General features: G+C 41.4%; 1 protein-coding gene, 1 long non-coding RNA gene, 1 other non-coding gene and 1 pseudogene across 3 annotated transcripts; 3 read left to right on the forward strand and 1 right to left on the reverse strand.

Annotated features, from left to right (window-relative positions):
* Window positions 1-46539: 46539 nt before the first annotated feature.
* LOC122123359 lies at window positions 46540-46646 on the reverse strand. Its single transcript, XR_006150376.1, has one exon. It is a non-coding gene; the product is annotated as a U6 spliceosomal RNA (small nuclear RNA).
* Window positions 46647-48423: 1777 nt separating this feature from the next.
* Window positions 48424-51005, forward strand: LOC122123265. The gene is made up of 3 exons (XR_006150370.1): window positions 48424-48544; window positions 49265-49354; window positions 50973-51005. It is a non-coding gene; the product is annotated as an uncharacterized LOC122123265 (long non-coding RNA).
* A 68-nt stretch (window positions 51006-51073) lies between these two features.
* Window positions 51074-83768, forward strand: LOC122123298 (zinc finger protein OZF-like). The gene is given in 5 exon segments (XM_042697657.1): window positions 51074-51801; window positions 51803-52233; window positions 81270-81613; window positions 81950-82038; window positions 83735-83768. Coding segments are annotated over 5 exon segments (1626 nt in total).
* Window positions 83769-107469: 23701 nt separating this feature from the next.
* On the forward strand, window positions 107470-108640 carry LOC122123299 (annotated as a pseudogene).
* The last annotated feature ends 33558 nt before the right edge of the window (window positions 108641-142198 follow it).

Raw genomic sequence — 142198 nt, forward strand, 5'->3', positions numbered from 1 at the left:
TTGTAGATAACCCAGTCACTGCCACAGTCCCTAAGTGACACAAACCACTCACTGAGGACCATACAAGCTATTTTCCCTCCATCACCCAGTGTGCACTGCAGTGTCCTGATGGCAACTACTCCTTGTCATCACTACACCACTAGCCACCTAACAGGGACTAAGTTATTAGTACTCTCTCAGTCACTGTACCCTGAAAACCCCCTCCAAATTTCTGGATTTCCACATCTAATGTTCTCTATTTGGACATCTACATGGGAAAAAAAGTGATGTATAATCTGTGTTTGATGAAATTTTCTTACCATATTGACCTTTTTCTTCTGTTTGGGCTGATACTTAGCTTTCAACTTGCGATTCTTTAGTGTTCTTTGGCTTTTATGATCAGTCTTGGCACTCGACTCCTTGTGCCACATGGCAAATTCTGACATTGTTCTATTTAGTATCACAAGTCCCCTCACCTCTGGAAGGCAGTGTACACGTGCTCCCTGTTACCTTTTTTCTTCCAAGATGCTTATGAAATCTACATCAGAAAAACTACATTATTTAGAATTTTAAAAATTAGTTTCATAGTAGAATCTATAATAAAGATTGAATGCTTTAATGAATTTTGTAACATTTACAAATGTAGTTATTACGAATGTAACTGAAATAACTACATCATCTTGACTATTGAATTTAAAAAATAAGTTATATAATGTAAAAAAATGAGGAATATGGATTAACATTGAGCAGTCTCATGGGTAAAAGCAGCATTCAGAAACTATGTACATACCTACACAGCAGCATCTCAGATTTTTCCATCTCTCAGGACTTTGACAGGAAACAGAATGTCCCAACTATTCACAAATGTGAGTCTTGGCTCTGACTGAGAGTTGGAATAGAAGGCAAGACATGCCTCATTTCATCACATCACAACAGGTCACTATGGAATGTTCACATCATGGAATGTTCATGGAATTCCTGCCTGTGGCCAGTTCACCATGGATATATATGGAAAAACAATAAATCCCAGGAACACGTTATATTAATACCTGCATACGAAAACATTTTGAAATGACCAAAAATGAGCAGCTTTTGAAATGTACTTTCACTGATTGTGAAATTTTCAGTGTGAATTAAGCATAACAGGGATATGTAAAAAACAAACCTACTTTCTTAATTTGAAATATTGGTTGGTAATTTACCAAGTTCTACTTTTCTTGAGTTTGATATAGTTCTAAAACAAAAAGATTGCAGTTCTTTCAAAGACAGACATATATACATATATGTATATATACATATACATATATAGATACATATACATACATATATATGGATACATCACACTGGAGAAATCAGATTACATTTCATTCATTTGAAATATTAAATTAGTGGTATGTATAAATGAGTACAATCTCATCCAGTTACTTGAGTCCACCCAGGCTCTACCATAACCCCTGTGAACTTATCAGTACTTTTGCACAATCATTGACTCTCCTGAGAAAGCTCATCTGAAGAAGAGCAATGATGGAACAGGACACATGACCCATATCAGGGCCTTGAAAACAGGCACATCTAAGGGGAAACTCATTTATTGTGTGATCAATTCTCAAAGAATGGACAAATTTGTTTATTTATATTATTTGGGACTGAAAACCAAAGAAGTGAAGATCTCTACAAAGAAGAGAACTAAGAAGAAAGGAATTTTGTTGATTCAAAGAATAAAAACACAGTTCACCTCACAGTGAATAGTTTCTCTGACACATTAGCACTCTGAGCAAGTATTCCGGGTTCTCCAACACAGCTTGTTCCTCCCTTACAACCTTAATGTTTCTGAAATCCACCCAGTAGAAAACTGTTGGTCATTATCAAGTATTCAAGGTCATCTTAGTACTTATTAATGGGCCAGGCACCTGTGGCTCACACCTGTATTTCTCTACTCAGAAGGCTGATTTCTGAGGCTCATGTTTCACAGTCAGCCAAGGTTGAGAAGACATTGAGCTTATTATCTCCAACTCAGCAGCAGCAAGCATGAAGTGGAGATGTGGCTCAAGTTCTAGAGTGTTAGTCTTGAGCAAAAAAGCTCAGGGACAGCACCTATGCCTTTAGTTCAAGCCTCAGTACTGTACAAAAAAACAAAACCTAAGTACCATAAATAACCAGATATTTGTAAATAAAAGTATCTAACTTGCTGGGTGCAGGTGGATCATGCCTGTAAACCTGAGATCTGAGGTTTGAGCTTTAAAGCCAGCCTGAGAACAAAAGTCCATGAGACTTCTCTCCAATTAATCACCAAAAAATTCAGAAGTAAAAGTAGAGATGTGACTCAAGTGGTAGAGCACTAGTCTTAACTTGAGATCAGAGACAGTACCCACAACCTGATTTCAAGCTCTATGACCAGGGGAAAGGAATGGCAGGGAGGAGGTGGGAGAGAGGAAAAAATATTTTAAAATGAAAAATGTAAGTGGGAAAACAGGGGAAAAAAAACTGAAAGAATTATTTCATAAGATACAAGGAAAAACTAAGAATTTCTTTTAAAGAAGAAAAGAACAAAGTAAAGATGGTTATAGAAAAACCAAGCTGACATGACCAAAACTTTACTCCAACAAAAACAACAAAAATAAAACCTTTAGTTTTCCTTCCTGTCAGGGAGGTCAGTTGTTTAGAATTAAAATTTTGCAACCTATCTTGAGATGTTCATTCTCTGATCCCTTGAGCTGTGTAGCTTTGGGGGAACTGATGGCCTGTGTACTATTTGACTTTCCTTATTTCCCTTGTCTTATGTGCCTAGGGAGGGGGTGACCACAGCGAGTAATAATCATTCTTGAGTTTTTTGCTCACAGAAGTGAATTCACACCATTCAACATCTTCACCAGCAGTGATTTATGCTGCTGTCTCTCGCTGTCATGCGCTTGTTCTCTCTCTCTCTCTCTTTCTTTCTATGTCTCTCTGTCTCTGTCTCTCTCTCACCAGTCCTGGATCTTGAACTCAGGGACTGGGCACTGTCCCTGAGCTTCTTTTTGCTCAAGGCTAGCACTCTACCACTTGAGACACAGCGCCACTTCCAGCTTTTTCTGTTTATGTGATACTAAGGACTGGAACCCAGTGCTTCATACATGCTAGACAAGCACTCTACCAATAAGCCACATTCCCAGCTCTCTCCCTCTCCTTGTTCTTCCCTCTCCCTTACAAATAAAGTTTTTTTTGCATTCTTTTAGATTTTAAGAACAGTTACATCATACTTATAAAATTACTTATAGAATTCATAGGTTCTTTTTGTTATTGTTGTTGGTCTTGGAGCTTGAACTATGGGCCTGGGTGCTGTCCCTGAGGTCTTCAGCTCAAAGTGACTGCTGTACCACTTGAGCCACAGCACCACTTCAGATTTTCTGGTGGTTAACTGGAGATAAGTGTCTTAAGGACTTTACTTGCCCGGGCTGGCTTTGAACCACTATCCTCAGATCTCAGCCTCCTCAGTAGCTAGGATTACAGGCGTGTACCACTGGCACCCAGCACATGTTTTTAAATTTTAATTTTATTGTCAAGGTGATGTACAGAGGGGTTACAGTTACATAAGTAAGGTAATGAATTCACAGGTTCTTATAGATTATATTATTCATAAATTCATAGATTTATACCATGTATATTATATTATATTATTTATTTATTTATTTTGGTCATGGGGCTTGAACTCTGGGCTTGGGCGCTATCCCTCAGCTCTTCAGCTCAAGGCAAGGACTCTACCATTTGAGCCACACCACTACTTCTGGTTTGCTAGTGGTTTATTGGAGATAAGAGTCTCTGGACTTTCCTGCCTGGGCTGGCTTTGAACCATGATCCTCATATCTCAATCTCCTGAGTAGCTAGGATTATAGGTGTGAGCCACACATGTATCTCTAAATGAAGAGAAATAGGATTTGTCTGCACACTAAGGAAAATTAGAATTAAAAATTAATTCAAGTTTAAAAGATGAGGTTTAGCTAGTTTTAAAGTGGGAACACAAACACCTCTAAACTATGCTCCTTCATCCTAAGTGCACTAAGGATGGCAAATACAGAGAGGACAGCATTTCCAAGCCATCATAGACAGTTTGACCTTAATGGTTTCCTTATGATGATGATTGTTCCTGTTTTGTCTTTGAAGGGCTTTCACTTTTTTTCCCTAAGAAAATAAGTTTTAAGTGTTTTCAGGCCATATAATTTGTGACTAGAGCAGTCTTCTAATGGGGTTAGTGGTGTCCAGAGACTGAAGTTCATTTTCTCTTGCGTGCTTCTGTTGTTTCAACCCCCTTGGCGGGGGTTGTTCCATTGTACCTCACATGTGTGGTTGAAATTCTTCCATGGGTCAGTGACAGGGCTTCTGGCTCTCAATGGCTTTGGTGTCTTTCAGGGCTCTTCACTGCCTTCTCTGGAACTGCTCTGTTCCCAGGTCTGCAGACAGCAGCACAATCTGTGAACAGCAGCAACTATCTGCCTAACACCCCACCCACTCTTACCCCTTTTTCTTCTGGAGCTACAGTCTCTGCAATCATTAGGCTACCCAGAGGGAAGGACATTTTCCTCTGCATGAGCAGCCAGGGGTCTTAGCTGAATGTGCTGGAAACATAGCAATATGAACTTTCTGTGCATCCTCCTCTGGAAGCTCTTTACTTTCATACCAGGCATATCTCCTAGGCCCCACTCCAGGCTCCTTGCAGCCATGACTCTTGCTAATTCTGCAGACTGGTCTTATCCTGGGGCTGAGCAGAGGGAAGAGCTTTTGCTTTATAGTTCTCTGTCTCTGTCTCTGTCTGTCTGTCTGTCTGTCTGTCTGTCTGTCTCTCTCCTTATGGCTCTTCTGGAGGCAGCAGCCACTGGATCATGCTGTGAGATGAGACTGGGACTGGAGGTCCTTTACAGGAAGCAGAGGGGAATGGCAGGCAGGGAGGCACTTCCGGTTCTTTTCTGCTTCTCATCACAGGTCAGCATATACTCAGATGGTAATGACAAAGAATGAAGCAGGGCTGGTAAACTTGCTGTCCTCTGTAGAGGGAAGATGGAAAGGTTTCTGGGAGTTGGGTATGCTCAAACACCCAGCTGCACTGATATCACTTTCAGAGGGCAGACACTCTCTGGCTTGAAGCCATCTTTTATCAGAAATGAGATGGTCATGACTTCATCAAAAGCCCTCTGCAGTACTGGTTTGCAGATCTGAAGTTCAGTGTATGCCATGGCACACATTGCAGTGACAACTGTTGGGTCCAACTGGTTGGGCAGTAGCTCTTCTTAATACAGGGAGCCTTCCTCAACTAGCTCAAACCATGTTTGTACCATGATTTGTTGTATATCCAGCCTCTGCTGCAGGTCTATAGTTAAGAGCTTCAGCAGACATTGATCTCTTTTGCAGTCAGGTGAAATGGGACATCCTACCTGCCCTGTACAATTTGTTTACTTAACTTTGTCATTTTAAATGGGTATTTTCCTATAACCATGAAAAAAAGGTGGTACCCAAGGGCCAGAGATCCATAGGAAGCCATCATATTCTTGTTGAAGGTACATTTCAAGGGTACGGACTATGAAGATACCACACTTTTCTGAGAGCAATTGCCCCATGGCGATCCTGATATTCATCCTCAAATCACTGACCTTGGCATTGCCATTTTCATGCAGTAAGATGTTGTCAGGCTTTAGGTCTTAGTGTGTGATTGTGTTCTGGTGTATGTAAACTACACCACTGACTATCTGCTTCAGAAACCTCCTAGCTTCCCTCAAAAAGCTGGCAGCATAAGTCTATGAGCCATGCCAGAATGTTTCCCTTGGTGATCATTTCCAGCACCAGCAGTACATATTTCTCTCCCTAGATCACTTGGTACATTCTAATTTCATGGACATGATGGAGATTTTTAATGATGTCCACCTCATTTTCCACCATTCTGAGATGCCCTTCTTTCTTGAGCATTTTCATTGCTATCTCACTGTGAGACAGTGATAGGCCTTCACTGCCACCCCATAGTTCCACCTTCAATGATCTCATCAGCATCATATTGGTTAAAAAATATCTTCTCCAACACAATACAGTATGAAAACCTGTGGGGTTTTGCCCCACGCTGATGTCACTGCCATGCAAGGAGGCTGCTGGGGTGTGGGGCATCAAAGGATGGCTTGGTGGGCAGGCCATTGGATATAGGAAGGAAGGAAGTTCAGGAGAGAGAGAGAAGAGAGAAGAGAGAAGAGATGAGACAGGGAGCATGCCTCCCAGAGTGGAGCAGTGCCCAGGCTCTCCTCTGGCTTGAGGGCTAGCCTGAGAGGAAGCCTGAGCTAGCAGAGAGGCCCAGGAAAGCCCAGGCAGGCCTGAATGGAGATGACCAAGGAGACCTGGGCTGGTGGAGAGGTCTGGGGGAATCCTGTACAGCCTAAGAGGAGACCCAGGCTGGTGGAGAGGCCCAGGGAAGCCCAGGGCAGCAGAGGTGCCCATGCAAGGCCATGAGGCCTGTGCAGAGCAGAGAGGCCCAATGAGTCCATGGCTAGTGGAGAGGCCTGCTCAAAGCTGAGAAGCCTGTACAGAACTAAGAGGCCTGTGGAAAGGCCTGTAAAGAGCCAAGAGGCCTGTGGAGTTCGAAGAGGCCTCTAGAGAGGTGCAGAGACCTGCAGATAGATGGAGGGGCCCACAGAAAGCAGAAAGGCCCATGAAGAGCACAGAGGCCCGCAGAGAGGTAAAGCCCATGGAAATATGGAGAGGTCCACAGAGAGGTGGAGAGGCCTGCAGAGATTGAAGAGGCCATTAAAGAGTGGAGAAGTCAATGGAGAGTAGAGAAACTTGTGTAGACAGAGGCAAGGCTTATAGGAAGGAGGAAAAAGGAAAAAATGCTTGCCTCCTCGGAGGTTGCAGTTGCTTCTGGTTCTGAAGAAATATACAAAAGGGTTGCAGACCAACTAATAAAACTCCTTTGTCACCTTTAACCATGGCTCTTTGGATTTTTTCACTGATGGGTTATTACATATGGAGGCTTTAGTGAGATAATCCATATGGATAGCTCCAGACCTTGGCCCCCAGGAAATACCCTTGTAGGTGTCTCAGCCCTCAGGGGAGAGATCCTCCCTTGAGTGGAACAGTGGAGATAATGGGGAATGGACACACTCAGTAACCTATCCACTATCAAGGGAGCAACAGCACCATGAGGTTCTGTTCTGTATGGCTGTGGTTGAGGGAAACCATTCATCATGGCATCTAGTCTGGCTTTGGTTGGATTCTACCTGGCATCTGGTCTAGCCATGGTTGAGGGGATCTCTACATACCCCACCTAGTATCTGGTAGTGCTCTCATACTATACAGTAGGCAGTGTGGCTTGCTGATTGGGAGTGACAGACCCACTCAGCAGACTTAGTAGGGATGAACTGGGGTCCACTGGGACCAACTCAGCCTTTGGTTTTTGTCTTGTCTTGTTTTTGGAATTAATACCAGTTTTTAAGTGTGGATCATGTTTTTGTTGCTCATTTGGACATCTCCAGGGAAATAAAAGTTCCAGCCTCTCACTGGGCCCAATTACAGGCCTGTAATGTCCACCTTCCTGTGTGGTGGCAGTCAAGAGGTGCGGCACAGGTGGCTGAAGGACTGGTTTGGTCCTATAGCAATCTGGCTAAAGAGATGGCTGTGGGTCTGGTTCAGACATTTGGCTGGTCCTGGCAATGTAAAAAGTCACAAAGTGCTTGTCTAAAATTAGACAAAAGACAAGAGTCAGGCCAGTTTAGTTTCAAGTGACTCCCACTCAGCCTTCCTCCAACTGAAGGTATTCAAACAGTCTGTGCAGTTAAATGTTGTATATAATTGCCAATTTGGAGTAACATATGTTTTTAATGACATCTAATTCTGGAAACCCCTAAAAATAGGCTAAGGTTATAGGTTCCTGGATAAGTAGGACTAGAACCCCTGAGTCAGCTTGAAGAAGTTACAGAAGATGGACGATCTTCACCCATCAACCCCTTTTAAGGTCAAGGGACCAGAGTCATTTTTTGAAGAATGAGGCAGGATAAAGTTAAAGAGGCAGTGAAAACAGTGGTAACAAGTGTGAAGGTGTAGAGACTGCATTTGTGGAAAATGGTGACTGGTTCAAGCCTTCTGTGTCTGTCTATATCTGGTTATTTGTCACCCTGGTAAATTGCCCTAGGCTTTGGCCTAAAACTGTTTTGAAAACCAGTGGGGTGTTAGCCTGCCAAGCCTATGTAATGTATCGTTAGCCAGTCTATGTAGAAATCTGCAGGAAATACAGCAGGAGATGTAAAATCCATCGAAGCTGCTGGGAGACACTAACACATCCCAGCCTAGATCCACCCCATCTCTTCCAACCTAGAGATTTCATTTGGAAAAAGTTCAAGGATGGCAAGTTATTATCTTCTGGCCTGTTATTAGCTGCCTCCTCCCCCAGGGCAAGTTTAAGATTTGACCCAAAAGAACCTAAAAATCAATGATTTGATTGGACATAAAAACCAGTGGAGAATGTGAGAACGTGTAGGATGGGAAATCCCATGGGAAGTCCCACCCCACACTGATATGACCTCCACACATGCCAGGCTACTGGGGGTAGGGTGTCAATGGGTAACTTGGGGGCAAGCTACTGGATAGAGAAGAGGTGGTTCTGGGGAAGGGAGTGAGAAGAGGTACCACAAGAGACAAAAGGCAAGAGATATGCCTCCCAGAGTAGAGGGGTAGCTGGGCCCTCCTCAGGCTTGAGGAGAACCTGGGCAGGCCTGAGCAGAAGCCCAGGCTGGCAGAGAGGCCTAGAGAGGCCCCTACCAGCATGAGGGGATACCTGAAGACCCAGAAGACCCAGGCCAGTCGAGAGGCCAGGGAAGCGCACAGCAGTAGAGAGGCCCACGCAGGGCCCGAGGAGGCCTGGGCTAGTGCAGAGGCCTGCTCAAGGCTGAGAGGCCCATGCAGAGCCAAGAGGCCTGTGGAATGGCCTGTGAAGAGCCAAGAGGCCTGCAGAGATCGAAGCGGCCTGTGGAGAGGTAGGGAGGCCTGCAGATAGTTAGACACCCACAGAAAGCAAAGAGGCCCGTGAAAATCACAGAGGCCCTCCAAGAGATAGAGAGGCCTATGGAGAGGCCATTGGAGAGTGGAGAGGTGAGGCTTGTAGAAAGGAGGAAAAATGAAAAAAAAGGCTTGCCCCCTTGGAGATTTCAGCTGTTCCTAGTTCTGAGGCAGACCAGGACAGAGCAATTGCAGACCTACACTCCTTTATTACCTTCAATTGTGCCTCCATGGATTTTCTTGCTTGTGGGTTATTCTAACAGTATAACAAATGTGCTTGGCTCCTTCTTAAAAAGATGGCAGGGAGTCAATTTTAACTTAGATAAATAAATATGGTGGGTAGTAAATCTTAACTAAACAGCTCAATAAATAAAGCAGGCAGCAAGTCTTAACTGAAATTAACTGAATCAATTTAGTGGGTAGCAAATCTTAACTAAAATTAGCTCAGTCTAAACCACTGAATAATAGCAATCCCCAAACCCACACAACACAAAACCTTCCTTTCCCACCCACCTCCCACCCGCAAAAGAAAGCATCAACTTAGCTCTGATTCCAGCAGGTCATCCAAAGGAGAGCTCTCAGCACTGTACCTGGCAAAGGTAGAGCAACTAACTGACTTTATAACCCCCTGCAGGGGTTATAGAAGTCACAATGGCATGTGAGGTCAGTGAGGAAATGGACCAATCACAGCTGAGCCTAGTGACATCGGGGAAGAATGGACCAATCACGGCCAGGCATGGATCCCTTGGAGGTCTAGCTCCCAGGCCTCTAGGACTGTTGTCAAGGACTCCAAGTGGGTTGGAGTTGGACTGCTATATTCACTATAATGGCAGTGTTTCAAGAACTGTGAGGCCAAGAGCCTCCCTCCTCCAGGGACATTGGATCCTAGGACCTGTTTCCTCAGAGACATTGTCCCTGTGCTCCAGGCATAAGGACCTCGGGCTTCTTGTGCATAGGTCTTGGGACTTGCTCCAACAATCTGTGAAACCATGGTGGATCACAATGAAGTCCTAGGCATGCCTGGGGTGGGCAAAGAGACTACCAAAGTGGCATCTAGCTTTAAAAACACCCCGATTTTTCATGTTTGGTACTAAATTATTTTATTTTAAAAACGAAACAAAAAAACCAACTCCATACCTTTGGTATGGAGGAAATGGATTTAAAATTAAAAGTATGAGAACGAAAGATCAAATCACAAAATAAATGAGCAAAAGAACAAACCCTGAGAATAAGAGAAACTTCAAAGCTGTAGCTGAGCCATGGAAGGCCTTCAAAGAAAGGATATATTGTGACAAATATGGCTAAGAAGTATTCAATTCCAGAGGTGGCGGGGAGTGGGAGTCAGGAGGTAAAGCCAAGTACGGGCTGCTTTTCTCTGCCTTCTATGGATTTCCATAATCCACATGTACTTTTCCTTTTATTCAGGATTCCCTACACTGGATTCACTCGGTTACAGGGCCTATCTCCATTCTTTCCCACTTCACTTGGTGGGAGAAAGTTCTGGTCAATATGTACTTCCACTAGCAGCTACCAGCAGTTCCTACCATTTATGAGGTAAAAGAAAACATCATCATTTCCCATCAGGTCCTTATCAATTGCTGTGTAATTCAGAGGCAGTAGGTTGATTATGTACAAATTGATGAAAGGCAAGGGTTAGAGTAGGCGCTCCAAGTGCTAGATCGCCTGCCTAGCAAGAGGTATCTAGTTTGAAACTAGAGACTCTGTTTGAAATCTAGAACTTCTCTTAAAAATCTTTAACTAGTTATCATTTAAATTTGTGGGTTTTAACCACAAAGGCTTATTTATTTATTTATTTATTTGGGGGCGGGGGTCTGGTCGTGGGGCCTGAACTCTGGGCCTGGGCGCTGTCCCTCAGCTCTTCAGCTCAAGGCTAGCGCTCTACCACTTGAGCCACAGCGCCACTGCCGGCTTTTTTCTTTTTGCTTAATGTGGTGCTGAGGAATCGAACCCAGGTCCTCATGCATGCAAGGCAAGCGCTCTACCACTGAGCCACCTTCCCAGCCCCCACACAGGCTTATTTAGATTTACCAGCATACCCTCTTCATTGCTTTTATTTCAATCTTTGTATGGGAGGATGATGAGGAGTGAATTTTTTTACTTTATGCTCTTTTCCTTTTTGGGAGGATTGAGGGTTAGTCAAGGCACTTGATCTCAGGGCCTATAGGTCATCCCTGAGTTTTTTTTTTTGCTCAAGGCCAGAGCTCTACCATTCAAGCCACAGCTCCATTCTGACTTTTTTTTGGTGGTTAAGTGGGATAAAAGTTGTAAGGTTTGCCTTGGGAAGGGGAGACAGTCTCTACCCTCCTCTTGGCTACGTTTCTGCCCAGTACCTGTGCTACCTAGGCAACTGGCACACCTGGAGGTCTATCCTGGTGCTCCTCCTATGCTTCCCATGGAACCAGGGGAGGGTCTCAGGCCCTGAAGTCACACCCAAATCCAGTGAGGCCACACCTTCCCTCATCTGGCTGCACCTGCTCCTGGCTCCCTACCAAGTTAAACCCAGGTCAGACTTCAGCCCGCCCCTTTTGGCCACGTGGTCTCTAGCTTGCAAGAGGAGGGAGGTAGTTCAGTAAAATAAACTTCTCTTCCTGAAGAGCACGTGATGTTCTTTTTATCAGCTACCTAATTAAACTTATCTATTCAATTACCTAACAAAAGTCTTGTGGACTTTCCTGTCCAGACTGGTTTTCTGAACCATGATCCTATTATCTCAGCCTTCTGAGTAGCTAGCACCAGTTTCCAGCTTTGTTCGGATTTTTTTCCCTATTGCTCTATCAGTTGAGCCACACCTCCCATTTGGCATTTTGCTGGTTATTGGAGATCTCTTGGATTTTCTGACTAATCTGGCAGAATTCAGCATCATGAGTAGCTGGGATGACAGGCCCCAGCCATTGGTACTCAGCTCATATCTCACTTTTGAAGAGAAGACTTTCTCCTTTTATTTATTTTATTTTTATTTATTTTTGTCAGTTGTGGGGCTTGAACTGTGGGCCTGGACACTGTCCTTGACCCTCTGAGTACTCAAGCCTAATGCTCTACCACTGAAGCCACTTCCCGTTTTTGAGTGGTTATTTGGAGATAAGAGTCTCATGGGGACTTTTCTGCCCAGGCTGGCTTCAAACTGTAATCCTCAGATCTTAGCCTCTTGAATTGTTAGGCTTATAGCCATGAGCCACTGGTACCCAGCTTTTCTGCTTTTAGAAATGTTGGTTGATAATCTTTTACTTTTAGCACTGTAAATCTTTTTTTTTTTTTGCCAGTCATGGGGCCTGAGCTCTGGGCCTGGGTGCTGTCCCTCAGCTCTTCAGCTCAAGGCTAGCACTCTACCACTTAAGCCACAGTGCCACTTCTGGCTTTTTCTGCTTATGTGGTGCTGAGGAATTGAACCCAGGGCCTCATGCATGCAAGGCAAGCACTCTACCACTGAGCCACCTTCCGAGCCCAAAATCAACTTTCTTTTTTTAACTGTATTTTCTTCTACTTTTCTTTTTTGGTACTGGGGATCGAACCCAGGACGTTGCACTTGCTAGATAAGTGCTTTGCCACTGAGCTACATCCCAGGCCTAGCACTGTAAATCTGTTGCCCTTGCTGTCTGTTGGCTTCCTTGTTTTCTGATGAAAAATTGGTCATAATCTCATTGAGGATCTCTTGTGTGTCTTTGGAGGTTCTCTTTTTTTAACAATTACAATGTGTGTTAGTGTGGGTTTCTGAGTTTATCATACTTGAAGTATTGAGCTGTGAAATTCTTGTATATGTAGGTGCATGCTTTAAATAAAAATGGAGAAGTTTTTGGGCATGATGCCTTCAGGGACTTTAATAATGAATATATTAGTGCCTGGCTCATTCTGTTATTTCTGTTGTGTTTATTAGACACTGTAGACATAGCAATGAGAAAAAGAAAAGCTTTTTTTGCCTGTCCTGGGGCTTGAACTCAGGGCCTGGGCACTGTCCCTGAACTTCTTTTGCTCAAGTCTAGCACTCTACCACATGAGCCACAGTACCACCTCTGGCTTTTTCTGTTTATATGGAACTGAGGAATTGAGCCCAGGGCTTCATGCATGTTAGGCAAGCACTCTACCACTAAGCCACGTTCCCAGCCAAAACTTTGTTTTTGAATGTTTATACTTCAGTGTGTGTATGTGGGGGGCATCTAGAGAAGATACACACATACATATTTATATAAATAAATAATGGAAAAAAAGTAGAAATGAGGGATTACCAGGGAAGAGGGTTGGAAATTTGCAAGAAAGTAGGAATTTACAAAAACCTCATTTGGTAAGGTGACTTAGAAGAAATCAAAGCAAGGCATCCAGGCCCAAGAATCAGCCAGGGTCATGACCTCAAAGTGTGAGGGTTTCTAGCGTGTCTTAGAGTCAGTAGACCAGTGTGGATGTAGCATAGCCAGTGGAAGGGACTAGAGGAGATGCTTACTGTAGGACAAGCCAGTGGCCAGCCTGTGCAGAGCAGTGAGCTACAAAATGTGGTCTTCACCCAGCAGCAGTGAGGTCATCCAGGAACTTGCTAGAAATGCACATTAGTAGAGCTGGGAAGGTGGCTCAGTGGTAGAGCGCTTGCCTTGCATACATCAGGCCCTGGGTTTGATTCCTCAGCACCACATAAGCAGAAAAGAAAAGTGAGAAGTTGTGCTGTGGCTCAAGTGTTAGAGCATTTGCCTTGAGCTGAAGAGCTCAGGGACAGCGCCCAGACCCAGAGTTCAGGCGCCACGACCAGCAAAAAATAAATAATCTTCAAACACTTGAGAAAGAAAAAAAATATACACAGTAGTAGGTCCAGCCCAGGCCTGCTGAGTCAGGGGCTAGGGCCCAGTGGTTCCTGCTTCAAACAAGCTCTCTAGCCAAGGTGAGGCCCGTAAGCTTTGGTCGGGACTTTGGCTTTTATTCTGAAACTCCTAGATTTTTACTGTTTCCTGTAATCTCCACCCTGTCCTAAGGGAAGGACAGAGCAAGAATTGAACGTAAGAGATTTTTTTGTTTTGTTTTGGTTGGTCCCGGAACTTGAACTCTGGGCTTGGGGGCTGTCCCTGCTCTCTTCACCCTAGGAGAGTGCACTACCACTTGAGCCACAGTGCCACTTCTGGTTTTCTAGTGGTTTATGGAGATAAGAGTCTCACAGACTTTCCAGCCCAGGCTGGCTTTGAACCGTGATCCTCAGATCTCAGCCTCCTGAGTAGCTAGGATTACAGGCCTGAGCCACCGGCACCCAGCTTTGAAACAGAGCTCTTGAAGACTGGGGTTCAGAAAGTGACATGATTTGACTTAAGAAACATAAAAACTGGGTACCAGTGTCTCATGCCTGTAATCCTAGCCACTCAGGAGGTTGAGGTTAAGGATTGTGGTTTGAAGCTAGTCCAAGCAGGAAAGCCCATGGAACTTTTTTTTTAGTCAGTTGTAGGACTTACCAAAGACTTGGAAGTGGAGCTCAATGGTGGAGCACCAACCTTTAATTAAAAAACCCCTAGGAGCTAAACACTGGTAGTTCGTGCCTGTAATCCTAGCACCTAAGAATTCTGAGATCTGAGGATCGTAGTTCAAAGCCAACCAGAGAAGGATAGTGAGAGTCTTATTTCCAGTTAACTACCAGAAACCCTGAAGTGGAGCTGGCTGAAAATGGTAGAGTACTAGCTCAGAGACAGTGACCAGATCCTGAGTTCAAGCCCTATGGTTGACAAAAATAAAAATAAAATAAAGAGTCAAGGACAGAATCAAGCCCTAAGATCAACATTACAAAAACAATCCCTTTTCAATATTCTTACTAGTGACAAGGGAATTAAATAATTTTTTCTAAGTCCTTCTTCCAGTAAAGAGAAAGACCAGGATTAGTTGAATTCCAGTGATGGTGGCTCATGTCTGTAATCCTAGCTTACTCAGGAGGCTGAGATCTAAGGATTAACATTTGATGCCAGCTTTTGTGGCAAAGTCCATGAGATTTTTATCTCAAATGATCCACTAAAAAGTGGGAAGTAGGGCTGGGAAGGTGGATCATCCATGCTTGCCTCATATGCATGAGGCCCTGGGTTCCATTCCTCAGCACCACATAAGCAGAAGAAGCCAGAAGTGGTGCTGTGGCTCAAGTGGTAGAGCACTAGTCTTGAGCTGAAGAGCTGATAGTGCCCAGGCCCAGAGTTCAAGCCCCATGACTGACAAAAAAAACAAAGAAGGAAGTAGAATTATGGCTCAAGTGGTGGAGCACTAGGAAGAAACATTCAAGGATAGCCCAGACTCTCAGTTCAAGCTTTCAAGCTCCAGGACTGGAAAAAAAGAAAGAAGGAAAGAGGAAGGAATGAAGGAAAGAAGAAAGGAAAGAAAGAAAGAGAGAGAGAAAGAAACAAAAAAAGAAAGAAAGAAAGAGGGAGGAAAAGAAATGGAAGGAGGGAAGGAAGGAAAGAAGGAAGGAAGGAAAGAAGGAAGGAAGGAAGAAAAGGAAGGAAGGAAGGAAGGAAGGAAGGAAGGAAGGAAGGAAGGAAGGAAGGAAGGAAGGAAGGAAGGAAAGAGAAAAGAAAAGGAAGAAGAAACATACCTACCACCACCAGACAAGAGTGCCTGTAGCTCTGTGGATGGCCAGCCTCAGAGGTCCAGGTAGTATCTTGGATTATGGAATGGCCAGTAGGCCCACAGCTGCTCTTCCTCCCCATGGGCTGACCTACAGTCATGAGAGGCAAACAGCAGGCTACAACTCAGTGACAAAGCAGGCCCAGCTGTCTCTCAAAGTCACCTGCTCAAAATCACGAGTGGCAGTTCCTGGACATCAGCGGCAACCCCAACCCAGTGAACTTTTGGAATAGAAATCACCCCAAGCTAAGGCATTTCAACAAGCGCCCACCAGCTTTAATGAACGTCAGCATCTTTGGAAGAGGAAAGAAAGAACTCATCCTGACTCAGGCAGACACTGTCCAGCATCTGGATTGCAGTAGAAGAGTCACTCTGAGTTGGAGGCTAGAAATGAACTTCCCAAGCATTCCAGAGGAGACAGGTGATGTGCCTGGCTTGATTGGGCCCTGACATATGCTTGGATGTTCTTTTGGGGTAGGGGTATGGTTGTGGGGCTTGAACTCTGGGCCTGGGCACTGTCCCTCAGCTCTTCAGCTCAAGGCTAGTGCTCTACCACTTGAGCCACAGCACCACTTCCGGCTTTTTTCTTTTTGCTTATGTGGTGCTGAGGATCAAGCGCTCTACCACTGAGCCACCTTCCCAGCCCATGCCTGGATGTTCTGTGCTTTACTTCTCTTCTTTCCTCTGTGTGTGTGTGTGTGTGTGTGTGTGTGTGTGTGTGTGCGTGCACATGCGTGCATGCGCATGCCAGTATTGGGGCTTGAACTCAGGGTTTGGATGCTGTTCCTTAGCTTTTGTGCTCAAGGCTAGTGCTCCACTACTTGAGCCACAGCTCCACTTTGTGTTTTCTCCTGGTTAATTGGAGATAAGAGTCTCACAGATTTTCTTGCCCTGGCTAGTTTTGAACCACAATCCTCAGATCTCAGCCTTCTGAGTAGTCAGGATTACAGGTATGAGCCAGCAACATCAGGCTTAGAATGGCATTTTGATGATGACAGGGAATGACTTGTTTGCTTTCTCCAGTGGTACTTGAAACAAACAGGAATTTTATGGAAAAGAAAGTGAAAAACTGCAATATTTGAATCAGGTTCCTTTTTTTCTATGGTTTTAAAGAGAAAAAAAATCCATGGACACAGAGGGAAAGTAAACTGGCCAGTATTTATTGAAGAACTAGATGAGGAGACCTCCCACTAGACCAAAGCAGTTGCAAGGGAAGACACCACCTGGAGTGCATTGTGCAGCATTGTGGTGACTCTTAAGATCATTGGAAAACCTGTGCGCCACATCAGTCTCCACCCAATCAGAGATTCCATGCAGCCTATACCAGCTCTCCATGAAACCTTTAACACTTCTGACTGGATGTCCATTCTGACAAACACCTCTGGGGTCCAATCAGTCCAGTGTTCATGTACAAGTCTTCCAGGGGTGATGGGCCACAGTGTGATGCCCAGGGCTCACATGCTTAACTGCTGAAAGCCATTATGAGATGAAGTGTAGGGGCTTGCATACAGGATTGCTCAAGGACAAGGTGATATGAGGTAGAATCTCTATAAGAGGGGCCCTATGTATAATCATAGCTGCTCAGGAGGCTGAGATATGAGGATCAGGCTTCAAAGTAAGCCTGAGCAAAGTATCTGTAAACTCTCTGTTTTTGGTAGTCTTGTGGGTTGAACTCAGGGTCTGGGTGCTAGTCATGATCTCTTTTGCTCAAAGCTAGCTCTCTGAGACACAGCACCACTTCTAGGTTTTTCGGGATTAATTGGAGATAGAAAACTCAAAAGACTTGGGGCTGGGAAGGTGGCTCAGTGGTAGAGTGCATGCCTCGCAAGCATGAGGCCCTGGGTTCGATTCCTCAGCACCACATAAACAAAAAGCTGGAAGTGGTGCTGTGGCTCCAGTGGTAGAGCGCTAGCCTTGAGCTGAAGAGCTGAGGGACAACACCCAGACCCAGAGTTCAGGCCCCGTGATTGGCAAAAAAAAAAAAAGAAAAAGAAAAGAAAACTCAAAGACTTTTCTGCCCAGACTGGCTTTGAACTGAGAATCTCAGATCTCAGATCTCAGCCTCCTGAGTATCTAGGATTAACTGACACCTGGATAGTGTGAAACTCATCTCCAAGTAATCACCAATAAGCTGAAAGTAGAGGTGTGGCTCAAGAGTTAGAGTGCCAGCCTTTATCAAAAAAGCTAAGGAATAGTTCCCCCTCCCCCCCCTTCTGAGTTCAGGCCTTAGTACCAGCAATAGATAGGTAGGTAGGTAGATTAGATAGATAGATAGATAGATAGATAGATAGATAGATAGATAGATAGATAGATAGATAGATAGATAGATAGATAGATAGATAGATAGATAGATAGATAGATAGATAGATAGATAGATAGATAGAAAGAAAGGTATTTATGCTGGGTGCAAGTATTACCTGTATATTTAACTACTCAGGAGACTGAGAGACGGGGCTGGGAAGGTAGCTCAGTGGTAGAGCGCTTGCCTTGCATGCCTGAGGCCATGGGTTCAATTCCTCAGCACCACATAAGCAAAAAGAAAAAAGCCGGAAGTGGCGCTGTGGCTCAAGTGGTAGAGCGCTAGCCTTGAGCTGAAGAGCTGAGGGACAGCGCCCAGGCCCAGAGTGCAGGCCCCACGACTGGACCAAAAAAAAAAAAAAAAAAAAGGAGACTGAGAGTGACCCAGTGGTCATAGTACGCAGCCAGCCAGGGAAAGAAAGTCCTAGAGACTCTTATCTCCAATTATCAAAAAGGTCAAAGCAGAGCTGTGACTCAAGTAATAGAGTGCTAACCTTGAGTACAAAAGCTCAGGGACAGTGTGTAGGTCCAGAATTCCAGTCCCAGCATGAGTACACACACTCAAATGGGGGGTGTAGAGGAGGTGGCTACCTGGGAACCCTTTCTGACAGAACTGACAGAAGGGTCTCCTAAAGGCCTGGGAATGGAGCTTCAGAAACTGTAAGAGCCAGCAACCAAATCCAAGGGAGAAAGGCAGAAGGGGAGGAGGCAGAAGGAACTCTGTACTCAGTTCTAGATGGTTCTGCAAGGTCCTAGGGTGCTAAACAGGAGAATGAATGTTCTCTTAATGGACTTCATTGCTCTAGTGATTAGTGGATCTATCTCTCTCTCTGTGTGTGTGTGTGTGTGTGTGTGTGTGTGTGTGTGTGTGTGTGTGTGTGTACTTTTGTCCTGGGGCTTGAACTCAGAACATGGGCACTGGCCTTGAGCATTTTATGCTTAAGGCTAGCACTCTACCATTTGAGTCATATCTGTACTTCCAGCTTTTTGGTAGTGAAAGACCCCCAACAGGGTGGGGTGCCTTTCAATCTAGAGAGACCCTCTCCCAAGGAACAACGAGACCACTTGTACGGATGCAATCAGCAAGAGGTTTATTCGGGCATGCCCCAGACTCCCAGGTGCACACGACCTCGAGATCCACAAGGTTCGGGTCGGTGGCTGGGAACCTGTTACACGGGTACCCAGGGCGACAAAGTCTATCGGGAGACTTGCGCGCCGAGGCAGCTGAGAGCACCCTCTTTTATGGGCCGCTGGAAGCAGGGTTACAGAAGCGAGATGCATGGTTACAGGGTGTTGATTGGCTAATTTTGAGTCAGGCTTAGGGTGGGGATTGGTAGATTTGAGTCAGGCGAGCGGGTTAGGCAAGGTCAGTGGAGCTTGCTGACATGTCTGTACTTGCCCCACAGGGGGTTGACTCAGTGGAGCTTGCTGACATGTCTGTACTTGCCCCACAGGGGGTTGACTCAGTGGAGCTTGCTGACATTTCTGTTAACGGCCTGGCCACAACATTCTGCCTCACCCTCTTTTGTTTTTTTTTTCTTTTTTACATAGTTTCGCAGGGCAGGGACAGCACAGCACTTTTTCTGGGGTATCTAGTGGGCTAGCATTAACTGGGGTCTTTCAGTAGTTGAAATAAGAGTCTCATAGTTCATGCCTATAAATCCTAGCTACTCAGGGGGCTGAGATATTAAGTTCATGGTTCAAAGCTTGTCTAGGCAGGAAATTCCATGAGACTCTTATCTACAATTAACCACCAGAAAACCAGAAGTGTTGCTGTGAAAGATTAAAAATTAGAGTTACATTTTACAATTGCTAACTGCTGGTTTTGCTTCTGTAAACTTGCTTGCGCTAGCACTGACCCTTCCCCTCCCTGGAGATAGGGGCAGGATACGTGCAGGCCGCTAACCAGGAAACGAAACCTCGGGTCTCTGAGTCACCGCCTGCAGACCCTAGCATGACCCTAGTACATGCCTTAAAACCAGGCATTCCGGTAAAATAGCCGACCAACACATTCCTTCCTGTAAAACTTAGCCCTAATACTAGGGAGAGGCAGGATGTGATAAATCACTTGTCAAAACTAGGGAACAAACAGTTTCGGTGCATAACGACCAGCACAGACATGTCAGGGCAAGTACTGACACGTCAGCCCCCCCCCCCCCCCCCCCCCCCCCCCGCCTTGCCTACCCCGTCCGGGCGATTTAACCTGACCAATCCCTACCTTAAGCGTAATTCCAAAATAACCAATCAATACCCTGTAACCATGCATCTCGCTTCTGTAACCTTGCTTCTGCTGCCCATAAAAGAAGATGCTTTCATGCATCAAGGCGCGCAAGTCTCCCGATAGACTTTGTCGCCCCGGGTACCTGTGTAACCGGTTCCCAGCCACCCGACCCGAACCTTGTGGATCTCGAGGTCGAGTGCACCTGGGAGCCTAGGCATGCCCGAATAAACCTCTTGCTGTTTGCATCCGCACAAGTGGTCTCGTTGTTCCTTGGGGAAGGGTCTCTTCAGATTGAAGGACACCCCACGCCGTCGGGGGTCTTTCATCTGGGGGCTCGTCCGGGATAGAGAACCCCCACCCAGGGACCACCGACCCATTTTCGGGAGGTAAGCTGGCCAGCATCTGTGTGTCGTCTGTGTGCTGTCTGTAAGTTGTCTGAAGTCTTGTGTGGCCAACTTCTGTGCGCTTGCGAATCTGGTGAGTTCAGCCGTTCTCGTCTGTATCAGGCGGACCCGTGGAGGAGCTGACGAGCTCGTACTCCCGACCGCAGTCCCCAGGAGACGTCTTGGGGGCATCAGGGAGCCTGAAAAAGTGGCTCATCAGGGTGGCCTGAAAAAGTGGCCCGTCAGGGAACCCGGTCCTCTCGGACGCGTGGTTCATCAGGGGAGACGAGAGATCCGGACTCTCAATAAAGTCTCCATCAGGTTTTGCTTTCAGTTTGTGAGCAAAAACGCGCAGTGAAGCTAAGTGTTGTCTGTCTTGTGTCTGTGTTCGTTAAAGTTTTATAATGGGACAAACTGTCGCGACCCCCCCTTAGCCTTACTTTACAGCACTGGAAGGACAGCCCGAGCCTAGATTGTCAGGTTTTAGGAACTTGCTTGTTTGTCAATTATGAAATTGCCACTGACCACCTGTGAGTGGCCCCAGTTAGATCTCAGCCTTGGGCCTTGGCTCAGGGGGTCTGAGCGTGGGGGAGAACCTGCCAGTCTGAGGGGACGGCCGCTAGGGATTTTTCTTTTCCCTTGCCCCAGATGACTGGGAATTCTCCTCCGCCTTGGAAGGCCCCTGGGTCAACGTCTGCAGGAAAAAAAAAAAAGAAAAAAAAAAAATCCTCCGGAGGTAAATAGGGGGTTTGAGTCCCCTGGTAAGTGAATGGTGGTGAGATGTTGCCCCATTCACTGAGACTTGATTTTGTCTTTGTGGCCACTTGGTTGTATTGTTAACTTTAGTGTGTGTTTGTTTATGTTTTCTGGGTAGGAAAGTTCTGGGTGAGTGTGACAGGCTCAATCAGCAGCCTCTGGATTCAGCTTGCTGAGTGAGAACAGCACAGAGTCCCAGTAGGGATAAACTGGGGCTCATTAGTCCCCAACTCAGCCTTCAGTTCTTGTCTAGTTCTGTTTTAGAATTGGTACCAGTTTTAAATGTGGATCCTTGGTTTTTGTGTTTATCTGTGTTTTTGTTATTTATTTAAACATCTCTGGGGGAATAAAAGTTCCAGCTGGGCTGGGTCACAGACCTGCTACGCCCACCCTCCCTGTGAGGCGTGGAAGGTTACTGGGCTAGTTAGGTTCCCTTCAAGCCTCAGGCTGCATTTTCTCCTTGTGCAGGCTGCTAGCAGGGAGGGTGTAAAAGGCTGTGTGCCTGGTTTGGACTTTTTCAACTAGTCCTGACAATCTGGACAGTTTAGTTTTAGGTGACCCCCTCCCCCAGCCCTCCTCCTACAGAAGGGATTCAAAAGACTAATTAGTGAATTGCCTTGCTAGATAAGCAAGCTCTGGGAAAATAAAGCCCAACAAAGGTACCTAGTTAAAAAGAAATACTGTCTTAAATTTTTGTTTAAAAACTTTAAAAGATGTACGTACAACTGATTTTGATTTTTGCGCGCTTTAAGATCGGTGTGTTTTGTGTGTGTCTGTGAACATGTTCAAAGATAAGAATTGTCAGCATGCTGTAACAATTGGGTGAGTTTAAATTTAAAATTCAAAAGGTTATGAGGTTTGGACTTTACCAAAGATTTTAAAAAAATCTTCACATTGTTTTAAATGGCTTTGTAAAGATTCTTTAACTTGCAAATTAGAAAATCTGGTATTTTAAAAGACTAATGTTTTAAAATGCATAAGACTGTTTATTCTGTAATCAAGTTATCTGGCTTAACAAAAATGCATTGGCTGTTTGGGATCTAATTCCCTTGGCTAAAATTTGGGGATAAATATTAGAAATTTAAACGTAAAGGTTAGTTTAACACTGCCAAAGATGTTACCTGTTTTGTCTGTCTAAAACTGTATTTCATTCGAGAACCAAGAGAAGAGACGGGGAAAAACTTAGAAGCCAACAGAAGACCTATCTTTAGGGGTAAGGGGTGAACAAGCAGAAGTGCAGTTCAGCTGGCCATGCATGGTGGGACAAGCCCTGGGAGGAGTCCACGCAGGGTGAAAGAGGGTAAGCTGGCACAAGCGCAGTTCATCTAACCCTAAAGAGTCAGATTGGGTGTGCCCATTCCATAGAAGGGGCCGAACGGCCCATCTTTGTTCTCTCTTTTCTCTGCAGTCAGACACTGAAAACATGATGGTTAAAATGAGTGATGTGATGACCTGATTAGTATTGCTAAAACTTCCCCTTGGATGTGTTAACATTAAAATTAGAAAGGCCTTAAAAAGAGGGCCAAAAAGTTATTTGTATAATGTGGCTTACTTTCAATTATGTTCTACAATTAGGATGTTTTTAAAAGTTATAAAGATGTTAAGTTTAGCTTCGTGGTATAGTAAAGGTGACTGTAATTCCTACATTAAAAAAAAAAATTGTCATTTAAGTGTAAAAGTTTTAATGTGTAAAAACAAGCAGCCAAGAGACAATGAGTGACACTTGGTCTCAAGATTTTAAGAGGTTTTTTTAAATGCAAATAAAAACTAAAGTATATTAAAAAAGATTAGTGGGAAACTTAAAAAATAAAAATAAAAAAATGGATTTTGGGATATAAAGTTTAAATGTAAAATTGTTCTTGACATTGGCCTCAATGTGCACAAAGGGAAAAATTAAAATTACCAAAATAATTGCTATTCTAGCTTGCTCTTATAGGTTTTTTAAGTTTCCAGCAAGCCCAGAGCAAAGCACAGAGGATTCTTACAAGTTTGTCAGATGTAACTTTGACTCTTAATAAGTTTCAGGTAAGAGCATGCTTAAAAGCTACTTCTATGTTGACCACCTTGTTGCTTTTAATTGGAGTAAAGTGGCCTTTTATAAGACGCATTGATCTGCAAACTGGTTCGAAGCCAGCCCGGGCAGAAAAAGGTCCCTGTGAGACTGTCATCTCTATTCAGCCAGCAGAGTACTAGCCCTGGACTAAAGAGTCAGGGGCCAGTACTCAAGCCCCAAGCTCGAGACTCACAGTGGCAGAGTACTAGCCCTGGACTAAAGAGTCAGGGGACAGTATTCAAGCCCCGAGTCTGGGACTCAAAGTGGCAGAGTACTAGCCTTGAGCTGTAGAGCTGAGGGACAGTGCTCAGGCCCTGAGTTCGAGTCCAGCGACCAGCTAAAGGGAAATGCCAATGAGGCATTTATCCCAATGTGGAGAAGACACTCCTGGGACAAAAGCAATGGAGGAGCATCCAGAGGCAGTAAGCCACTGCTTGGATGGCAGAAATGTCAGATCCTAGTGTCATTTGTGCGTGGCCCTTCAAAACTGGTCAGAGCCGGGAGGTCATAGGAAGATAGTTTGGAAGCATGCCTAATGTTCATGACTACCTTGTAAGGGACAGGAACTTGCCAGACCTCTGTGATAGTAAAAAGCTAATGTTATAAAATGTGGGGGATAGTTTAAATCTCAACCCCTTTATGTGCCAAAAGGCTCTAATTGGCAGCTCTAATTGAGCTGACACTAGTTACATGAAGTTCATCTGCTCAGGAAAAAGTTTGCAAACCTGAGTGTGTTTCTATTAATATCTGTCTAAAGGCCTGCAAAGGTAACTTAGGCATCTTAGGCATTGTTGAGATCACATTCCTAAGCCATCTAGGAAGATGCTTTTACAAACCAGAGTGCTAAACAAGCTACACTACTGCTGTAGCCGGAGAAAAGGTCTGTACAGTTGTCAAAGGTTAAATATTGTTCTTAATGACATCTAACCCTGATGGCCTCTTTATAAAATAGGCTAAGGTTATAGGTTCCTGGTTAGGTAGGATCAACGCCCCTGAAGTCAGCTTGAAGAAGTTACAGAAGATTGACCTTCGCCCTTCTACCCCCATTGTAAGATCAAGGGTCCAGAGTCAGTTTTGGAAAAATGAGGCAAAATAGATAACAGTTGTTGATATGCAAGGTGTGGAGACTGCATCTGTCAGAGATGGTTACAAGACTAAGCCTTCTGAGCCTTCTGTGTCTATTTACAAAAATATCTGGTTAGTAAACAAGTTGTGATGGGCTATTGTTTAAAAGATCTTAAAGACCAGCAGGATCAAAGCTTGCCAAGCCTATGCAATGTATCTTTAACCAGTCTGTGTAGGAATTTACAGCCCAGCATGAGGTGTGACAGTCCCTTGGAGCCACTGAGAGATCCTGCTGCTGCTGCTGCTGCATACCCTAATGGTTAAAGTTCAACGACTGCCTGACAGCCACCTGGAGAAACTCCTGCCTAAAGATTCCATCACCTCAGTCTGCTTCCTGGTTGACTGCTGCTAAATCTAAGATCTTGTGGGACATTCTTTTGGGTGATATCCAAAAACCCTCTCTTCCCACAGTGGATATTGGGGACAAGGATATCACTGGCTTGCTTGCCAGTGCATAGTGACTGAAAATCCACTCTATGGTCACAGCCTAGTTTGGCTCTGGTATGGTAATAACCTGAGTGTGTTATCAATGGAGGTAATACTCTTAGCCTTAAAATCTAGCAAGCTTCTGCATCACAGTGGTGTCTTAAGGCTGTTCTAAGATAACGGTTCCACAAGCCAAAGAAAAATTGTGCAGTTTTAAACTACAGCTACAAAGATGCTCAGGGATTGTAAAGAAAGACGGTGGTAAAGAAAGCCTTGGAAAAGGGATTGTAAAGAAAGAAGGTAGTAAAGAAAGCCTTGGGAAAGGAATTGGGGAAAAAATTGATATCCACTTTGGATAAGAAAGGATTTGAAAAGTAAGAATTGTCTTTAAAGAAGACAAACCTCAGAAAGTTTAAGTATGTAGCAAATGGTATGAGTATGTCTTAAAATTGGAGCTTACAAGTACAGCTGGTATAAAATTAAGTTAACTGTGATACAGAGTCAGGACTGGTGTCTTTTGTAAAAAAAAAAAAAAAAAAAGATCAGCGCAGTCCGTCTACTAGTTCTGAGAACCAAATACCAAGCATTGAGAACAACTGACACCCCACAAGATAATATAGAGTCACCCCTACGACTGAGATAAGAACCCCCTAAATTTTAAGATTAAAATTAGCCCAAAGAAAAATGGGGGAATGAAAGATTAAAAATTAGAGTTACATTTTATAATTGCTAACTGCTGGTTTTGCTTCTGTAAACTTGCTTGCGCTAGCACTGACCCTTCCCCTCCCTGGAGATAGGGGCAGGATACGTGCAGGCCGCTAACCAGGAAACGAAACCTCGGGCCTCTGAGTCACCGCCTGCAGACCCTAGCATGACCCTAGTACATGCCTTAAAACCAGGCATTCTGGTAAAATAGCCGACCAACACATTCCTTCCTGTAAAACTTAGCCCTAATACTAGGGAGAGGCAGGATGTGATAAATCACTTGTCAAAACTAGGGAACAAACAGTTTCGGTGCATAACGACCAGCACAGACATGTCAGGGCAAGTACTGACACGTCAGCCCCCCCCCCCCCCCCCCCCCCCGCCTTGCCTACCCCGTCCGGGCGATTTAACCTGACCAATCCCTACCTTAAGCGTAATTCAAAAATAACCAATCAATACCCTGTAACCATGCATCTCGCTTCTGTAACCTTGCTTCTGCTGCCCATAAAAGAAGATGCTTTCATGCATCAAGGCGCGCAAGTCTCCCGATAGACTTTGTCGCCCCGGGTACCCGTGTAACCGGTTCCCAGCCACCCGACCCGAACCTTGTGGATCTCGAGGTCGAGTGCACCTGGGAGCCTAGGCATGCCCGAATAAACCTCTTGCTGTTTGCATCCGCACAAGTGGTCTCGTTGTTCCTTGGGGAAGGGTCTCTTCAGATTGAAGGACACCCCACGCTGTCGGGGGTCTTTCAGCTGTGGCTCAAAGTGGTGGAATGCTAACCTTGAGCAAAAGAGCTCAAGAAAAGCTCCCAGGCACTGAGTTCAAGCCTCAAGACTGACTCTCCACCAACACCCACCTCTCCTCACCTAACACCACAAAAAATTAGTCCCACAAACTTTCCTCCTTGGGTTGGATTTGAACCATGATCTTCAGATTTCAGCCTCCAGAGAAGCTAGGATTACAGGAGTGAGCCACCAGCATCTACCTCACTTGAATTTTTCACTCAAGGCTAGCACTTTGCCACTTGAGCCACAGCTCCATTTCCATCTTTTTGATGGGTAACTGGATGTAAGAACGTCTTCGATTTTTCTTCCTAGGCTGACTTCAAACCATGATCCTCTGATCTCAGCCTCCTTAGTAGCTAGAATTACAGGCATGAGCCACCAGCACCTGACTCCATCTCTCTTCTTGTCCTTTTTACAGGTCCACCATCCTCCCTAGCTTCCTGCCCTGGCTCTCCACTCCCTTGCTATCATTGGTGTTGACTGTCACCCCCTCCAATTTTGACTGAATAATTCAGTCTCTGATCCCAGGAATCTATTGGAATGCTATTATGACAACTAGGCCAAACATAAGGCAATAAGCCTGGGATAGACAATATGGTATCTGAGCCTGCTACCTCTGACATCTGCCAGAGTGCAAGTAATCTTACAGCTTCTGATAAATGCCACTTCCCTGTTGGAGGCCTCCAAGGAGTTAGATGAATACCTAACAGGCATGCTATGTCCTGGGGTGCAGGGCATGTAGGCTCCTCTTGCCACCAGAGGGACTGTGAGAAGTCACATCCCTCTTCTGAGCCTTCATTTCCTCCAGAGTTCACAGACATTGTTCTCAAACCCTTGCATTCCAATTCCTCCTCCTTCCACCTGGATCTTTGCCAGAAGATCATACTTATGATTTTCAGGCTTTGGTTTTGGCTAAGCAGATCTCTCTGTTGCCATCCTGGAAATCACACCATTATAATCATCATTATATGGCAGATAAATAAATGATGGCTAAAGATTTCTGATGATGAGATGGGGAACTATGGCTAAAGATTTCTGATGATGAGATGGGAAACTAGAGACCCAGTCTGTGAATCAGGAGATTATTAAGAATATTAAAAAACAAAGCCGGGCGCTGGTGGCTCACGCCTGTAATCCTAGCTACTCAGGAGGCTGAGATCTGAGGATCGCGGTTCAAAGCCAGCCCGGGCAGGAGAGACTGTGAGACTCCTATCTCCAATAAATCACCAGAAAACAGGAAGTGGCGCTGTAGCTCAAGTGGTAGAGCGCTCCCTTGAGCTGAAGAGCTGAGGGATAGCGCCTAGGCCGAGTTCAAACCCCACGACCGACAAAAAAAAAAAAAAAACACTGGTAGTTCCTGCCTATTTTTCAAGCAACTCAAGAGACTGAGATTGAGGATTGTGGTTTGAAGTCAGTCTGAACAAAATAGCCTATGAGACTCATATCCAATCAACCACTTAGCAAAAAAGCCAGACATGGAACTGTGGCTAAAGTCGTTGAATACCATATTTGATCAGAAAAGCGATGCAAGAGAGCAAGCCCCAGTACCAACACACACACACACACACACAATTAATCAATCAATTATCAATCAATCAATAAACCAGCATCTCTAGACTGTGGATCTATTCTTCTTTTACAACCTCAAGACTTTGGCTTCCTCAGCTTGGGTTCCATGATGAATGGCATAGCATTGAAAGTCCCTAAAAAAGCCAAGGTAAGGACACCTTGTAGGAAAGGTTCTTATATCCCTACCAGGAAGTTTGAAGGGCTGTACCTGTTACAGGCCTCTAGTTGACTTTTCCAGTTACTGAAAATAAGATGGAAAACTAAAGACATAGTCTGTAAATAAGCAGTTTATTAAAATAAAAACATAAAATGGGACCTGGACATTGGTGGCTCATGTTTATTATCCTAGCTACTCAGGAGACTGAGATCTGAGGATCACAATAGGAAGCTAGTGTGGACAGGAATGCTGTGAACAGCTGCCACCTCCTCCTCTTCCTCCTCCTCCTCCTCATCCTCATCCTCCTCCTTTTTTTTGTCAGCCTTGGCCTTAAATTTCGGACATAGGCACTGTCCCAAGCTTTAGGATAGCATGCTACCACTGGAACTACAGAGCCACTTCTGGATCTTTTGTAAATAATCAGAGATAAGAGTCTCATGAATTTTCCTGCCTGGGCTGCTTTGGAACCACGATCCTCAGATCTTAGCCTCCTGAGTAACTAGGGTTGCAAGTGTGAGCCACCAGTGCTGGGTGTCTATGAGACTCTTATCTCCAGTTAACCACCAAGAAAGCTGGAAGTGGAGCTGTGGCTCAAGTTGTTGAGTGCTAGCCTTGAGGAAAAACCTCAGGGATGGTGAGTTCAAGGCCAACGACCTTGAAAAATAATAATAAATAAAGGAAGTAGCATGGGGACATTAGGAGGAATGATTCATCATTCATCAGATACAATGCAAGGCATGAATTGTCCACAATGTAGGCTAGGAGCAAACAAGGCACCTACCCAAGGCACAATTGATCATCTATTTGGGGAAGCCTCGTGACAAGTAAATAAACAAATATATGAAACAACCATATCAAGATAAACAGTACAGGTGAGAGGGCTTAAAATGGTCCTTGTGAGTCAATTGCTGGGGGCTGACACCTGGAATCCTAACTACTCAGAATGCTAAGATCTGAGGATCATAGTTCAAAGTCAGCCTGTGCAAAAGTATCTGTGAAATTCTTATTGCCCATTTATTAGCAAGAAGTCATAAGTAGGAATTGTGGCTCAAGTGATAGAATACCAGCATTGAGATTTTTAAAAAGCTAAGCAACAATTCACAAACCTTTTCAAACGCCACCTATACAAAGGGTCTCTGTGAAGAGGTGTCGAAGAGCCAAGACCTGTAGGATATGAGGGAACCAGCCTTGGGGGAAATATGGTAAAATTATCAGGCAGAGGCAATAGCTAGGGTGAAAGTCTCAGAGCTTGAACTCAGGACTAGGAGGAAGGGGGTGTATGGGTGGTTCTGAGTAAGAAAGAGAATGAGGGTAGGTGACATTAGAAAGATGAGGCCCAGTCTATCACTGGTGGCACATGCCTATAATCCTAGCTACTCAGAAGGCTGAGATCTGAGGATTGTGGTTCACAGCCAGCCAGGCAGAAAAGTCCATGAGACTCTTATCTCTAATAAACTACTAAACTACTAAACAGAAAAAGCTGGAAATGATGCTGTGGCCCAAGTGGTAGAGTACTAGCCTTGAGCTCAAGGACAGGGCCCAGGCACTGACTTAAAGCCCCAGTCCTCAGACTTCAGCTAGGATTATATGTGTGAGCCACCACAGCCAGGCAACTCTTTCTTATATATTATCCCTGATAGGAAGGCTCAGTCTGAAAGGATCAGTTCTGGTTCAGTTTCAGTTTCAGTCAGTGGTCAGCTCAATTTCACCCCGAAAGTAGTCTTGTTTCTGGGAAGAGGGTAAAGTCCTAGAAACCCCTACCCTTGCTTGGTGCATCCTAGATTGCAAAAGTGATGAAAGAGGGCTGAGATTAAAGCTGTGTCAGTAGGGCAGATTCCCTATTGTGGACAGACTCGGCTGGTATACCGTTTTGATCAACGATTGACTCTGGGAAGAGAAAAACAAAACAAAGCATACTTCAAATCCAATTTCCTTCAGAATCCTCCAGGGAGCTAGAAGAGGATACTCCCAATAGTTTCCTTCCTTGTCCTTGATTGCTTTCCTTTGCTTAAGCAGTAATTACTGAATAATTACAATGTGCCTAGCCTGGAAAGATCCTCAGTTTACCGTCCCATGGTTGGGAAGTATATGAGCTAAAATTTCCAGGTCTAAGCTCTACTTGGGCTGCAAACTCCTCTGCCCAGAAGGAGCTCTAGTTTTCTGATTCTCAATAAAGGTAAGGTAGTTCTGCTAGAAATAAGGATGCTATAGAATCGAGTGTGAGCTTGGAGCTCATACCACCCAGAGGGAAGTCCAAACAGACCTGCTCTGAGGAGAAATCCAGGAATTGGAGAGGAAGTGAATATTTTAGGTAGCTGGCCAGGGAAAGGCTTGCTGAGGCAGAACTTCTAGTTCTTGTAAGGATGGAGAGACCACACAAAGGTTTATTTTTACTTTTGCTTGTGTGTACCAGTAATGGGGCTTGAACTCGGGGTCTTCTAACTTTGCTTGATTTTTTTTCCTGAAAGGCAGATCCTCTACCACTTGAACCAAATCTCCTCTTCCAGTGTTTGCTAGTTTGTTGTGGATAGGAGTCTGTCAGCTTTGTCTGCCCAGGCTGGCTTTGAACAGGGATCCTCAGATCTCAGCTTCCTGAGTAACTAGGGTTTCAGGCAGAAGCCATGAAGCATCCAGGACCACACAAAGGTTTTGAGCAAGAAGTTTCCAGAGAAGAGTAGAGAAAATTGTCAAAGGCCCTGCCTGATTTGTCAAGTTGTTAGGTATTTATTTAGGAAAACCACAAGATCAGCATCACTAGGAGAAAAGCCAAAGGTGTAAATTGGTCATATCATATGGGCTTCACAGGCTGAAAGGATTCTGATGGATAGTTAATGTGAAGGAAAGCCACATGTGAGTCTCCACAGTTCTTATAAAAGGATGCCTCTGGCTGCTCTGTGCTCAATGTGAAAGACAGATAATGTTATAGCATTATTCACAGTAGTGGAAAGGTAGAAACAACCCAAGTGTCACTTGATGGATAAACAAAATATGGTATCTCCATCCAAAGGAATATTATTTAATCTGAAAAAGGAATGACATTCTAACCCATGCTACAACATGGATGAATCTTTCAAATACTGTAAATGAAATAAACCAGATATAAAAAACTATACTTTATGTTTCCACATACATAAGTTATCAAAAAATAAATTTGCCGGGTACCTGTGGCTCACAGTTATAATACTAGCTACTCAGAGGGCTGATAACTGAGGATGGAAGCTTGAAGCTAGACTAGGCAGAAGTCTCTGAGACACTTATCTCCAGGTATCTACCAAAAAGCCAGAAGTAGAGGTAGAACTCAACAGTTGAACATCACCCTTGAGCACAGAAGTTCAACTTTGAATGGAGAATGAATGAGGTAGTCAGTGCAGGAGAGTAAGAGCAAGTTTTCTGGGTGCAAAGATCTGCCTGGTCAACAGTACTATGGCAGAACAGAGCACACAAAGCCAACCCTAGGCTAGGAAGGAAGGGCTGCAAAGACAGGAAAGGTTTGATTACGTTTTTTTTTTTTTTGGGTCCGGTCGTGGGCCTGGGCGCTGTCCCTCAGCTCTTTAGCTCAAGGCTAGCATTCTACCACTTGAGCCATAGCACTACTTCCAGCTTTTTTTTTTCCTGCTTATGTGGTGCTGAGGAATTGAACCCAGGGACTCAAGCATGCAAGGCAAGTGCTCTACCACTGAGCCACCTTCCCAGTCTATGATTACTCTTTTCTTTTGGCAGTCCTGGGGCTTGAACTCAGGGCCTGGGTGCTGGTCCTGAGTCTCTTTGTGCTTAAGGTTAGTGCTCTACCACTTGAGCCACAGCACTGCTTCTGGCTTTTTCTGAGTCGTTTATTGGAGATAAAGTCTCATGGACTTGACAGCTAGGCTGGTTTCCAACAGAGACTGATCCTCAGATCTCAGCCATCTGAGTAGCTAGGATTACAGGCATAAGCCACTACTGCCCAGTTTGATGAACTCTTTTTTTTTGGGGGGGGGGGTCCAATTGTGGGGCCTGAACTCTGGGCCTGGGTGCTGTCCTTCAGCTCTTCAGCTCAAAGCTTGCGCTCTACCACTTGAGCCACAGCGCCACTGCCGGCTTTTTTTTTTCTCTGCTTATGTGGTGCTGAGGAATCGAACCCAGGGCCTCATGCATGCAAGGCACGCGTTCTACCACTGAGCCACCTTCCCAGCCCTTGATGAACTCTTGTGTGTCATCTCCAGACAGGAATGTGGACTGGAGGCAAGATGACCAAAGCCTTCAAAGTTTTGTTACAGATGTTAAGACTCAAGCTGTGGTTGGTCAGAAGAACAGACCCCTTACTGCTCAGCCTGGAGCTAGAAAAAATGGGAGGCTTGGGAGGCAAGAGTCATCAGAATACAGGTGTAGGCCTGGTGGAGATAAGTTACCAGGATCAGTGGTTGAGCTGGAGAAGCAGAGAATCAAGAGGGAATGTGTGGAGTGTGGCAGAGAGGAAGACATTGGGGAGGAAGCAGTTAAGGGATGATTGGCGCAAGGGGCCAGATTCTCTGTGGTGCATACAGTCTTTCTACAGATCCCTCATCACACTGATGCACACATTTCCTCATCTTGGGTGACTGCATATTTGTTTAATGTTTCAGCCCCCAATGGTTTCAACTCCCTCCACTCCTGGAGCCTGGCACAGGTTCTGGCACACATGGGTGCTGGCTGATCGGTTGCCAAATAGTGCTGAATGGAGACAAGCCCCAAATTGGAGGTTTGGGGCAGGGCTTAGCATGTGTTAAGTGTCCAGAGGATATACGTGGTACTGGACCTGCATGAGTAAGGGGCCTACAGACAGGCTTGGGTCACCTCGCCACCACTTTGGTAGGCATGGCAGTGGCACTGACTACACTCTTGCTTATGTATGGGCATGTACCAAACATCTGGTGTCTTATTCAGGAAGAAACCCCAGGGCCCATGGGCAGAAATACACAGAGATCACAGCGTGAATCCCATTTCAGGGCCAAGGACACCGAAAGAATCCATCGGGGCCATCCTAGGACATCATGGGGGAGACATAAAGGAGAAGGATTGTTGTAAAGAGATTTATTAGTGGGGTCATCTTGTTCTTGGGAGAGAGAGCAACTTGGTGTTTACCCCTATCCAGCTTCTAACTCTGGGGCTAGAGGTAGAGGGGTACCAGATCTGCATGCACAGGGAGATCTGGGCAGAGATTGGGAGTGGCCAGCTATCCTGGAGGGAACTCTAGGGCAGGAGAAAGCTCAGATCAGGTTGGAGCTACAGACTGCCCCAGGAAAGGTAGTGGGAGTGGCTGAGGGCCTGAATAGACACTGAGATCCCAGAGACAAAGCAGGTCTTGGTGTCCTCAGGCCGGGCCAAGACCAGTGGGGAGTCCCAGGCCCCGAGGGACTGGGCAATGGCTCTACTCCCCCGACCACAGCAGCAGCAGGGGAGGCCGGGATTGGATCCTGGAGCGCACTGAAACTGCGCCCAAATGCACCACGATCACTAGCCTCCCGCGTGCACCAATTAGCTCCCAACAAGCCAACTCGGCCTCTACCTCACCGTCCTGGGGGTAGGGGTGGGGGAGCCACCAAGGAGCGGGACACACCATGGCAGCTCCGGAGGGGGGGGGATATCAGATGTCGATGTTGGACCCTCCCCGCCCCAGGTCGCCCCCGGATAGACTGTAATACTGCACAAGAAGTCGCGGCCCGACAGCTACAGGCATTTACTAGCAAGTGTAGACTAGGGAATCGTGGATCTGGTGGCTCCACAGTGCCCCACACGGGCGACTTACCCTGCAGCGGTGACCTAGTGGTATGGTCCGGGTCGCCAGCCAGCCAGTGGCGGGAGTGCTGCGGAGTTGGAGCGCGGAGGGCGCGGTGGCTGCTCGTGTTTAGCGGGTTGTGGTCGCTGCCGCCACGTGGACGAGGCCCAGGTGCGGTGCAGGGCTCGCGGCCAGCGGAGAAGAGGCGGGAGACAGGGGCCTCTGCAGGCGGTAGGTATGGGACTTAGTGGCCCTGGTCTTCCCGCAGCCCGATGGCATCCCTGGGGTGCTGGTCTCAGCCGATCGGTGCGGTGGGGCCAGGAAGTGCTGTTCCCCTTCTCCCCCAAACGCTGGCGTGCGGCTCCTTTTCCCACTTCCTTTTGTCGGGAAAAGTCTGTGCTTTTCCCCGTCCCTCCCACTCCCAACGCCCCGTGGGGTAAATTGAGGCTCCGAGGACAGGGATTTGTCCAGAGGAGATTCAGAATTAGAACCCAGGGCCCTTGGTGCCCCCGTCTGGGACTCTTACTTCCAGTCCTCCTTTCGGTTGCCCTCTCCTGTCTCCTGATCTCGGCCAGCGTTCTCTTTCTGGGGAGTACCCTGTCTGTATATGCCTGTATCCCAGGGTGTGATGCTTTCTGTAGGAAGGCATCCTCTCATCCTCTCTGCTCCCCTCCCTCACCCCCACCTGCTGATCCTGGTGCTTCTGCTCTGGTCAGCCATCTTACCATTTGCCTCCCCACTCCCCTTTCCCTATTCCGCTTTCCCCACCTTATTTCTTTCTCAGGTCCTGTGGATTCCTTGGGGAGTGAGTGCAAAAGATCTTGAAGTTTCAGGTCCCTTGGATGGGGTGAAAGGTGAGTTTCTGGTTCTTGAGGAACTTGCCACGTTTGAGTATAGAGATGTCCTGGTAGAGGGATCCCACAATTCCCAGAGTGCAGTTTCCAGAGGGGAGAATGTCACATGCCTTCCTTTTTTTTTTTTTTTTTATAGCCCAAACTGTGATCATGTTTATTTCTGCCTCTTTGAAACTTACTTGTGCACCTCCCAATGTGGATATGCATCTGGACTAAATTAGCGTGTGTGTGTGTGTGTGTGTGTGTGTGTGTGTGTGTGTGTGTGTGTGTGTGTGTGTGTGTTCAGATCCTGGGTCTTGAACTCAGGGCCTGGGTGCTGTTCTTTATTTTTTTTTTCACTCATGGCCAGTGCTCTACCACCTGATCCACAGCTCCACTTCTGGCTTTTTGGTGGTTCATTGGAGATAAGAGTCTTACAGACTTTCCTGCCTGGGCTGGCTTAAAACCAGGATTCTCAGATTTTAGCCTCCTGAGTAGCTAGGATTAGTTGTGTGATCCACTGGTGTCTGGTTTTTTTTCTTTTTTGTCAGTCATGGGGCTTGAACTCTGGGCCTGGGCACTGTCCCCCAGCTCTTCAGCTCAAGGCGAGCGAGCACTCTACCACTTGAGCTACAGTGCCACTTCTGGTTTTCTGGAGATAGGAGTCTCACGGTCTTTCCTGCCCCAGGCTGGCTTTGAACCACGATCCTCAGATCTCAGCCTCCTAAGTAGCTAGGATTACAGGCGGGAGCTGGCTTGGTATCTGGTTTTGACTAGCATTTTCTTACTCAGTCACATCACTCCAACTCTCTCATCTCCTGGTAAGTCTATGCATGCTTGAATTGCTTCATAGAGTGAGACATTTCAGATTTACCTATATGATTTTCCTGGTACTATAGGAAGTGGGTAATTTTTTTTCTTTTTTTCTCACATTTTTTTTAATTGTGAAAATACTGTAGGAAGTGGGTAATTTGTGTATCAGGGTTAGTCTTGACTGATTGTTAGCTGGCCTGAAGGGAAAAGGCTGACTTTTTGAGGTTGATGGTTTTCCTTTTTCCTCACTGTCAGGCTGCTCTCTGGCCCTTTTGGTATCTTGAGCACTGAGGGCTCTTTGTCACAGTACTAATCAATTGGAGGTTAGCAAATGCTCTAGTTAGTATCTTGAGGTGAACTTGGCAGTTGACAGTGTGTCCTGTAGCAGCTAATTGCCCCTAACAGTGTTTGAGTTGTGTGGGCAAGTTGTGTGTCTTCTGTATTTTGCATATGCCTGACCTTCTGCATCTTACACATCTGTCAGAGTCAGAAAGAGAAAAGCTTGAGACTTTTGCTTCTCCAACCAACACAATGTAATGGAGAATGGAGGGAGCTTCTGTAGCATGTGCAATGGAATGGGGAAAATGAGGTGAGCCTCCCATACCTGGCCTAGATCCTTCTTTGAGACTTCTCTTCTTTCCTGACTTCAAGTAAGAACTGGAGCATTGGAGTTGGTAGCCAAGTTTGCGAACCCTAGCCTAGGGTCTGCAGGCAGGGTTAAGCTCTCCTCAGCTAGGGCTGACTAGCAGGTCTGGCCATATCCTGGAGGAGTGGAACTGTCAGCAGGAGAGGTCCAGGAGCCCCTCAGGAAGCTCACCCCCACTCCAGGGTGATGAATTCTGGGTGAGAGCCTAGTTTCCTGGGTCCCTCAGTGGGCCCTGGCCCCAGTTACTGTTTCAGTCATGGGCTTGTGGATTACTAGAGTGCTAGTTAATAAAGGAATAGAATTATTTAGCTGGCATCAGTGGCTCATGCCTGTAATCCTAGCTACTCAGGAGGCTAAGAGCTGAGCTCATGATTGAAAGCCAGCCTGGGTAGGAAAATCTGTGAAATTCTTCTCTTCTCCTCTTCTTGAGCACAAAACCATAGGGACAGCATCAAGGCCCTGAGTTCCAGCCCTAGGACCAGCATAAAAAATAAAACAGTTAGTCTCTTGGGAACTTTGAGAGAACTATAGTGTGGCTGGCTGTTCTAGGCTGGCAGTTTGGGCTGGGAAGATGGCTCAGTGGTAGAGGGTTTGTCTTGCATTCATGATGCCCTGGGTTCGATTCCTCAGCACCACATAAACAGAAAAATCCGGAAGTGGGAGCTGTGGCTCAAGTGGTAGAGCATTAAGCCTTGAGCTGAAGAGCTCAGAGACAGTGCCCAGACCTAGAGTTCAAGCCCCATGACCGGAAAAAAAAAATTATTGCTAGGCTGGCAGTTCTAGGCTTAGGTAGGACACTGATCACCAAGAACCCATAAGGAAACTAAGGTTCTGGCACTTGAACTTCTTTGAGAAACCCATCACCAGCTACATGACTGCTGGCCAACCTGGAATTGTGCCCAAAGCTGTCTCATAATGGGGTATGTACAGCCTTTTGGCCTGTTCTTTTTTGTTTCCTTTCATGTAACTTTCTTTTCTTTGGAAGTGGAGCTGTGGCTCAAGTGGTAGAGCACCAGCCTAGAGAGAAAAGGACAAGAGACAGCGCACAGACCCAGAATTCAAGCTCTAGCACTGGCACAAACCAACATATTTTCTTACCCACCTATTTGAGCCCAGCAGAGCCTGGTGCAGGAGTGAATACAGTGTGTGCTGTCTTGCTTACTAGCTGGTAAGTCTTTCTATACTTTTTCGTGGCAGCCCTAGGGCTTGAAATCATGGCCTGGGTACTATTCCTGAGCTTTTTTGCTCAAGGCTCTACCACTTGAGCTACAGCTCCAATTGCAGCTTTTTGGGTGGTTCATTGGAAATAAGAGTCTCATGAACTTTGCTGCCTAGGCTGGTTTGAACCCTGGTTCTCATATCTCAGCCTCTTGGATAGCTAGGATGACAAATGTACCTTAGCTAGACTCAAATGCAGACTGCTAAGAGCCAGCCCCAGAGACTTGGATTCAGTTGTTAAGGCTGGGCTGGGAATATGTTGTGTATGTGTGTGTGTGTTTATGTTTGTTTATGTGTGTGCATGTACATGCACATGTACACGTGTGCATGCATGTACACAGGCATGCAGGCGTGTTGATCTCAGGACCTCATATTCTTTTTTTGTTTTGGTCCTGGGGCTTGAACTCAGGGCCTGGGTACTGTCCCTGAGGTTCTTTTTCTCAAGGCTACCACTTGAGCCAGAGCACCATTTTTGGCTTTTTCTGACTAATTTATTAAAGATAAGAGTCCCATGGTATGCTGTCCAAGCTGGCTTTGAACTGTGAACCTCAGATCTCAGCATCCTGAGTAGTAGCAAGGATTACAGATGTGAGCCACCAGCACCCAGATCATATATTTTATTTTGTTTTGTTGGTCCTGGGGCTTGAACTCTGGGATTGGGAGCTATCCCTATGCTCTTCAGCTCAAGACAAATGCTCTACTCCTTGAGCCACAGTGTCACTTCTGGTTTTCTAGTGGTTTATTGGAGATAAGAGTCTCCTGTACTTTCCTGCCCTGGCTGTCTTTGAACCATGATCCTCAGATCTCAGCCTCGTGAGTAGTTAGGATTATAGGCATAAGCCACTGGGCCCAGCCCAGATAGTTTTTTAAAGAGGGGGTAGTGATTTCCTTTAAAGTTTGCCTCTAGGCATGAATAGGTTTCAATGTAGTAGTTGTTTTTTGTTTTTGTTTATATTTTCACATTTGAGGATGGAACTCAGGGCCTTGTACTTGACAGGCAAGTGCTCTTCCCCTGAGCTAAATCTCCAACCCCAGCCCATATTTTTGATTGGCTTTTTTTGCTCACAGTTGATTCTCTACATTGTGATCCACATTTCTACTTCTGGCTTTTGGTTTTTTATTTTTTGGGGGGGGGTCTGGTTGTGGGGCCTGAACTCTGGGTCTGGGCGCTGTCCCTCAGCTCTTCAGCTCAAGGCTAGCGCTCTACCACTTGAGCCACAGTGCCACTTCCGGCTTTTTTTTTTCTTTTTGCTTATATGGTGCTGAGGAATCGAACCCAGGGCCTCAGGCTTGCAAGGCAAGCGCTCTACCACTGAGCCACCTTCCCAGCCCCCTTGATTTTTTTTTCCTTGTTAATTGAGATAAGAGCATCAGACTTGCCTATACAGGCTGGCTTTGAACTGCAATCCTCTCATCTCAACCTCATGATTGGATTCCAGCTGTGAGTCACCAGCACCTGTCTGGGATTTGTCATTTTGGACAAATGCCAAATGTGTCTGTTGAAGTAATGTGAGTATTGAACATTGCACTGAACACGAGACTAGATGTCATGCGATTCTTATCTGTATCCACGATAAGGTGCCTATGTGCCTCTTTATATTTATATGAAATATACATAGTGAAAGGAGCTCCTAGAGATATGTAGACAAGAGACTTTTTAAAAATGATAAGGTGACAGCTGGGCCCTGCTGGCTCATTCCTGTATTCCTAGCTACTCGGGAGGCTAAGAGCTGAAGAGTATGGTTCTAAGATTGTCTGAGCAGGTAGGTCTGTGAGACTGTTACGTCCAATTAACCATCAAAAATGCCAGAAGTGGAGCTGTGGCTCAAGTGGTAAAGCATAACTAAGGGACAGTGCCTAGGCCCTCAGTTCAAGTTGTACTCTCTACCACCAGCTCAGAAATTTTAAAAAATGACAAAGCAACTTCTCATCCATGGGCCCACAACACTTATAAGTAGTTGACATACATGCCTGCTTTCCCAGACCATGGGACACACAGCTGTTGTTTCTTGGAACATGGTAGATTTATATTTTCTGTTCTTTTCAAGGTTAGGCACAATCATGTGATTGCCACATATTAGCTGTAGAATCTATGTGTCAGTATGAAGTCTGAGTTCATTTCTCTTTGCCAGTGATCTTGGAAGTGTGTCAGAGCAGAGACTGCTTGGTGACCTTTGTCCTCTACAGGAAGAACAGAAGCTCCTACTGACTCACCTTGAACTCATATTGTGAGTAGAAATAAGGTCAGGATGTTTGTCGTCACAGTATTACTTGGCTGGTTTTGACTCATCCTGGCTCCTTGAAGACAGAGCCCTGCTATGATTGCACTTTAGGGAATCTCAGAGGAGGTCAGTATGGAATAGGTACTGAGGAATCTCACCAGCTCCCCTTCATTAAAACATTATTACAGCCAGAAGCTGGCTCACATCTATAATCCTAGCTACTCAGGAGGCTAGCAATCTGATGATGGTGGTTCAGTGCCAGCCCTGGGTAGGGAAGTCCATGACACTTTTATCTCCAATTAAACATCAAAAAATGCTGGAAGTGGGCCAGTGGCACAAGTGGTAGAGTGCCAGCCTTGAGCAAAAAAGCTCAGGGATAGCTCTAGGACTGGCACACACACATACTCACACGTACACCCATTGTTGTTAGCTCATCTAATGCTTCCAACAATCATACAAGTATCCTCATTTCCATATGACAGGGGAGGAAAATTTCTGGTGAATCAATGCCTTAGACAAGTATCTGCCATTGCCCCAGAACCTTTCTTTGGAGCAACGTATGTGACCCAAGAGACAAACGGGCTAGAGTCATTTGTGTGTGTGTGTGTTTATGTGAGTCCATGTATGTGCACATATACCACACCTAAGGCTTGAACTTTGAGTCTGGGAGCTGAGCCTGAGCTTTTATTCTCAAGGTTGGCAAACTATACCACTTGTGCCACAGCTCCACTTCTTGCTCTTTATTTCTTCATTTGTGATAAGAGTATCACAGACCTTTCTGTGCAGGCTGGCTTTGAACCACAGTCTTCAGATCTCAGCTTCCTCTGTAGCTAGGATTATAGATTTGAACCATTGGCATCAGACATAGATTCCTGAATCGTCTAGGTAAATATGTTAAAGTGAGCTTTAAGTTTCCCCAGTGTGAATTGGTTTTAATAATGTTTGATCCTAGCCAGTTGAGACATGTATGCCCTTTTCACAGTGCCTGGCTTGTGTTTCAGTACAGCACTAACTACTCTGTCTGCCATTAAAATCCTTGAAACAACAATTAATTGGCCAGGTGTTGGTGGTTCACCTGTAATCCTAGCTAGTCAGGAGACTAAGATCTGAGGATTGTGGTTCAAAGCCAGCCTGGGCAGGAAAGACTGTGAGACTCCTATCTCCAATTAGCTACCAAAATCTGGAAGTGGAGCTGTGGCTCAAGTGGTAGAATTCTAGCCTTGAACTAAAAAGCTAAGGAACAGTGCCCAGACCCTGAGTTCAGGCTGTAGGACCAGCACAAAATGAAAGAAAGAGAAAGAAAAAAGAAAGAGGGATAGCAGGAAAGAGGAGAAGGAAGGAATGAGTGAGGGCAGGAACAAAGATGGCATTAGTGGCTCAGACCTGTAATCCTAGCCAGAAAGCCAGAAATGGAACTGTGTCTGAAAATGGTAGAGAGCTAGCCTTGAGAGAAAAAGCTCAGGGACAGGCCCTAAGTTCAAGTGCAAAGAATGAGAGGAAGGATGCCAGACAAGGAAAGAGAGGGAAGGGAAGGAAAGAAGTAGTTCTTTTCAAGAGTTGAGTGAAATAGAAAGTGCTGTGTATCTGGGAACCTCTAGAGAGCCAGGAAACAAACTTGAGTTTTTTAACCATGTGTCCTTGGCTGGTGCTGAAGGTCAGATTCCCCCTTACAGAGCCCCTGCTGTGCATTCCTGAGCCCTGGAAAAGAAGTGCTAGCCTTTGCTTCTCTTGAAAAAACTAGGAAACTGAGGCCATCAACAGAAGAAGCAGAGATGGATGTCCACTCCCTGGAATCTCAGCCTTTCCATGACATTCCTAAAATCTTCCAATGTGATCTTTCTCCTACCTCATCTTCTGGTAGCCTGGAAAGATGTGAGAAAGACCCACAACACCAGCACCCCAGGAAAAGAAAGCGAACCCCCTCAATGGCTGCAGAGTGGGTCCCTCCAGCCCAGTTGGCAGCCCTGAGCCAGCACAGACTCTTGTCAGCACTGTGATTAGTAAACTAAACAGCTTTGTGGAGCAACCTCCTCTCTCTCTCTATTTCTCCCTCTCTTCTCTCTCTCTTTCTCCCTAGTGGCTGGGGGAACCTTCAAAGACCAGAGCTAGAATGGGCTGCTATCTCCCCATTGGCCCCCAGCTGCATTTAGCCCCTTTCCTCAAATACACAGCCAGAGCAGCAGTGGTTCAAGTCAAATCTGGCAGCAAGTCATAACCAACAGGGTTGGGACATTTATTACCCCAGGGCCTCTGGTGACTTCAAAGGGAGCCAGTGAGGTGGGGGGCAGAGAAGAGGCTGCAGCGGGACCTTTCTCATCTACCCTGCACCTTAGAAGGCGTCTCAGATCAAGGCCAGCCCAAATAATAGCAGTGACAAATAATAAATATTGATTACTAATAACTGCTGTATTGAGATGAATGTTTCATTTATCTTATTTTTACCCCATCAGATGTGCATAGCCACCCCCATAGAGTGTATTATTTTTTTTGGGGGGGGTCCGGTCGTGGGGCCTGAACTCTGGGCCTGGGTGCTGTCCCTCAGCTCTTCAGCTCAAGGCTAGCGCTCTACCACTTGAGCCACAGCGCCACTTCCGGCATTTTTTCTTTTTGCTTATGTGGTGCTGAGGAACCGAACCCAGGGCCTGGAGCATGCAAGGCAAGCGCTCTACCACTGAGCCACCTTCCCAGCCCCCCATAGAGTATTATTATTACTATGCTTTTTTAAAATCCTCACTTCACACGTCAGGAAATGGGACTAAAGAGATTAAGCCACTTGACTAGAGCCACACAGCTCAAAATTGAAAGTAGTATGACCGGTAATACTATTTGAGCCAGGTGCTGGTAGCTCAAGCTTGTAATCTTAGCTACTTGGGAGGTTGAGATCTGAGGGTGGTGGTGTGAAGAAAGTGTGAGACTCTTATCTCCACTTAACCACTAAAATGCCTGAAATGGAGCTGTAGCTCAAGTGGTAGACATTCTTAGTCTTGAGTAAAAGAGCTAAGGGACTGTGATCAGATCTTGAGTTCAAGTTCTGGTACTGGCAACAAAGAAAAAATGGCAGACTGCTAACTCACCCGAGACAATCTCCATTGCCAGCAGCCAGTGTATGATCCTGGCATCTTGTGTGAGACCCTAGGCTTGACCCAAATCCATGGAGTTTCCTGGGATTTGCTGCTGGGTAACTCTAGCTCCTGGAAGAACTGGGTTTAAGTTCCACATGATGGAAGTACAGCCAGATGTACAGAACCAAGATGACATGTATGTGTCATATGACAGTGGCTCATGCCTACAGTCCTAGCTATTCAGGAGGCTGAGATCTGAGGATCAAGGTTCAAAGGCAATAGAAAGCCTTATCTCCCACACACCAGCAAAAACATGGAACTGAAACATACCTGTGTCTGTGTGTGTACACATTCAGTGTGTGTGTGTGTGTGTATATATATATATATATTCACACACACACACACACACACATGTTTATGTAGATTGGGAGATGTCAGGCCTGACAGCTCAAGCAAGAGCTCATGTTGCATCATGGAGCCTATAGATGGAGACAGGTAGAATTTCTATATTGCAGCACAGTGGCAGAATTTGAGTAACCTCAGTCTTCTCTCTGAAGTTCATTAAATCATTGGATAAAGCCAATTCCTTTTAAGAAACGTTATCTTTTTTTTTTTTTTTTTTACCAGTGCTGGGATAGTGCCCATGACCTGAGTACAAACACTAACACTAGTGTGTGCATGAGCATGCACCTGCACACACATGAAGTTTATCTTATATTAAGAGTTTCCAGTCTAGTTTATTGTATTAAAAAAATAAAGCAAAACAGAATGGGCTGGGAAGGTGGCTTAGTGGTAGAGTGCTTGCCTTGCATTCATGAGGCCTTGGGTTCGATTCCTTAGCACCATATATGCAGAAAAATCCGAAGTGGCACTGTTGCTCAAGTGGTAGAGCACTAGCCTTGGTCTGAAGAGCTGAGGGACAGTGCCCAGGGCCCAGAGTTCAGACCCCAGGACTGACCAAAAAAACCCCAAAAATAAAAAAACCAGAATTGTGGATAATAGCTTTTCCTGTGTAATAAGTGAACCAAGAAGTACTTAAATTACTTGTTTTAAGTTTTATGGTCTACATTTTGGGGTATTCTCAGCTTGTTATTTTGTATTAATACTGTTTAAATAACATATAAGACTTCAATCTTCTGGTTCCTTGGTTGAGGGTTGCTGGTTGGGATTCTGTTACTCCTATGACCAGTATTTCATGTTGTGTCTTTATTACATCTTATATATCTAGTAGGATGGCCAAGGCTCTTCATATGAATGTTTAGGACAGTGAACGACTTGTCAAACTGGTGTCTATATGGTTTTTACTGATATCCCTTTGGCCAAAGCAGATTAAATGGCAAATTGTAAGTCATTGCACCAGGGTGCACTGAGTATTTGGGTACAGGGAAATATGCCATTTGATAAAAATTAGTGAAACATTATAACATAAGAAACAGGTCTGTATACATTTTTTGGGTAAAAAATACTAAATTATAACACACGCTGTCCATGGTGCTTAAACTTGTAAATGAATGAGGTAGAGCATAAATGCTCAATGGAGTCCTAGGATAGCTTTTCAGTAATTAAAAAAATATTTTATATGTCTCTTAAGTGTATTTCACTAATAACTAGTTTTAGTGAAGATGTGATGTGTTCTTTTGGTTTCAATTATTCAATTATTTTTGTGGGAACATTAGTTTTTACCAGTTCTGTATGTATATTAACTAAGAAATGAAATGAGTTTATACTATCTAGTATAGTATACTAATGGACTGTGGATTCCTCTTTAGTAAAGAGTTTAATGGTCTACTTGACACAGTCAAGATTCTTTCCCAAAAAGGCTTTATGCTTATCCAGTTCATGTATAATGGTTTTTTTTTTTGGGGGGGGGGGGTCCAGTCGTGGGGCCTGAACTCTGGGCCTGGGCGCTGTCCCTCAGCTCTTCAGCTCAAGGCTAGCGCTCTACCACTTGAGCCACAGCGCCACTTCCGGCTTTTTTCTTTTTGCTTATGTGGTGCTGAGGAATCGAACCCAGGGCCTCATGCATGCAAGGCAAGCCCTCTACCACTGAGCCACCTTCCCAGCCCCATGTATAATGTTTTGAGAAGGAAAATCTGGAGCACAATCACACAGGTTCTTTCCTGACTACCTCACTTGCCTTCTCTTCCAGCCATGGTTTCAGAATCTCCTGTTCATTATCAACAGCAAGAAAGAATGAAAGGATCTGTGGTGAGTTGCTTTTCATTTCTCACTTTGTTTTACATTCCATTTTATGAACGTAAGAGTGTCCAAGATGGAAAAACAGAAAAACAGATTCAGCTTCAGAAAAATGTTTCTAAATCAGTTAAAAATGGCTTGTAGACTTTGCAGATTATGAAATCTTACATTCTAAGTTGAGTGCAGATTGGCTTCAGTTTGTTTAGTTTTTTCTGATGTGAGAAAAAGGAGTCACATTTGTTATGAGATTGAAAGTAGGTGACTTCGCATGGAAGGTGAAGGTTCACTAGCAACTTGTCAGAGATCCCATCCTCATGAGTAACATTAAGCTCTTAATAAAGTTTTACTACAGTTGCTTAAACAGTGTGGTCCCACACAACTTTTGATATTCTGTGGGACTGAGTAGCTATATGTACATAAATTACTCTCCATACATAGTTCTTGGACTGTTTCATGGTCTTTATCTTACTTGATACTTAGGCTATATTTGATGATATAGTCTATGGCCTTCTAGAAATCCCTCTGTTTTATTCTAAGGTGTCTTCACAAGACTCTTTCTAAAATTTTCTCTATTCATTCTGTTTCTTGCTTACTAGGTTTCTTTATTTCATTCTTTCTTTGTATTTGTTTTTCTCTGTCTCTTTCTCAGTTCTTGTACCTCCATATATTTCTCATTTTTTTTCTTCACATGCTTTATCTGGGAACTAGTTTTCTTACTGATCAATTTATCTTTGCTGATGTGGCTCTTATAATTGACATTTCTCTTACCTATTATAGAGGGAAATTGTTGCTACCTGAGGTAGTTCTACAGGATTCTGGAGCCAAAGAAAATCACACAAACACAGACATAAACTGAGAGAGAGAGGGTGAAACGGGGCATCCCAAGGCTCACTAGCACTTGGGCCCTGAGTCTCCACAGGCAAGCATATTTGCTTGAATTTACAAAGGGAAAGTTACCATGGATACTTGTAAAAAATAGACCATTGAGCTGGGCACGAGTGGCTCACACTTGTAATTATAGCTACTCGGAAAGCAGAATCATAGATTGTGGTTCAAAGAATGGTTAATGTAGCTACACAGAATGGTAGATTTAAGAAATTGTAATTCTATGGCCTTTTAAACATGGCTTTGGAGACTTTGAGTTTCAACATACAGCTTTTATTATCTAGATGTCAGCTCTATATATTACTATGAATAGTTTATATAGGTGGTCATACAATTTGGGCTGATATTTGCTTCATTTCATATTAGTATTTGTGTTTTCCATTATTGATTTTTACTTCTGATATCTTTGTATTCATTTCTTTCTTTCTATATATTTCGTATATGTCTTTTTCAAAGTATATGAGTTTTTTCTTTCTGTTCAAGCCAGACAGTGCCTTCTATATTAACTATATATTACAGTGTTAATGCAGTTTAATTTTGATGGCCACTTTGCTATTTGTTATTTGTTTGTCTCATATGATACTCATTTCCTATTTTGTTTCCATGTAACCTGCATACGTCCTTCCATATACTGTAAAGCACCTCTAGTATAACCTGTAGGCATTCCTCTCTACTCTGTAAATCACCTGTCATACCCATTACAATTTAAATCCTATGTAAATAGCTATTATACTGAATTGTTCATAGGATAATGATGGTTTGTTCAAAGACTGAATTTTTTTTTTATTGTGAAAATACTGTACAGAAGGACTACAATTACATGGGCAAGATAATGAGTACATTTCTTATCAAGCATTGTAGCCTCCTCCTTTGTTTAAAAATATGGAACGCTTCACGAATTTGCGTGTCATCCTTATGCAGGGGCCATGCTAATCTTCTCTGTATCGTTCCAATTTTAGTATATGTGCTGCCGAAGTGAACACCAAAGACTGAATGTTTAATACAGTTGCCATACTTTTTCAAATATTTTGGCTCTATGGTTTACTGCATCTGTGCAACTTATAAATATGCAAGGCCCGTATATCCCTTTTAAAGGGCTGTTATGTAGTACCTGTAATCTTGTCTGATAGTTACACTGTGTTCTTCATAAAGAAGTAATTAGAGATTTTTTTTGTACAGAACAAAGGCCATCCTAGGACTGAAGCATAGAGCTTTGGCAGAAGTAAACCATGCACAAAAATTGTATACAGGAACTGCAAGAAAATAAATTTCCTGTCCAGTCTGATTAATTTGTATGGTAGACAAAGGACACTAACATGCTCAGTGTAGTTCACTCTATTATTACCAAGTACTCTAAGAGTTTACAATATTCTCACAGTACCAGCATATGACATCATATAATATAGTTACTTTTCAGTGAGATAATTCCATTAATAACCTAACACTATTGGCCTTTTAGTTTCTTTTTTGGTGGAATTAATTCTTTGAACTCAGGCCCTCATATTTGCCCAGGAAGTACAATATCAGCTGATCCATTTACCTAACCCATGTACTTTATTTTTAATACACTTATGTGTTTGTATATTGAATTTTCATGCTCTATGAATAATGATATGGTGCTATGTTTTCCTTGCACAAATCATTTTCATCATTTCGTCATTTTAGAAAAATTACATAAAATGTATGTTTTATACATCCATACATTCCTTTATCCTTACCTAAACATTTACTGTTGGGTTTTGTTGTTGTTGTTGTTGGTCGATAATGCAGCTTGAACTCTAGGCCTGGGCACTGTCCCTGAGCTCTTCAGCTCAAGGCCAGCGCTCTACCACTTGAGCCACAGCACCACTTTTGGTTTTCTTGTAGTTTATTGGAGTTAAGAGCCTGCCTGGGCTGGTTTTGAACTGCAATCTTCAGATCTCAGCCTCCTCAATCGCTAGGATTACAGGTGTGAGCCACCAGCACATGGCACATTTACTGTTTTATATCTATGTTGACTCCTTTTGGTGTTCTCTTGGGGGAGAATAATTTCTTGTAATACTCTTAAATACAATGTTTTTTTAATGAAGTATCATTTCCTGAAAATGTCTTCAATCTACATTTTAGGAGAGTGCCTCAGCCCAATTGTGAATTGAAGGATATTTTCTTTCTTACAGATATATTTCCATTTTTGGTGTTAGTCAGCCTCTACACCTCTAGTATTTTCAAGAATGGCTAGATTGGAAAAATTGCTGTACAGTCTTCATTTGTAATGGGTTTGATATGGGAGTAAAAAAATCTCTCCTTTTAGTCTCTACAGAACAAATTAGTACTATATTTCATTTGAACTTTAAAAAATTTCTTGTATATTTTTTAGATCACATGCCTCCTTTACTTAACTTTTTTTTTTTTTGGATGGTCGTGGGGCTTGAACTCTGGGCCTGCGCACTGTCCCCAGCTCTTCAGCTCAAGGCTAGGGTTCTACCACTTGAGCCACAGTGTCAAATCTTATAAAGGCCAAATGAATAATTAGCTAATTTCTTTAAGCAAACATTTCTACTTTCATTTTTCTTTCTCGCATTGTATAGATAATACATCAAGCCCCAAATACTCTATTTAAGACAAAAACATGCATGTAGAAGAATGAAATTCCAGACTTGATATTCTCATGACTAAAGGCGCACGCGCGCACACACACGTATATACACACATACATGCACACACATACATACACACATACACATATTTTTACTTGATGGAAATGTGCCATTACAGAAACTGGTGTCATTTGATGATGTGGCTGTGGACTTCAGCTGGGAGGAGTGGCAGGACTTGGATCTTGTTCAGAGGACCCTGTATAGAGATGTAATGCTGGAGACCTACGGCAACCTGGTGTCCTTGGGTGAGCAAAAGTCACATTCATTTGTTAGGTCAAGTGTTTTTAGTAGATATGTGAACATTTATCAAACTTGCATTGGTATTTGAGTAGAAGATTCCAGTCCATGCATGTGAAGTATCATTCCTTTTTCAGGAAAACTTCAACTTGATTATATAACTCGTGAGGCATTTGTATTCTTTTTTCAAGTTGCCAAGTAAGAAGTGAGACAAAAGTTCTAAACTGTGTTCCACTAACACGAGACAGTCTTCCCACTTGAGACAATTTGTTGTAGGTGGATATACAATGTAGAGTAGAATGTATATGACTATTGGAAGCATGATCTGGGAATCACTAGATGAAAGTGGGTATTTATTATTCAAGTGTGGTATTGGGTGCGGTGGTTCATCCCTTTAATCCTAGCTAATCTGGTGGCTAAAATCCAGGATTTCAGTTTGAAGCCAGTAATGGCAGCAAAGACACCACAAGACTTATCTCCAATTAACCACTTAAAAACTGGAAGTGGAGCTGGGACTCAAATTGGTAGAATGCTAGCCTTCAGCAAAAGAGCTGAGTTCAAGCTACATAACTGGCAAAATAAATCCAAAGCTGGGGGCAAGTTAACTATGGATCCAGTGAGGAATGAGAAACAAGATTTAGTAGCAACCTTGTGAATAGGATGTCTGAACTTTTATAGCAGTGATGACCCAGCATGAGCAACAGTTCTTCACTGGTTCTTATTAGCAGGGCCCTGTGTTCCTAAACCTAACTTGATTGTCAAGCTGGAGGAAGGTGCAGAACCATGGATAGGAGAAGCCTCAGACAAGAATTACACAAGTGAGTTAATACACCTTGCATAGTGATGTTGGATTGAGAGCTTGGTTGGTAAGTTCATCTTGCATTGTACTGAGCAATAATGTTCCTACTTCCCCTGAGTCCTGAGTGTGGTAGAGAACTAGGTGATCCTTTGTCTCAAAGACTTGTGAATCCAGAATTCATACGGAAACACTGAACTCTGTGTGGCAGTAGAATTAAAGTTAGCAATTCTCTTTCTCCTTGTAGAAATTACTCTGAAACAAAAAACTAAAATGAGAAATTTAGAATATGAGATTTCATTTTCTTTGAAATTCGGAGTGTGCTGGTATGAGGAAATAAGTAGTATGCCAGGGTTGCTGTCCTTTAATAAGGAAAATAGCTTATCAGTGGTGGGCAGATACTGGGATTCAGAAGCAAAGCATTTAGTCTAAAAAGGCTCATTAAGGGGGCTGGGAAGGTGGCTCAGTGGTAGAGCGCTTGCCTTGCATGCATGAGGCTCTGGATTCGATTCCTCAGCACCACATTAGCAGAAAAAGCTGGAAGTGGCGCTGTGGCTCAAGTAGTAGAATGCTAGCCTTGAGCTGAAGAGCTGAGGGACAGCACTCAGGCCCAAAGTTCAGGCCCCACAACCGACATAAAAATGTACTCACTATCTACAGTATGTAACTGTAACCCCTCTGTACATCATCTTCACAATTAAAACAAACCATTCCTGCTTAGATGAAAGGCAAGGGGATGTATAAAATACTCTTAATGGTCTCTGAGTCTAGTAATTATTCGTATGTCTCACCTAATAGATGAAAAGCAAAGTAGAAAAATACATTTTTCAAGAAAAGAAAAGGAAACAAAGCAGCATTCCCCTATGGTCAAACAAAACAATATTTGAAAAACACAACCACAAAAATACTAAAGGCAGATGGCAAATAGTCAGCTTAAAACTCTAGCAGTATGTAGTTGAGTAAATATTTTTCCTGATATAAAAAGAAGAAAAAACTGAAATACAGAAAAACATTTTCCATTGTAAAATATCATTATTACTTTCTTAATTAATGTATTAGGCAGAAGAGTATATTTTTCATAAAGCTATTCCTACTTTGATACATTTTTTGTCAGTCCTGAGGCTTGAACTCAAGGCCTGGGCAGTGTCCTTGAGCTTCTTTTGCTCAATACTAGCACTCTATTGCTTGAGTCACAATGCCACTTCTGGTTTTTTCTGTTTATGTGGTACTGAGGAATCAAACCCAGGGCTTCTTGAATGCTAGGCAAGCACTCTAACACTAAGACATATTCCCAGCCCCATACTTTGGTATTTTAAGTCTCTAACAGATAGGATGGGAGAGAATGTCTTTACCTTTACATTAAGGAATTTTTTTTTTTTTTTTTGGGTCCGGTCGTGGGGCCTGAACTCTGGGCCTGGGCATTGTCCCTCAGCTTTTCAGCTCAAGGCTAGTGCTCTACCACTTGAGCCACAGCGCCACTTTCGGCTTTTTTCTTTTTGCTTGTGTGGTGCTGAGGAATCGAACCCAGGGCCTCATGCATGCAAGGCAAGCACTCTACCACTGAGCCCACCTTCCCAGCCCCCTCATTAAGGAATTTTTGGTCTTATGTTTTTGTCTTTTTTTTCTCTGACTCATTTTAGATGTCCAAGAAATGGAGGATGTGATTAAGAGCTTCCAGGAAAGTCCACGTGAATGTCTGTGTGAAGTAGCTGTCAAAAATAGTAACACAGTAGAAGAAAGTATGAGAACTTTTGATTTGAGTGATGAGCAGCAATGTAAGTCTACTCTCCTTGCCCAAGAAATACTTCAGGGCCAGAGGAAAACACCTGAATGCACTGGATGTGGAAAAACCTTCTATTTAAGACATACAGTCACTACACATCAGAAAATGTGCACAAGAGAGAATCCTTGTACATATAATGTATGTAAAAAACCTTTCAGTAGGGAAATTGTCCTTGCAAAACCCCATAGCAAATATGCAGAGAAGTCCAATGATTATATCCAGTGTGAAAAATCTATGTCTCTGAAGTCAGATCTGACTTTCCCACCTCAAACACCCACAGAAGAGAAACCCTATCAATATGAAGGACATAGGACAAATTCTACCCAGAAGTCAGCTCTCAATCAGTATCAGAGAAGTCACACAGAAGAGAGAACTTATGAATGCGACAAATGTGGAATGTTTTTCAGACTGAAGTCATACCTCACTTCACATCAGAGAAGACACACAGGAGAGAAACCTTATGAATGTAACAGGTGTGGAATGTCTTTCACCTGGACGTCACAACTTACTATCCATCGGAAGACACACACAGGAGAGAAACCTTATGAATGTAACAGGTGTGGAAAGCATTTCACCCGGAAGACACAACTTACTGCCCATCAGAGAACACACACAGGAGAGAAACCTTATGAATGTAACAGGTGTGGAAAGCATTTCACCCGGAAGACACACCTTAATGATCATCAGAACACACACAGGAGAGAAACCTTATGAATGTAATGTGTGTGGAAAGTCTTTCACCCGGAAGACACACCTTACTGATCATCAGAGAACACACACAGGAGAAAAACCTTATGAATGTAACATGTGTGGAAAGTCTTTCATCAAGAAGGCAAACCTTACTGTCCATCAGAGAACACACACAGGAGAGAAGCCTTATGAATGTGTCAAGTGTGGAAAGTGTTTCATGAGGAGGGCAGATCTTAATGTCCATCAGCAAAAACACACTGGGGAAAAACTTTATGAATGTAACAGGTGTGGAAAGTCTTTCACCCGGAAGACAGAGCTTAACATCCATCAGAGAATACACACAGGAGAGAAACCTTATGAATGTAACAGGTGTGGAAAGCCCTTTACCCAGAATTCACACCTCATCAAGCATAAGAGAATTCACACTAGTTAGAAATCTTAGGAATGTAAGGAGCCAATGATTGTGCCAAAGGTCTGATAAATTGACAGGTGTTACAGAGGAGTCTACGTGGTTTCAAATGACTGGGTGAGTTTGTGCTCACTTATACAAAGCACCGCATTCAATGAATGAACCGTAATCTTACTGCTTACTCCAAAGCGACATAAATATATATCACTATCTATTGATCTATTTGCCTGTATTTGAAAGAGTATATCAAATAAATTACCAATTAGTGAGATTGATATTTCAAATCAAGAAAAAAATTTTTTTGGTCAGTCTTGGGGCTTGAACTCTGGGCTTGGGCACTGTCCTTGGGCTCTTCAGCTCAAGGTGAGCGCTCTACCGCTTGAGCCACAGTGCCACTTCTGGGTTTCTAGTGGTTTATTGGAGATAAGAGTCTCACGGACTTTCCTGCCTGGGCTGGCTTTGAACTGTGATCTTCAGATCTCAGCCTCCTGAGTAGCTAGGATTACAGGCGTGAGCCATCAGCGCCCAGCCAAGAAAGCTTTTTATTTTACATGTCACATTTATTCTTAATTCAAACAAATTTTCACAATGAAAATACATTTTAAATGCTGCTCATTGTTTGTCATGATGGCACTCTACATTGGTTACACATTATAATGTGTGGTTGAAGGATTTATTTTTTTGAAACAAAACTGTTCATGGCAAACTCTAGTGGCAGGTGCTCATTGTGAACATTCCATGATGACCTCTCGTCATGATTATGAGATGATACAGTCTTGCCTTCTACTCAGTCAAGAGGTTCACATTTAAATGGTTGGAACATTCTCATGTTCCCGTGTCTAGTCATGAGAAATGGGAAATCTGAATTGCTGTGGAAAGTATGTTCATACAGAGCATCTGAATGCTGTTTTTACACATGACTGTTCAATGTTAATCTATATTCCTCTGCAATTTTTTACTTTTTAAATTTGTTACAAAATTCCATTAAATTACTCAATTTTTATTTTAGATCATGCTATGAAAATATTTTTCCCAATTTCAAGTATTGTAGTTTTTCTAATTTAGTTTTGGTAAACATCTTTTTTTTTTTTTTTTTTAATGTTTTTTGGGTCCGGTCGTGGGGCCTGAACTCTGGGCCTGAGTGCTGTCCCTCAGCTCTTCAGCTCAAGGCTAGCGCTCTACCACTTGAGCCACAGCACCACTTCTGGCTTTTTTCTTTTTTGCTTATGTGGTGCCGAGGAATTGAACCCAAGGCCTCAGGCATGCAAGGCAAGTGCTCTACCGCTGAGCCAACTTCCCAGCCCTGGTAAACATCTTGTAAGAGAACAGATAACAGGGATCACACATACACTGCCTTTATTAGATGAATGAACTTGTGATACTAAATAGAACAATGTCAGAATTTGAGGTGTGGCACGTGGAATAGAGTGCCAAGCTTTACCATAGAAGCCAAAGAAGACTAGAGTGCCATGAATTTAAGGCTAATAACCAGTAAAAGCAAACAAAAGAAAAATGGATATAGTAATAGAATTTCATCAGACAGTAATTATACATCATCTTCTTCCTGTAGATAACCAAATAGAGAATGTTAGACATGGAAATCCAGATACTTAGGTGTGTTTTCAGAGCATAGTACTGAGATTGTACTGCTATCTTAGTCCCTGTTAATCGGGCCCTACTGGGGGAGTGATCAGAGGGAGTAGCGCCATCAGGACAGTGTAGTAGACACTGGGTGGTGGAGGGAAAACAACTTGGGTGTTCCTCTGAGTGATTGGTGCTGTTAGGGACTGTGGCACTAACTTTATACGGGAGATCAATTGCTGTTCCCCTGTCCTAAAGATGATAAGACTGACTGAGTCCTTCATTGGTGAGGAGGACTTGAGAAGGAAGATACCTGTTCTCAGGTGTCCTGGCCCCCTGGCTTGTTCTTTAACTCAACTCAGTAATCAACAGAAAGTCATCATTCTCTAAACATCAGTTTACTAGGGCACAAGGCCTCCATTAATTAGCTTAAGTGCTCATTGGGGCTGGTCAAAGAAAAATTATTGGCACAAACATCAAGTGGCAATTGGTTCAGGATGTTCTGAGCTCTGGGCAGTCTTGGGGGCCAAGTAGAACACTGGTCATAGATGGGGTCACCTACTTACTGATAATGAAGGCCCCTAGAAGCCTTTGACAACAAGTATATGTTTAGAGAGGATTTTCACAAGTAGTCTCTTCATCATGCAGAAGCTGATCTAATTTTGTTCAGGAATGGAAATGATTTAAACCTTCCCATGGTTCAAGCAATCTAGAGCATCAGTCTTTCCAGGATCCCTTTGTTGCAGAAGGGTTTAAGAAAGGGATTAAGACTTGCTTTTGGCTCTAGATTCCATGACACCATGCAAGGAATCAAGCATTGAGGGAACTCTAACTTCAGCACCTAATGAGACTTTTTTCTCATTACCATCACTCAGGAGTGTTGGGAATCTGAGGAAGTGTTCAAAAATCTCTCAATTCTTGCTCTGCCCTTCCCTGAGAGCATGGTTGAGATCACAGGAAACAGATATTCATATGAGCTGCAAATTATTTAACCACATAAAGGAAGCAAGTGAAGGCTTACCTTTTTTTCCCCAAGGTTAGTCAATTTGATTACAGGCACAGGTAACATTTCCACAACATCAAACATGGAACCTTGACACAGAATCATCTATACATGGTATAGATTCCACTGTTCTTTTAAATCCAGGGCATCAGGCTGCAACCCTGTGATTTCTGTCACCACTGCCTATGTCTGATCTGTTTCGTGTGAATTCCCCACAGTGAAGACTTTGGCCCATAACCATTCTGTGATGGTCAAGCCCATGCCACACTGGTAAAAATACAAAAGCATATTCTCATTCACACCAATTTGGCCAAAGGATTAAAAAGAAAAATCTTTTTTTTGGGAGGGGGTCTGGTTGTGGGTCCTGAACTCTGGGCCTAGGCGCTGTCCCTCAGCTCTTCAGCTCAAGGCTAGCACTCTACCACTTGAGCCACAGTGCCACTTCCAGCTTTTTTCTTTTTGCTTATGTGGTGCTGAGGAATCGAACCCAGGGCCTCAGGCATGCAAGGCAAGAGCTCTACCACTGAGCCACCTTCTTAGCTCCAAAAAGAAAAATCTTATATATATCTATGTATATATATATATATATATATATAATATATTTTTTATTGTAAAGATACTGTACAGAGGGGTTACAGTTACATGAGTAAGGTAATGAGTACACTTTGTATCAAGTATTGTTACCCCCTGCTTTGTTTTTCCCTGCCAACTCTTCTGGCCCCAACTCTCCTCTCCCCTGGCCCAAAATTGTAAAGCTCACTTTCAACATAGTGTCTTGTATATCTCATTGGTACAATGGGTCAACTTGTATTCTTTCAGCATTTTGTTATTTCCCTTCCCAAATTAGAAAAATGTATATATAAGATGCAGGGCACCAGAATCAAATACATTGAAAAAAATGGGTAATACCATGGGGGAAGAACATACCAAAAAAAAAATCACTTAGTACATTGTAAATGCATTAAGAACAACAGCAACAAAGATAAAACATCTTGTGTCACTATCTTGGGGTTCATTTTGCTTAACATCTCATATGCTCCTATATACTTACCTTTTGACCTTTTCTGCTTGTTCTAGACATATACTAGATATTGCCAATAAGGAAAACCATGGGACCTATGTTTCTTTGGGCCTGGCTTACTTCACTTAATACACATTTTTCCAAGTCTGCCCCTAACAAATGGGGCAATGTCATTCTTTCTGATGGAGGCATAGAATTCCATTGTGTATATGTCCCATATTTTCTTGATCCATTCATCTACTGAGGGGCCTTCCCGCGGACCGGCTCTGTCAGGACGACGGAGGACACCTAGTGGAGGAACTGGAATAGGTCGGGAGATGGCAAACAGACAACTCACACACAAGAGGAGTGGATGCTGAGTGCGATTTAATGCAGAGGATAACAAATTTTTATAGCAAAAGTCTCCATGAGAAAGGGCAAAAGGTTACACAGTCTTGCTGCAGGGCTTCATGGGTGGTCACCAGCTGGTCGCCTGATAGGCACTTGTTTCCGGCTTATCTCTAAGAAATACAATGGGTTTCGATGTTTGTCACCAATTAACCATTACCTATTTTTATAGAGGCCTTAACTGTCCCATAAGATCTTTCCTGTTCTCAGGTCTGAAAGCTGGTTTCCCATGCTAAGCAGACTCCACTGGAGTAGGCGTGGCAGGGCCTCTGGGTTGATTCCATATCTTAGCTATGGTAAATAATGCTGCAACAAACATAGTTGTGCTGGTAGCTTTAGGATGGTGTTGTTTGTGATCCCAAAAGTGGGATTGCTGGGTCATAGGGGAGCTCTGTGGAGTCTTTTTTTTTTTTTTGGCGGTCATGGGGCTTGAATTCTGGGCCTGGGCGCTGTCCCTCAGCTCTTCAGCTCAAGGCTAGCGCTCTACCACTGGAGTATTGATATTCCTCCAGCACTTTTCTTTCTGCTAAGGATTGTTTTGCTATTTGGAGTCTTTTATTCTATATAAATTTTTCAGTTGCTTCTATTTCATTGAAGAATGAGGTTGGGATATTGATAGGCATCACATTGAATTTGTAGATAGTCTTTGGCAGTATTGCCATTTTCATGATGTTAATCCTCCCAATCCAGGAGCATAGGAGGTTTTTCTACTTCCTTAGTTCTGCTTTAATTTTCTTTTTTGAGGTTTTACAGTTTTCATTATAGAGGCCCTTTACTTCCTTAGTTTACTCCTAGGTATTTTATTTTTTGTGTGGGGCTATTACAAAAGGAGTTGCTTTCCTGATTTCAGCCATGCTCTTCTCATTATTGGCATCCAGAAAAGCCATTGATTTTTGAGGATCAATTTTTTTTTAATTTTTTTATTGTGAAAATACTTTACAGAGGGGTTACAATTACATGGGCAAGATAATAAGTATATTTCTTGAGATTTTTTTTTTTTTGGGTCCAGTCATGGGGCCTGAACTCTGGGCCTGGGCGCTGTCCCTCAGCTCTTCAGCTCAAGGCTAGCGCTCTACCACTTGAGCCATAGCGCCACTTCCGGCTTTTTTCTTTTTGCTTATGTGGTGCTGAGGAATCGAACCCAGGGCCTCAGGCATGCAAGGCAAGTGCTCTACCACTGAGCCAACTTCCCAGCCCAATAAGTATATTTCTTATCAAGCATTGTAGCCTCCTCCTTTGTTTCCCCTTCCCATCCCATCCTCCCCCTACCTCCCACCTAACCCTCCTCCCCCCCACCAAAGTTATAAAGTTCGTTTTTGACATAACAACTTGTACATCTCATTGTTGCAATGGGTCCACCTGTATCCCTATTTAAACGATTTGTTTTTTCCCTTCCCCTCCACAAATTATAACAACATCAAATACAGTGAAAACAGGGGTTATACTGTGGGGGAGGGACATACAAAGCAACAAAGAAATAATCTTATAAATGTGTTAGAAACAATCCCATGAAAGAAAAAAAAAACATTTGAATACATATCTTAGGGTTCATTTCCCTAACATCAACTTATCTGACCTTTTCTGTTTGACTCAGACATATACTAGTTATTGCAAACAAGGGAAACCATGGGACCTATGTTTCTTTGGGCCTGGCTTACTTCACTTAATATAATTTTTTCCAAGTCTTTCCATTTCCTAACAAATGGGGCAATGTCATTCTTTCTGATGGAGACATAGAATTCCATTGTGTATATATACCACATTTTCTTGATCCACTCATCTACTGGAGGATTAATTTTATACCCTGCTACTTCGCCAAAATTTTGGATCAGCTCAAGGGAATCCATGGGGTTCTTTAAATACAAGATCATGTCATCTGCAGAGAGGGAGAACTTTACTTACTCTTTCCCTATTTGGATCTCCTTTATGTTTGCATCTTGTCTTATTGCTGAAGCTAGGCATTCTAATACTAAATTGAAGAGAAGTGGAGAGAGTAGACAACTTTGTTTCATACCTGAATTTAGAGAAAATTAGGCTTTTCATCACTAAGTATAATGCTGGCTGTTGTTCTGCCATATACAGCCTTTATTATATAGAGGAATGTTCCATGGATTCCTACTTTTTCCAGAGCTTTCATCATAAAGTGGTGTTGGATCTTATCAAATGCTTTTTCTGCATCTATTGAGATAATAATGTGGTTCTTATTCTTGCTCTTGTTGGTGTGATGGATTATATTGATTCGTGTATATGAACCAGCTATGCATCCCTGAAATGAATCCTTTTTGATCATGGTTTATAATTTTTTGGAAGAATTATTGAAGTCAATTGGCCAAAATTTTATTGAGAAGTTTTGCATCAATGTTCATCAAAGAAAGAGGTCTATAATTCTCTTTCTTTAATGAGTCCCTGCCTAGTTTTGGAATGAGGGTTATGATGGCTTCATAGAAAGAGCTTGGTAGTGAACTTTTCCTTTCAATTTCATTGAAGAATTGGAGGAGTATCAGTGTGAGTTCTACTTTGGAGGTCTTTGACTTCTTTCTCTAGGCCCTCCTTTACATCCATTATGCTTATATTAGGCCTTCTGATTGTGTCTTCTAAATGTTGAACAGATGAATCATATTTCTTGGATTTGTCTTGAATACTTATCTGTTGGTTCTCTATAATCTCTAGGCTGTCTTCAGTCCCAGAGATTCGCTCTTCTGCATGGACTAACCTCTCAAGTCTTTCTACTTGGTTTTTTTATTTCCTTTCCTTCTAATTGGTTAGATATGAGGCCTTCAAATTCGTTGGTGGAACTTTTAGATCTTGTATGGAGTTCTTTACCTCCTTAATTTGGTTTTCAGTGTTCACTCTTAAATCCTTTAGTTGATTGGTAATAGTTTAATTGGACTCCTAAGAAGACCAAAATCTTGAACAGAAAATCCTGAAGACAGTGACCAATTTCTCCATATCTCTGGTAACAGCTATTATACAAATTCTTGAGAAATTGGTTTTTGTAAGCTCCCATTTTTGTGTGTGATTGCTCAGTGTCTTTCTGTGTCAGGTTATTTCACTTAATGTACTATCTTCCATGGTCCTTCATGAGATTGCAAGTGACAATTTCTTCTCATCACAAAGAAATATGTGTTCCGGCTATTGGATATGCAATCACTGCACAATGAAATCATGGAATATTACATTGTACTTCAAAATGAGTGCAATATAATTTGTAATCAAATGAAATGATTGTGAAATTATTATTAATGTCTCATGGTCAGCATTCTGTTCTCAATCTCTGTGAGTTGTTGCTTGTACTTTTCTTAGCTTCCACTTTTGTGTGAGATTACTAAATATCTTGCTAGTTATTGAACTAGTTATTGAACTTAATATCTAGTTATCTAGTTATTTAACTTAATATAATATCCTCCATATCCCTCCATGACATTGTACATGCCCCTTGTCAAAAAGAACAATATGTATTCTGGGTATTAGATATGCAATCACTACACAATGAAAACTTGTAACATAATATTGTACTTCAAATTTCTGTATATACCTATAGAAAGTGACAAGGATCAATATTCACCTGAATTTTACCTTACGAAATGCCTAACACAGTCCTTCCTCTATCTACTTCTCTCTCTCATCTCCCTAAAAACCATCTTCTGTTCATTTTTCCATGTTTATAATTTTTACATTACTCCCAGAATTAAGTTTAACAATGTCTTTTTTTTTTTTTTGTCAGTTGTGATGCCTGAACTCTGGGCCTGGGCACTGTCCCTCAGCTCTTCAGCTCAAGGCTAGCGCTCTATCACTTGAGCCACTGCACCACTTCTGGCCTTTTCTGCTCATGTGGTGCTGAGGAATCGAACCCAAGGCCTCATGCATGCAAGGCAAGCACTCTACCACTGAGCCACCTTCCCAGCCCCTAACAATGTCTTAATAATGGTTTGGTAAAATTATCTGAAGGGAGTTGGAAAAAGGGATAGTAGTGGGGGTAGAGAGATATTCATCCTTCTAACTTTACATTCAGCCTCCAGAATAATGAGAAAACACAGGCTCTTCACATTATCCACAGTTAGAATGGGCTTACTGTCAATCAATCAGAAGTGAGTCATCACCAGATGTTAATTAAATCTAAAGTAAGTACTGAAGTCATTTGGGGATTACTCATTGAAAACCAAATGCTTAAGACTCTTGTCTTTATTTGCCCACCAAAGAAACCAGAAGTGCAGTTGTGGCTCAAATGGTAGATTAGCCTTCAGCAAAAATGCTTGAAGACAGTGCTTAGGCTCTGAGTTCAAGTTTCAGAGCTTGTACCCCCCCCTCCACACACACAAATGTGTATACCCCCAAATGTGTCCTTCCATGTTAACTGAATGTTTTATGAACTAATTTGGGAAAAAAAGGTGATGAGAAATGTGCACATTTTGTAATAAACAAGGAATGGTATCTTCCATCAGATTTTCCATTCAAAAACTGTACTGGAAGTAGTAAGTCATTTGTGTTATAGTGCATAGACCACACATACAGTGGCAGACTTCGGTGGAGTGGTGGAGAAATCGATGCTTTCATATCCTTGGCTCATATCATGGCAGTCTTTTCCCATCTGTCACTACACAAACCACCTTGCAGATGATCTGACTTCAGTCTCAAAGGGCCAAAGTTCTTATTTCTAAGAAGAGATTATAAAATTACCTTGACAAACCATTCCTTATAAATGAGTCAGTGAGTGCCAAGAGCAATGAATGGTTCCCATTACACCTAGCTTACCTCTGCCACGAAGGATTTCTCTCAGAAGTTTCTGACAGCTTCCTACATTGGGTTTCTGTATGAGTGAGTGCTTTCATGCTTGCTGAAGATAGAGTTCTGTTTGAAATCCTTCCTCTAATGTTTACATATAAAGAGATTCTGTCATGTGTTCAGCTCTCTTTTACCTGTAGAGATGTGACTTCTGGATTTGTTTTTATGCATTTATTATACATTAATTCCTACTGTGTCAGATCTCAGGTGCACTGAGGACTGACTTCTGATTAAAAGTCATTGCGCATCTGTTGTATTTGTTAATTTTCTTTCCTCTTACTTGAGACAGTTCTCCGATGAACACTGAGGTATGCCTTCCAGGTCAAAGAATTTTCACATTTGTAATATTTATAAGGTTTCTCTCGTGTATGTGCTATAAGCACTGAGCTGTGCCTTCTTGGTGAAGGATTTTTCACATTTCTTACATTCGTAACACTTCTCTCCTGTGTTTGTTTGCTGATGCAAACTGAGGTATGACTTTTTATTGAAAAACTTTCCACATTTGTTTCATTCATAAGATTTTTCTCCTGTGTCTGTTCAAAGATAAATCCTGAGCTGTGCCTTCTGGAGGAAAGATTGAACATTTGCTACATTCAGAAGGCTTCTCTTTGATGTGTGTGCTCTGATGCAAACCGAGCTTTCTTCCAGGAGAGTGCTTTCCACGCTTTATTACATTCCTAAGGTTTCTGACATGTGTGAATTTACTTATGCCTGTTACATTCATAGGATTTCTCTCCTGTGAATTCTCATATATTTGTTGAGGTGGGACTTCCACTTGAAAGATTTTCCACATTTGTTACATTCATAAGGCTTCTCTCCTATATGTGTTCTCTGATGCAAAGTGAGGTCTGACTGCTGTCTGAAAGCCTTTCCACATTCATTACATTCAGAATGCTTCTCTCTGTGTGTATTCTTACATGCAAAGTGAGGTCTGATTTCTGTCTGAAAGACTTTCCCTATTTGTTACATTCATAAGGTTTCTCTCCTGTTTGTGTTCTCTGATTCAAAATGAGAGATGACTTATGTCTGAAAGACTTTCCACATTTATCACATCATAGGGTTTCTCTCCTGTGATGCAAGATGAGATCTGAAGATTATGGGTCAAAGCCAGCCCGCGCAGGAAAACCTGTGAAACTCCAATAAACCACTAGAAAACTGGAAGTGATGCTGTGGTAGAGTGCTAGCCTTGAACTGAAGAGCTCAGGGACAGCGCTCAGGCCCAGAGTTCAAGACCAATGACTGACAGTAAGTAAATAAATAAATAAAAATTTAAAAAATAAATACAAAACCACACAAGATTAAGTGCCTACAATGAAAACCTTGTATACTGAACAGCACTATCAACAAAGAAGCAAAAGAATGGTATGAGAGAAAATATTTGCATATATCTCTAAATGGATTACAATAAAATAACTTTTACACATGCTAATAAGGACATAGTTTTAAATAAAAACAACAAAAATCCATCCGAAGTCTTACAAAAGCTAGGAAAGATGTGAAAACAATGTGAGTCTTGGTGCATTTCTCTCATGTATGTAAAACTATCAAAGATGATACCAAGAGTCCTGAAAAGAACTAAATATAGAACTACATAGGAACATGGTTAAGCACTTCTATACTTGTGTGCAACAGAAGATAAAGCAGGGAGTAGAACAGATACTTGGAGAATCTCTTCACAAAATCTACTCATAATAAGCAAAACATCGAAGCATGTGAAACAATAAATGTGTGGAAAAGGAGGAAAATTTTACTACATTTTATGGCAGGGATGAACGTTAAAGAAAATAAGCTAAATAAAACACACCAGACATGGGGCTGGGAAGGTAGCTCAGCGGTAGAGTGCATGCCTTGCAAGCATGAGGCCCTGGGTTCGATTCCTCAGCACCACATAAACAGAAAAAGCCGGAAGTGGCCCTGTGGCTCCAGTGGTCAAGAGCTAGCCTTGAGCAGAAGAGCTGAGGGACAGCACCCAGACCCAGAGTTCAGGCCTCATGACTGGCAAAAAACAAAAACAAAATAAAACACCAGACATAAAGGAACAGCCACGGTATGTTTTCCCTTACTGAGCTTCCAAGGATCAACAAACTTGTAGAGGCCAAATGTAGGATGATTCCAGAGACTGAGATAGAGAGGAACAGGAGCTGCCTATTTAATGATCATACAGCTTCACAGATGGAAGATGAAAACTGGTGTAGATGGATGGAAGAAATGGCCACACAGCAATATGGCCATGTGTTTTATCAGTGAACTGTACGCATAAGAATAGCTAATGGAGCCACACACAGCCTTGAACAAACATATACTCCCTGAACATAGGAAACTCAGGAAGGATTAGGTGCCAGCCTATGCTACAAAACAAGTTCAAGAGCTTGCTGGACTCCAAAACAAGACCTGTCATTGAAAAGAATATGGAAAAATCAAATTTGGGATTCTACGAAGAGATATGAGTGACATATGTATCTATTTTACCTACTGAAATAACAAAGTGAAAGTGCTTCAAATATGCTCAAACTGTTTAGCTGGAACCACACTAAAAATAGCATTAATAACAAACACAAATAGACAAAAGATACAAATTATTATAATCTGTGCATCTTGCTTGTAGGTTTTGCAGATGTTTTCACTGACTATTGCTCAAATGTGTCACATATTTCTGAATCATTTCTCCCACTAGATTCCTAATGATACATTGCCACACATGTTATTTAGTAGAAAAGTACCTGAGATTAAAGTTTACTACATAGTGAAGAGTTAAAAATTAGGAACCTCACTTCATCACAACCATTATTAACTTGCTAATTGCTGACTTTGCCTCTGTAAATATGCTTGCATTTAGACCCCCTTTGGCCTGGGAGATAATTGGCAATAACTCAAGTATTGGCTGGCCCAGATATCAGCCCACCCAGAACAAGAATAGCGGTTATAGATAAGTGCATGTTCTTCAGTTCCAAATTAATTAAGCCATCCCTGGGACAAACCTTGACAATGACCACCTGGCCAGACCATAAACCGGGTCAAATGTCAACCAATTATAGACCAACCATAAGCCAATTATATCACAAAGAGTATTTTATGCTGATTCTATGATTTTTGCCTTTAAAAATGTCTGTAACCTCTGCTCGGGACTCCCTGTCTGCTTGGGACAGAGAGTCCGTTTGTGCAAACGTCAAATAAACTCCTCTTGCTTATTGCATCTGCTGGTTTGGAGTCTTGGTTCCTGGGGTGCCCTCCCGTTGAAGAAAGTATCCCAGTGAGTCTGGAGTCTTTCAATAGAAAATGTATATCAGATTTTGCTATTAATGATATTTTAGATATGAAAACCATAGTCACTATATTGTTTATTTTCACAACCAGCTTCTATCTTATACTGTCAGTGAATGAAAATATTCAAACAGAGCCAGAAGAAAAAGTAAAACTGCAGGAACCACATCAAATGAGGTTAAATCAGAGAAAGATAATAGAATCTGGGAAACTCAAATTATTTTATGTTTAGCAACAATTTTCCTGTATATTGAGTAAGAAAAATATCAATTCTAAGAGCCATGTCACCAAAAGAAAACTGATCAGTAAGAAAAACTACTTCCCAGATAAACCATTTGAAGAAAATAAAAATTAAGAGACAAATGGAGGAAAGTGAAACTGAGAGAATGAAGGAGAAAAAGAGACAGAGAAAAATAGACAATGAGAGAGAAAGAGAGAAATAAAGCTAGTGAAGCTACATGGTGGTGGCTCGTGCCTGCAATCAGGAGGCTGAGATCTGAGGAATGTTAGTATTATCCCCACCTTTACTCCTCAGCTCCACCCAGACCTGAGCTCCTCCCAGCCCTAGTTTTCCCCCCCATACAGCTGGCCGCTCCCTGTCTCCACTCAGACCCACCTAAGCATGCAACTAAGTCACTTCCTGCCCCCCAGATCCTATTGCTTCCTGAATAGGGACAGATTCATGTGCTCCCTCCAAGACTGGGAAATATGGTCCCTCTAATAAACCTTATAATAATCTTTCTCCTGTGCCTGCTTGTGGTCCCCTGGGATGGACATGAAGGAACCCTACAAGGATCACAGACTGAAGCCAGGAAGATATGAAAGTCTGAGTCTTATCTCCAATAAAGTACCCATAGTCATTGGAAGTGGAGATGTGGCTTCAGTGGTAGAACATTATCTTTGAACCAAATAATTTCATGGTCAGTTTCCAGACATTGAGTTCAAGAATCAGGACAAGCATACATAGAAAAAGGGCATTGTATTGTATTCAAATTAGGTTTTAACAATTGTTTTTGGAATACTTGTATAGGAAGTCTCTCTCAATTTTTTTTTTGTCAGTCGGGGAGCCTGAACTCTGAGCCTGGGCACTCTTTCAGCTCCTAAGCTCAAAGCTAACACTCTGCCAATTGAGCCACAGTGCACTGCTGGCTTTTTTCTGCTTTTGTGGTTCTGAGGAATCAAACCCAGGACCTTATTCATGAAAGACAAGCACTCTACCACTGAACCACCTGCCTAGCCAGTCTCTCTCATTTTAAGTGATGTAAAATAGGCTACTTATATTAGTGGAGAAATTGTAATTTGTGAAGAACAAACACATAAAGTGGACTATATCTGTGCCAGCAACATTTTTCTTTTTAATCGGAGCTTTTTAATGGAGCTTGAACTCTGTGCCTGAGCGCTGTCCCTCAGCTCTTCAGCTCAAAGATGGATATAGCGCTCTGCCACTTGAGCTACAGCACCACTTCCGGTTTTCTGATGGTTTATTGGAGATAAGAGTTTCACCGACTTTCCTGCGCAGGCTGGCTTTGAACAGCCATCCTCAAATCTCAGCATCCTGAGTAGCTAGGATTACAGCCTTGAGCCATGAGTGCCCAGCTGCCAGCAATATTTTTAAAGTTTCAAAAGCCATAGGAAGTGCAGAGGATGAAAAGAAGATCACTATGTTTATATGAGATATTTTCAAGGAATGTTTACCATTCATTGGCTTCAATTCACAAAAAGCAAGTTTATAAAGTCACATGGGTGAGTACCAGAATCTCTAGGTTCAGGAGAATAAACGCATAACTCCTGACTCTCCTTGTCTCGAAAATCAGAGGTTTGTGAGCCACTTTCTGGCACTTGAAGGAACAAGTGCTAATGGTAGCACAAACCCATGAGCTCATAAAATATCATCCACCCCAGACAGGAAAGATGGGCAGGGCAGACTCTGGCTAGGTGCCTCAGATCGCTTCCAGTTACAGCTCCCAAGTTCCCCTGAAAAAGAGAATCTGGGCTTCTACCTCTTGGCTCTGACTATGGAGTACAAAGCTGCACTTCAGAGCACTTCCAGCAACAAGGCAAAAGGAAAGAAACCGAATTTGCCACTAAAATCACCAACAGTGGCCAAGGAGGCTCTGGCCCCTCTTCCCCTCCCCTGCCCCCACACACTTTCAAAGGATCTATGCCGCGATAGAAACTACAATTCCCATAATGCGATGCACAATTCACCTAGAGGAAGTGGGCCTGTTACAGGTTTTTGACTGGCACCAGACCCTTGGTCCTAAGTGTGCATGGATGCATGGGGACCTTTCTCTCTCAGCTGCGGGAACTAAGGTGAGTTTCTTCTTGAAAAATCAGTTTACCTCCTGAAACATTGTGAAACAAACCAAAAAACAGAAATATATTGGGCTCATTACATAATTTGGCTTTTTAATTCTTAGTTCTATTAATGTAATTGAGGTTATGAGAATACATTGTTTTTGTTTTTGTTCAAAAAGTACGTTTTGCTGAATGTAAATTATGTCTCTGTTTTGCCTTAAAATTTTGAATATCTCCCCTCTCACTTTAAAAAGGTATTTGCAGCTGTGTGCCAGTGGCTCATGCCTGTAATCCTAGGTACTCAGGAGGCTGAGATCTGAGGATGGTGGTACAAAGCCAGCTTGGGCAGGAAAGTTCATGAGTTTTATCTCCAATTAACCATCAGAAAAATGGAAGTTGCCTTATGGAAGGGCTCACCTTGAGCTGCAGAGCTCAGGGATATATATATATATATATATATATATATATATATATATATATATATATATATATATATATTTGGATAAAATAGCAAAATTTTAAGATGTATATATATATATATACTTTATAATCTTTGAATTAAATGGATTTGACAAAATCTACTCATTACTTTCCCAGAAACTCCCAAATTCCATCTATGAAATTTTAAGGGGTTTTTGGTTATTTGTGTCTGAAATTTGACTTTCCTTTAAAAGTTTTTTTCACTCCTTTTGTTTTCCTGTGGTTTGAACTAAGAGCTGGGGCACTGTCTGTGAGCAGTTGCTGTGCTCTACTTGCCTTTCTTTTATTAATTGCTTCAGGGAACTAGTGAAAAGTTTCCTCTCAGGGGTTTCTTAGAAAATGGTAGTCCTCCTCCAAGACTGTTCAAAAAATGGTTGTCTAGGGAGATCAGGGTGAATGTGGGTAGGGATAGGGTTTGGGGTAGGTCTATACTCATGTGAAGCTTGATCACTTCCTCCAAACCAGTTTGTTTTTACTTTTCTGTTTTGCATATCCTATTTTGTTTTGATTTTCTACTTCTTCTCTGATACTAGAAGTTTCTGCCAGCAACTCTAGGCTACATATCTAGGGGACATCAGACTTGTCTTCCCAGACTGTATCCATTACATTGTGGAATAAATCTTTTGCCTCCCTCCCTCCTATCAGAGATCCTAAGCTTGTTTCCTAAGGGTTCATTGTGATTGTTGATGATCCTTTCCTACATCATGATTGGGAAGGATTGTGTAGGAAATATTCATGCCTGATATTCAGTCCTCTGGTGCATGGGTTCTCCATGCCTTTTTTCGTGGACATGACCCATTCCTAATGAAAATGGAGATCGTGAGGCACTTTTGGATGTATAGATGTCAACTTTGGAGCACCTATAAAATATGAAGGAAAAATAATTCTTTCTTTCTGTAAAAGTTTAAAGTAAGTTCCTGAGAGGCAAGGACATAAGGATCAGGTATAAATGGGTGCTTCCTAGACTAGCTGTGTCCCATAGTTGTCATTGTTCAAGGTTACATTTTTCAAACATTCATTTCTAAGTATTATGTTTATTGTACTAGTATAAATAGAATTTACTTCCTACATTATTTTTCAATTGTTCATTGCTCACAGACGTAAGTCTCATTATTTGGGAGACAAATATTATATCCTCTTCCTTCATTGATCTCAATTATTAACTGTTGCAGATCCTGATGTAGAAGGTACAAGTATGGTAAAGTATTCAGGGATAGAGGCTCTGACTTCCTCTGGAGGAAAAGGTGAACAATGGAAAAAGATGGAGCTTATGCATAACAATATTAGAATTCCTTTGGCAGGAGATGTGGTGGTGCATCCCCCTTGGGTTCCATTATGCCTATAGATTCCTGTGGTCGCGATGATCCACCACTATGGGGGGGCTTGTGGATTATGGAGAGCCTGTGGATTTGTCCACTGTTCTGGTGGTGGGAGTCTCCCAGTGTGCACTGCAGGACTGGTCTCAGAGGAGTGACGTGATCAGTAGTACCTTGCTGGCCCCCATGTTTGTCAGCCTGTGTGGACAAACTCACCCTGACATCTGGTACTGGCTGCTGCCTTGAGGCCTATTTGGATGAATGCCTCTCTACATCCCATACCTCTGTTTGAGAGACCTGTTCTGTTTAATGGTTTTGTATCATTTACTGTGCAAGCTTATGTTATATATCCATACATGGTGGTAGTTGAGCTGGGTATGGCTTTCAAGAGTGGGGTGGTGTTTCATGCCACTTGCAGGAACAGTTGTGTTCTTATTAACTGCATAAATCCTTCGAGACTACTATGCAATCACCTTAACTTATGTTGCGTGTTCAGTTGATAGAACCATGATGGTATTGTAAGTTTGGGTATGTTTCCTATTGAGGTTCAGAGGGCTCTTAGCCATTGCTGCAGATTTTTGGGGAATTTGGTTGCTAGCATTACTGCTACACTAACTCTTCTTGCTAGTGCTTCTTCTGTGACCTTCTGTGACCCTTACCCAAACCATATATACAGTACAACATGTTAATACTTTAGCTTGATATATTTCTGGTGCACTGGGATGCAGGTGGGCAAAGATAAGACGATTGTGATATGTTTTATGATTTGGAAACAGCAATGATATATGTTGATAATCAGGTAGAACTGCTAAAGATCCAGTTAAAAATGAGGTGTCATGCTAATGGTCAGTACACCTGTGTTATTCCTCTTAAATATGATGGAAATATGATTTGGGCCAATATCCAGTAACATATTTGAAGAATCTAGTCCTCTGATCATTTAAGCTTAGACATTATGTAGCTTCAGGGTCAGATATCTGATATTGGTCACTCCATCATGCAGACTTAACTGCATCAGTTCTCCATTACCTGCAGGGATTCAACCTGGGAAATAGCACCCCTTTTACCATTTCTTAGGCATTTTCCTGTTTCTTGTTTTGGTATTCCTTTTTCTTCCTTTCTTCCTGAGATGTAAGATCTGCTGCTTTTTCCAGGTTCAGGCTGATAGACACTTGCTCAATTTACAATATAAAAAAGGGGGAGATGCTGCAGACCCAGAGGTACCAGGAACTGGCAAGGTGTGAGCAAAAGCCCCACAACCACTGACTCCAACCTTCAGGGCTATAAGTACTTGCCCTTTTCCTAGGAGGGAGTGTTCCTTTTAGCTTCTGGGCCTGGGGCTTACCTATAGTTGTTTGGTGGACAAAGATTGAACTAGAATGCGGAAGGATGCATAGGGTCTGCACATGCTCCCACATTGAGTCCTAGAACAATGTGATGCAACCATTGGACAGATATAGAAAGTGTCTATAGCTAAGGTTGTTGCTGGAATAAAGAGAGATTTACCATTGGCCTTCTCTGTCTCTTCAAGTATAACCCCCTTGCCCTTCCGGGGCACTGCTGGTATTTTGGGTAGCCCCAGCAGTGGTACAGTGCTTACCTAACATGCATGAAGCCCTGGGTTGAAGTCCTCAGTACCACATACACAGAAAATGCAGAATGTGGAATTGTGGCTCAAGTAGTAGGGTGCTAGTCTTGAGCAAAATAAGTTCAGGGACAGTGTCCAGGCACTGAGTTCAAGCCTTAGAGTTGGGACATAAAACAAAAGAAATGCAAGCTGGGAGCTGGTGCCTCATGTCTGTAATCCTAGCTATTCAAAAGGCTGAAACCTGAGGATCCCGGTTCAGAGTCAGCCTGGGCAGCAACATGTGTGACACCCCAGTGACCACCAGAAATCCAGAAGTGGTGCTGTGGCTCACCTGGTAGAGTACTTACTTGCCTTGAGCTGAAGAGCTCAGAGATGGTTCCCAGGCTCAGAGTACAAGTGCCGTAACCAACCCCCTCCCCCCCCCAAAAAAAGGATAAAGAATAAATACTTGCATCATAAATGTAAGCCTCAACAATGAAAACTACACTTCACAAGTAGTCTTGGAATCACCCCAGTTTTTCCTGATCCTTTTCTCCTTGCCTCTCAGGAATTTACTTTTACAGAACTAAATTAGTTTTTCTTTATATTGTTAGAAGTGCTTTAAGTTGATGTATATACATCCAAATATGCCCTTTGTTTCCCATTTTCAGTTCCATTATAGAGACATAGAAAGCCCATACACTGGAGAACAAAAATTAGGCATGAAAGTTTCCAATCGAATCCTTCCCAATTATGTTGTAATTAAAGGATCACCAAATATCACCATAAGCCTTTAAGACTAGTATAGTATCTTGAATAAGAGAGAGGGAGACTGTTGCAGACCCTGGGGTGCCTGCCAGAAGTAGGCAAAATGTGAGCAAAGGCTTCAGGGCCATTGACTCCCAGCCTCAGGACTGCAAGTCCTTGACCTTTTTTATGGTTTGAGGAAGTGTGTGTTCTAGCTTTTTGGCCTGGGGCTTAAGTGAAGGGAGGCTTTGGTGGAAAAGATGGATTGAAATAGAATGAGGAAAGATGTGTGCTGTTTGCACTTTTGGGCACAGTGGGTCTAGACCAATATTACACAAGCATTTGAGAAATATATCAGAATTGTGCCATCAGCCATCTCTCTGTCTCCTTAATTATCATCCCATTGGCTCTCAGAGCTTTGCTTGTGCTTTGCTGGGATTGTGGCAGGAGACAAAAGATTTATTCCACAGTTTAGAGGTTCCCTAGATATGTAGCCTAAAGCTACTGAAAGGAACTTTTAGGATCCGTGAAGAGGTAAGAATTCTAAAGAGTTTTTCACATGCAAAATGAAAGACAAAAGCAGACTGGTTTGCAAGTGATTAAGCTTCACATCAACATTGATCTATCCTAAACTTCACTCTTTTATCCCACCTTCATTCATCCTGACCCACCCAACCCCCAAACTACTCTCTTTGTAGGGAAATGGAGGTGATTTGCTATGTTCTTAAGAATCCTATGAGGAATCATTTCACTAGTTACCTTAAGAAATTATTAAAGGAGGGGGCGCTGGTGGCTCATGCCTGTAATCCTAGCTACTCAGGAGGCTGAGATCTGAGGATCACGGTTCAAAGCCAGCCCGGGCAGGAGAGACCTTGAGACTCCTATCTCCAATAAACCACCAGAAAACCGGAAGTGGCACTGTAGCTCAAGTGGTAGAGCGCTCGCCTTGAGCTGAAGAGCTGAGGATAGTGCCCAGGCCCAGAGTTCAAGCCCCACGGCCTGCAAAAAAAAAGAAATTATTAAAGGAAATGCAAGTAGAGCATAGCAAAAGCTCACAGACAGTACCCAAGCTGTGAGTTCAAGCCACAGGACCAACAGCAAAAGGGAAAAAAAAACAAAAAAACTCTTCAATGAAAAGCAAAATTCAGAGACAACCAAAAACTCCTTTTGATTGAATAGATAGAATTAGGGAGTTCTTGGAAAATTGTTAGATTTTGCGAAATCCAAATCAACACAAGGATTTTGCTGCATATATACCTAACAATCTTCCTATTTTATGCCAGTGTATATATTGCAGCAATGGGAAATGACACAGGTATAAGTTTAGTGTCTGTGAGTACCTTTGTAAAGTGAGAGGGGATGTATTAAACAAATTAAGGCCAAACTGAGATATAATTTACATTCAGCAGAAGGCAGGCATTGAGCAAAAAGAAAGGTATAAGCAAGGCAGTCTCATAACCTCAATTTCATTATTAGAACTAAGACCCAAAAAGCCAATGTATCCAATTCTCCACATATATTTCCATGTTCTGATTGGTCTTAAAGTATTTCGGGAGAAAAACAGTGGTTTTCAAGAAGAAACTTAGCTTAGTTCCCATAGCAGAGAGAGAAAAGTACCAATGCACACAAGCAAACTTGTTCCCAGGTATGTAGCAGGGTGGCACCGAGCATTGTGGGAATTGTAGTCTCCATGGAGGACATTTTCTTTGAAAGTCATGGGCTGTTTTTGTTTTTTGGAGTGTGGGTGCGGGGCAGAAGATCGTTTTACCCATGAGTCTCCCTGCCCACCATGGGCATTTTAAGTCTGCCTCTTCCGGATTCTTTCCTTTGCTTTGCTGCTGGAAGTGCCCTGAAGTAAAGTGTGGACTTCCATAGGTGGGAGCCAGGAGGCCGGCGCCCAGCTCTGTGCAGTGGAGCTTGGGAGCTGTAACTTGAAGGAATCTCAGGCTTTGGAACTGATGTCAGGTAGGAACTGTGCGATTGCTGCTGGAGTGTTCCCTCCAAGGGTTTCTTTTTCTTTTTCTGTTCCTGTTTTTTTGGTCGTTGGTGGGGCTTAAACTTTGGGCCTGCAAGCAGCATTCCTGAGCTCCTCAGCTCAGAGGGAGAGCTTTATACTTGAGCCAAAGCTCCTACTTCCCTCTCCATGCTTTTCTCCAGTCTGGGGTTGGTAATTTGCTTGAGGTTCAGGAGTTTGTGCTGCCATTAGCCTCTGGCCCTTCAGATGCAAGAACCTGATTCCCAAATGTCTGAGAGCAAGCTGGATTAATCTCCAGACAAGGAGAACCCAAGAGCTGTGCATTTGTATTCCAAGACCAAGGGATTCTTCTATTAACCCACATGACTTTAATTGCTTTGCCCAGATGTAAGAGGAGTACAGGAAGAATTCTAGTGAAATTGTGAGGTGTGTGCCTGCCTGAGTCCTCTTACACTGCAGTTGTATTTGGGGCTTCTGTGTTGTTTCTCTTAGAGATGTTTTAATCTATTTGGCCTGAGTTTTTATTTTCCTGGCTTGAGTTCCCAAGTGTTTGTACACGATCCTGTTTCTTTTTTTTTGGGTCCGGTCGTGGGGCCTGAACTCTGGGCCTGAGCGCTTGTCCCTCAGCTCTTCAGCTCAAGGCTAGCACTCTACTACTTGAGCCACAGTGCCACTTCCGCCTTTTTTCTTATGTGGTGCTGAGGAATCGAATCCAGGGCCTCGAGCATGCAAGGCAAGTGCTCTACCACTGAGCCATCTTCCCAGCCCCCACGATCCTGTTTCTAGAGACAGTTGTACATGGGATATTGGAGTAGTGAGTACTGGGCCTCTATTTTTAGGAATGAAGCCTAGCAATGTTTGAAGCAGAGCACCCTATGAATAGGAATCTCCATCCTAAATGAACAGACCTGGTCAATTCTGGGAAGCCCTATAGAGCAGAAGCAGAAAAGCACAGGAAGGGGAAGATGTTGCTAGCTTCCTTTGCCTTATGCAAAAATTGTTGCCACTTCTCTGAGCACCAGATTCACGTGGTACTCTTTCCTACACCACTCTCAATCACTTTTTGCTGTTGCAACGTTTAAACTAATTTCTGGGAGTTGTGATGTGCTGAATTAAGGAATAAACCAGAGCGTAGTTATCACAGGGTACCTGAGGCAGTGATTTGTGATGGTTGGGCAATTATTTTGACTGAAAGTATTTATTTATGTACTAATCCCTAATCTTCTCGCTAATGTATGCAGCCTGTTTCCACTAAGACTTTTAGTATGTAATCATTGAAACTTATCTTAAAGGTGCCATCTGTGGATTTGCTAATGCTAGCTCTAATCAGTTGGTTGTGCCTGGTAGTTCAGAAAGTGTTGGTCAGGGATCTTTGGTCTTACAAGAAAAATCACAGAAGAAACCTTGAGGTAATATGTCTTCTCAAGGTTGTATGCTTTGTAGATGTTGCCTATCATCAGGTGTGTCACTCCTATATTGTGTATTTTATGTTGTACATTTTTTTAGCCCTGTATCTCCAGTAGGATGGCCAAGGTTCTTCCCATGACTGTTTAGGAAAGTGACCATTAGGAACTTCTCAAACCAGGGTTTACATCATCTTTACTCATGTTCTGTGGCCAAAGCATGCTAAATGTCCAATTACAAGTCATTGCATAGGTGTGCAATGGGTACAGTGAAATTTGCCGTTTGACAATCATTATTGAAATAATATCACACCAGAAATATATTCTGTATATATTTTCCTCTATAACATTTGATAAAAACTACTGAGTTACATCAGACATGCATTCCATGGACTTTAAATATGTACATCAATGAGGTAGAACATAAATTCCAATGGATACCTAGGATACCTTTGCATTAAAAGAAAGCAGTTCATACATCCTGAAGTACATTCAGTAATAACTACTTTTAGTGGAAATGTGATATGTTTTTGCTTTCAATTATTCATTTTTTTGGGGGGGAAACTTTCATTTTTTTGGGGGTCCATTCGTGGGGCCTGAACTCTGGGCCTGGGCGCTGTCCCTCAGCTCTTCTGCTCAAGGCTAGCGCTCTATCACTTGAGTCACAGTGCCATTTCCGGCTTCTTTTCTTTTTGCTTATGTGGTGCTGAGGAATCGAACCCAGGGCCTCATGCATGCAAGGCAAGCACTCTACCACTGAGCCACCTTCCCAGCCCCGGAAACTTTCATTTTTACAAATTTAGTATGTACGTAAACATAGAAATTAGTTGCTTTAATGATATCTATGTACCAGGAAATGGGCTGGATTTGTGTTTATAGGAGACATTAATGCTCTTCTTGAGACATTAAAGATTCTTCTCTTTAAGAAAGCTTTATGCTTTTCCAAACCATGTATCATGCTTGCAAGAGGAAATTCTGGGGCAAAATACTCACAGATTCTTTTCTGAATATGTCATTTGCCTTATATCTCAGCCATGCTTCCAGAATCTTCTGTTCATTGTCAGCAGCAAGAAAGAATGAAAGGATCTCTGGTGAGTTTTTTATTTGTTATTTTTATTTCTCATTTGTTTTCCACCATTATATGAACCTAAGATGTTCAAGAATTAAAAACAATGGTCTGGGAAGGTAGCTCAGTGGTAGAGCACTTGCCTTGCATGCTTGAGAACCTAGGTTGGATTCCTCAGCACCACATAAGCAAAAAGAAAAAAGCCAGAAGTTGTGGCTAAAGTGGTGGAGCGCAGGCGTTGAGCTGAAGAGCTGAGGGACAGCGCCCAGGCCCAGAGTTCAGGCCCCACGACTGGACCCCCCACCCAAAAAACAAAACAAACAAACAAGAATTAAAAAGAATACCAGCCACACAGATTCAGCCTCAGGAACATATTCTTAAATCAGATAAAGATGGCTTGTAGATTTAGCAGATAAAGATTGCTTGTAGATTTAGCAGATTAAATGGTTATATTCTTTCTAAGTTAAATGCAGATTTGCTTCAGAACGTCTATGTTTTGTGTTGTCATAAAATTGATTCACACTTATTATGTGATGTAATGACACCAAGGAGGTTATATCTCATGAAAGGTGAAGGATAGATTGCAACCAGATCACATCCTCATGAGTAACATTAAACTATCTCAATGATATTTTCCTAGAATTGCTGAAATAGTCTGGTCACACACAACTTCATTTGTTCTTTTTTTTTTTTTTGGGTCCGGTCGTGGGGCCTGAACTCTGGGCCTGGGTGCTGTCCCTCAGCTCTTCAGCTCAAGACTAGCGCTCTACCACTTGAGCCACAGCGCCACTTCCGGCTTTTTTCTTTTTGCTTATGTGGTGCTGAGGAATCAAACCCAGGGCCTCAAGCATGCAAGGCAAGCACTCTACCACTGAGCCACCTTCCCAGCTCAACTTCATGTGTTCTTAAGAAATGATTAACCTACATGTACTTAAATTAATCTCCATATATACTTCTTGGGCCACTTCATGGTCTTGGTCTTACTTGAAACTATATTTGTTGCTAAACTTTATGGTCTTTCTACAAAACCCTGTTTGTTTTCTAAAGTATCCTTACAAGATTGCTTTCCTCTATATTCTCCCTCCATTCTTGATTTTCTACTCACTAGTGTTGGTTATTTTTCTGTTCCTCACTCTTTGTATCTATCTTTTAATCTTTTTTTTTTTTTTTTTTACTTTTTTCATTCCATCTTTCCTCCATATGTGTCTCAGTTGTTTCTTTTCTTCAAATGGTCTATCTGGGAGCTAGTTTTTCTTAGTGATCAGTTTTACTTTGCTGACGTGGCTCTTATGATTAACATTTTTCTTACTCATTATATAGGAAAATTGTTTCCTAGAGAGTTCTACAGGATTCCAGAACCAAAGACAATTAGAGAAACACAAAAACATAAACAGATAGACTTAGGGGAAATTAGGGTTTTGAAGGCTCTCTGGCACTTGGTTCCTGGGTATCAGCAAGCTAGCATAGTTCCTTGAGTGCACACAGGGAAGATTACTATTGATAACATGTAAAAATGAACAATCTATATTAATAGTACAATCAGAGCCACAACAGGTTGTGGGGGAAACATATTTCCTTATTCTCCTGAGACAGAAGACTGGCGCCCAGAGAAAATGCAAACATTAAGTTCACCTTCCCTAGCCCTCAAGTTAAACAGCACCTCAGTTTCAGCTGCTATCTTTCTAAAACTAAGGAAAAAGCCTGCACTCCAGTTTCTAAACCCTCTCCAGAATTCTCTTTTAAGCCTTCTGCATCCAGCTCTCAGTGCTCTCAGTGCAGTCAGGCTGGAATTCCAACCTCTCAATCCTTTACCCCCTGCAGCTCAACTTCAGAGTTCCATACAGAAAAGTACTTCCTTCCCCCAATTGATACACTACAAGAAAACCTGATTTCTCCTGCTTCTGTTATCTTTGGTAACTTCATTTGATGTGGTATTCAGTTTTGTTTTTCCTTCCCACTACTTTTGAATATTTTAATTCACTGCCAGTATAAGATTTGAACTACTTTTGATAAAAAAAAAAACAAAAAAAAACAATGCAGTGCTGAGGTTTTCTCTATTAGAAATATCACTTGTTGCAAAATCTCACAGATGTTTGCTCAGGAATTGATTTTGATCTCTGAGGAATTTCACTATTAACTAACACAAGTGGAAATATATCCTTAGCGATCTACTGTTGAAATGACTCAGGAATATGTGCCACATTTGAGCATTTGGTCATATTTATCATTTTTGTCATCTTGAGTGTTCCTTGAGCCTGCATAAATTTGCCTCCACCTTCCATGAAGGCCTATTAAAATGAAAATCGTGTCAAGGAACATTTTATTCCCCTCCTACCTATATTTTGTATTGTAGAATGTAGGGAAACTTTACAAAATTCCATGGTAGCAGTTCTTTTTTATGTAGGAAGGAAATACCAGGGTATCTATGACCACATTTCAATATTTAGTATTTAAACCAAACATGGTTAACCTAGGATATTTTTTTTTCTTTTTTTTGGGGGGGGGTCCAGTCGTGGGGTCTGAACTCTGGGCCTGGGCACTGGCCCTCAGCTCTTCAGCTCAAGACTAGTACTCTACCACTTGAGCCACAGCGCCACTTCCGGCTTTTTCTCTTTGCTTATGTGGTGCTGAGGAATCAAACCCAGGGCCTCATGCATGCAAGGCAAGCGCTCTACCACTGAGCCACCTTCCCAGCCCAACCTAGGATAGTTTTATGTGGGAACTAAATCAAATCCTATAAGGGCCCAAAAAATCATTAGCTTCTTTCTGAAGTACTGCTACTGTTTTTTAACATTCATGTGGACACTGTTTTCATAGATCTGGTCATGTTCTATGTTCTGTATTCCATGTGATATCCTGAATGTGTGCTGCTTCCTTATTATAGTACTTGTTAATAGTAGATCTAAATAGGATTTATGATGATGCAGTATATGTAAATGCAGGAAAAATATTTGTGTAATTCATTGTTACCCTGATATGTACTAAAATTTTATCAAAAAATGATAATATCATTTTTAACATACCTCTTTAGACTTATTGTTGTCATGCCAGATTATTGTCTCCTTAGAATTTTTCTTTTTGGGGGGTCTCGTCCTGGGGCTGAACTCTGGGCCTGGGCGCTGTCCCTCAGCTCTTCAGCTCAAGGCTATTGATCTACCACCTGTGCCATAGTGCCATTTCTGGCTCTTTTCTTTTTGCTTATGTGGTACTGAGGAGTAGAACCCAGGGCCTCATGCATGCAAGGCAAGTGCTCTACCACTGAGCCACCTTACCAGCCGTCCGTAGAATTTTTACCTTGTCTCTGTTGCTAGCAGCAGAAATGTGTTTGCATGCATTTGGGAAACCGTAATTTTTATTGGTCTTGGGCTTCAATTCTGGGCCTGGCTGTTGTCAATCAGCTCTTCAGGTCAAGGTGAGTGCTCTACCACTTGAGTTACAGTGCAACTTTCAGTTTTCTGGTAGTTTATTGGAGTAAGTGTCTCATGGACTTTCCTGCCTGGACTGGCCTTGAACCATGATCCTCAGACCTCAGCCTCCTGAGTAGGTTGGATTGAACACATAAGCCACCAGTGCCCTACAAATCTGTGTATTTTAATGACCAGGTTAATATATTGTCAATTATTTCTAATTTGCTATTTAATTCTCTCAGTGAATAGATAACACAGCAAGCTGTGAACATTTTATGTAAGACAAAAGCATACCTGTAGGGGTTGGGAAGGTGGCTTAGTGGTAGATCGCTAGCCTTGCATTCATGAGGCCCTGGGTTCGATTCCTCAGCACCACATAAGCAAAAAGAAAAAAGCCTGAAGTGGTGCTGTGGCTCAAGTGGTAGAGTGCTAGCCTTGAGCTGAAGAGCTAAGGGACAGTGCCCAGGCCCAGAGTTCAGGCCCCATGACCGGACACCCCCCCCCCCCAAAAAAAAAAAAGCATACCTGCAGCATAATGAAATACCAGATTGGAGTTCTCATAACCCAGGTCTGAATTCTTGATGGATATGTGCCATTACAGAATTTGATATCATTTGATGATGTGGCTGTGGACTTCACCTGGAAGGAAGGGCAGGATCTGGATCCTGGTCAGAGGACCCTTCATAGAGATGTGATGCTGGAGACCTATAGCAACCTCATGTCCTTGGGTGAGCAAAGGTTATTTTTACATAGAAGATCAAGTGCTTTTTATTTTACTAGACATTAGACTGTTTATGTTATTTAGGGATAAGATTCCAGTCCATGGGAAGTATCATTTCTTTCTAAGGGAAACTTCAACTTGATTATATGTAACTCAAGAGCTAATTTTATTCTCACTCTTTAAGAAAGCAAATCAGTAGTTGGACAAAAGTCAACTATGTTCCACTAATACAAGACTGACTTCCCAGACTTGGAATGATTATTATAGGTGGATCTACAGTCTATATACTACTGATTATGATGTGGAAATCAGTAGTTGAAAGTTTGTGTTTGTAAGCCAAACCCGATATAGGGTTTAGTGCTTCAACTTCGAATTCTAGATACTCTGGAGGCTGAAATCTGAAGATTTTGGTTTGAAGCCAGCAACTGTAGAAAAATGACCATGAGACTCTTATCTTCAATTAACCATTCAAATACTAGAAATGTAGCTAACATTCAAACTAGTAGAATGCTAGCTTTGAGAAAAAGAGCTGAGTTCAAGCCACACAATTGGCACAATAAACCCAAAGCTGGGGAAACTCCACAATTGAGCTGTTAAGAATTGAGAAACCATGGGCTGGGAAGGTGGCTCCGTGGTAGAGTGCTTGCCTTGCATGCTTGAGGCCCTATGTTCAATTTCTCAGCAGCACATAAGCAGAAAAAAAAAAACAGGAAGTGACGGTGTGGCTCAAGTGTTAGAGTGCTAGCCTTGAGCTGAAGATCTGAGGGACAGTACCCAGGCCCAGAGTTCAGGCCGTACAACCGTCCCCCCCCCAAAAGAAATAACAATTGAGAAATAAGATTTAGTAGCAACCTTGGGAACAGGATGTCTGCGACCTTACATTAATGATGACCCAGCAAGAGCAATAGTTCTCCACTATTTCTTAATCACAGGGCTCTGTGTTCCTAAACCTAAATTGATTGTCAAGCTGGAGCAAGGTGCAGAACCATGGATAAGAGAAGGCTCAGAAGAGAATTTCACAGGTGGGTTAAAGCATCTTGAATGGTAATGATGGGTCCAGAGCCCAGTTGGTCTGTTTATCTTGAGCTGTACAGAGAAATAGTATTCCTAGTGCCCCTGAGTCATGTGTGGCAGAGAACTAGGTGATCCTTTGTCTCAAGGAATTGTCAATCCAGAATTCACGTGGAGACAAACTGAATTTTGTGTACCAGTGTAGTTAATGTTAGCAATTCTCTTTGTCTGTAGAGAAGTCATTCTGAAAGAGAAAAACACAATGAGAAATGTAGAAAAGGTGATCTCATTTTCCTTTAAACCTGTATGATGCAGGTAGGAGGAAAAGAGGAGTATGCTAGGGCTGCTATCCTGTGATCAGGACAATTTCTTATCAGTGGTGCTGGGCATAGAGGGAGATTCAGAATTGAAGCATTAAGAGGATGTAGCTGAATAATGTAAGTACATATTTCCTGGAGAAAAATAGAAAAATCTGAAAAACCAAAAACATTGTTTTCTATTGTAAAATATCAGTACTACTTTCTTAATTACTACATTGTGTAGAAAAGTATATATTCTGCATAAAACAATGCTTTGATATTTGAAAATCTAGTAACAGAATGTGAGGAAATATCTTTATATTAAGGAATTTATGGATCTCATTTATGTTTTTGTCTATTTTTCTATTATTCATTTTAGATGTCCCAGAAATGGAGGATGTGATTAGCACCTGTCAGGAAAATCACAATGAATATCTATCTGAAGTAGCAATCATGAATAGTAACCCAGGGGAGGAAAAAGTGAGACTTATAAGAAGTTTTAATTTGAGCTCAAAACAGAAGTCAGAACTGATTAAGAATAATGGGAAGTCCTTAGGGATGAGGACAGAAAAGCTCCATGGGTGTCAGAATATGGGTGATTTCAGTGAGCCTGGTAAGATATGTGCTGCATATAGTCCTCATGTTTCTTCTGTAGTTGAAGAATATAAACAATGTGAAAGGTCTTTCACCAAGAAGACACACCTTATTCTCCCTCAGAGAACACAAACAGGAGAGAAACCTTATGAATGTAACATGTGTGAAAAGATTTTCACCTGTAAGGCATATCTTACTGTCCACCAGAGAATCCACACAGGAGATAAGCCATATGAATGTAACGTGTGTGGAAAGTCTTTCACTCAGAATTCACACCTTACTGTCCACCAGAGAAGACACACAGGAGATAAACCTTTTGAATGTAACATGTGTGAAATGTCTTTCACCACGAAGTCAAACCTTACTATCCACCAGAGAAGACACACAGGAGATAAACCTTTCAAATGTAACATGTGTGAAATGTCTTTCACCACGAAGTCAAACCTTACTATCCACCAGAGGACACACACAGGAGAGAAACCTTATGAATGTAACGTTTGTGGAAAGTCTTTCACCCAAAAGCTACACCTTACTGGCCACCAGAGAACACACACAGGAGAGAGACCTTATGAATGTAACGTGTGTGGAAAGTCTTTCACCTGGAAGATACACCTTACTGTCCACCAGAGAACACACACAAGAGAGAAACCTTATGAATGTAACATATGTGGAAAGTCTTACTCTTGGAAGGCAGCCCTTACTGGCCACCAGAGAACACACATAGGACATAAACCTTATGAGTGTAACATGTGTGGAAAGTCTTTCACCTGGAAGTCAAACTTCAATGTCCACCAGAGAACACACACAGAAGACAAACCTTATCAATGTAACACGTGTGGAAAGTCTTTTACCCAGAAGGCATACCTTATTGTCCACCAGAGAACACACACAGGAGAGAAACCTTATGAATGTAACTTGTGTGGAAAGTCTTTCACCCAGAAACGATACTTTACTGCCCATCAAAGAACACACACAGGAGAGAAACTTCATGAATGTAACTTGTGTGGAAAGTCTTTTACCTGGAAGTCATCGCTCACTGCCCATCAGAGAACACACACAAGAGAGAAACCTTATGAATGTAACATGTGTGGAAAGTGTTTCACCTGGAAGTCATACCTTACTGTCCATCAGAAAACACACAGGAAAAAAACCTTATGAATGTCATATGTGTGGAAAGTATTTCAGCCAGAAGCCAGACCTTACTATCCACCAGAGAGCACACACAGGAGAGAAATTTTGTGAATGTAACCTATGTGGAACGTCTTTCATCCAGAACGTACACCTTTCTGTCCATCAGAAAAAAACCACCAGAGAGAAATGCTATGTATGTAGCAGGCATGGAAATTCTTTCACCTGGAAGGCACAACTTCACATCCATCACAGAACACAAGGAGAGAAACCTTATGAATGCAACCAGTGTGGAAAGACCTGGAGGTCACAGCTTAACACACATAAGTTGATTCACACAAATGAAATAACTTAGGATTGTTCCAAATGGGAAAAGTCTTTCACGGTAATAAAATTGAAATTGCAACACAGAACCCACACGGCATAGAAACCTTATGGTATAACAGATGTTGAGTCCTCCAACTAGAAGACACAGCTCAGGGTTCATCACAACACACACACACACACACACACACACACACAAACACAAAGAGGAGAGAAATCTTATGTAGGAAAAATAAATGGGAAGGTTTTCAAGAAAAAGTCCTAACTCAGTTTGCATCAGAGAACAGACAGGCGAGAAAATAAAAATGTAACAATTGTGGAAAGTCCTTTACCAAGTAGTCATGGATCCAAGTTCATAGGACACACACAGCGGAGTAATCTTAAAAATATTACAAATGTGGAAAGCCTTTGATCTGAAAGGAATCGCTCAGTGTTCATCAGAGAACTGACTCACATAGGAGAAAAGAAAGTAGTGCACAGAACAAATGATTTTCAATCAGAATTGAATCCTCAGTATATGTGAGAGCATACACAGGACAGAAGTTATGAGTATCGAAAACATTTTGCCAGAAGTCACATCTGTACAGGTATCAGAGACCTGGACACATGACAGAATCTCTGTAAATATAAACATGAGAGGAAGTCTTTCAACCAGAAGCCAACCTTCAGCAAGTATTAGAACATTCACCCAAGAAAGAAGCCCAACCTAGGAAAATCTTTGTCAGAAAACCTCTGTAAATTATACAGAGAAATCCTTCATGGCAGAGTTAAGCTAGGTGTGATGGGAAACCATTCTTCACTCTTCAGCTTTCTAAGCCGACATTTCTCATCCTTTCATTGTGTTGAGTGTGGATGATGTCTTTCAATATTATTCAAAGCATGTAGAAACAATCAGTCTTGACAAGTAATTCAGAGATTGAAGTTATTAATTTGTGTCTTTTATACTAAGGAATAGTTTGTTAGGGTAATTTGATAAACTCTTAGAAAAATGTGCTCTGGGCATTTGGGACTGGATTCAGATCATTTTCAACATGGTTAGGGGAACAATAGATGGGTAAAGACTGTTATGATAGGAGGCAAGAACATGAGAACAACCAGTTTTCTATTGCTCCCTTGTCTCCCTCTGAATGTGTGATCCATGTCTTATAGTACAAATGACTTACTTATTCCAGTTCAGTTTTGAATGGAAGATCTGATGGAAGATATTAGTCCTTATTGCAGTACATCCATAGTAGTAAAATCTTTCTCAGAGCGGGTAACAATGCTTGATTGGAAATGTATTCATGACCTTCCTCATAATTGTATAATCAATCTATACAGTATCTTTATAATAAAAATATATTTTTTCAAAAATGTGGTTGATAAAGACAAGAGTCTCTGCATTTTGTGGGGGAGAACCCCAAAATGTCTTCAGTGCTTGCTTTTTTCTTTAATTAATTACTGGTGATGAACAACTTGTGATTGATTCACTCTTAGTCCATTTAGTTGTTCTGCTGAGTGAGCTATGATAAAACACCAGTGTGGACGATGTGATGAGCCTGCATTTTCTCAATGTTCTAGAGGCTGATTACAAATTTTCTTGGCCTTACTTTGAAATACAATATGATGTTCCATATTTTGTTTGTGCAATGAGTATATATCCATGCCATGAGTATATATCCAAAACCCAGAACACATATACATCTGAAGTGGGTATCATTTTTTTTTTTTTTGGTCTGGTTGTGGGGCCTGAACTCTGGGCCTAGGCACTGTCCCTCAGCTCTTCAGCTCAAGGCTAGCCCTCTACCACTTGAGCAACAGTGCCACTTCCGGCTTTTTTTTGTTGTTGTTGTTTATGTGGTGCTGAGGAATCGAACCCAGGGTCTCATGCATGCAAGGCAAGTGCTCTACCACTGAGCCATCTACCCAGCCCCGAACACATATTTCTTTGTTATGAGAAGAAGGCTTTCATTTGCTATCTCATATAGGACCAAGATAGATAAGACATTCGGAAAAATAAGACATTTTGCAATCACTCACAAAAATTTAAGTTAACAAAAAGTAAAACTATCTGCCACTTGAGCTATAGCATCACTTCTAGGCCGAGAGGAAGGAAGGAAAGAAGGAGGGAAGTGAGAGAGGGAAAGAGGAAGGGAAGGAAGGAAGAAGAAGGAAGAAACAAACTTCAAAAGAAGAATGTTTAGTATTTGGTGAATGTGAGAATTATTCTTTCAGAGGTGGGGCTCAAGAAAAATGGCTTTTACAAAAAGCAAATTCTTGAACTGTTTACAAAATGATAAAGAGGATGTAACATTTTATAAATTGATTTAATAATACAGTAATATTAAGTAAGGAGGTCAGGTGTGGCTGGTGCCCTTTTGGCCACATGGTGGATGGTGGGGTCTGTTTTCATTCAGGGGGAAGGAAATGCCCCATCCATCACTTGCCTCCCAAATGATGGGTGTGGCTGGATCCCTGGAAGCAGGCATGGACATTTGTCTGATATGTTACTCAATCTGTTAGTTCAGTTTTTGGAACTGGGAATTTCCTGTAGCCCTGCCTCCTGCTTAAACCCTATTTAGGCTGCAGCAACAGTGGCACCAGATGCCATGCCACATGTCTCTGTGATCATGTCCTGTGTCCTGTCTCCTGGCTTGTCTCTGGTCATCAGTGTCCCAATTCAGCACTCTCTTGATGCTCATTGGTTTCTTGGTGTTGCTTTTATTCTTTTTTTCCTTTCTGTCCTGTTTCCAAGCTGTCTAAGTGTATTTGTGGACTGCAAGTCTTTGTTACAACAGGCTGCTTGCAGACTGCTAGCTGTGTCATAGACTCCAGTATTCCATCTTCCAAAATGTGGCTTCCAACAAATATACTGTCTTCTTTTACAGAAACACAAAGGTTGACCTAACATTAGAATTTCTAGAGCCAAGATAGATGCCCCTGTATAGTTATGTAATAAAAGATATCCTGGCGGCATTTTGAAAAAATGTCTGTTGCATCAGAAAGTGCTTAATAAGTAAATCAAGACCAAGAGTCCAGAACCTATATAAGCCAGTCATCTAGATATGTCCAGAGCTGTTTGGTTACAAGAAAAGCTCTACTGGGTCTGGGAAGGTGGCTCAGTGGTAGAGCGCTTGCCTTGCATGCATGAGGCCCTGGGTTCGATTCCTCAGCACCACATAAACAAAGAAAAAAAAGCCAGAAGTGGCGCTGTGGCTCAAGTGGTAGAGCACTAGCCTTGAGCTGAAGAGCTGAGGGACAGTGCCCAGGCCCAGAGTTCAGGCCCCACAACTGGACCCACAAAAAAAAAAAAAAAGAAAAGCTCTACTTTCACACTTTCATGAAGGAATGTATTTGTGCCAATATGAGGTGTTGAACTCAGGAACTGAGTTGAAGCCAGTCAGAACTGGCTTCAAAGGGGATTCTCTCCTCTTGGCCTCCATAAAAGCTAGGAATCAAAGCATGATCCCTGTGGGCTGTTCTGAAGAAATCTCTGTCTGGGAACAAGAGGTTTCATTCAGTGCTTCACCTCCGGCTTCCTGTCCCTTCAACAATTTCAGTATTTATTTTAATTGTTCAAAGAGAATCCTTAGATCCTGCCTATGATTCCATTTACGAGATAAGGACAGTGGACTTCACATTGCCAGATTTAGCTAGGTTCCAAGCTTAACCCCTTCCCTCACACTGTTCACCCTTCTCCTTATCTACAGAGGCCTAGTAAAAAAAAAATAGAGGGATTGGGAGGCCCTTGGCCTTCCTACTTATCACACACACACACACACACACACACACACACATACACACACACACACACCCTGGCCATTTGGATATAGCTCATTCTATTTTTCCAAATTGGATGCTTTCTGATAAAGGATGGTTCATGGACTGGAGTCCTTCTAGCTAGGCCTGTCATATAGCTGTAATTAAAAGGCATGAACCAACATACCACATTCATTCGAAGTATCCCTGATGATACCATTTTATTATTGATTTTATTATTTTTGTTATTATAATTTGGCCAACACTATTGCTTGAGCTCAAACTTTAAGGGACTTACTGCTCACTGAATTGGTAAAGCACCCTTTCCTCCTTTTAATTTAAAAACAGCAATTAAAAATGAGCAATTACACTCCCTGATGTGTGGAATCTTAGCTACTCAGGAAGCTGAAATTAGAAAGGTAGTATTTGTAGGCCATCCCAAGCAAAAGCTTCATGAAAATGGTATCTTAGCCAATAAAAGATGGATCTGCTCATATGTGCCTATCTTGTTTGCTACTTGTGATATGTAATTATAAAAATTAGTGTGTAGAAAGGCCCAGACAAGGAAGCAAAACCCTAAGGTGCAAAATCAGTGATACAAAAGGGCATCTGGTATAGAAGGGAAAGGAAGCCTCACAAATTTTTGCCCCTGAATTCAACCTGTGGACCACTAATATTATCTGTGCAACAATACTTTCTTCCAAATATTTAGCAGAAGAATTTGAATGTGGTTTACAGAATGATAGGTAAACAGTCCTTTACCAAGTGATTGCAAAAGCACCTTTGCATATGTCTATATGATGTTGTGAATTTTATATCCTATTCTGTGGAAACCATGAGTCCTGGTTAGAACAAGTAGTTAAAATCTCATGATCTAGGGGCTGGGAGGGTGCCTCAGTGGTAGAGCGTGTGCCTTGCATGCCTGAGGCCCTGGGTTCCATTCCTCAGCACCATATGAACAAAAAGAAAAAAGCCAGAAGTGGCACTGTGGCTCAATTGGTAGAGCGCTAGCCTTGAGCTGAAGAGCTGAGGGACAGCACCTAGGCCCAGAATTCAGGCCCCACGACTAGACCCCCCCCCAAAAAAAGAAAAAAAAGATCTTCTGATTTAATGGCACTGGTGCTTCACATTGGGACTCTTAGTTGCTCAAAAGTATGTATCTTTTAAATTGCAGGGGTAGCCTTGACTAATTTAAATGAGCAGACATTTTGTTTTCCTGGTCCTCATGCATGAACTCAGGGCCCAGGTGCTGTGCCTGTGCTGCTTTTGCTGAAGTGTATCATTCTACCACTTGAGCCACAGCAAACCAGGTTTGTCTGTGCATGTGGACCTGAGGAATAGAACCCAGCTCCTCATTCATGCAATGCAAGCACTGTACCACTTCCCTACCTTGCCTGTCCTATAAGCAGACTTTTTATTTTAAAAGAAGAAAGAATAGGTTGGTATGTAGTATCCACCTTCCATGTGCAAGTCCCAAGGTTCAATCCCCCAAGGTGAAAGGAAGAAAGTAGAAAATGGAATGATATGAAGTATACAGTTACAAGAACAAAGAAAAATAGAAGAACAAAGGCAATGAGCAAGCATTTAGGTTTTTGTTTGTTCATGATTGTTTCTTTTTTCTTTTAATTGTTGGTGGTGGGGTTTAAACTCAGGAGGGCCTGGCATATTCCCTAAGCTTTTCACTAAAGGCTACCATGCTACCACTTGAAGGCACAATGTCACTTCTAGTTTTCTGGCGTTTAATTGGTGATAAGTCACAATGAATTTTCTGCTGATGTGGTGCTGAGGAATGGAATCCAGTGTCTCATATGAGTAAGGCAAGCACTCTACCACTGAGCCACACTCCCAGCCTGCCTCCTTTCTTAAAACAGTGTGGTTGGGGCTGGCAATGTGGGCTAGTGATAAAGTGTTTGCCTAGCATGCATAGAGCACTGGGTTTGATTTCTCAGTACCTAACAAACAACAAAAACTACCAAACACCCCTAGAAGCACTGGTGTTGTAGCTCAAGTGGTAGAGTGGTAGCCTTCTGCATAATGAAATTCAGGAATAGTTCTCATGCCCTGAGTTCAAGCCCCAGGAATGTCAAACAACAACAACAACAACAACAACAAATGAGCAAATGAAAACAAAAAGACCAGTGTCAGCAAGTTTCATTGATAAACACACACACACATACACACACACACACACACACACACACACGCACACACACACACACACACACACACACACACACACACACACACCCTTTTTTAAACCGTATTCACCTCCTTTACCATGTCTGCTCACCCTCCCTGCTGTAAATGCTACCTACATCCACCGGAGACTTAGTCTATAATTCTGTTGTTTTTGCATTCTTAAAAAAGTTATTGTGAAGGTGACACACACACACACACACACACACACACACACACACACACACACATATATATAGGTCAAAGTTACATAAGCCAGGTATGGATTTCATTACTTATTGAACAGTATGCATTTTTGCACAATTCCACCTACTTATTAAACGTAGCCTTTTCCCCCATATATAACAGTAAAGTATACCAATATTAGGTATTGATCTCATTGTCTGGGTGCTGTCCCTGACCATTTTATCTTAAGGCTCTATCACTTGAGCCATCTATCAATTTCTACTTCTGGATTTTTAGGTGATTAATTGTAGATAAGAGTTTCATTGACTTTTCTGAAAGGGCTGGATGAAAGCTCAATCCTCAGATCTCAGGTTTACCACCATGAGACACTTGTGTCCAGCACCTTTAAATATTATTATATGCACTATTTTATTTGTGGTATGTGTTTTTCTTTTCATCATTCACACATCTTGATTTCGGGGCCTGGGCTCTGTCTTCAGCTCAAGGCTACTGCTCTACTACTGGAGTCACAGCACCACTTCCAGTTTTTTCTGTGTATCTGGTGCTGAGCAACCTAACCCAGAGCCTCATGCATGCAAGGCAAGCACTCTACCACTGAGCCACCTTTCCAGCCCCTTCAGTAGCATTTTCAAAGGAATATATTAGGCCTTACATATTTGTTTGTTGCAGAAGTTCAACAAACCATAGAACCAAAATACTTGAAAAAGTATGGCACCCATAGTAAACATGCAGTCTTTGAAAAAACTGGCATTATCCTATGAACAATGCATTGTAACAACTATTTAGTAGGATTTAAATTGTAATAGGTATCAGAGGTGATTTAGAGTGTATAGAAGATTCCCTGGAGGTTATATAACAGGTGATTTGCACTGTATAGAAAGATGTGTGCAGGTCACATGAAAGCAAACTAAGAAATACACATCAGATGAGACAAATATAATAAATAGTAAAGTAATCACTAAAATGAATCCATATTAATATTGTAATATAAAAATAGTACTGTCTGATTTGAACAGAAGAAAACATACTCAAGAAAATAAGCCAAAAAGACATACATTAATTATCAAGAAATAAAAATAAATCAATATAAATATATCATAAGCAACAATGAATACTGAAAAATACAAATAGTTATAATATGAAAGGAAAAGAACATCAGCACGTATTGTGTTAACACAGATACAGAGTATTGACAATAACAAGCAAATTATAAATCTGTATAACAAAAGTTCTATGCTGAAAAGTAAAGTCTACAAAGACATGATTAAAAGGCCAAAGAATGATAATTTCTTTAATCTATCATTATGATTGGAGAACTAATACTCCTCTTAATGACTGAATAACTAGACAAACGGTCAGTAGAAACACACACATGGATGGCATTATCTTTACTAAATGCTGCTTATAAAGCACTATGCTGTCATATTAACCAAGACAGACACACTGAGAATAGATATGAAGATAAATTGTCTAGAAATCAGTATGACAAATAAATCTATGTTGTAAATACAATAAAATCCAACAATATGTTTCTAATAATCTAACAGTAAAACAAACAGAAGGAAACTAAAATAGATCTGTATAAAATGCATGTTATCATTGTGATTTATTCAATATTAAAGGGAGCCATTTTCTTCACTTGTGAAATAAAAACAATTGCTTTCAATTATGTATGGTGTTTTCACATGTATATCTTCTGGCAGGTGTGGCAGAGCCATAGAATGTGAGGGAAAGAGGGTGATGAAAGTGAAGTATACAACTCAAGGGCTGGGATGGTAGGGGAAAATCAAAGAAGGAGGAGGCAGCAATGTTTAGTAAGAAATGTACTCATTACCTTGCTCATGTAAGTGTAACCCCTCTGTATGGTATTTTCACAATAAATAAACTTATTTAACAGAAAAGAGCTTGCTGCACTACATAGCAAGACCTATCATCAAAAGGAACATAGAAAAATCAAATTTTGGATTGTGTGAGGACATATGGGTGACAGACATATCTATTTTACCTACTAAAATAACAAACAAACTGAAAGTGTTTGAGCACATGCTAAAACAGTGTTTAGTTGGAAATACACACTACAAATAGCACTAATAACAAACACACATGGACAAAAATACAAATTATTATAATCTGTGTAGGTTTTGCAGATGATTTCACTGACTATTGCTCAAATGTGTCACATATTCCTGAACCATTTCTCCCACTAGATTCCCAAGGATACATCGTCACACATGCTATTTAGCATTGACGTTCCAAAGATTAAAGTTTACTACTTAGCAAATGTATGTCAGATTTTGCCATTAGTGATATTTCAAATATGAAAACCATAGTCACTGTATTGTTTATTTTCACAACCAGCTTCTATCTTATAATGTCAGTGAACACAAATATGTAAGCAGAACAAGAAGAAAAAGGAAAACTGCAGGAACCACATCAAATGAGGTTAAACCAGAGAAAGATAATAGAATCTGGGAAACTCAAATTATTTTATGTTTAGCAACAATTTTCCTGTATAATGAGTGAGAAAAATGTCAATTTTAAGAGCCATGTCACCAAAAGAAAACTGATCAGTAAGAAAATCTACTTCCCAGATAAACCATTTGAAGAAAAGTAAAATTAAGAGAAAAATGGAGGAAAGAGAAGCAGAGAGAATGAAAGAGAAAAAGAGACACAGAGAGAAATAGACAATGAGAGAAGAAAGAGAGAGATAAAACTAGTGAAGCCACATGGTGGTGGCTCATGCCTGTAATCCTAGCTACTCAGGTGGCTGAGATCTGAGCATAGAAGTTCAAAGCCAGCCCAGGCAGGACCATCTGTGAGACTCTTATCTCCAATTAACCACTAGAAAATTGGAAGTGGTGATGTGGCACCAGTGGTAGAGTACTAGCCTTGAGCTGCAGAGTTTAAGTATAGGACGTAGGCCCAGAGTTCCAGAACCACGACTGAAAAAAAAAAAAAAGAAAGAAGGGATGGTAAAGGGAAACAAAGGAGGAGGCAACAATGTGTGATAAGAAATGTACTCACTATCTTGACCATGTAATTGTAACCTCTCTGTATGGTATTTTCACAATAAATAAATGTAATGCAAAAGAAAGAAAGCTAAAAACATGAAAAATAGAATGAATTGGGAAAATAGGTAAGAGAACTCCTATGAGAGCACCATAGAGAAAAACAGAGATTTCTATAAATACCATCAAACTCAGCCTAAGTTTCAAGTAAAACAAAGACCACAAAGCAGTCCAACAGTATTTACAGAGATTAATTGAAGTACTTAAAGCTCACTCAGTCCTGTAGAATATTTGAAGTTATGTTTGACCACACTATTTCAGCAAATCCAGTAAAATTTCATTAGGATAGTTTACTATTCCATATGAGGATGTGATGTCTGAGCAGTTGCTAGCCATCCTTCACCTTCTATGAGAAGTCATCTCCTGGGTGTCACTGAATCACATAACTAGTGGGACAACTTTCTCTCACACTAGAAAATGTAGAAACAAACAAGCATATCTGCACTTAACTTGGAATGTCAGATTTTATAATCTGCTAAATCTCCAAGCCATCTTTAGTTGTTGTTTTTTTTTTTTTGTCCATTGTGGGGCTTGAACTCTGGGTTTGGGTGCTGTCCCTGTGCTCTTCAGCTCAAGGTGAGCGCTCTACAGCTTGAGCCACAGCGCCACTTCCCTTTTTCTAGTGGTTTATTGGATAAAAGAGTCTCACAGACTTTCCTGCTCGGGCTGGCTCCGAACCCTGGTCTTCAGTTCTCACCTCCTGAGTAGCTTGGATTACAGGTGTGAGCTACCCACGCCTGGCTACATCTTTAGCATTTTTAGAAACATGTTCCTGAAGCTGAATCTTTTTTTTTTTTTTCTCTTCATCCATCTTGGACACCCTTAGGTTCATAATGGAATGTCAAACAAAGTGAAAAATAAAAGAATCTCACTAGAGATCCTTTCATGCTTTCTTGCTGTTGACAATGAATAAAGATTCTGGAACCATGTCTATGAATGAAGGCAAATAAGGGAGTCAGAAAAGAACCTGTGTGATTTTCCCCTAGATGTTCCTGTTCAAAACATGATATGTGGGCTGGAAGAGCCTTCCTATGGGAGAAGAATCATTCCTGTCTTAAGAAGAGCATTAAAGTGTCCACTGAAGACATATGCATGGGGGCTGGGAAGGTGGCTCAGTGGTAGAGCACTTGCCTTGCATGCCTGAGGCCCTGGGTTCGATTCCTCAGCACCACATAAGAAAAAAGAAAAAAGCTGCAAGTGGCGCTGTGGCTCAAGTAGTAGAGCGCTAGCCTTGAGCTGAAGAGCTGAGGGACAGTGCCCAGGCCCAGAGTTGAGGCCCCAAGACCAGACCCTCCCCCAAAAAAAGAACAGAAAAAAAAACTAAAGCTCCTACAAAAGATTGTTGAAAAATTGAACCCAAAAAAGGAAAACATGTCACTTGTTCACTAAAAGTAATTATCACTGAAATACACCTAGGGATATATAAACTATTTTTCTATTAATGTAACGATATCTTAGGACTCCATTGATTATTTGTACTCTACCTCATTTACATATTCAAATACATGTATGTTATGAACAGTATTTTCACACAAATTTATAGAGATAAAATGTATACAACCCATATTTTTGTTTTATAATATTTCAGTAATGGTTGTCATATGGCACATTACCCTTTATGCAAATAATTAGCATACCTTGGTACAATGACTTGCAATTTGAGTTTGAACCTGCTTTGGCCAAAGGTACATCAGTAATGATGATATAAACAGAGATTGAGAAGTCCCTCACTTTCCTAAGCAGTCATATTAAGAATCATGTCCATTCTGCTGGAGATACAGTGCCTAATAAAGATGCAAGATAAAATGCTGGTCAGAGGAGTGATAAAATCCCAGTCAACCATCCCCAGCCAAGGCACCAGTAGATTGAAGTCTTATGTGTTACTAAACAATCTTAACAGAAAATACACCCCAAAATGTACATCCATCAAAATTAAAACCAACAAATTATATCACAATGTGCTTTTGCTTGTACTTATTGGTTGATTACACAGGATATTCTGTTATCGAGTAGTGATGTAGTTTCTATAATTACATAGAATGGTAATTGTTAATATAAAATACATGACCTTTACAGTGACATATACAAAAAGTGAAAATCTATTCTGTATACATCATTGAGGTTGTTTTTGCTCAGAAAGACACTATGAATCCTTTAAAAGCAATATTTGCACATTACTTCTGGGTTTTTCTGTCACAAGAATGTTTTCTTACTATGAAAGGTTTAAAAGAATTTATTATAGACTAAGTGTTCACATTCACAATTCTTAAGATCAGGAGTGTTACAGATTTCAAGGTGGGGGCATTTTCTGTGTGTTTTGAGATTTGGACTGTCGTCATACACCTTAGTGACTGATCATCCTGCCTTGAAAATGTCAAGTTTTCTATTTCATATTATTTCATTAGAATATAATCTGAATTTAAAAAAGAGCACTGTAACTGGGCTATCATGTCTAATAGCTATAATCTTAATTATTCAGAAGGCTGAGATCTGAGGAAAGTTAGTATTATCCTCACCTTTAGTCCTCAGCTCCACCAAGACCTGAGCTCCTCCCAGACCCAGAGTTCCCTCCACACAGCTGGCCACTCCCTCTCTCATCTCAGACTCAGTTGAGCATGTACTTTTTTTTTTTTTGTCGGTCGTGTGGCTTGAACTCTGGGCCTGGGTGCTGTCCCTCAGCTCTTCAGCTCAAGGCGAGCGCTCTACCACTTGAGCTACAGCGCCACTTCCGGTTTTCTGGTGGTTTATTGGAGATAGGAGTCTCACGGTCTCTCCTGCTCGGGCTGGCTTTGAACCGCGATCCTCAGATCTCAGCCTCCTGAGTAGCTAGGATTACAGGCGTGAGCCACCAGCGCCCGGCGAGCATGTACTTAACTCACTTCCTACCCCCCAGATCCTGTTGCAACCAGAAGAGGGACAAATGCTTGTGCTCCCTGTCCTGGGAAATATGGTCCTTCTAATAAACCTTATAATAATTTTTCTCCTGTGCCTGCTTGTGGTTCCCTGGGATGGACATGAAGGAACCCTACAAGGATCACAGATTGAAGCCAGGGGGATATGAAAGTCTGAGAGACTTATCTCCAATAAACTACCAAAGTAGTGGGAAGTGCAAATGTGGCTTAAGTGGTAGAACATTATCATGGAACCAAATAATTTCAAGGTCATTTTCAGACCCTGAGTTCAAGAATCAGGACAGGCACACACATATCAAGGGCATTGTATTGTATTCAAATTATGTTTTAACAATTGTTTTTGGTGTACATGTATAGGAAATCTCTCTTATTTTTTTTTTTGTCGGTATAGGTTCTGAACTCTGAGCCTGGGCACTGTCCCTCTGACCTTCAGCTCAAAGCTAGCACTCTACTACTTGAGCCACAGTACACTGCTGGCTTTTTCTGCTTATGTGGTTCTGAGGAATCAAACCCAGGACTTCATTCACGCAAGGCAAGCACTCTACCACTGAACCACCTACCCAGCCAGGCTCTCTCATTTTAAGTGATGTAATACAGGCTAATTAAATTAGTGGAGAAATTGTAATTTGTCAAGAACAGACACATTAATTGGAGTATATTGGTGCCAGCAGCATTTTGAAAGTTTCAAAAGCCCTAGAAAGTGCAGAGGATGAAAAGAGGATCAATATGTTTATATAAGACATTTTCAAGGAATGTTTACCATTCATTGGCTTCAATTCAAAAAAGCAAGTTCATAAAGTCACATGTGTGCATGCCAGAGTCTCTAGGTTCAGGAGTATAAACGCACAACTCCTGACTCTCCTTGTCTCGAAAATCAGAGGTTTGTGAGCCACTTTCTGGCACCTGGAGGAACAAGTGCTAATGGCAGCACAAACCTATGAGCCCTAAAATATCATCCACCCCAGACTGGAGAAAAATGTGAAGGGCAGACTCTGGCTAGGAGCCTCAGATCACTTCATGTTACAGCTCCCAAGATCCCCTGAAAAAGAGAAGCTGGGCTTCTACCTCTTGGCTCTGACTATGGAGTACAAAGCTCTACATCAGAGCACTTCCTGCAGCAAGGGAAAAGCAAAGTAACCCAAATATGCAAACTAAAAACACCAACAGTGGGCAAGGAGGGACTGGTGCCTCTTCCCCCCCACCCCTGCCTCCCTGATTTCCCCCTCCCCGACATCCCCTCCCTCCCACACACACTTTCAAAGGCTCTATACCCCCATAGAAACTACAATTCCCAGAATGCATGCACAATTCACCTAGAGGAAGTGGGGTTGTTACAGGGTTTTGATTGGCACAAGGCACTTGGTCCTAAGTGTGCAAGGATGCATGGGGACCTTTCTCTCCCAGCTGCGGAATCTTAGGTGAGTTTCTTCTTGAAAATTCAGTTTACCAACATAAATATTGTGAGACCAATTTAAAAACACAAATGTATAAGGAGCACTGCATAATTTGGCTTTTTAACTCTTAGTTCTTTTAATATAATTGAGGTTATGAAACTACGTAGTTTTTTTTTTCTTTTTTTTTCTTTTTTTTTCCCTCTACCATCCCCTCCCTCCCTCCCTTCCCTGAGGTTCTTTTTTTTTTTGATTGTGATTAAGTGATTACATAATTTCAAAGTCACAAGTTCATTCTAACTTTCCTGGAGCAAATTGTCTATCACAGTCTGTAATATATAACAGTGTTCACATGTTATATACCATATTTGTGATCAGCAGCATGGGGATATTTAGTAGTGGTTCAACCAGATGAGCGGGAGTTCTTTGTTTCTTAAGTCCTGTTAGTTTTGTCGTATCACCTAACATTTTGGATTTAGCATCCACTTATCAGGGAGACCATGTACCGTTTGTCTCTTCGTTCTTGGCTTACCTCGCTCAACATGATTCCTTCTAGAATCTGGGCTTCTACCTCTTGGCTCTGACTATGGTGTGCAAACCTATACTTCAGAGCACTTCCAGCAGCAAGACAAAAGCAAAGTAACCCGAATTTGTAAACTAAAAACACAAACAGTGGACAAGAAGGCATTGGCACCTCTGCTCCCCCCACCCCCCAATCCTCCATCCCCCCCACACTTCCCCCCCCACATAGAAACTACAATTCCCATAATGCGATGCACAATTCACCTAGAGGAAGTGGGCTTGTTACAGGGTTTTGATTGGCACAAGGCACTTGGTCCTAAGTGTGCAAGGATGCATGGGGACCTTTCTCTCCCAGCTGTGGAATCTTAGGTGAGTTTGTTCTTGAAAATTCAATTTACCAACATAAATATTGTTAGACCAATTAAAAACACAAATGTATAAGGAGCACTGCATAATTTGGCTTTGTAATTCTTAGTTCTTTTAATATAATTGAAGTTATGAAACTACATAGTTTTTATTTTTGCTTTTGTTCAAAAAGTACGTTCTGCTGAATGTAAATTATGTCTCTGTTTTTCCTTAAAGTTTTGAATATCTCCCCTCTTATTTTACAAAGGTATTTGCAGCTGGGTGCCAATGGCTCATGCCTGTAATTTTAGGTCTCAGGAACCTGAGATATGAGGATCCCAGTTCAAAGCCAGAATGGAAAGTTCATAACCCTATCTCCAACTAACTACCAAAAAAAAAAAAAAAAAAAAGGAAGTGGCCTTGTGGCTCAAGTGGTGGAGAGCTCACTTTGAGCTAAAAATGCAGGGACAGCGCTCAGGCTGGGTTCAAGCCAGAAGATAGACCAAAAAAAAAAAAAAAATAAGGTACTTGCAGACAGTAAACTGATTGATTCTGGCACCATCTTCCCCTGCTCTAATATATATACTGGAATAAAATAACAGAATTTAAAGACAGATATACTTTATAATCTTTGAATTAAATTGATTTGTCAAATTCTACTCATTACTTTCCCCAAAACTCCCAAATTACATCTATTAAATTTTAAGGAGTTTTTGGTTATTTGTGTCTGAAATTTGTCTTTCCTTAAAAAGTTTTTCCCCCCTTTTGTTGTTGGTCCTGTGGCTTGAACTCAGAGCTTAGGCACTGTCTGTGAGCATTTGCTGTGATGTACTTGCCTTTCTTTTATTAATTGCTTCAGGGACTAGTGAAAACTTTCCTCCCAAGGCTTTCTTAGAAAATGGTACTCCTCCTCCAAGACTCTTCAAAAAAAAATGGTTGTCTAGATAGATCAGGATGAATGTGGGAGGAGGTAGAGTTCAAGGCAGGTCCATGTTCATGTGAAGTTTGATTACTTGCTCCAAACCAGTCTGTTTGTACTTTTCTGTTTTGCATATCCTATTTTGTTTTGATTTTCTACCTCTTCTCGAAACCTAGAAGCTCCTGTCAGCAACTCTAGGCCACATATCCAGGGGTCTTCAGACTTGTCTTCCCAGACTGTATCCATTACACTATGGAATAAATCTTTTGCCTTCCTTCCTCATATCAGACATTCTAAGCTTGTCTCTTAAGGGTTTGTTGTGATTGTTGATGATCCTTTCCCCACATCATGATTTGGAAGGATTGTGTTGGAAATTTTCATGCTTGATATTCATTCCTCCAGTGTAAGGGTTTTCCATCCCTCTTTTAGTGGATCTGAGCTTTTCCTTATGAAAATGGAGATCGTGAGGCACTTTTGCATGTATAGACGGCAACATTGGAGCACCTATAAAATATGAAGGAAAAATAATTCTTTCTTTCTGTAAAAGTTAAAAGTAAGTTACTGAGAAGCAAGACATAAGGATCAGGTAAAAATTGGTGCTTCCTGGACTAGCTGTGTCCCATAGTTGTCTTTGTTCTTGGTTACATTTTTCAAACATTTATTTCTAAGTGTTATGTTTATTATACTAGTTTAAATAGAATTTACTTCCTACATTATTTTTGAATTGTTCATTTCTCACAGATGTAAGTCTCCTTATTATACAAATATTATATCCTCTTATTTCATTGATCACAGTTATTGACTATTGCAGATCCTGAGGTAGGAGGTACAAGTGTGGTAAGGTATTCAGGGATAGATAATGGGTGTGACTTCCTTTGGAAAAAAAGGTGAACCAATGGAAAAAGATGGAACTTATGCATAACACTTGTAGAATTCCTTTTGCAGGAGATGTGGTGCATCCCTCTTGGGTTCCACTATGCCCAGTGATTCCCATGGTTGTGATAATTCATAGCCCTGGATGGCCTGTGTATTTCACACCTTATCCACAATTCTGGTGGTAGGAGTCTCCCAGTATGTAAGGCAGGACTGGTCTCAGAGGAGTGATGTGATCAGTGGTAGCTTGCTGGCTCTGATGTTTGTCAGTTTGTGTGGACAAGCTCACCCTGACATCTTGAGCCTGGCTGCTGCCATGAGGCCTATTTGAACTAATGCCTCTCATCATCCCATACCTCTGTTTCAGAGACCTGTCCTGTTACATGGTTTGGTTTCATTTACTGTGCAAGCTTGGGTTATATATCCATACATGCTAGTAGTTGGGTTGGGCATGGTTTTCAAGGGTGGGGTGGTGTTTCCTGCCTCTTGCAGGAACAATTGTGTTCTCACTAACTTCATGAGTAATCCTAGCTTACTATGCAATCCCCATAACTTACATTGCATGTTCAGTTGGTAGAACCATGGTATAATAAGATTGGGTCTCTGTTTGCTATTGAGGTTCAGAGGACTCTTAGCCATTGCTGCAGATTTTGGAGAATATTTTTTGCCCTCATTATTGCTACCATGACACTCTTTGCTACTTACCTCTCTACCCTTTTCTCCAGTCTGGGGTTTGATAATTTGCTTGAGGTTCAGGAGTTTTTGCTGTCATTAGCTTCTGGGCCTTCAGATCAAGAACCTGGTCCCAAATGTCTGAGGGCAAGCTGGGTGATTGTCCAGACCAGGAGAGCCCAAGAGCCATGCATTTGTACTCCAAGACTAAGGGATTCTTCTATTAACCCATGTGACTTTATTTGCTTTGCCCCAGGTATAAGAGGAGTACAGGAAGAATTCTATTGAAATTGTGACAAATATGCCTGCCTTGAGTCCTCTTACATTGCACTTGTATTTGGGGCTTCTGTGTTGTTTCTCCTAGGGATAAGTTAATCTGTTTGCCTTGAGTTTTTAATCTCTTGGCTTGAGTTCACAAGCGTTTTTACACGACCCTGTTTCTAGAGACAGTTGTGCATGGGATATTGGAGTAGTGAGTGCTGGTCCTGTATTTTTAGGAATGAAGCCTAGCAATGTTTGAAGCAGAGCACCCTATGAATAGGAATCTCCATCCTAAATGGACAGACCTTGTCAATTCTGAGAAGCCCTAAAGGGAAGAAGCAGAAAAGCACAGGAAGAGGAAGATGTTGCTAGCTTCCTTTGCCTTATGCAAAAATTGTTGCTACTTCCCTGAGCACCAAATTCACCTGGTACTCTTTCCTACACCACTCTCAATCACTTTGTGTTGTTGCAAGATTTAAACTAATTTCCAGGAATCGTGATGCACTGGATTGAGGAATAAGCCAGTGCATAGTTATCAGAGGGCACCTGAGGCTGTGGTTTGTCATGGTGGGGTAATTGTTATGACTGAAAGTATCTATTCATGTAGTAATCCCTAATCCTCTTCTTGATAGTTTATTCAGCCTGTTACCACTATGATTTTTAGTATGTCATCATGCAAACTCATGTTAAATGTCCCATCTAAGGATTTGCTAATGCTAGCTCTTATTGGTTGGTTGTGCCTGGTAGTACAGAAAATATTGGTCAGGGACATTTGACCTTAAAAGAAAAATCACCGAAGAAAACTTGAGGTAATATGTCTTACTCAAGGTTGTATGCTTTGTAGGTGATGCTTATCTTCAGGTGTGTCACTCCTATATGAAGTATTTTATGTTGTATCTTTAGGATGGTCAGGGTTCTTTCCAAGACTGTTTAGGGAAATGAACATTAGGGACTCTTCAAACCTGAGTTTACCTCATCTTTACTCATGTCCTTTTGGCCAAAGCATGTTAAATGGTTATTGCAAGTCATTGCATAGGTGTGCAATGGGTACAGTGAAATGTGCCATTTGACAACCGTTGTTGAAATATTATAACACAAGAAATATATTCTGTATACATTTTTTCTCTAACTTTGGGTGAAAACTACTGAGTTACATCATACATGCTTTCCCTGGTGTTTAAATATGTAAATGATTGATGTAGAACACAATTTCCATTGGATTCCTAGGATACCTTAGCATTAAAAAAAGCAGTTCCTACAACCCGAAGTATATTCAGTAATAAATACTTTTCATGGAAATGTGATATGTTTTTGCTTTCAAGTATTCAATAATATTTGTGGAAACATTCATTTTTTCAAATTTAATGTGTACATAAACATAGAAATTAGTTGGTTTAATAATATCTATCTACCAGGAAATGGACTGGATTTGTGTTTCTTGTAGACTTTAATGCTTTGTCTGAGATATTAAAGATTCATTTAAGACAGCTTTATGGTTTTGCAGCCCATGTATTATGTTTGCAAGAGAAAATTCTGGACCCAAAATCTCACAGATTCATTTCTGAATACGTCATTTGCCTTATATCCCAGCCATGCTTCCAGAGTCTTCTGTCCATTGTCAGCAGCAAGACAGAATGAATGGATCTCTGGTGAGTTTTTTATTTTATTATTTCTCATTTGTTTTCCATTCCATTATATGAACCTAAAGATGTGCAAGAATTAAAAATACTACAAACCACACAGATTTAGCCTCAAGAACATATTCATAAATCAGATAAAGACGGCTTGTAGATTATCAGATTAAGGTTGCTTGTAGGTTTAGCAGATTAAATGGTTATATTTTTTCTAAGTTGAATTCAGATTGGCTTCAGAATGTCTAGGTTTCATCTTGTCATAACATGTAGTCATACCTGTTATGTGATGTAGTGACACCGAGCAGGTTACATGTCCTGGAAGGTGAAGGGTAGATTGCAACCAGATCTCATCCTCATGAGTAACATTCAACTATCTCAATGAAATTTTCCTGGAATTGCTGAAATAGTGTGGTCAAACGCACCTTCGTGTGTTCTTAAGGAATGATTAACGTATATGTACTTAAATTACTCTCCATATATACTTCTTGGACTACTTCATGGTCTTGGTCTTACTTGAAGCTGAGGCTATATTTGTTGCTAAACTTTATGGTCTTTTTACAAAATCTTGTTTGTTTTCTAATGTATCCTCACAAGATTCCTTTCCTCTATAATCTCTCTCTACTTTTGGTTTTCTACTCACTTGTGTTGGTTATTTTTGTTTCTATCTCTTTGTATGTATCTTTGAATCATTTTTTCTTACTTTCTCCTTCTGTCTTTCCTCCATATGTCTCTCAGTTTTTTCTTTTCTTCAATGATCTATCTGGGAACTAGTTTTTCTTAGTGATCAGCTTTATGTTGCTGACATGGCTCTTAGGATTGACATTTTTCTTACCCACTGTATAGGAAAATTGTTGCCTAGAGAGTTCTACAGGATTCCAGAAACAAAGAAAATTAGAGAAGCACAAAAACATAAACAGATAGACTTAGGGGAAACCAGGGTTCTGAAGCCTCTCTGGCACTTGGTCTCTGGTTGCCAGCAAGCAAGCATAGTTCCTTGAGTTCACACAGGGAAGATTACCATTGATAACATGCAAAATCAAAGTATCTATATTAATATTACAATCTGAGCCACAACAGGTTGTGAGGCAAACATGTTTCCTTATTCTCCTGAGACAGAAGACTCTTGCCCAGAGAAAATGCAGACATGAAGTTCACCTTACCTAGCCTTCAAGGTGAACAGCAGCTCAGTTTCAGATGCTATCTTTCCAACAGTAAGGTAAAGGCCTGCACTCCAGTCTCTTAACCATCTCCAGAATTCTCTTTTAAGCCTTCTGCAGCCAGCTCTCAGTGCTCTTAATGCTGTCAGGCTGGAATTCCAACCTCTCAAATCTTTTTCCCCCTTCAGCTCAACTTCAGAGTTCCATACAGAAAAGGACGTGCTTCATCCAATTGTAAACTACAAGAAAATTTGATTTCACCTGATTCTGTTATCTTTGCTCTAACTTAATTTGTCATGGTACTCAGTTTGGTTTTTCCATACCACTACTTTTAAATATTTTCATTCACTGCCAGTATGAGATAGGTAGTTTTGATTAAAAAAAAATTAATACAGTGATGAGGATTTCTCTATTAGCAATAACATTTGTTGCAAAATCTCACAGAAGTTTGCTCAGGAATTGATTTTGATCTCTGAGGAATTTCACTATTAACTAATAAAAGTGGAAATATATCTTTAGGGATCTACTGGAGAAATGACTCAGGAATATTTAACACATTTGAGCATTTGGTCATATGTATCATTTTTGTCACCTTGAGTGTTCCTTGAGTCTCTATCAATTTGCCTCCACCTTCCATGAAGGTCTATTAAAATGAAAATCTTCTCAAGGAACATTTTATTCCCCTCCCACCTATATTTTGTATTGTAGAATGTAGAGAAAGTTTACAAAACTTCATGGTAGCAGTTCTTATTTACATAGGAAGGAAATATCAGGATGTCTATGACCACATTTCAATATTTAGTATTTAAACCAAACATGGTTAACCTAGGATATTTTTATGTGGGAACTAAATCAAATCTTATAAGGGCCCAATAAATCATTAGCTACTTTCTGGAGTACTGTTACTGTTTTTTGAGCATTCATGTGGACACTGCTTTTCTTTGATCTAGTAATGTTCTATGTTCTGTATACCATGTGATATCCTGAATGTGTTCTGCTTGCTTATGAGAGTACTTGTTAATAGAAGGTCCAAATAGAATTTATGGTGAAGCAGTAAATGTAAATGCAGAGAAAATCTTTGTTTAATTCATTGTTATGCTTATATGTACTAAAATTTTATCAAAAATAATAATATAATTTTTAGACACCACCTTAGACTTAATGTCATCCTGCCACATTATTATCTCCTTAGAATTTTTATCTTGTCTCTATTGCTAGCAGCAGAAATGTATTTGCATTCATTAGGGAATCTGTAACTTTTTATTGGTCTTGGGGCTTGAATTCTGGGCCTGGTTATTGTCCCTCGGCTCTTCAGGTCAAGGTGAGTGCTCTACTACCACTTGAGTCACAGTGCTACTTTCAGTTTTCTGGTGGTTTACTGGAGATAAGTGTCTCATGGACTTTCCTGCCTGGGCTGGCCTTGAACCTTGATCCTTAGACCTCAGCCTCCTCAATAGCTAGGAGTACAGGCATAAGCTTCCAGTGCCCTGCAAATCTGTGTATTTTAATGACCAGGTTTACGTATTGTCAAATATTTCTAATTTGCTATTTAATTTTCCCTGTGAAAAAATAACATAGCCAGCTGCAATCATTTTATGTAAGAGAAAAGCATACTTGCAGCATAATGAAATTCCAGATTGGAATTCTCATGACACAGGTCTAATTTCTTGATGGAAATGTGCCATTACAGAAGCTGATATCATTTGATGATGTGGCTGTGGACTTCACCTGGAAGGAGTGGCAGGATCTGGATCCTGGTCAGAGGACCCTTCATAGAGAAGTGATGCTGGAGACTTATAACAACCTAATGTCATTGGGTGAGCAAAGGTCACTTTTATTTGGAAAGTGCTTTTATTTTAGTAGACATTTGACTATGTTATTTAGGTACAAGATTCCAGTCCATTCCCAGGTAAAGAACTGCTAGTATAAAATCCAGGCAAATTCAGGTCTGGGAGCTTGATGTTGTTTGCCTTTCACACTACTGCTTGAGCCACAACTCCATTTTGGATTTTGTTTTGGGGTATATTCTGTGTTTCTGTGCCCAGGTTGGTTTCAAGCCTGCCTCTTCTGATCTTACCTCCTAAATGTAGTGTTACAAGTGTAAGCCTTTGGACCATTACATTTTGTTAAAAAAAAAAAAAGATTCCAGTCCAATGCAAGTGTCATTTCTTTCTAAGGGAAACTTCAACTTCATTATATGTAACTCAAGAGCTAATTTTATTCTCATTCGTTAAGAAGGCAAATTAGTAGTTGGACAAAAGTTCTAAACTATGATCCACTAACAGGAAACTGACTTCCCAGACTTGGGGTGATTATGATAGGTGGATCTACAGTCTAGATAGAATATACATTACTACTGTCAGTATGATCTGGAAATCAGTAGGTGAAAGTGTGAAAGTGTGTATTTGTAAGCCAAACCTGACATAGGTTGCATTGCTTCAAGCTTGGAATCCTAGATACTCTGTAGGCTGAAATCTGAAGATTTTGGTTTGAAGCAAGCAACTGTAGAAAAATGAACACGAGACTCTTATCTCCAATTAACCATTCAAAAACTAGAAATGTATCCAAGACACAAACTAGTAGAATGCTAGATTTGAGCAAAAGTGCTGAGTTCAAGCCACACATTGGCAAAATAAACCCAAAGCTGAGGGAAAGTACACCATGGAGATGTTAAGAATTCAGACACCATGGGTTGGGAAGGTGGCTCAGTGGTAGAGCCCTTGCCTTGCATGCTTGTGGCCCTGTGTTCGATTCCTCAGCATGAAAAAAAGCAGAAAAAAAAGCCCGAATTGGCGTTGTGGCTCAAGTGGTAGAGTGCTAGCCTTGAGCTTAGGAGCTGTGATACAGCTCCCAGGCTCAGAGTTCAGGCCCCACAACCGATCCTACCTTTCCAAAAATAAAACAATTGAGATACCAGATTTAGGAGCAACCCAGTGAACAGGATGTCTGCAACATTACATTAATGATGACCCAGCAAGAGCAATAGTTCTCCACTATTTCTTATTCACAGGGCACTGTGTTCCTAAACCTATATTGATTGTGAAGCTGGAGCAAGGTGCAGAACCATGGATGAGAGAAGGCTCAGAAGAGAATTTCACAGGTGAGTTAAAGCATCTTGAATAGTGATGTTGGGTCCAGAGCCCAGTGGGTCTGTTTATCTTGAGCTGTACAGAGCAATGGTATTCCTAGTGCCCTGGAGTCATATGTGGCAGAGAACTAGATGATCCTTTGTCTCAAGGAATTGTCAATCCAGAATTCTCGTGGAGACAAACTGAATTTGATGTTCCAGTGTAGTTAATGTTAGCAATTCTTTTTGTCTGTAGAGTGCCACGCCGACTCCAGTGGAGTCTGCTTAGCATGGGAAACCATCTATCAGACCAAGATACGGGCTTCAGAGACCTATCTCTGAGTTTTGGGACTTCACTGAAGTCTACCTCAGAGAATGGGGCTTTACAGAAACCTATCTCCAAGTTTTGGGACTTCACTGAAGTCTACCTCGGAGAATAGGGCTTCTAAAAGGCCTACTCCTGGAAAAAGGCTGGCAAGCCCCTGGGAAAGATGTGTTTCTGCCTTTCTTTTCCTCACTGTATAAGAGTGCCTATTAATCTTTTACTGTTTCTGCTGCTCATTGTGCTTACTCTTTGTCAATGTTCCCTTATTCAAAGCTCTTTCTTAAGAGTGTTGACGACTCCAATATCTGATGAATGTCTCAAAAATATGACTAACTCACCAGAGTTAAGTGCTACCCTGCAACCCCTCTTATGAAGGCTAGTAGACAAGTTATAAGCAAATATAAAAGTATTGGGGGTTTCACAAAGTCACTCCAGCAGAAGGAATTGTAAGAAATTTACAAGAAGCTGTAGGCGCGGCTAGAACAGAAGGAATGTATGGCAATTGCTGAGATAACTACTTAGGAGAAAGAACTTCCTGGTACTCTCATTTACTGAGACTTGCTAGATCTAGGCCTCCGTGACCTTACTATTAAAGAAGGAACAGGAAAAATCTTATGGGATAATTAAGGCCTCTATAGAAATAAGGTAATGGTTAGTTGGTGACAAACGTCGAAACCCATTATATTTCTTAGAGATAAGCCGGAAACAAGTGCCTTTCAGGCCACCAGCTGGTGACCACCTAAGAATGAAGCCCTGCAGCAAGATTGTGTAAACTTTTGCCCTTTCAGGCGACCAGCTGGTGACCATCCAAGAACAAAGCCTTGCAGCAAGATTGTGTAACCTTTTGCCCCTTTCTTATGAAGACTTCTGTTATAAAAGTTTGTTATCCTCTGCATTAAATCGCACTCAGCACTCAGCATCCACTCCTAATGTGTGTGAGTTGTCTGTTTGCCATCTCCCCATCCTATTCCAGGTTCCTCCCCTAGGTATCCTCCGTCGTCCCGACAGAACCCGGTCCGCAGCAGTAGAGAAGTCATTCATAGAGAGAAAAAGACAATAAGAAATATAGTAAGGAGATCTCATTTTATTTTAAACTAGTATTTTGCAGGTAGGAGGAAAATAGGATCAGGACAATTTCTTATCAGTGGTGCTGGGCATAGAGGGAGATTCAGAATGGAAGCATTAAGAGTATGGAGATGAATAATTTGAGTAAATATTTCCTTAAGAAAAATATAAAAATCTGAAATACAGAAAAACATTATTTTCCATTGTAAAATGTCAGTACTACTTTCTTAATTACTACATTGTATATATATTCTGCATAAAGCAATGCTTTGATATTTGAAAATATTGTAACAGAATGTGAGGAAATATCTTTACATTAAGGAATTTATGGATCTCATTTATGTTTTTGTTTACTTTTCTATTATTCACTTTAGATGTCCCAGAAATGGAGGATGTGATTAGCACCTGCCAGGAACATCACAATAAATATCTCTCTGAAGTAGCAGTCATGAATTGTAACCCAGGGGAAGAAAAAGTGAGACTTATAAGATGTTTTCATTTGAGCTCCATACAGAAGTCAGAACTGATTAAGAATAATGGGAACTCCTTAGGGATGAGGATAGAAAAGGTCACTGGCTGTCAGAGCATGGGTGTTTTCAGTGAACCTGGTAAGATGTGTGCTGCATATAGTCCTCATGTGTCTTCTGTAGTTGACGAACGAAAACAGTGTGAAAAGTCTTTCACTGAGAAGAAACACCCAGTTGTCCCTCAGAGGACACACACAGGAGAGAAACCTTATGAATGTAACATGTGTCAAAAGTCTTTCACCCAGAAATCAAAGCTTACTGTCCACCAGAGAACACACACAAAAGAGAAACCTTTTGAATGTAACATTTGTGGAAAATCTTTCATATGCAAGGCATATCTTACTAGACACCAGAGAACACACACAGGAGAGAAACCTTATGAATGTAACATGTGTGGAAAGTCTTTCACCTGGAAGACACACCTTACTGTCCACCAGAGAATACACACAAAAGAGAAACCTTTTGAATGTAACATTTGTGGAAAGTCTTTCTCCTGGAAGGCATATCTTACTCTCCACCAGAGAACACACACAGGAGAGAAACTTTATGAATGTAACAAGTGTGGAAAGTCTTTCACCCAGAAATCAAAGCTTACTCGCCACCAGAGAACACACACAAGAGAGAAACCTTATGAATGTAACATGTGTCAAAAGTCTTTCACTGAGAAATCAAAGCTTACTCGCCACCAGAGAACACACACAAAAGAGAAACCTTTTGAATGTAACATGTGTGGAATGTCTTTCTCCTGCAAGGAATATCTTATTCTGCACCAGAGAACACACACAGGAGAGAAACCTTATGAATGTAAGATGTGTGGAAAGTCTTTCACCCAGAAATCAATGCTTACTCGCCACCAGAGAACACATACTAGAGAGAAACCTTATGAATTTAACTTGTGTTGAAAGTCTTTCACCCATAAAAGAAACCTTACTGTGCACCAGAAAACACACACATTAGAGAGACCTTATTAATGTAACATGTGTGGAAAGTCCTTGTCTTGGAAGTCAAGCATCAATGTCCATCAGATAATACACACAGGAAAGAAACCTTATGAATGTAACATGTGTGGAATGACTTTCACCTGGAAGTCAAACCTCACTGTCCATCAGAAAACACACAGGAAAGAAACCTTACAAATGTCGTATTTGCAGAAAGATTTTCAGCCAGAAGCTCCAACTTACTATCCACCAGAGAGCACACACAGGAGAGAAATTTTATGAATGTAACCTATGTGGAAAGTCTTTCATCCAGAACATACACCTTTCTGTCCATCAGAAAAAAACCCACCAGAGAGAAATGTTATATATGTAGCAGGCATGGAAATTCTTTCACCTGAAAGGCACAACTTAACATCCATCACAGAACACAAGGAGAGAAACCTTATGAATGCGACCAATGTGGAAAGACCTGGAGGTCACAGCTTAACACATGTAAGTTCACTCACACAAATGAAATAACTTAGGATTGTACCAAATGGGAAAGTCTTTGATCTGTAAGAAAATTGAAATTGCAATACAGAACCAATACAGGATAGAGACCTTATGATATTGAAGATGTGGAGTCCTCGAACTACAAGACACAGCTCAGGGTTCATCACAGAACACACAAAACACACACAAACACACACACACACACCCTCACACACAAAGAGGAGAAAAAGCATATGTAGAAAAAATGGAAAACTTTTCTAGAAAAAGTAATAACAATAATAAGGTCTTTCTTGGAGGGGTAACAATGCTCGATAGAAAATGTATTAATGACCTAACTCATATAATGGTATAACCAATCGATGCAGTAGCTTTACAATAAAATATATATTTAAAAAATATGATAGATTAATAAAGACTAGAATCTCTGCATTTTGTCTTAGGGGAGAACCCCAAAGTGTCTTCAGTGCTTGCACATTTCTTTAATTAATCACTGTTGATGAACAACTTGTGATTGATTCACTCTTAGCCCATTTAGTTGTTCTGCTGAGTGAGCTATAATAAAACACCAGTGTGGAAGATGTGTCGTATCTGTGTTATCTCATAGAAGGCCAAAGTAGATATGACATTAGGAGAAATAATCAAGCACACAAATATATTGATCAATCTCTCACAAAAATTGAAGTTAACAAAATAATAAAATCATCTGCCATTTGAGCTACAGCATCACTTCTAGGCCCTGAGAGGAAGGAAGGAAGGAAGGAGGGAAGTGAGAGAGGGAAAGAGGAAGCGAAGGAGTGAGGAGAAGGAAGAAATGAACTATTCAAAAGAAGAATGTTTAATTTTTGGTGAATGTGAGAATTATTCTTTCAGAGGTGGGCCTCAAGAAAAATGGCTTTTAAAAAAAGCAAATTTTTGAATGTTACAAAACGATAAAGAGGATGTAACATTTTATAAATTGATTTAATAATACAGTAATATTTAGTAAGGAGGTCAGGTGTGGCTGGTGCCCTATTGGCCAGATGGTGGATGGTGGGGTCTGGCATCTTGTTTTCATGCAGGGGGAAAGAAATGCCCCATCCATCACTTACCACCCAACTGATAGGTGTGGCTGGATCCCTGCAAGCAGGCATGGGCATTTGGCTGATATGTTACTCAAAGTGATAGTCCAGTGCCTGGTACTGGGAATTTCCTGTAGACCTGCCTCCTGCTTAGGCCCTACTTAGGCTGGCCCAGCAGTGGCATCAGATGCCATGCCACATATCTCTGTAATCATGTCCTGTGTGCTGTCTCCTGGCTTGTCTCTGGTCATCATAGTGTCCCAATTCAGCACTCTCTTGGTGCTGATTGGTTTCTCATTGCTGGTTTTATTCTCCTCCCCCAACCTTCTGTCCTATTTCCAAGCTGTCTAAGTGTATTTTTGGACTGCAAGTCTTTGTTACAACAGGCTGCTTGCAGACTGCTAGCTGTGTAATAGACTCCAATATTCCATCTACCATAATGTAGCTTCCAACAAATATACTGTCTTCTTTTACAGAAACATAAAGGTTGACCTAACAGAATTTCTAGAGCCAAGATAGATGCCACTGTATATTTATGTAATTAAAGATATCCTGGAGGCATTTAGAAGAAATTTCTGTTACATCAGAAAGTGCTTAATTAATAACCCAAGACCAAGGCTCCTGATCCTATATAAGCCAGTCATTCTAGATATGTCCAGAGCTGTTTGGTTACATGAAGAGCAATACTTTCACACATTCATGAAGGAATGTTTTTGTGCCAATATGAGGTTTTGAACTCAGGAACTGAGTTGAAGCCAGCCAGAGCTGGCTTCAAAGGAGATTCTCTCATCTTGGCCTCCATAAAAGCTAGGAATCAAAGCATGAGCCCTGTGGGCTGTTCTGATGAAATCTGTCTCTGTGAACAGGAGGTTTCCTTCAGTGCTTCAGCTCAGGCTTCCTGTGGCTTCAAGAATTTCAGTATTTATTTCAATTGTTTAAAAATAATAACTCTTCTTTACAGTATTTTCATAATAAAAAAAGGAATCCTTAAATCCTGCCTATGATTCCATTTACAAGATAAGGACAGTGGACTTCACATTGCAAGATTTAGCTAGTTGCTCGCTTAACCCCTTCCATCACACTGTTCACCATTCTTCTTTTTTGGGGTGAGAGGTCTGGTCTTGTGGCCTGAACTCTGGGCCTGGGTGCTGTCCCTCAGCTCTTCAGCTCAAGGCTTGCACTCTACCACTTGAGCCACAGTGCCACTTCCAGCTTTTTTTTTCTTTTTGCTTATGTGGTGCTGGGGAATCGAACCCAGGACCTCATGCATGCATGGCACGTGCTCTAACACTGAGCGACCTTCCAAGCCCAACCCTTCTGCTTATCTACAGAGGCCTAGTAAAAAAAATGGCATTGGAAGGCACCTGTGCCCTTGGCCTTCATATTTGTACCCTCCCCCCCCCCCACACACTATCCATTTGGAAATCTCTCAACTCCCATGTTTACAAACTGTATGCTTTCTGAGAAGGGATGGTTCACAGACTGGAGTCCTACCTAGGCCTGTTATATACCTCAAATTATGAACCAAAATACCACATTCATTAAAAGTATGCCTGATGATAACATATTTTATTAATGTTTTGAATTATTTTTGTTATTATCATTTGGCCAAAACTTTGCTTGAATTCAGAATTTAAGGGACTTAATGTTCACTGACTTGGTAAAGTACCCTTTCCTCTTTTAATTTCAGACCAGCAATTAAAAATGAGCAATTACACTCCCTCATGTGTGGAATCCTAACTATTCAGGAAGCTGAAATTAGATAGCTTTGTAGGCCATCCCGTGCAAAAGCTCCATGCAAATGGTATCTTAGCCAATAAAAGCATGGCTCTGGTTATATGTGCCTATCTTTTTTGCTACTTGTGATATGTAATTATAAAATTAGTGTGTTGAAAGGCCCAGGCAGAGATGCAAGACCCTAATGTGAAAAATCACTGATACAAAAGGGCACCTGGCATAGAAGGTAAAGGAAGCCTCACAAATTTTTGCCCCTGAATTCAACCTGAGAACCAATAATAAGATACGTGTAACCAATACATTCTTCCAAATATTTAGTAGAAGAATTTGGGTGTGGTTTAGCCAATGATAGGTAAACAGTCCTTTACCAAGTGATTGCAAAAGGACCTTTGCATATGGCTATATGATGTTATGAATTTTATATCCTGTTATGTGGACACCATTAGTCCTGTTTGGATCAAGTAATTAAGATCTCCTGATCTAACAGGGCACTGTTGCTTCACATCAGGATTCTTACTTGCTCAAGAGCATGAGGTTTAAAGATCACAATTGAAAGGCAAACTAGGTAGGAATAGCTGTAAAAGTGTTATGGCCAATTATCACCAAATTTCCCACAAGTAATGCTGTGAATGAAGTTGATAGACTGTCAACACTTTTATTCCTTTATTACCAAAGCTCAGGGACAGTACCCAGGCCCTGAGTAGAAAGCACTCCAAGGCCAGGGAAGATATTTTGGAAAATGGGTTTTTGGCCCTTGTGCAGAAAAGTTACCATTCTTGTTTAAGCCTAAAGTCCTTGATAGGGTATAGTCATTGTCCTCAATTGAGGTTGATATTGAAATGTCTTATAAGCCAGGGTAATGATAGATTGTACGAATATTTTGGTTTCTTTTGTCAAGTGAATCCACATGCACATACCTTTATGTTTCTGACTAGTTCATAAGTCCTTGTAGAGGTTCAAGATACTATGCAGGACAATGTGGTCCACGTCAGTAAAGTGGGGAATGAGACCTTCAAAGAGAGATCTCAACATATAAAATGTGGCCAAATATTTCAGTATACTTGAAACAGTATCATAAGAAAAGAAGTATCAAGTAGTGATGATTTAAGGTCCCAGAATACCAATATATTTGAATGAGAAGACTGTGATCTTGTGCTGTGTGCACATAGATGTAGGAGAAAACCTCTTTTCAATCTGAGCTCTTCAGATGTGTTTAAGCATTTTTGTTGTTTTTCCCTTTCTGATTGCACTTTATTTCAAGGCCACTCCCAGGGGTGAATGACAGGATATTTAGTTTCAGCTCATTCTAAAAGCTATGTCCTCAGAAGAGAAGTGGTAAACCATGACTTAGGTACATATTCACCCTAGACACAATCACGAAGAGTGGGTTAACTTACATAAGTTTTCAGAATGTCAAGGGTCCTACCACACGGTTCATCCTGTAGCCCTTTTCAAAATTAGGCTTTAGAAGAGTTCTGCTTTTGTATGAAGATTTCAGCTCTAAATTAGATTATTTTCAATAGCCATTCAGTGAATGTTACTGGATAAAATATACAAATAAAGTCATATTTATTTTAGAGAAAATTCTGATATCATCAGCAGGGGCAGTTAATATGATTCAAAGTCAGGACCCTGAAGAGTCTGCTCTCCAGAGTTCTAAGTATTTATCCAAGAATCTCCAATTCCCAATCAATCTTGATCCCAATGATAGAACAAGATGTTAGGAGAGCCCTTGTTTCTTCCTCAGGTTAACCTGGAATGATGCACCTCAGAGTGACTGGAAGGGACAGAAGCTGGGATACAGAACACACGGGGTACTGAACAAGGCTATCATAGGATTTTCACTAGACCCTCAGGGACCACCCAAGGCCCCCTTGCATTACCTTGAGCACTTATATCTTTATGTTTGTCCAGCTCTAGGTCATTTTTCCTCTCATAATTAGCTTAACATTAAGTGTACATTTTTTCTGTTCCCTCAATGAATTGAGAAGTTCTTTGAAAATTGTCTTTCATTTTTCTGGATCACTTACACCCTTGTATGAAGTCCCTGTTATAGAGGTCTCAGTACTTTGAGTAGATGACTACCTGGAGCATCCACAGCCAACCATCTTTTGCCTCACTTGTATATGGAGTCTGAACAAAACCAGCCAAAACTGTATATGAATATTTTAACTTAAATATTTGTTACCAAAAGTTTGAAGTGGAGACTTCATCTGGTGTAGTGAAAGTTGGTTGGGCTCATGGTCTATGCCAGAACTCAAAATGGAAGGTACACAAAAGAAAAGTTTGGTAAGAAGCCAGCTGAGGAGAGGAGGACAGTGCCAAAATCTTTATGCAACAGCAAACCATGGGACAGGAGTGAGCTGCCCAGAGCAGGGTATGTGCTCCCCATCAGTCCACCACCAACACAGCATGGCCCCTGCACCATGGGCCAAGGTGTGCAGGTGTTTCCTGCAGGGTGACTGTTGACACAGAGACCTGTAAGAGAAGTTAGTGGCCTAATGTAATAGTCTTGTCCTAGGTAGATGATACAATTGCTTGTGGATAAGAAGAATTGGTAATAAAACAATTGTTAGATGACCTAGTAAAAATTCTTGAGCATTTGTGTGTATGTGTATGTCCTAAGAAGAAAACAATTTGAAAAGTAGTTTAGAGAGAACTCAAATGACAAGTGTGGGACTTGAGTGTACAAGATATATCCATGAGAATCACAAAAATAAGTGAAAAGGAAGGGTTTCCTTCACTAATTTTTACCTAACCTTACAAATTCCATTATGTTCAAAATAATAAGGGCAGAAATGTATCTTTTGATTCTTACTGTTGTACAACAGCTAGTTTATAAGTGACAGCAGAGGCATAAGGTCTGTTCTGTGTGTGGTCCCTGCACTCACTGGAAAGGAAGACAATACTGTTGAAAGTGATCTAAAGTGATTGGAAATAATATCTTTTAGATTGCAAAGGAAGCATTGACTAATTTATATGTGCAGACTTTTTGTTTTGCAGGTCTTTGGGCTTGATCTCAGGGCTCAGGTGCAGTCCCTGAGTTGCTTTTGCTTAAGGGTAGCACTCTACCACTTGAGCCACAGCACCACTTCTGGCTTTTTCTGTGTATGTGGACCTAAGGAATAGAACCCAGCTCCTCATTCCTGCGATGCAAGCACTGTACCACTTAGCCAAATTCCCTGTCCTATAAGCAGACTTTTATTATGTTAAAAGAAGAAACAATAGGTTGGTATGTAGCATCCACCTTCCATGTGCAAGTCCCAAGGTTCAACCTCCAATGTGAAAGAAAGTTGAAAATGGAATGACATGAAGTATTCAGTTACACATAGAAAGAAAAAGAGGAACAAAGGCCATGAGTAAGTAATGAGGTTTTTATTTGTTTGGGATTGTTTCTTTTTCCTTTTAATTGTTGGCTGTGGGGTTTGAACTCAGGGAGGGCCTGGCATATTCCCTAAGCTTTTCACTAAACGCTAGCATGCTACCACTTCCAGCCAGAATGTCACTTCTAGCTTTCTGCCATTTAATTGGTGATAAGTCACAATGCATTTTCTGCTGAAGTGTTGCTGAGGAATGGAACTCAGTGCTTCATGTATGCAAGGCAAGCAATGTACCACTGAGCCACCTTGCAGCCCCTGTACTAGCATTTTCATAGGAGTTTATTAGGCCTTACCTATTTGTTTGTTTCACAGATTCAACAAACCATAGAACCAAAATACTTGAAAAATATGCCACCTATAGTAAACATGAAGTCTTTGAAAAAACTGGCATTATCCTAATAACAATGCAGTATAACAACTATGTAGTAGGATTTAAATTGTAGTAGGTATCAGAAGTGATTTACAGTGTATAGAAGATTGCCTGGAGATTATATAACAGGTGATTTGCACTGTATCGTAGGCTGTGTGCAGGTTACATGAAAGCAAACTGAGAAAGAAGTATCAGATGAGACAAACAAAAAAATAGCAAAGTAATTACTAAAATGAAACCATGTTTATATTGTAATGTAAAAATAGTAAATATATCAGGTTCTGTATGATTTGAACAGAAGAAAATACACTCATAAATCTCAATAAGCTATTCAAGAGATATACATTAATTATCAAGAAATCAAAATGAATCAATATAAGGATACCCTAAGCAAAAATCAATAATGAAAAATACAAATACTGATAATATGAGAGGAAATAAACATCAGCACAAACTGTGTTACCACAGATACAGAGCATTGGTAATAACAGGTATATCATAAATCTGTATAATAAAAATTTTATGCTGAAAAGTAAAGTCTACAAAGACATGGTTAAAAGGCCAAAGAATGATGATTTCTTTAATCTATCATTATGATTGGAGAACTGGTACTCCACTTTTATTTTGTCGGCCGTGGGGCTTGAACTTGGGGCTTGGGTACTATCCCTCAGCTCTTGAGATCAAGGCGAGTGATCTACCCCCTAAGACACAGCGACACCTCCGGTTTTCTAGTGCTTTATTGGAAACAAGTGTCTCATGGACTTCCTGCCCATGCTGGCTTTGAAGTGTGATCCTCATATCTCAGCCTCCTGAGTAGCTAGGATTACAGGTGGTAGCCATTGGTGCCCGGCCTCTAATACTCCTCTTAATGACTAAACAAACAGACAAGATGTGGAAGGCATTATCTTTACCTAAATGCTCTTTATAAAGCACAATGGTGTTATATTTACCAAGACAGACACACTGAGAATAGATCTGAAGACAAATTGTCGAGAAATCAGTATGAGAAAGGAATCTGTTATAAACACAATAAAATTCAATAATATATTTCTCATAAGCTAGCAGTAAAACAGATGGAAACTAGAATAGATCTGTATCAAATGTATGCTATTACTATAATGTATAGAATATTAAAGGGAGCAACTGTCTTAGGTCAGTTGTAAAATCATAAAAAGTGCTTTGAATTATGTATGGTGTATTCACTTGAATATCTTCTGGAGGGTGTGGTAGAGCCATAGAATTTGAGGGAAATAGGGTGATGAGAATATAGTATACAACTCAGGAGTAGAGACAGGAGGGAGGGATTGGGAGAGAGTGAAGGAATGGAAGATACTGTATGAAAAGAATTTATTAATTTCTGTATGCATCATCTCCATAATAATATTAAATTACATTAATAATAAAACAATACCTGCAGCATAAACGATTTGCTTGGTGATGAAAATCTACCACAGTTAGAAGAACAGTTGCAATTTTTAGAAATCTAACACAGCACTCAATTTGCAAGATAAACTATTTCAGTTTAGGTTGAATATTAACTCTACATAAACCAGTAACAATAATCCTTTCATTGTGGTATCCAATTAAGTGTTAATGTTAAATGTTGAGGTAATAAAAAAACAAGACAAGCACTTCTGGCTCAAGACTGTCATTTTACCCTAACTATTAAGGAGGAAACTGAGGTCTGGAAGTCAGCCTAGATAGACAACTCAAATTAAGCAGCTAATGAACAGGTTAGAGGTAAGGCTCAAGTGATAGTGCCAACAGTGAGTGAGGAAGCTGACTGTCTGTGAGACCTGCAGTTCAAGCTCCAATAGTAGCTCTAGAAAGCCATGGTGGAGTCTGAGGTATGTGTATTACATGTGTTTCTAAATTAGAAACCTAATTGTTGTGAAAACTGGCAAGTCTTCATCTCAGACATAAAGAGAAAAGAAAATGAGTGGAGGAGGGAGAGAAGGGAAGCCAAAGGTCAGGAAAAAGATGGAAGAAGAGGAGACAAGAGAGTAGCGGAGAGAAAGGAAAAAGAGGGAAAGGGAAAGGAGGAGGAGAAAACAGGAGAGGAAGAAAGCCTTATGGCATTAGATTTGACAGTAAATCTTAAATAAGACACCAAAAGTGACTCATGCAACAAAGAGACAAACAAATGCCAGGCTCTGGTGGCTCACAACTAGAATCCTAACTGCTCAGGAGAACCAGATCTGAGGATCATGGTTCAAAGCCAGCCTGGGCTGGAAAACCTGTGAAATCTTATCTCCAATGAAACACCAGAAAGCCAGAAGTGGTGCAGTGGCCCATGTGGTAGAGTGCTAGGCTTGAACTGATGGGCTGAGGCACAAGCTCAGACCCAGATTTCAAGCCCCATGACTGACAATAAATAAATTAATGAATAAGGGTTGGGATGGTGGCCCTGGGTTCCATTACTCAGCACCACATAAGTAGAAAAAGTCGGAAGTGGGTGCTGTGGCTTAAGTGGTAGAGTGCTAGCCTTGAGCTGAATAGCTGAGGGATAGCACCCAGGCCCAGAGTTCAGGCCCCAGAACTGACCAAAAAAAGAAAACAAAACAAAGCCAAGAAAATAAATCATAAGTAAAAATTAAAAAATAAATACAAAACCAAAAAAACAAACAAACAAGATTAAGTGCACATAATCAAAATCTTGTATAATGAAAAGAACTATCAACCAAGAAGCAAAAGCATGGTAGGAGAAAATATTTGCATATGTCTTTAAATAGATTCCTAACAAATCTGAATTAGAAAATATAAAGAAAATCCTACAAGTAACCCCACACAACAAAATCTAATTTTAAAATAGGAAAAAGATTGAAGAGACGTTTCTAAAATGGACAAACACAAATAGCTGATTAAAATATAAAAGTAGTATCAATTGTCATGAGAATAATCCAAATCAAAATTACAATAAAATAACTATTTTACACATGTTAGTATGGCCATAGTTTTAAACCAAACCCCAAAAATCCTTCCAAACTCCAACAAAAGCTAGGAAAGTTGTGACAACAATGTGAACCTTGATGCATTTCTCTCAGGTATGTAAAAGTATCAAAGATGGCACAAAGAGTCCTAAAAAGAACTAAATATACAATTACATAGAAATATGGTCCAGCACTTCTACACTTGTACGTACCTTAGAGAAAAACAGAGATTTCTATAAATACCATCAAAAATACAGCCTAAGTTTCAAGAAAGACAAATACCACAAAGCAGTCCAAGAGTATTTACAGGGACAATTGAAGTACTTATAACACACTCAGGCCTGTACAGCAATCAAAGTTATGTTTGAACACAGTATTTCAGCAAATCCAGTAAAATTTCATTAGGATAGTCTAATGTTGTGTATGAGGATGTGATGTCTGACCAGTTTCTAGCCAACCTTTACTTCCATGAGAAGTTACCTCCTAGGTGTCATTGAATCACATAACAAGTGGAACGACTTTGTCCTGACATTCAAAAATGAGAAACAAACTAAAGCAAACCTGCACTTAATTTAGAAGGCAAGTTTTGATAATCTGCTAAATCTCCAAGCCATCTTTAGCTTTTTTAGAAACATGTTTCTGAAGCTGAATCTTTTTTTTTCTGTTCTTCAATCTTGGACACCCTTAGGTTCATAAAATGGAATGTCAAACAGTGAGAAATAAAAGAATCTCATCAGAGATCCTTCCATTCTTTCTTGCTGTTGACAATGAATAAAGATTCTGGAACCATGGCTAGGAGAGAAGACAAATGAGAGAGTCAGAAAAGAACCTGTGTGATTGTACCCTAGAAGTTCCTGGTCAGACCATGATAGGTGGGTTGGAAAAGCATAAAGCCTTCTTTTGGGAGAAGAAACATTCCTGAATCAAGTAGAACATTAAAGTATCCAGTAATGACAAATCCACAGAAGACTAAAGCCTTATGTGTTACTAAACACTATTAACAGAAAATACACCCCAAAATGTAGATCCATAAAATGCAAAAAAACCACAACTTATTTAGGTATGTGCTTTTGCTTATACTTGTTGGTTGATGACACAGGAAATTCTATTATCCAGCGTTCAGTTTATTTATCCCATTTACCCAGAATAGTAATTGTTAATATAAAATACATGAACTTTGCAGTGACATTTACAAAAAGCGAAAATTTATTCTGTTTACTTCAGTGAGGTTGTTTTTGATAGGAAACACAATATGAATCTTTTAAAAGCAGTGTTTGCACATTACTACTGGGTTTTTCTACATCATAAGAATATTTTCTGTCTTTGAAAAATTAAAGTGGAGCTGGGAAGGTGGCTTAGTTGTAAAGCGCTATGCCTGAGGCCCTGGGTTGGATACCTCAGCACCACATAAGCAAAAAGAAAAAGCCGGAAGTGGTACTGTGTCTCAAGTAGTAGAGGGCTAGCCTTGAGCTGAAGAACTGAGGGACAGCCCCCAGGCCCAGAGTTCAGGCCCCACGACTAGACCCCAAAAAAGAAGAGAAAAATGTAAAGTGAATTTATTATAGCCTAAGTGTTCATATTCACAATACTTAAGATGAGGAGTGTTACAAATTTCAAAGTGGGATATTTTCTCTGTGTTTTGGGATTTGGACTGTCCTCATCCACATTAGTGACTGAACAATCTGCCTTAAAATTGTCAAGTTTTCTATTTCATCTTATTTCTATTTCATCCTATAGAATATAATCTGAATTTAAAAGAGGACATTGTAACTAGGCTCTCATGTCTAATGGCTGTAATCTTAGCTTCTCAGAAGGCTGAGATCTGAGGAAAGTTAATATTATCCCCACCTTTGCTCCTCAGCTCCACCAAGACTTGAGCTCTTCCCACACCTAGAGTTCCCTCCATACTGCTGACCACTCCCTCCTTCTACCCACACCTACCTGAGCATGTACCTGCCTAACTTCCTGCCCCCAGCTCCTGTTGCTACCTGAAGACAGACACATGCATGTGCTCCCTCTCCTAGGAAATATGGTCCTTCTACTAAACCTCATAATAATCTTTCTCCTGTGCCTGCTTGTAGTACCCTGGGATGCACATGATGGATCTCTACATGGATCACAAAATGAAGCCATTGGTAAAACAATGTCTGAGAGACTAATCTCCAATAAAATAGCCAAAGTAGCTGGAAGGGGAGGTGTGGCTTAAGTGGTACAATATTATCATTGAACCAAATAATTTCATGGTCATTTTCCAGACCTTGAGTTCAAGTATCAGGACAAGGGCACACATATCAAGGTCATTGTATTGTATTCAAATTATATTTTAACAATTAAATTGGAATACATAGATAGGAAGTCTCTCTCTCTCTCTCTCTCCTTTTTTGTTGGTTGTGGGGCCTGAACTCTGAGCCTGGGAACTGTTCCTCAGCTCCTAAACTCAAAGCTAGCACTCTACTACTTGAGCCACAGTGCACTGCCAGCTGTTCCTGCTTATGTGGTTCTGAGGAATCAAACTCAGGGTCTCATTCATGCAAAGCAAGCACTCTACCACTGAACCACCTGCCCAGCCAGTCTCTCTCATTTTAAGTGATGTAAAATAGACTAATTATATTAATGGAGAAATTGTAATTTGTCAAGAACAGACAAAATAATTGGAGTATATCTGTGCCAGGTGCATTTTGAAAGTTTCAAACACCATAGGAAGTGCAGAGGGTGAAAAGAAGATCACTATGTTTATATAAGACATATTCAAGGAATGTTTACCATTCATTGGCTTCAAATCACAAAAACCAAGTTTATAAAGCCACATGGGTGAGTACCAGAATCTCTAGGTTCAGTCTATAGACTCCCCTTGTCTAGAGAGCCAGAGGATTCTCAGCCAGTTTCTTGCACCTGCAGGAACAAGTGCTAATGGCAGCACAATTCCATTAGGCCATAAAATATCATCAACCTCAGACTGGGGTAAGATGGGAAGGGCAGACTTTGGCTGGCAACTCAGATTGCTTCAAGTTACAGCTCCCAAGTTCCTCTGAAGAAGAGACACTGGGCTTCTTCCTTTTGGCTCTGACTATGGAATGCAAAGCTGTACTTCAGAGCACTTCCAGCAGCAATGCAAAAGGAAAGAAACTTGAATTTACAAACTAAAAACACCAACAGTGGCCAAGTGGGTTCAAGCGCCTTACCCCGGCCCCCCTCCACTCTTTCAAAGGATCTGTACCTCAATAGAAACTACAATTCCCATAACATGATGCATTCAACTAGAGGAAGTAGGCTTGTTACAGAGTTTGGACTGGCACCAGACACTTTGTCCTAAGTGTGCATGGATGCATGGGGACCTTTCTCTCTCAGCTGCGGGAACTAAGGTGAGTTTCTTCTTGAAAAATCAGTTTACCTCCTGAAACATTGTGAAACAAACCAAAAAACAGAAATATATTGGGCTCATTACATAATTTGGCTTTTTAATTCTTAGTTCTATTAATGTAATTGAGGTTATGAGAATACATTGTTTTTGTTTTTGTTCAAAAAGTACGTTTTGCTGTATGTAAATTATGTCTCTGTTTTGCCTTAAAATTTTGAATATCTCCCCTCTCACTTTAAAAAGGTATTTGCAGCTGTGTGCCAGTGACTCATGCCTGTAATCCTAGGTACTCAGGAGGCTGAGATCTGAGGATGGTGGTACAAAGCCAGCTTGGGCAGGAAAGTTCATGAGTTTTATCTCCAATTAACCATCAGAAAAATGGAAGTTGCCTTATGGAAGGGCTCACCTTGAGCTGCAGAGCTCAGGGATATATATATATATATATTTGGATAAAATAGCAAAATTTTAAGATGTATATATATATATATACTTTATAATCTTTGAATTAAATGGATTTGACAAAATCTACTCATTACTTTCCCAGAAACTCCCAAATTCCATCTATGAAATTTTAAGGGGTTTTTGGTTATTTGTGTCTGAAATTTGACTTTCCTTTAAAAGTTTTTTTCACTCCTTTTGTTTTCCTGTGGTTTGAACTAAGAGCTGGGGCACTGTCTGTGAGCAGTTGCTGTGCTCTACTTGCCTTTCTTTTATTAATTGCTTCAGGGAACTAGTGAAAAGTTTCCTCTCAGGGGTTTCTTAGAAAATGGTACTCCTCCTCCAAGACTGTTCAAAAAATGGTTGTCTAGGGAGATCAGGGTGAATGTGGGTAGGGATAGGGTTTGGGGTAGGTCTATACTCATGTGAAGCTTGATCACTTCCTCCAAACCAGTTTGTTTTTACTTTTCTGTTTTGCATATCCTATTTTGTTTTGATTTTCTACTTCTTCTCTGATACTAGAAGTTTCTGCCAGCAACTCTAGGCTACATATCTAGGGGACATCAGACTTGTCTTCCCAGACTGTATCCATTACATTGTGGAATAAATCTTTTGCCTCCCTCCCTCCTATCAGAGATCCTAAGCTTGTTTCCTAAGGGTTCATTGTGATTGTTGATGATCCTTTCCTACATCATGATTGGGAAGGATTGTGTAGGAAATATTCATGCCTGATATTCAGTCCTCTGGTGCATGGGTTCTCCATGCCTTTTTTCGTGGACATGACCCATTCCTAATGAAAATGGAGATCGTGAGGCACTTTTGGATGTATAGATGTCAACTTTGGAGCACCTATAAAATATGAAGGAAAAATAATTCTTTCTTTCTGTAAAAGTTAAAAGTAAGTTCCTGAGAGGCAAGGACATAAGGATCAGGTATAAATGGGTGCTTCCTAGACTAGCTGTGTCCCATAGTTGTCATTGTTCAAGGTTACATTTTTCAAACATTCATTTCTAAGTATTATGTTTATTGTACTAGTATAAATAGAATTTACTTCCTACATTATTTTTCAATTGTTCATTGCTCACAGACGTAAGTCTCATTATTTGGGAGACAAATATTATATCCTCTTCCTTCATTGATCTCAATTATTAACTGTTGCAGATCCTGATGTAGAAGGTACAAGTATGGTAAAGTATTCAGGGATAGAGGCTCTGACTTCCTCTGGAGGAAAAGGTGAACAATGGAAAAAGATGGAGCTTATGCATAACAATATTAGAATTCCTTTGGCAGGAGATGTGGTGGTGCATCCCCCTTGGGTTCCATTATGCCTATAGATTCCTGTGGTCGCGATGATCCACCACTATGGGGGGGCTTGTGGATTATGGAGAGCCTGTGGATTTGTCCACTGTTCTGGTGGTGGGAGTCTCCCAGTGTGCACTGCAGGACTGGTCTCAGAGGAGTGACGTGATCAGTAGTACCTTGCTGGCCCCCATGTTTGTCAGCCTGTGTGGACAAACTCACCCTGACATCTGGTACTGGCTGCTGCCTTGAGGCCTATTTGGATGAATGCCTCTCTACATCCCATACCTCTGTTTGAGAGACCTGTTCTGTTTAATGGTTTTGTATCATTTACTGTGCAAGCTTATGTTATATATCCATACATGGTGGTAGTTGAGCTGGGTATGGCTTTCAAGAGTGGGGTGGTGTTTCATGCCACTTGCAGGAACAGTTGTGTTCTTATTAACTGCATAAATCCTTCGAGACTACTATGCAATCACCTTAACTTATGTTGCCTGTTCAGTTGATAGAACCATGATGGTATTGTAAGTTTGGGTATGTTTCCTATTGAGGTTCAGAGGGCTCTTAGCCATTGCTGCAGATTTTTGGGGAATTTGGTTGCTAGCATTACTGCTACACTAACTCTTCTTGCTAGTGCTTCTTCTGTGACCTTCTGTGACCCTTACCCAAACCATATATACAGTACAACATGTTAATACTTTAGCTTGATATATTTCTGGTGCACTGGGATGCAGGTGGGCAAAGATAAGACGATTGTGATATGTTTTATGATTTGGAAACAGCAATGATATATGTTGATAATCAGGTAGAACTGCTAAAGATCCAGTTAAAAATGAGGTGTCATGCTAATGGTCAGTACACCTGTGTTATTCCTCTTAAATATGATGGAAATATGATTTGGGCCAATATCCAGTAACATATTTGAAGAATCTAGTCCTCTGATCATTTAAGCTTAGACATTATGTAGCTTCAGGGTCAGATATCTGATATTGGTCACTCCATCATGCAGACTTAACTGCATCAGTTCTCCATTACCTGCAGGGATTCAACCTGGGAAATAGCACCCCTTTTACCATTTCTTAGGCATTTTCCTGTTTCTTGTTTTGGTATTCCTTTTTCTTCCTTTCTTCCTGAGATGTAAGATCTGCTGCTTTTTCCAGGTTCAGGCTGATAGACACTTGCTCAATTTACAAAATAAAAAAGGGGGAGATGCTGCAGACCCAGAGGTACCAGGAACTGGCAAGGTGTGAGCAAAAGCCCCACAACCACTGACTCCAACCTTCAGGGCTATAAGTACTTGCCCTTTTCCTAGGAGGGAGTGTTCCTTTTAGCTTCTGGGCCTGGGGCTTACCTATAGTTGTTTGGTGGACAAAGATTGAACTAGAATGCGGAAGGATGCATAGGGTCTGCACATGCTCCCACGTTGAGTCCTAGAACAATGTGATGCAACCATTGGACAGATATAGAAAGTGTCTATAGCTAAGGTTGTTGCTGGAATAAAGAGAGATTTACCATTGGCCTTCTCTGTCTCTTCAAGTATAACCCCCTTGCCCTTCCGGGGCACTGCTGGTATTTTGGGTAGCCCCAGCAGTGGTACAGTGCTTACCTAACATGCATGAAGCCCTGGGTTGAAGTCCTCAGTACCACATACACAGAAAATGCAGAATGTGGAATTGTGGCTCAAGTAGTAGGGTGCTAGTCTTGAGCAAAATAAGTTCAGGGACAGTGTCCAGGCACTGAGTTCAAGCCTTAGAGTTGGGACATAAAACAAAAGAAATGCAAGCTGGGAGCTGGTGCCTCATGTCTGTAATCCTAGCTATTCAAAAGGCTGAAACCTGAGGATCCCGGTTCAGAGTCAGCCTGGGCAGCAACATGTGTGACACCCCAGTGACCACCAGAAATCCAGAAGTGGTGCTGTGGCTCACCTGGTAGAGTACTTACTTGCCTTGAGCTGAAGAGCTCAGAGATGGTTCCCAGGCTCAGAGTACAAGTGCCGTAACCAACCCCTCCCCCCCAAAAAAAAAGGATAAAGAATAAATACTTGCATCATAAATGTAGGCCTCAACAATGAAAACTACACTTCACAAGTAGTCTTGGAATCACCCCAGTTTTTCCTGATCCTTTTCTCCTTGCCTCTCAGGAATTTACTTTTACAGAACTAAATTAGTTTTTCTTTATATTGTTAGAAGTGCTTTAAGTTGATGTATATACATCCAAATATGCCCTTTGTTTCCCATTTTCAGTTCCATTATAGAGACATAGAAAGCCCATACACTGGAGAACAAAAATTAGGCATGAAAGTTTCCAATCGAATCCTTCCCAATTATGTTGTAATTAAAGGATCACCAAATATCACCATAAGCCTTTAAGACTAGTATAGTATCTTGAATAAGAGAGAGGGAGACTGTTGCAGACCCTGGGGTGCCTGCCAGGAGCAGGCAAAATGTGAGCAAAGCCTTCAGGGCCATTGACTCCCACCCTCAGCACTGCAAGTCCTTGACCTTTATGGTTTGAGGAAGTGTGTGTTCTAGCTTTTTGGCCTGGGGCTTAAGTGAAGGGAGGCTTTGGTGGAAAAGATGGATTGAAATAGAATGAGGAAAGATGTGTGCTGTTTGCACTTTTGGGCACACTGGGTCTAGACCAATATTACACAAGCATTTGAGAAATATATCAGAATTGTGCCATCAGCCATCTCTCTGTCTCCTTAATTATCATCCCATTGGCTCTCAGAGCCTTGCTTGTGCTTTGCTGGGATTGTGGCAGGAGACAAAAGATTTATTCCACAGTTTAGAGGTTCCCTAGATATGTAGCCTAAAGCTACTGAAAGGAACTTTTAGGATCCGTGAAGAGGTAAGAATTCTAAAGAGTTTTTCACATGCAAAATGAAAAGACAAAAGCAGACTGGTTTGCAAGTGATTAAGCTTCACATCAACATTGATCTATCCTAAACTTCACTCTTTTATCCCACCTGCATTCATCCTGACCCACCCAACCCCCAAACTACTCTCTTTGTAGGGAAATGGAGGTGATTTGCTATGTTCTTAAGAATCCTATGAGGAATCATTTCACTAGTTACCTTAAGAAATTATTAAAGGAGGGGGCGCTGGTGGCTCATGCCTGTAATCCTAGCTACTCAGGAGGCTGAGATCTGAGGATCGCGGTTCAAAGCCAGCCCGGGCAGGAGAGACCTTGAGACTCCTATCTCCAATAAACCACCAGAAAACCGGAAGTGGCGCTGTAGCTCAAGTGGTAGAGCGCTCGCCTTGAGCTGAAGAGCTGAGGATAGTGCCCAGGCCCAGAGTTCAAGCCCCACGGCCTACAAAAAAAAAAAGAAATTATTAAAGGAAATGCAAGTAGAGCATAGCAAAAGCTCACAGACAGTACCCAAGCTGTGAGTTCAAGCCACAGGACCAACAGCAAAAGGGAAAAAAAAACAAAAAAACTCTTCAATGAAAAGCAAAATTCAGAGACAACCAAAAACTCCTTTTGATTGAATAGATAGAATTAGGGAGTTCTTGGAAAATTGTTAGATTTTGCGAAATCCAAATCAACACAAGGATTTTGCTGCATATATACCTAACAATCTTCCTATTTTATGCCAGTGTATATATTGCAGCAATGGGAAATGACACAGGTATAAGTTTAGTGTCTGTGAGTACCTTTGTAAAGTGAGAGGGGATGTATTAAACAAATTAAGGCCAAACTGAGATATAATTTACATTCAGCCGAAGGCAGGCATTGAGCAAAAAGAAAGGTATAAGCAAGGCAGTCTCATAACCTCAATTTCATTATTAGAACTAAGACCCAAAAAGCCAATGTATCCAATTCTCCACATATATTTCCATGTTCTGATTGGTCTTAAAGTATTTCGGGAGAAAAACAGTGGTTTTCAAGAAGAAACTTAGCTTAGTTCCCATAGCAGAGAGAGAAAAGTACCAATGCACACAAGCAAACTTGTTCCCAGGTATGTAGCAGGGTGGCACCGAGCATTGTGGGAATTGTAGTCTCCATGGAGGACATTTTCTTTGAAAGTCATGGGCTGTTTTTGTTTTTTGGAGTGTGGGTGCGGGGCAGAAGATCGTTTTACCCATGAGTCTCCCTGCCCACCATGGGCATTTTAAGTCTGCCTCTTCCGGATTCTTTCCTTTGCTTTGCTGCTGGAAGTGCCCTGAAGTAAAGTGTGGACTTCCATAGGTGGGAGCCAGGAGGCCGGCGCCCAGCTCTGTGCAGTGGAGCTTGGGAACTGTAACTTGAAGGAATCTCAGGCTTTGGAACTCATGTCAGGTAGGAACTGTGCGATTGCTGCTGGAGTGTTCCCTCCAAGGGTTTCTTTTTCTTTTTCTGTTCCTGTTTTTTTGGTCGTTGGTGGGGCTTAAACTTTGGGCCTGCAAGCAGCATTCCTGAGCTCCTCAGCTCAGAGGGAGAGCTTTATACTTGAGCCAAAGCTCCTACTTCCCTCTCCATGCTTTTCTCCAGACTGGGGTTGGTAATTTGCTTGAGGTTCAGGAGTTTGTGCTGCCATTAGCCTCTGGCCCTTCAGATGCAAGAACCTGATTCCCAAATGTCTGAGAGCAAGCTGGATTAATCTCCAGACAAGGAGAACCCAAGAGCTGTGCATTTGTATTCCAAGACCAAGGGATTCTTCTATTAACCCACATGACTTTATTTGCTTTGCCCAGATGTAAGAGGAGTACAGGAAGAATTCTAGTGAAATTGTGAGGTGTGTGCCTGCCTGAGTCCTCTTACACTGCAGTTGTATTTGGGGCTTCTGTGTTGTTTCTCTTAGAGATGTTTTAATCTATTTGGCCTGAGTTTTTATTTTCCTGGCTTGAGTTCCCAAGTGTTTGTACACGATCCTGTTTCTTTTTTTTTGGGTCCGGTCGTGGGGCCTGAACTCTGGGCCTGGGCGCTGTCCCTCAGCTCTTCAGCTCAAGGCTAGCACTCTACTACTTGAGCCACAGTGCCACTTCCGCCTTTTTTCTTATGTGGTGCTGAGGAATCGAATCCAGGGCCTCGAGCATGCAAGGCAAGTGCTCTACCACTGAGCCATCTTCCCAGCCCCCACGATCCTGTTTCTAGAGACAGTTGTACATGGGATATTGGAGTAGTGAGTACTGGGCCTGTATTTTTAGGAATGAAGCCTAGCAATGTTTGAAGCAGAGCACCCTATGAATAGGAATCTCCATCCTAAATGAACAGACCTGGTCAATTCTGGGAAGCCCTATAGAGCAGAAGCAGAAAAGCACAGGAAGGGGAAGAAGTTGCTAGCTTCCTTTGCCTTATGCAAAAATTGTTGCCACTTCTCTGAGCACCAGATTCACGTGGTACTCTTTCCTACACCACTCTCAATCACTTTTTGCTGTTGCAACGTTTAAACTAATTTCTGGGAGTTGTGATGTGCTGAATTAAGGAATAAACCAGAGCGTAGTTATCACAGGGTACCTGAGGCAGTGATTTGTGATGGTTGGGCAATTATTTTGACTGAAAGTATTTATTTATGTACTAATCCCTAATCTTCTCGCTAATGTATGCAGCCTGTTTCCACTAAGACTTTTAGTATGTAATCATTGAAACTTATCTTAAAGGTGCCATCTGTGGATTTGCTAATGCTAGCTCTAATCAGTTGGTTGTGCCTGGTAGTTCAGAAAGTGTTGGTCAGGGATCTTTGGTCTTACAAGAAAAATCACAGAAGAAACCTTGAGGTAATATGTCTTCTCAAGGTTGTATGCTTTGTAGATGTTGCCTATCATCAGGTGTGTCACTCCTATATTGTGTATTTTATGTTGTACATTTTTTTAGCCCTGTATCTCCAGTAGGATGGCCAAGGTTCTTCCCATGACTCTTTAGGAAAGTGACCATTAGGAACTTCTCAAACCAGGGTTTACATCATCTTTACTCATGTTCTGTGGCCAAAGCATGCTAAATGTCCAATTACAAGTCATTGCATAGGTGTGCAATGGGTACAGTGAAATTTGCCGTTTGACAATCATTATTGAAATAATATCACACCAGAAATATATTCTGTATATATTTTCCTCTGTAGCATTTGATAAAAACTACTGAGTTACATCAGACATGCATTCCACGGACTTTAAATATGTACATCAATGAGGTAGAACATAAATTCCAATGGATACCTAGGATACCTTTGCATTAAAAGAAAGCAGTTCATACATCCTGAAGTACATTCAGTAATAACTACTTTTAGTGGAAATGTGATATGTTTTTGCTTTCAATTATTCATTTTTTTGGGGGGGAAACTTTCATTTTTTTGGGGGTCCATTCGTGGGGCCTGAACTCTGGGCCTGGGCGCTGTCCCTCAGCTCTTCTGCTCAAGGCTAGCGCTCTATCACTTGAGTCACAGTGCCATTTCCGGCTTCTTTTCTTTTTGCTTATGTGGTGCTGAGGAATCGAACCCAGGGCCTCATGCATGCAAGGCAAGCACTCTACCACTGAGCCACCTTCCCAGCCCCGGAAACTTTCATTTTTACAAATTTAGTATGTACATAAACATAGAAATTAGTTGCTTTAATGATATCTATGTACCAGGAAATGGGCTGGATTTGTGTTTATAGGAGACATTAATGCTCTTCTTGAGACATTAAAGATTCTTCTCTTTAAGAAAGCTTTATGCTTTTCCAAACCATGTATCATGCTTGCAAGAGGAAATTCTGGGGCAAAATACTCACAGATTCTTTTCTGAATATGTCATTTGCCTTATATCTCAGCCATGCTTCCAGAATCTTCTGTCAGCAGCAAGAAAGAATGAAAGGATCTCTGGTGAGTTTTTCATTTGTTATTTTTATTTCTCATTTGTTTTCCACCATTATATGAACCTAAGATGTTCAAGAATTAAAAACAATGGTCTGGGAAGGTAGCTCAGTGGTAGAGCACTTGCCTTGCATGCTTGAGAACCTAGGTTGGATTCCTCAGCACCACATAAGCAAAAAGAAAAAAGCCAGAAGTTGTGGCTAAAGTGGTGGAGCGCAGGCATTGAGCTGAAGAGCTGAGGGACAGCGCCCAGGCCCAGAGTTCAGGCCCCACGACTGGACCCCCCCCCAAAAAAACAAAACAAACAAACAAGAATTAAAAAGAATACCAGCCACACAGATTCAGCCTCAGGAACATATTCTTAAATCAGATAAAGATGGCTTGTAGATTTAGCAGATAAAGATTGCTTGTAGATTTAGCAGATTAAATGGTTATATTCTTTCTAAGTTGAATGCAGATTTGCTTCAGAACGTCTATGTTTTGTGTTGTCATAAAATTGATTCACACTTATTATGTGATGTAATGACACCAAGGAGGTTATATCTCATGAAAGGTGAAGGATAGATTGCAACCAGATCACATCCTCATGAGTAACATTAAACTATCTCAATGATATTTTCCTGGAATTGCTGAAATAGTCTGGTCACACACAACTTCATGTGTTCTTTTTTTTTTTTTGGGTCCGGTCGTGGGGCCTGAACTCTGGGCCTGGGTGCTGTCCCTCAGCTCTTCAGCTCAAGACTAGCGCTCTACCACTTGAGCCACAGCGCCACTTCCGGCTTTTTTCTTTTTGCTTATGTGGTGCGGAGGAATCAAACCCAGGGCCTCAGGCATGCAAGGCAAGCACTCTACCACTGAGTCACCTTCCCAGCTCAACTTCATGTGTTCTTAAGAAATGATTAACCTACATGTACTTAAATTAATCTCCATATATACTTCTTGGGCCACTTCATGGTCTTGGTCTTACTTGAAACTATATTTGTTGCTAAACTTTATGGTCTTTCTACAAAACCCTGTTTGTTTTCTAAAGTATCCTTACAAGATTGCTTTCCTCTATATTCTCCCTCCATTCTTGATTTTCTACTCACTAGTGTTGGTTATTTTTCTGTTCCTCACTCTTTGTATCTATCTTTTAATCTTTTTTTTTTTTTTTTTTACTTTTTTCATTCCATCTTTCCTCCATATGTGTCTCAGTTGTTTCTTTTCTTCAAATGGTCTATCTGGGAGCTAGTTTTTCTTAGTGATCAGTTTTACTTTGCTGACGTGGCTCTTATGATTAACATTTTTCTTACTCATTATATAGGAAAATTGTTTCCTAGAGAGTTCTACAGGATTCCAGAACCAAAGACAATTAGAGAAACACAAAAACATAAACAGATAGACTTAGGGGAAATTAGGGTTTTGAAGGCTCTCTGGCACTTGGTTCCTGGGTATCAGCAAGCTAGCATAGTTCCTTGAGTGCACACAGGGAAGATTACTATTGATAACATGTAAAAATGAACAATCTATATTAATAGTACAATCAGAGCCACAACAGCTTGTGGGGGAAACATATTTCCTTATTCTCCTGAGACAGAAGACTGGCGCCCAGAGAAAATGCAAACATTAAGTTCACCTTTCCTAGCCCTCAAGTTAAACAGCACCTCAGTTTCAGCTTCTATCTTTCTAAAACTAAGGAAAAAGCCTGCACTCCAGTTTCTAAACCCTCTCCAGAATTCTCTTTTAAGCCTTCTGCATCCAGCTCTCAGTGCTCTCAGTGCAGTCAGGCTGGAATTCCAACCTCTCAATCCTTTACCCCCTGCAGCTCAACTTCAGAGTTCCATACAGAAAAGTACTTCCTTCCCCCAATTGATACACTACAAGAAAACCTGATTTCTCCTGCTTCTGTTATCTTTGGTAACTTCATTTGATGTGGTATTCAGTTTTGTTTTTCCTTCCCACTACTTTTGAATATTTTAATTCACTGCCAGTATAAGATTTGAACTACTTTTGATAAAAAAAAACAAAAAAAAACAATGCAGTGCTGAGGTTTTCTCTATTAGAAATATCACTTGTTGCAAAATCTCACAGATGTTTGCTCAGGAATTGATTTTGATCTCTGAGGAATTTCACTATTAACTAACACAAGTGGAAATATATCCTTAGCGATCTACTGTTGAAATGACTCAGGAATATGTGCCACATTTGAGCATTTGGTCATATTTATCATTTTTGTCATCTTGAGTGTTCCTTGAGCCTGCATAAATTTGCCTCCACCTTCCATGAAGGCCTATTAAAATGAAAATCGTGTCAAGGAACATTTTATTCCCCTCCTACCTATATTTTGTATTGTAGAATGTAGGGAAACTTTACAAAATTCCATGGTAGCAGTTCTTTTTTATGTAGGAAGGAAATACCAGGGTATCTATGACCACATTTCAATATTTAGTATTTAAACCAAACATGGTTAACCTAGGATATTTTTTTTTCTTTTTTTTGGGGGGGGGTCCAGTCGTGGGGTCTGAACTCTGGGCCTGGGCACTGGCCCTCAGCTCTTCAGCTCAAGACTAGTACTCTACCACTTGAGCCACAGCGCCACTTCCGGCTTTTTCTCTTTGCTTATGTGGTGCTGAGGAATCGAACCCAGGGCCTCATGCATGCAAGGCAAGCGCTCTACCACTGAGCCACCTTCCCAGCCCAACCTAGGATAGTTTTATGTGGGAACTAAATCAAATCCTATAAGGGCCCAAAAAATCATTAGCTTCTTTCTGAAGTACTGCTACTGTTTTTTAACATTCATGTGGACACTGTTTTCATAGATCTGGTCATGTTCTATGTTCTGTATTCCATGTGATATCCTGAATGTGTGCTGCTTCCTTATTATAGTACTTGTTAATAGTAGATCTAAATAGGATTTATGATGATGCAGTATATGTAAATGCAGGAAAAATATTTGTGTAATTCATTGTTACCCTGATATGTACTAAAATTTTATCAAAAAATGATAATATAATTTTTAACATACCTCTTTAGACTTATTGTTGTCATGCCAGATTATTGTCTCCTTAGAATTTTTCTTTTTGGGGGGTCTCGTCCTGGGGCTGAACTCTGGGCCTGGGCGCTGTCCCTCAGCTCTTCAGCTCAAGGCTATTGATCTACCACCTGTGCCATAGTGCCACTTCTGGCTCTTTTCTTTTTGCTTATGTGGTACTGAGGAGTAGAACCCAGGGCCTCATGCATGCAAGGCAAGTGCTCTACCACTGAGCCACCTTACCAGCCATCCGTAGAATTTTTACCTTGTCTCTGTTGCTAGCAGCAGAAATGTGTTTGCATGCATTTGGGAAACCGTAATTTTTATTGGTCTTGGGCTTCAATTCTGGGCCTGGCTGTTGTCAATCAGCTCTTCAGGTCAAGGTGAGTGCTCTACCACTTGAGTTACAGTGCAACTTTCAGTTTTCTGGTAATTTATTGGAGTAAGTGTCTCATGGACTTTCCTGCCTGGACTGGCCTTGAACCATGATCCTCAGACCTCAGCCTCCTGAGTAGGTTGGATTGAACACATAAGCCACCAGTGCCCTACAAATCTGTGTATTTTAATGACCAGGTTTATATACTGTCAATTATTTCTAATTTGCTATTTAATTCTCTCAGTGAATAGATAACACAGCAAGCTGTGAACATTTTATGTAAGACAAAAGCATACCTGTAGGGGTTGGGAAGGTGGCTTAGTGGTAGATCGCTAGCCTTGCATGCATGAGGCCCTGGGTTCGATTCCTCAGCACCACATAAGCAAAAAGAAAAAAGCCTGAAGTGGTGCTGTGGCTCAAGTGGTAGAGTGCTAGCCTTGAGCTGAAGAGCTAAGGGACAGTGCCCAGGCCCAGAGTTCAGGCCCCATGACCGGACACCCCCCCCCCCCAAAAACAAAAAGCATACCTGCAGCATAATGAAATACCAGATTGGAGTTCTCATAACCCAGGTCTGATTTCTTGATGGATATGTGCCATTACAGAATTTGATATCATTTGATGATGTGGCTGTGGACTTCACCTGGAAGGAGGGGCAGGATCTGGATCCTGGTCAGAGGACCCTTCATAGAGATGTGATGCTGGAGACCTATAGCAACCTCATGTCCTTGGGTGAGCAAAGGTTATTTTTACATAGAAGATCAAGTGCTTTTTATTTTACTAGACATTAGACTGTTTATGTTATTTAGGGATAAGATTCCAGTCCATGGGAAGTATCATTTCTTTCTAAGGGAAACTTCAACTTGATTATATGTAACTCAAGAGCTAATTTTATTCTCACTCTTTAAGAAAGCAAATCAGTAGTTGGACAAAAGTCAACTATGTTCCACTAATACAAGACTGACTTCCCAGACTTGGAATGATTATTATAGGTGGATCTACAGTCTATATACTACTGATTATGATGTGGAAATCAGTAGTTGAAAGTTTGTGTTTGTAAGCCAAACCCGATATAGGGTTTAGTGCTTCAACTTCGAATTCTAGATACTCTGGAGGCTGAAATCTGAAGATTTTGGTTTGAAGCCAGCAACTGTAGAAAAATGACCATGAGACTCTTATCTTCAATTAACCATTCAAATACTAGAAATGTAGCTAACATTCAAACTAGTAGAATGCTAGCTTTGAGAAAAAGAGCTGAGTTCAAGCCACACAATTGGCACAATAAACCCAAAGCTGGGGAAACTCCACAATTGAGCTGTTAAGAATTGAGAAACCATGGGCTGGGAAGGTGGCTCCGTGGTAGAGTGCTTGCCTTGCATGCTTGAGGCCCTATGTTCAATTTCTCAGCAGCACATAAGCAGAAAAAAAAAAAACAGGAAGTGACGGTGTGGCTCAAGTGTTAGAGTGCTAGCCTTGAGCTGAAGATCTGAGGGACAGTACCCAGGCCCAGAGTTCAGGCCGTACAACCGTCCCCCCCCAAAAGAAATAACAATTGAGAAATAAGATTTAGTAGCAACCTTGGGAACAGGATGTCTGCGACCTTACATTAATGATGACCCAGCAAGAGCAATAGTTCTCCACTATTTCTTAATCACAGGGCTCTGTGTTCCTAAACCTAAATTGATTGTCAAGCTGGAGCAAGGTGCAGAACCATGGATAAGAGAAGGCTCAGAAGAGAATTTCACAGGTGGGTTAAAGCATCTTGAATGGTAATGATGGGTCCAGAGCCCAGTTGGTCTGTTTATCTTGAGCTGTACAGAGAAATAGTATTCCTAGTGCCCCTGAGTCATGTGTGGCAGAGAACTAGGTGATCCTTTGTCTCAAGGAATTGTCAATCCAGAATTCACGTGGAGACAAACTGAATTTGGTGTACCAGTGTAGTTAATGTTAGCAATTCTCTTTGTCTGTAGAGAAGTCATTCTGAAAGAGAAAAACACAATGAGAAATGTAGAAAAGGTGATCTCATTTTCCTTTAAACCTGTATGATGCAGGTAGGAGGAAAAGAGGAGTATGCTAGGGCTGCTATCCTGGGATCAGGACAATTTCTTATCAGTGGTGCTGGGCATAGAGGGAGATTCAGAATTGAAGCATTAAGAGGATGTAGATGAATAATGTAAGTACATATTTCCTGGAGAAAAATAGAAAAATCTGAAAAACCAAAAACATTGTTTTCTATTGTAAAATATCAGTACTACTTTCTTAATTACTACATTGTGTAGAAAAGTATATATTCTGCATAAAACAATGCTTTGATATTTGAAAATCTAGTAACAGAATGTGAGGAAATATCTTTATATTAAGGAATTTATGGATCTCATTTATGTTTTTGTCTATTTTTCTATTATTCATTTTAGATGTCCCAGAAATGGAGGATGTGATTAGCACCTGTCAGGAAAATCACAATGAATATCTATCTGAAGTAGCAATCATGAATAGTAACCCAGGGGAGGAAAAAGTGAGACTTATAAGAAGTTTTAATTTGAGCTCAAAACAGAAGTCAGAACTGATTAAGAATAATGGGAAGTCCTTAGGGATGAGGACAGAAAAGCTCCATGGGTGTCAGAATATGGGTGATTTCAGTGAGCCTGGTAAGATATGTGCTGCATATAGTCCTCATGTTTCTTCTGTAGTTGAAGAATATAAACAATGTGAAAGGTCTTTCACCAAGAAGACACACCTTATTCTCCCTCAGAGAACACAAACAGGAGAGAAACCTTATGAATGTAACATGTGTGAAAAGATTTTCACCTGTAAGGCATATCTTACTGTCCACCAGAGAATCCACACAGGAGATAAGCCATATGAATGTAACGTGTGTGGAAAGTCTTTCACTCAGAATTCACACCTTACTGTCCACCAGAGAAGACACACAGGAGATAAACCTTTTGAATGTAACATGTGTGAAATGTCTTTCACCACGAAGTCAAACCTTACTATCCACCAGAGAAGACACACAGGAGATAAACCTTTCAAATGTAACATGTGTGAAATGTCTTTCACCACGAAGTCAAACCTTACTATCCACCAGAGGACACACACAGGAGAGAAACCTTATGAATGTAACGTTTGTGGAAAGTCTTTCACCCAAAAGCTACACCTTACTGGCCACCAGAGAACACACACAGGAGAGAGACCTTATGAATGTAACGTGTGTGGAAAGTCTTTCACCTGGAAGATACACCTTACTGTCCACCAGAGAACACACACAAGAGAGAAACCTTATGAATGTAACATATGTGGAAAGTCTTACTCTTGGAAGGCAGCCCTTACTGGCCACCAGAGAACACACATAGGACATAAACCTTATGAGTGTAACATGTGTGGAAGTCTTTCACCTGGAAGTCAAACTTCAATGTCCACCAGAGAACACACACAGAAGACAAACCTTATCAATGTAACAGGTGTGGAAAGTCTTTTACCCAGAAGGCATACCTTATTGTCCACCAGAGAACACACACAGGAGAGAAACCTTATGAATGTAACTTGTGTGGAAAGTCTTTCACCCAGAAACGATACTTTACTGCCCATCAAAGAACACACACAGGAGAGAAACTTCATGAATGTAACTTGTGTGGAAAGTCTTTTACCTGGAAGTCATCGCTCACTGCCCATCAGAGAACACACACAAGAGAGAAACCTTATGAATGTAACATGTGTGGAAAGTGTTTCACCTGGAAGTCATACCTTACTGTCCATCAGAAAACACACAGGAAAAAAACCTTATGAATGTCATATGTGTGGAAAGTATTTCAGCCAGAAGCCAGACCTTACTATCCACCAGAGAGCACACACAGGAGAGAAATTTTGTGAATGTAACCTATGTGGAACGTCTTTCATCCAGAACGTACACCTTTCTGTCCATCAGAAAAAAACCACCAGAGAGAAATGCTATGTATGTAGCAGGCATGGAAATTCTTTCACCTGGAAGGCACAACTTCACATCCATCACAGAACACAAGGAGAGAAACCTTATGAATGCAACCAGTGTGGAAAGACCTGGAGGTCACAGCTTAACACACATAAGTTGATTCACACAAATGAAATAACTTAGGATTGTTCCAAATGGGAAAAGTCTTTCACAGTAATAAAATTGAAATTGCAACACAGAACCCACACGGCATAGAAACCTTATGGTATAACAGATGTTGAGTCCTCCAACTAGAAGACACAGCTCAGGGTTCATCACAACACACACACACACACACACACACACACACACACAAACACAAAGAGGAGAGAAATCTTATGTAGGAAAAATAAATGGGAAGGTTTTCAAGAAAAAGTCCTAACTCAGTTTGCATCAGAGAACAGACAGGCGAGAAAATAAAAATGTAACAATTGTGGAAAGTCCTTTACCAAGTAGTCATGGATCCAAGTTCATAGGACACACACAGCGGAGTAATCTTAAAAATATTACAAATGTGGAAAGCCTTTGATCTGAAAGGAATCGCTCAGTGTTCATCAGAGAACTGACTCACATAGGAGAAAAGAAAGTAGTGCACAGAACAAATGATTTTCAATCAGAATTGAATCCTCAGTATATGTGAGAGCATACACAGGACAGAAGTTATGAGTATCGAAAACATTTTGCCAGAAGTCACATCTGTACAGGTATCAGAGACCTGGACACATGACAGAATCTCTGTAAATATAAACATGAGAGGAAGTCTTTCAACCAGAAGCCAACCTTCAGCAAGTATTAGAACATTCACCCAAGAAAGAAGCCCAACCTAGGAAAATCTTTGTCAGAAAACCTCTGTAAATTATACAGAGAAATCCTTCATGGCAGAGTTAAGCTAGGTGTGATGGGAAACCATTCTTCACTCTTCAGCTTTCTAAGCCGACATTTCTCATCCTTTCATTGTGTTGAGTGTGGATGATGTCTTTCAATATTATTCAAAGCATGTAGAAACAATCAGTCTTGACAAGTAATTCAGAGATTGAAGTTATTAATTTGTGTCTTTTATACTAAGGAATAGTTTGTTAGGGTAATTTGATAAACTCTTAGAAAAATGTGTTCTGGGCATTTGGGACTGGATTCAGATCATTTTCAACATGGTTAGGGGAACAATAGATGGGTAAAGACTGTTATGATAGGAGGCAAGAACATGAGAACAACCAGTTTTCTATTGCTCCCTTAAGTCTCCCTCTGAATGTGTGATCCATGTCTTATAGTACAAATGACTTACTTATTCCAGTTCAGTTTTGAATGGAAGATCTGATGGAAGATATTAGTCCTTATTGCAGTACATCCATAGTAGTAAAATCTTTCTCAGAGCGGGTAACAATGCTTGATTGGAAATGTATTCATGACCTTCCTCATAATTGTATAATCAATCTATACAGTATCTTTATAATAAAAATATATTTTTTCAAAAATGTGGTTGATAAAGACAAGAGTCTCTGCATTTTGTGGGGGAGAACCCCAAAATGTCTTCAGTGCTTGCTTTTTTCTTTAATTAATTACTGGTGATGAACAACTTGTGATTGATTCACTCTTAGTCCATTTAGTTGTTCTGCTGAGTGAGCTATGATAAAACACCAGTGTGGACGATGTGATGAGCCTGCATTTTCTCAATGTTCTAGAGGCTGATTACAAATTTTCTTGGCCTTACTTTGAAATACAATATGATGTTCCATATTTTGTTTGTGCAATGAGTATATATCCATGCCATGAGTATATATCCAAAACCCAGAACACATATACATCTGAAGTGGGTATCATTTTTTTTTTTTGGTCTGGTTGTGGGGCCTGAACTCTGGGCCTAGGCACTGTCCCTCAGCTCTTCAGCTCAAGGCTAGCCCTCTACCACTTGAGCAACAGTGCCACTTCCGGCTTTTTTTTGTTGTTGTTGTTTATGTGGTGCTGAGGAATCGAACCCAGGGTCTCATGCATGCAAGGCAAGTGCTCTACCACTGAGCCATCTACCCAGCCCCGAACACATATTTCTTTGTTATGAGAAGAAGGCTTTCATTTGCTATCTCATATAGGACCAAGATAGATAAGACATTCGGAAAAATAAGACATTTTGCAATCACTCACAAAAATTTAAGTTAACAAAAAGTAAAACTATCTGCCACTTGAGCTATAGCATCACTTCTAGGCCGAGAGGAAGGAAGGAAAGAAGGAGGGAAGTGAGAGAGGGAAAGAGGAAGGGAAGGAAGGAAGAAGAAGGAAGAAACAAACTTCAAAAGAAGAATGTTTAGTATTTGGTGAATGTGAGAATTATTCTTTCAGAGGTGGGGCTCAAGAAAAATGGCTTTTACAAAAAGCAAATTCTTGAACTGTTTACAAAATGATAAAGAGGATGTAACATTTTATAAATTGATTTAATAATACAGTAATATTAAGTAAGGAGGTCAGGTGTGGCTGGTGCCCTTTTGGCCACATGGTGGATGGTGGGGTCTGTTTTCATTCAGGGGGAAGGAAATGCCCCATCCATCACTTGCCTCCCAAATGATGGGTGTGGCTGGATCCCTGGAAGCAGGCATGGACATTTGTCTGATATGTTACTCAATCTGTTAGTTCAGTTTTTGGAACTGGGAATTTCCTGTAGCCCTGCCTCCTGCTTAAACCCTATTTAGGCTGCAGCAACAGTGGCACCAGATGCCATGCCACATGTCTCTGTGATCATGTCCTGTGTCCTGTCTCCTGGCTTGTCTCTGGTCATCAGTGTCCCAATTCAGCACTCTCTTGATGCTCATTGGTTTCTTGGTGTTGCTTTTATTCTTTTTTTCCTTTCTGTCCTGTTTCCAAGCTGTCTAAGTGTATTTGTGGACTGCAAGTCTTTGTTACAACAGGCTGCTTGCAGACTGCTAGCTGTGTCATAGACTCCAGTATTCCATCTTCCAAAATGTGGCTTCCAACAAATATACTGTCTTCTTTTACAGAAACACAAAGGTTGACCTAACATTAGAATTTCTAGAGCCAAGATAGATGCCCCTGTATAGTTATGTAATAAAAGATATCCTGGCGGCATTTTGAAAAAATGTCTGTTGCATCAGAAAGTGCTTAATAAGTAAATCAAGACCAAGAGTCCAGAACCTATATAAGCCAGTCATCTAGATATGTCCAGAGCTGTTTGGTTACAAGAAAAGCTCTACTGGGGCTGGGAAGGTGGCTCAGTGGTAGAGCGCTTGCCTTGCATGCATGAGGCCCTGGGTTCGATTCCTCAGCACCACATAAACAAAGAAAAAAAAGCCAGAAGTGGCGCTGTGGCTCAAGTGGTAGAGCACTAGCCTTGAGCTGAAGAGCTGAGGGACAGTGCCCAGGCCAAGAGTTCAGGCCCCACAACTGGACCCACAAAAAAAAAAAAAAAGAAAAGCTCTACTTTCACACTTTCATGAAGGAATGTATTTGTGCCAATATGAGGTGTTGAACTCAGGAACTGAGTTGAAGCCAGTCAGAACTGGCTTCAAAGGGGATTTTCTCCTCTTGGCCTCCATAAAAGCTAGGAATCAAAGCATGATCCCTGTGGGCTGTTCTGAAGAAATCTCTGTCTGGGAACAAGAGGTTTCATTCAGTGCTTCACCTCCGGCTTCCTGTCCCTTCAACAATTTCAGTATTTATTTTAATTGTTCAAAGAGAATCCTTAGATCCTGCCTATGATTCCATTTACGAGATAAGGACAGTGGACTTCACATTGCCAGATTTAGCTAGGTTCCAAGCTTAACCCCTTCCCTCACACTGTTCACCCTTCTCCTTATCTACAGAGGCCTAGTAAAAAAAAAATAGAGGGATTGGGAGGCCCTTGGCCTTCCTACTTATCACACACACACACACACACACACACACATACACACACACACACACCCTGGCCATTTGGATATAGCTCATTCTATTTTTCCAAATTGGATGCTTTCTGATAAAGGATGGTTCATGGACTGGAGTCCTTCTAGCTAGGCCTGTCATATAGCTGTAATTAAAAGGCATGAACCAACATACCACATTCATTCGAAGTATCCCTGATGATACCATTTTATTATTGATTTTATTATTTTTGTTATTATAATTTGGCCAACACTATTGCTTGAGCTCAAACTTTAAGGGACTTACTGCTCACTGAATTGGTAAAGCACCCTTTCCTCCTTTTAATTTAAAAACAGCAATTAAAAATGAGCAATTACACTCCCTGATGTGTGGAATCTTAGCTACTCAGGAAGCTGAAATTAGAAAGGTAGTATTTGTAGGCCATCCCAAGCAAAAGCTTCATGAAAATGGTATCTTAGCCAATAAAAGATGGATCTGCTCATATGTGCCTATCTTGTTTGCTACTTGTGATATGTAATTATAAAAATTAATGTGTAGAAAGGCCCAGACAAGGAAGCAAAACCCTAAGGTGCAAAATCAGTGATACAAAAGGGCATCTGGTATAGAAGGGAAAGGAAGCCTCACAAATTTTTGCCCCTGAATTCAACCTGTGGACCACTAATATTATCTGTGCAACAATACTTTCTTCCAAATATTTAGCAGAAGAATTTGAATGTGGTTTACAGAATGATAGGTAAACAGTCCTTTACCAAGTGATTGCAAAAGCACCT

The sequence above is a fragment of the Dipodomys spectabilis genome, unplaced genomic scaffold (genome assembly GCF_019054845.1).
Source record: "Dipodomys spectabilis isolate Male_0828 unplaced genomic scaffold, ASM1905484v1 ptg000227l, whole genome shotgun sequence".
In the NCBI taxonomy this organism is placed as follows: domain Eukaryota; kingdom Metazoa; phylum Chordata; class Mammalia; order Rodentia; family Heteromyidae; genus Dipodomys; species Dipodomys spectabilis.